Source organism: Oncorhynchus keta, chromosome 30 (genome assembly GCF_023373465.1).
Source record: "Oncorhynchus keta strain PuntledgeMale-10-30-2019 chromosome 30, Oket_V2, whole genome shotgun sequence".
In the NCBI taxonomy this organism is placed as follows: Eukaryota; Metazoa; Chordata; class Actinopteri; order Salmoniformes; family Salmonidae; genus Oncorhynchus; species Oncorhynchus keta.
The window spans coordinates 59,289,395-59,430,677 of record NC_068450.1 but is presented as its reverse complement, the minus strand read 5'-3'; the positions used below and the strand labels follow the sequence as shown (position 1 = coordinate 59,430,677).

Here is a 141,283-nt window from a genome sequence, read left to right as displayed (position 1 = left end):
CATGAGACATGACATAATACAGAACATTAATAGACCAGAACATGGGTCCGTAATGGGTCTGCGGTCAAACGACCACCCCACATCTCTGTCAAACGCTCCCTAAAACATTTCAGCGAGCAGGCCTTTCTAATTGACCTGGCCCGGGTATCCTGGAAGGATATTGACCTCATTCCGTCAGTAGAGGATGCCTGGTTATTCTTTAAAAGTACTTTCCTCACCATCTTAAATAAGCATGCCCCATTCAAAAAATGCAGGACCAGGAATACATATAACCCTTGGTTCACTCCAGACCTGACTGTCCTTGACCAGCACAAAAACTGTGGCGTACTGCATTAGCATGGAATAGTCCCCGCGATATGCAACTTTTCAGGGAAGTTAGGAACCAATATACACAGGCAGTTAGGAAAATAGCACAAACTCCAAAAAGTTCTGGGATACTGTAAAGTTCATGGAGAATAAGAGCAACTCCTCCCAGCTGCCTACTGCACAGAGGCTAGGAAACACTGTCACCACTGATAAAGCCGCGATAATTGAGAATTTCAAGAAGCATTTTTCTACGGCTGGCCATGCTTTCTACCTGGCTACCCCTACCTCGGTCAACAGCCCTCACCCCCCCACAGCAACTTGCCCAAGCATCCCCGATTTCTCCTTCACCCAAATCCAGATAGCTGATGTTCTGAAAGAGCTGCAAAGTCTGGACTCCTACATATCAGCCAGGCTAGACAATCTGGACCGTCTCTTTCTAAAATTATCCTCCGAAATTGTTGCAACCTCTATTACTATCCTGTTCAACCTCATTTTTGTATCATCTGAGATCCCCAAAGATTGGAAAGCTGCCACTGTCATCCCCCTCTTCAAAGGGGGAGACATTCTAGACCCAAACTGCTACAGACCTGCGCCGGTACTTCCGGGGCCGACAGAGATGGCCTTCTCGCTTCGCGTTCCTAGGAAACTATGCAGTATTTTGTTTTGTTACGTGTTATTTATTACATTGGTACCCCAGGTAATCTTAGGTTTCATTACATACAGTCGGGAGGAACTACTGGATATAAGAGCACCGTCAACTCACCATCATTACAACCAGGAATACGACTTTCCCGAAGCGGATCCTGTGTTTTGCCCAACCAGCCAGGACAATGGATCGGATCCCAACCGGTGAACCAAAACAACTGGCAACTGGGTACTGGACTTCCTGACGGGCCACCCCAGGTGGTGAGGGTAGGTAACAACATTTCGACCCCGCTGATCCTCAACACTGGGGCTCCACAAGGGTGCGTTCTGAGCCATCTCCTGTACTCCCTGTTCACCCACGACTGCGTGGCCATGCACGCCTCCAACTCAATCATCAAGTTTGCAGACGACACTACTGTGGTAGGCTTGATTACCAACAATGACGAGACGGCCTACAGCGAGGAGGTGAGGGCCCTCGGAGTGCGGTGTCAGGAAAATAACCTCACACTCAACGTCAACAAAATAAAGGAGATGATCGTGGACTTCAGGAAACAGCAGAGGGAGCACCACCCTATCCACATCGACAGGACAGTAGTGGAGAGGGTAATACGTTTTAAGTTTCTCGGGGTACACATCACGGACAAACTGAATTGGTCCACCCACACAGACAGCGTGGTGAAGAAGGCGCAGAAGCGCCTCTTCAACCTCAGGAGGCTGAAGAAATTTGGCTTGTCACCAAAAGCACTCACAAACTTTTACAGATGCACAATTGAGAGCATCCTGTCGGGCTGTATCACCGCCTGGTACGGCAACTGCCCACAACTGTAAAGCTCTCCAGAGGGTAGTGAGGTCTCCACAACGCATCACCGGGGGCAAACTACCTGCCCTCCTACACCACCCGATGTCACAGGAAGACCATAAAGATCATCAAGGACAACAACCACCTGAGCCACTGCCTGTTCACCCCGCTATCATCCAGAAGGCGAGGTCAGTACAGGTGCATCAAAGCAGGGACCGAGAGACTGAAAAACAGCTTCTATCTCAAGTCCATCAGATTGTTAAACAACCACCACTAACGTTGTGTGGCTGCTGCCAACATACTGACTCAACTCCAGCCACTTTAATAATGGAAAAATTTATGTAAAAATGTATCACTATGTCACGTCCTGACCTTAGTTCCTTTTTTATGTCTCTGTTTTAGTTTGGTCAGGGTGTGAGTTGGGGTGGGCATTCTATGTTTTGGAGTCTAGGTTTTGTATTTCTATGTGTTTGGCCTGGTATGGTTCCCAATCAGAGGCAGCTGGCAATCGTTGTCTCTGATTGAGAACCATACTTAGGCAGCCTGTTTTCCCACTATGGACACCTGGACTTGGGAGGGGATTTTGGACGGTAAGGGACTCTGGGCACAGGCTGGGGAATATCGCCACCCCAGGGAAGAGCTGGAGGTAGCTAGAGCCGAGCGGCGGCGATATGAGGAGTTAGCACGGCAGCTCAACAGGGACGAGAGGCAACCCCCAAAAAATATTGGAGGGGGCACACAGGGTGGCTAAGTCAGGTAGGAGACCTCAGCCAACTACCCGTGCTTACCGTGGAGAGAGGTTGACCGGGCAGGCACCGTGTTATGCGGTGAGGTGCACAGTGTCCCTAGTGCGCACGCATAGCCCGGTGCTCTACATCGCAGCTCCTCGTATCGGCCAGGCTAGAGTGGGCATCGAGCCAGGAGGAATTGCTTAGTAGCTACTATCTTGTCTCATCGCTACAACTCCCGTACGGGCTCGGGAGAGACAAAGGTTGAAAGTCCGATACACAACCCAACCAAGACTGCTTCTTAACACAGCGCCATCCAACCCGGAAGCCAGCCGCACCAATGTGTCGGAGGAAACACCGTGCAACTGGCAACCTTGGTTAGCGCACACTGCTCCCGGCCCGCCACAGGAGTCGCTGGTGCGCGATGAGACAAGGATTTCCCTACCGGCCAAACCCTCCCTAAACCGGACGACGCTAGGCCAATTGTGTGTCGCCCCACGGACCTCCCGGTCGCGGCCGGTTATGACAGAGCCTGGGCGCGAACCCAGAGTCTCTGGTGGCACAGCTGGCGCTGCAGTACAGTGCCCTTAACCACTGCGCCTACCCTGCCTTTCTAAGGTCTTCGAACGCCAAGTTAACAGATCACCGACCATTTCGAATCCCACCGTACCTTCTCCGTTATGCAATCTGGTTTCCGAGCTGGCCATAGGTGCACCTCAGCCACGCTCAAGGTCCTAAATGATATCATAACCACCATCAATAAGAGACAATACTGTGCAGCTGTATTCATTGACCTGGCTAAGGCTTTCGACTCCGTTAATCACAACATTCTTACTGGCAGACTCAACGGCCTTGGTTTCTCAAACGATTTCCTCGCCTGGATCACCAACTAGTTATTTTATGGAGTTCAGTGTGTCAAATTGGAGGGCCTGTTGTCCGGACCTCTGGCAGTCTCTATGGGGGTGCCACAGGTTAAATTCTCGGGCAGAGTCCCTCCTCTGTATACATCAATGATGTCTTGCTGCTGGTGATTCTTTGATCCACCTCTACGCAGACGACACCATTCTGTATACCTCTGACCCTTCTTCGGACACTGTGTTAACTAACCTCCAGACAAGTTTCAATGCCATACAACTCTCCTTCCGTGGCCCCCAACTGCTCATAAATGCAAGTAAATCTTAATGCATGCTCTTCAACCGATTTGCTGCCCGCACCTGCCCACCCATCCAGCGTCACTTCTCTGAACGGTTCTGACTTAGAATAGGTGTACAACTACAAATACCTAGGTGTCTTGTTATACTGTAAACTCTCCTTCCAGACTCATATTAAGCATCTCCAATCCAAATGTAAATCTAGAATTGGCTTCCTATTTCGCATCAAAGCATCCTTCACTCATGCTGCCAAACATACCCTCGTAAAACTGATTATCCTACCGATCCTCAACTTCGGTGGTGTCATTTACAAAATAGCCTCCAACACTCTACTCAACAAAATGGATGCAGTCTGTCACAGTGTCATCCATTTTGTCACCAATTCCTTATACACTACCCACCACTGTGACCCGTGTGCTCTCGTTGGCTGGCCCTCGCTTCATACTCGTCACCAAACCCACTGGCTCCAGGTCATCTACAAGTCTCTGCTAGGTAAAGCCCAGCCTAAACTCAGCTCACTGGTCACCATAGCAGTACCCACCCGTAGCACTCACTGCAGCAGGTATATCTCACTGGTCACCCCCAAAGCCAATCATTCATTTGGCCGCCATTTGGCCGACAAGACAGTCCGGGGTTGGTGGTAATGAATCCAATTCAGTGACATCTAGAAGGTGACGTAGACCTCCGGAGCTGGTGAACGGAATGAGCAGCAGTACTGGAGGATCCGTGACAGATATGAGGTAGAGCATTTTATTTTAATTAAAAATGTGGTTACATGGATTCAATATAAATATTAGGTATGACTGTGCTCAATAGGTAAAAAAAATAAAATTAAATGAATGTTTCCAGCATTTGATTACACATGAGAGCTTCTGTGGGTAGTCATGGCAATGGGGCCTTCATTGTGACATCACAAGATTCTGATTCTGGGAGGTTAGCTGTTGCACAGACAAACAGAACAGTGCTAAGAGACTGATTCAATTAACCACTGACAGATTATTAATGTCCTATTTCATTAGCAAGAGAACACACTGCTAACTTGAGAGGTAGGTTGTAATATAACTTACTGTATAACTGTTTCTGTAGAATAACTACTTTTCAAATGACTTGTGTACTAACATGACCCTTTAAGTAGGCCTGACATGCAAACATGGTGACAAGTGAAACTATTGATGAGAGACAGTTTGCTTGAATCCATTTTTTTGTGAGAAAAATGTTCACCCTGACAACTGAGATGGCATGTTACAGTTGTTGTAGTCAGCCAGCCTAATGGCAAATACATTCTATTGATGAAAGAAAACCCCATCTCTGTGTTAATCCCCAACATATATTGCAATCAATATTATCTCAATAAATATGTATCAAATATGTACCTCTTTTAAATGGAGTTGCACTCAGAGGCACTCAAAGAGAAGACTTGAGTGATTCAAATAGATGAACCTGTACAACAAGTTAGGTCCATGATGGAAATAGAGTTACTTTCTTCCCCAAAAACCTTTTTGAATGATATTATATTATTACCTTATTATAAGTGATTAGTGTGGTTTGTGAGAACCAGGACCAATATGGAGTGGCGTTACATGAGGGGGTTGAATAAGGCTCAATAGTAAGGTACAGAGAGAGCCTGAAGTTTGATTGTTAAAGTCTATGTTGTGCTTTGTCATCTCCAATGGCAACACCTTGCATCACAATGATGATGTCATAAAGGATATTGTGCACATAATGATAGGAACAGCCAAAATCGATTCATTTGAACTTGGTCGCTTTTCTAGTAGCCAACAATTTACTAGTAATTCAGATAGGCCAATTGCGTAATCATCTCTGGATTGGGATCGTCACTTGCTTAATTGTAAGTAAAGGGGAGGAAATGTGAGCACATCGTAAAGAGATGTATTATTCTTTGGTTAGCAACACACCACTTACTATACAACATTATGTATTTCACAGAGTTATTGTTAGCTAGGAGGAAGACATGGACGGTTCAACGCTGACACAGAGGAGGGCTGAGTGTCAGTTGAAGGAAAGGGAGATCCAGACAGACTACATGATGGAGCTGGGAGCCAGGTTGGCTCTGGGGGGACAGATCCAGAGGGAGCAGGAGAAGGAGATGAAGAGGATTTGGTTTGAGACGAGGAAAATGCCAAGCCTGATTGAGGAGGTAACAAGACCAACTTTGACAAAGTCGACTTGAGTTCTGTTGAACAATATTGATTAAAGCAAATATATGTCAATATACGGGCAAAATGTGCCAAATGCCATTGAATGTAAGCTAACAAACAGTATTTTGTCTGATAACTTTTCTTGTGTTGTATCGTGTATGTCTCTCTTTGAGTATTGTTATGTACAAAGTCCTCAGTTCTTATGGTTGCCTTGTTTTGATTTTTTTTTAAATAAGAAGACCAAGCGATCTCTCGTATACCTTCATATCAGGATTATGTAGTTGTCCGACCTAGCTACCTTAAGTTGAATGCATTAACTGTAAGTCGTTCTGGACAAAAGCGTCTGCTAAATGTCTAAAATGTCAAATGTTATGCTGGGTGTGGTGCATGTATTTTTACACTTAGTTAACCCGTTGGCTAGAAGACCCAGGGTTGGTACAGACTGGTGCAGAGCATCTGAGAGGACACTAGATATATACAGTGTCTTCGAAAAGTATTCAGACACCTTTACTTATTCCATCTGTTGTTACGTTACATCCTCATTCTAAAATGGATTAAATAAAATTTAAATTCTCAGCAATCTACACACAATAGCCCATAATGACAAAGCGAAAAAACTGTTGTACATTTTTGGGGGAAAATGTATTAAACTTAAAAACAGAAATACCTTATTTACAGAAGTATTCAGACCCTTTGCCATGAGTCTCAAATGAGATCAGGTGCATCCTGTTTCCATTGATCGTCCTTGAGATGTTTCTACAACTTGATTGGTGGTAAATGAAATTGATATGACATGATTTGGAAAGGCACACACCTGTCTATATAAGGTCCCACAGTTGACAGTGCATGTCAGAGCAAATACCAAACCATTAGTTAGAAGGAATTGTCCATAGAGTTCCGAGACAGGATTGTGTCGAGAAACAGATGTAGGGAAGGGAACCAAAACATCACTACAGCATTGAAGGTACCCGAGAACACAGTGGCCTCCATCAGTCTTAAATTGAAGAAGTTTGGAACCACCAAGACTCTTCCTAGAGCTGGCCACCCGGCCAAGCTGAGCATTCGGAGGAGAAGGGCCTTGGTCAGGGAGGTGACCAAGAACCCGATGGTGACTCTGACAGAGCTCAAGAGTTCCTATGTGGAGATAGGAGAACCTTCCAGAAGGACAACCATCTCTGCAGCACTTCACCAATCAGGCCTTTGTGGTAGAGTGGCCAGATGGAAGCCACTCCTCAGTAAAAGGCACATTTGGAGTTTGCCAAAAGGCACCTAAAGACTCTCAGACCATGAGCAACAAGATGCTCTGGTCTGATGAAATCAAGATTGGACTCTTTGGCCTGATTGCCAAGCATCACGTCTGGAAGAAATCTGGAAGCACGGTGGTGGCAGCATCATGCGGTGGGAATGTTTTTCAGTGGCATGGACTAGGAGACTTGTCAGGATCGAGGCAAAGATGAACGGAGCATAGAGAGATCCTTGATGGAAACCTGATCCAGAGCACTCAGGACCTCAGACTGGGGGCGATGGGTCACCTTACAACAGAACAACGACCCTAAGCACAAAGACAAGACACCGCAGGAGTGACTTTGGGACAAGTCTCTGAATGTCCTTGAGTGACCCAGCCAGAGCCCGGACTTGAACACGATCAAACATCTCTGGAGAGACCTGAAAATCGCAATTCTCCCCATCCAACCTAGCAGAGCTGGAGAGGATCTGTAGAAAAGAATAGGAGAATCTCCCCAAACACAAGCATGCCAAGCTTGTAGAATAATACCCAAGAATATTCTATGCTGTAATCACTGCCAAAGGTGCTTCAACAAAGTACTTATGTAAATTTCCATTAATTTTAGTTGAAATGAATTTGAAACGATTCTGTTTTTGCTTTGTCCATATGGGGTATTTTGTGTAGAATGATGAGCGAAAAAAACGATTGAATCAATTTTAGAATAAGGCTGTGAGGTAAGAAAATGTGGAAAAAGTGAAGGAGTCTGAATACTTTCCGAAGGCATTGTATATGTGATGTATAAGTACATAGTGTTCACTCATAAAGTATGTATGTACTGAATGTGATCACTTTCATCAGGTCTGTTTCTTTTCTCCCGCAGGATGTGAGAGATGTGACCAACCGTCCACTTACTGAGTTCATGGCTCCCTGTATTGACTCCCTCCCACCACTGGCTTTCACCAATCGGAGGCCTATACCAACCATGTTACATCCCCCCTCTCCATTGGCCATACGCACTCAGGATGCACAGTTCATTGTATTTTCCTACTTTGTCCCTGCTGAGTGCCCAGTTTCCACAGAGGCCACTGCAGATGTATCTACTGGTAAAAGAGAGGACTTGTCGACAGATACACATCTATCCTCAATGCTGCATCGATACCTGCCACACTTCTTTAACGATGACTCCATTCCACCACAGCAGACAGTAGAGGAAACCACTGAGGACTCAGTTGCTCCAGTGGCAATATCTAATATCAAGGAAGAGGACAGATTCTATCCGTTCTCCCTCCCACCACTGGCTCAGCGGCTCATTGGCAATTCATTCAATGTCCCGGAAACCTCCCAGCTTGCAGTTTCAGCCACTGAGTACCGAGTTGCCACAGTGGACACTGCAGGTACAGCAACTGTCAAGAGAGAGAACCGATGGGCAGCTAGAATTCTTCCTTCGGTGCTGCCTCCATGCCTGCCACCTGTCTTTGACAATGACTACAAACTGCCAGGGGCGGCAGTAGAGGGAACCAACAAGTGTCCAGTTGCCAGTGAAGCAGCCGCTTCCGTGTCTACTGTCCTCCAAGAGGAGTTTTTGACTGATAATAGTCCTCCTGCACCCACAGCACTGTCTCTAAGGCTGCCCTGCGCCCACAATATTGACCACAAACAGCCAGAGGAGATCGTTGAGAACACCACAGAGTGCTCAGTTGACATAGAGGCATGTGCAATTGCATCCACTGTCAAGAGAGAGGAACTGATGGGTGATAAAAGCCCTGTCCATGCACTTCCTCCAAGCCTGGCATGCATCCATGACAAGGACCACAAGCAGCCAGATCAGAAAGGGAGGGGCACTACTGTGGAGGTGAATATCTGCTCTCACACTCACCAGCTGGTCTCAGATGCTAACTTAACTCGGGCAACCCGCAATGATGAGCCGCCCACCCCTCTGATCTGCGTTGTCACTAAGACGCCTGTTAGAGTGGGAGCCTCCATATGCAGGACAGAGGATGAGGAACCCAGGCCCCGGACCCTGGAAGAGGCAAAGGTAGGTGTCATATTTCACCCTACTACTTTACAGGGATGGTGGTCAGTTCCATTTCAATTCAATGTGTTGAAGAGAATTGGAATTTTAGACTACTTCCTGAATTGACCAGAATTGAAATGGAATTGACCCCAACCCTGCTGCTCTTTGCTCATAGTATAAAACATCACCCCTCACTAGTGTTATTAGGCCATCATTGTATGTTGATCACTCAATTGTGTATTGAATTTGCCACATTGGAACAATTTTACATCTAGAGTCAATGTCTTCCTGTTAGGATTATTGGATAGGCATTGAAATTGAGAGTGAAGAGAGAAGTGTCACTGAGGAGGTGAGCCCGAGGGAGGGATTGAAGAGTGTGGCGGATTGTGCCCATTCCAAGTGCTCCAATGGTACGGTTTCATCAGAGAGAGCAGAGACCATCCTGGGAAGAGTGGGCTTTCTGCTCATGAACCACATGCAGAAAATCCCGTCTTTGAAGATGAAGGAAAAATACAAAAATAAGAAACTGAATAAGAAGTTGAAAGATAAAGAGAGAAAGGAGATGAAACACAAGGAGGAGGAACAAAAAAAGAGGGAGAAGAAAGAGACGAAAGAGCAGAAGAAAGTCATGAAGGCTGAGAAGAAGAGGGAGAAGTTAGAACAGAAAAAGAGAAAGAAGGAAAGAAAAGAGAAGGAAAAGGCTGAGAAAAAGAGGTTAGAGGGGCTGATGAAGATACATAATGACATGATGAAAGACAGGATTAAGAAAGAGAAGAAGTGTTCTGAGGAGCTGAAAAAGAGAGAGAAAGCTCAAGCTGAGTTCTTGGAAATGGAGAGAAAGATTCAAGAAAAGGAGGAGAAGAAGAGAGAAAAGATGAGGAGAGAGGAGAGGAAGAGACTGGAGAAGAAGAGGAAGAGGGAGCCAGCTGGGGGTGGAACTGAGATGGTGATAGAAGAGCAGGGAAGGAAGGGATGAAAGCTTGAAGATGGATGAGTAGACTGGGTAATAGAGAGTAGGGAGGGAGAGATGGTATTTTTGCATGCAATGAAAAAGAAAGCATTTAAAAATAAAAACAAGTATGTTTACTCTGTTTGATTTTTGTTAAGGCATACTGTACAACACTGTATAAACACAACATGTTGACTTTTCACACATCTGGGGAGTGTTCAAATGTTGAATTCCAAATCAACCCGATGTAGAGGGGCTGCGCTGAGATGAGATGAGGAGGATGAAGAGGGAGGGGAGTGGATGGAGGGTGGAGAGGAACATGATAGAGAGGAATATGATAGATGGGAATATAATACAGAGGAATATGATATTTGATTTTATTTAACTCGGCAAGTCAGTTCAGAACAAATTCTTATTTACAATGACGGCTTACCAAAAAGCAAAAGGCTTTCTGGGTGGGGGCTGGGATTAAAAATAAATAAATCAAATTGAAATATAGGACAAAACAGATATCAAGACAATAAAGACAACACAACACTTTAACCAGGTAGGCCAGTTGAGAACAAGATCTCACGACTGCGATCTGGCCAAGATAAAGCAAAGCAGTGCGACAAAACCAACAGCACAGAGTTACACATGGGATAAAGAAACGTACAGTCAATAACACAATAGAAAAATGTATGTACGGTGTGTGCAAATTTAGTAAGACTAGGGAGGTAAGGCAATTAATAGTCCATAGAGGCGAAATAACTACAATTTAGCATTAACACTGGAGTGATAGATGTGAAGAAGATGATGTGCAAGTAGAGATACTGGGGTGCAAAATAGCAAAAATAAATAAATAACAATATGGGGATGAGGTAGTTGGGAGTGCGATTTACAGATGGGCTGTATATAGGTACAGTGATAGGTAAGCTGCTCTGACAGATGATGCTTAAAGTTAGAGAGGGAGATATAAGTCTCCAGCTTCAATAATTTTTGCAATTCGTTTCAGTCATTGGCAGCAGAGAACTGGAAGGAAAGGCGGCCAAAGGAGGTGTTGGATTTGGGGATGACCAGTGAAATATACCTAGTTGGAGCGTGTCGTATGGGTGGGTGTTACTATGGTGACCAGTGAGCTGAAATAAGGCAGGGCTTTACCTAGCAAAGACTTATAGATGAACTGGAGCCAGTGGGTTTGGCAACAAATATGTAGGTTAGGGCCAGCCAACGAGAGCATACAGGTCGCAGTCGTGGGTAGTACATATATGGGGCATTGGTGACAAAACGGATGGCACTGTGATAGACTACATCCAATTTGCTGAGTAGAGTGTTGGAGGCTAATTTGTAAATGACATCGCCAAAGTCAAGGATCAGTAGGAGAGGGTTTTACAAGGGTATGTTTGGCAGCATGAGTGAAGGAGGCTTTGTTGCGAAATAGGAAACCAATTCTAGATTTTTGGGGGATTGGAGATGCTTAATGTGAGTCTGGAAGGAAAGTTTAGGTTTGTTAACACAGCGTCCAAAGAAGGGCCAGATGTATACAGAATGGTGCTGTCTGCGTAGAGGTGGATCTGAGGCGTAGAGGTGGATCTGAGAATCACCAGCAGCAAGAGCGACATCATTGATATATACAGAGAAAAGAGTCGGCCCGAGAATTGAACCCTGTGGCACCCCCATAGAGACTGCCAGAGGTCCGGACAACAGGCCCTCCGATTTGACACACTTAACTCTATCTGAGAAGTAGTTGGTAAACCAGGTTAGGCAGTCATTTGGGAAACCAAGGCTATTGAGTGTGCCGATAAGAATGTGGTGATTGACATAGTCGAAAGCCGGGGCCAGCTCGATTTTGCACCTCCACTTTTTTTTTTACCCAAAAAGTTTCATAATCCATTGGATAATTTTTTAAATGAACTTATTTTTGAGCTAGTCTGTATAAAAAATATATTATAAATAGTATAATTGCGTAATATGATAGCATTTTGCAAACCCGCTCCCCTGTCGAACCAAGATAAATGGTTTTGACCACAAAAGTTTTGCTTCACTACATGCTCCACTGCTTTGATTTGTGTAATATTAAGCTAGAAATCATAAGTGCCAATCCAGATAATGTGTAAACTCCACATAGTTGTGCTCTGTAGGTGTCATTGAGTAGGTTGATACCCCATGTCATGGGTACACAATCCATAGCTAGGCAGTACAATATGAATGTTCAAAACACACAATAGACCGACAGAATGGAAGGGGACAGTCAAAGTCCTGCAAAAAGAGCTACGACGCTAATATCTGTGTAAACTTCACATAGTTGTTTTCTCTAGGGGTCACTGGGAGTAGGCTAGTACCCCATTTCATAGGCAAGGCTATGCATATAATTATGCCCCCAATTTTTTTATTTAACTAGGCAAGTTAGTTAAGGACAAACTGTTATTTTCAACAACAGCCTAGGAACTTCCTTGTTCAGGGGCAGAACAACAGATTTGTCAGCTCGGGGATTCAATCTTGCAACCTTTCCGTTACTAGTCAAACACTCTAAACACTAGGTTACCTGCCACCCCAATGAAGTTCTGAATTATAATACACCCACAGTGCGATGTAAATGTATTAAAATGAATCTTTCGATGAATTTATATGACAACATTCCAACCTTATTAAGCATTATCTAGTCCAATTGTGGCATGTTTTCACAATTATCAGTTTCAATGGAGGGCTTTTATTTTGATGGCGAACCGCCGATTCCACTAGTGTTGCTCACGCAAATAACGTTGTTCACGACACACGCGTTGTTATCGTGGTCACGTCAGGTAGCATTATCTTACAAAACGCTAAAGCTTATTAAACAACTTTACACAGGACAAATGGTATCGTGTTTATCCGTTGAATCCACACAGAAGACGGTTATTTGTTAAGGCTTAACGAAGAAAAAAAAAAGGTCGCGCGACGATTGTGTACGATTATAGCTAGTAGCTAACGTTAGCTAGGTTACGAAGCCAAATATCTGCATAAAGTTACTGCATGAAGTTACTTAACAGGGACAACATGTCTAGCCTTAACAGTCGCAATATTTTCGAGGAAGAAACAACATCGATTATGACTTTTATCGTTGAGACGGCAGTAGCAGAAATTAGCCAACTGTTTTTGGACAACGAATCAATCGCGGCGCCAATACCAAGTAACCTGGGGAAAAAGGTGAGCAACGTTGTACAAAGATTGTCATTGTTTAATAAGCAAGCGTTAGTTTGGATCTTGTTGGTCATTAGACCAAGACCGTGGCAAAATATTGACTATCATCATACAATTACTCCAAACGGAAAACGTTTTGCGACTATTGGACAAATTCAGGTTAGTCCCGCCCAATAATATATTATAGTGGGTGCTGTTCTGAAGTCACCGTCCGCCATTATGATACAGTATTTCAATGTAATGTTTCAAGGACATATACATTCATTTAAATATTGATTTATTGGGGAGTGCAACATAAGACCTATACATATTTTTTTAAACAAAAAAAAAAAACCTCATGTTTTTATATTTTTATTGAGGAATTATTGGCTTCTCTTCAGTTCATACAATACTATGTATTGTTTTTTTTTTGAAGTATGTATTACAGTGTCTGTACGGGAGAGAAAAAATGCGTATTTATCTTCCAAAACATGTGGCTGTTGAAATGAAAACATGTACCTCGCCTCTCTACAGGACAAAGAAACAGCGTTGATGACTATAATGTAAAGCTGGAGTAGTTAATGCATGATCCCATAATGTTTTCAATATTGCTAACCAGTTTAAGTTAAATCTGATGTAAAGTTACTCCCCCATTAAGCCAGTACAAAGAAATTGCAATAGTCAAGATTAATAAATGTATCTTAGTACAATAAACCTAGGAGTGGGTTCACTCAGACTGTTAAAATCTATGGGTTCAGTGGTGGCCTTTTTGTATATGTCCTGTAGTACTAGGTGGCTGCTAATGTAAACTACATTCATTGTCAATGCACAATATTTGTTCAAAGTTGTGAAAGGACAATTAGAAAATCCATAAGAACAGCAGTTAAATTGGATACATGTATCACCACTTCATCCATGCTTAATAACATCAACAACAATGGGTTATCGTTTTGTAAACCAGCTAGTATAAGCAGACATTTGCGTACATGCGTTGCTGCGGTTGCACAGTACCACAAGCTGTCAAAATGAACCAAAAAGTACATTTTCTACACAAATCATTTAGATACTATGTATGAAATGTCTTCCCACATCCCTTGAATTGGTGCTGGCTGTATCCCTATCCACACATCGTGGCATTGTTGACAAATTTGAAATTTTAACGTAGGGTTATTGTTTTTCCCTGATTCACTTCAAATGCTCTTATTGGCCAAGACATAGCGGCAGCATGTCGGAAACCGTTTACTCTAGGAGCCAAACCGAAGCAAATATAACCAAACGGGGAGGGACCTACCCAAATTTGATCAATCGAAACGGTTGTTTTCGTTGCAAGACTGTTGGTGGTAAACCATTTCCATTACAAACCGTTTGTTTCTACGGTCTACGACTAATGAATACACCCCTTGGCATTACCTGGTCAGACCAATGGGTCAGCCACCAACCAAGCCATAACATTACGTTTAGAAGAAATTCTCCCCTAGTTGTAACGAACATACAGTACCAGTCAAAAGTTTGGACACGCCTACTCATTCCAGGGTTTTTCTTTATTTGTACTATTTTCTACATTTTAGGATAATAGTGAATAAATCAAAACTATGAAATAACACATTTTTTAATTAACCTTTATTTAACTAGGCCATTAAGTTAAGAACAAATTCTTATTTACAATGATGGCCTACCCCGGTCAAACCCTAACCTGGACGACGTTGGGCCAATTGTGCGGTACTCCCAATCATGGTCGGTTGTGATACACCCCAGGATCGAACCAGGGTTTGTAGTGACGAACAGTGCACAATAAAGTATTAAATCCAGTTGTTAGTTGCTAACCCCTCCCAAAATCAAAAATGTTTTACATGTTATGTTCTCGCTTTGCACGTGCACCTGTCTGTTTCACACATGTTTGTTGTATTTAAAGTCTAGTATATGGGCCAGTGAAGTATAACTAGCTAAGGAAAGTAGCAAAGTACAAAAAAAAATACAAATTGAGTGTAACTTTGTTGGCTTCGTTCTAATATACTTCAATCTCTCTCTAGAAACAGGTTGGCGCCATTATGCACCTTTTGACAAAGGAGGCTGTTCGTAAAATCTGTAGACTATTCCTAGAGGTCTCTGCGGCTTTACAAAATGAAAATGAGAAACTGAAGATCAAGGTGGAGCAGATGGATAAAGATCTGAAGGCGATGGTTGAGAAGGGTGAGGGGCGAGAAGAACTGAAAAGACCAACCCATATTCTGCACAATGGAACGATCTTTAAAATTAAGCCAGTTGGTGAGTGTGGGCCCAGTAACTCATCACTGTCTATTGAATATAGCAAAGGAAAGCTTGTTTGTATGGTTTGCTTGTACTGATAGTTTGTCTTCCACCAGTTTGTAAAGGGATGTGATGCACAATGTCGTTCAAAGGAAATGTAAAGTTTTATCTGCTTATTATTTAAGATCTCCCAATGATGCCTGTTAACAATGTGAAGACAAACACCGTGGTCTCAGCATTGCTCAGCATGGGAGATGTCAGTCAAGTAAAAACTGTCATCGTACGGGAAGAGGTATGTTCTTGTAACTTATGATCATCTTCTGTGTATGATTTTAGCAAATCTGACAAATGTCTGTTTTATATTAAAATAATGACTTTCCTCCATTCCAGACTACTGCGAGAAATACAGGCTCTAGCACCGACCCTGTGAAGGAGAGGAGTGAGGTGAAATCAGGAACTAAAACGTCAGTCATTGAAGGTAATATCCCAAAGAAACAAAACTGGATGTTCCAAGTACACAACTATGCTTAAACCACAACAATAGACCACTTTTGAGATCTGGGATTTATTTTTTATTTGATATTTTATAGTGGAAGGGTGTAGTTTCCCTTTAATTCAATTGTGCAACTTGGCAAGAGACCTTTGTGTTTGGCAAGCGGTGTTTCTGTAGCCTACTGTATCATGTATAGTGTGCATCACAGGAGGTTGGTGGCACCTTAATTGGGGAGGACGGGCTTGTGGTAATGGCTGGAGTGGAATGATCTCAAATTCATGTGTTTGATGCCATTTCATTCACTCCGTTCTGCTCACCAGCCTCCTGTGGTGTGCATGTGATTGCAAAGTTTGCTAAACAAATGCCCACGTGACTGATACAAATCGTCATGATATCATTCTGTCAGGTAGGCCTACTTTGTAGTCCACATTTAATTGGGAAGGTTTTTTGGGAAAGCCTTTAAAGGACAGTTTCGGCATGCTAACTGGCAAAAGAACATACAGGCATTACTTCTTCAGAAAGTTCCAGGAAATACAAATCACTGATGCAATCTTTTCTATTCATGAATTATGAGAAACTAGAGCAATTAAACACATGTTTTTTTAAATTAAATTCAATACATTTTTATTTATCTGTCCACTTCGGACCATTCAATCAAGACTTCAGACCAAACATTTTAAATACCAGGTATGCATATCCACCGATTCCTGCCTTCACATTCACTGGTAGGCTAGATATCATAACTTGAAATGTATTTTTTACTTCTTTCCTGTGAGCTGCTCCACAACCAGTTTTTTGAAAGCTGCACGCTCTCGCTGCCCGGTGATATTCCGCTCAAAGTAGGCAGTGTGTGGCACAGTGTGCTAAATAATCTACATGATGAACTTAGAGCTTCAGGAATTTGACTCTTTTTCATATATATATATATAGAACGACAGATTTGTACCTTGTCAGCTCGGGGATTTGAACTTGCAACCTTTCGGTTACTAGTCCAACGCTCTAACCACTAGGCTAATCTGCCGCCCATTGGATGATTGACTGGCCCGGAGGGTTTCCAAAACCTCCCGGAACCAGTGGGCAGCCCTGTAAGTCGACCCCTTCACCCTATTCACTATATAGGGGTGCCATTTGGGACACAGCCGTATAGTTGTTGCTGGTACAATTTTGTGTTGTATTGAAAGATGGCTGTCAAACCAGTAGCATAATGCCTGTATATTCCTCTCATCTGTAGGTGCTGCAGAGGCTTACAGTAAACCGACAGAGACTTCTTCTCTTCTTCTCTCTGTGGGAGACTCACATGGACTGAATACAAAGCCCTCATTTAGAGACACTGAATCCAAGGGTGAACCTATGAGAGCTGTTGTTCCAGAGGAAACAGGCAGCGGGAGAGGCAGTCATGCAAGAGAAACAAGCAGCCGTACTGCTAATGGCACAGAATCCACAGAAAACAGCCACGGAATACAGCAGAGCATTTCCAAGCCGAGGAAACCCTTCAAGTGTGACATATGTGAGAAGACCTTCCACGCAAACTGTCTGTTGAAACGCCATATAGCAGTTCACAATAAACCGAAAGGGCCCTTTCAGTGTGACATGTGTGCGAAAACCTTCCGCCTGAACTGTATGCTGACTCAACACATGCAAACTCACTCAAAAGAGAAACCTTTCAGTTGCAAAGTTTGCGGAAAGAAGTTCCGTAGTAAGACAAATCTGAAATCGCATGAGTTTGTTCATGCAGAGGTGAAACCGTTCACCTGCCTCACTTGTGGACGAGGTTTCGCATCAAAGTACATGCTTGAAGTACACCAGCGAGTTCACACAGGTGAGAAACCATACAGCTGTACTACGTGTGGAAAGAATTTCAGTATATCTCAAAACCTGAAAACGCATATTAGATCTGTACATACAGAACGTACAGAACGCCCACACCCATGCTCCCAGTGTGACAAGACCTTCTGGCGTCCCGTCGAATTGCAGGAGCACCAGGTAGTTCATACAGGGGAGAAGCCATTTAGATGTGAAATATGTCAAGCTACTTTCAGCTTTAAGGAGAACCTTACGAGACACCATCGAATTCACACAAAGAAGAGGCCGCACACATGTGAGGCGTGTGGAAAGACATTCATTCAGTCCACCAACTTAAAAGCTCACATGCTAGTTCATGGGGCATTAAAACCATTTATGTGTGACGTTTGTGGAAAGACTTACCTTTACAATTATCAACTGAGAATTCACAAGCTATCACATGTGGCTGATGGAGAGGGGCACTCAAGAACCAGAAAGAACAAGGCCAACCAACAAAAACAAACCGATCAACCAAAACCCTTCAGCTGTGAGATATGTTTGAAGGGCTTCAGCTCCATCGGTTCTCTGAAAACACATGGAAGAATTCACACAGGAGAAAACATATACACTTGTTCCACATGCGGAAAGACTTTTCTCCATAAAGTTACTTTTGACTATCACCAGAAATTACACACTGGAGAGAAGCCCAATGCTTGTGGTTGTTGTGGAAAGAGATTTATTACAAAACAATCTCTTAAGATACATGAGCTGATCCATACAGGTGAGAAACCACACAAGTGCAGTGATTGTGGGAAGACTTTTGGATTTATCGGTAATCTCAAAAGACATGAGCGAGTCCACACGGGAGAGAAGCCTTTTAGCTGTGATGTCTGTGGGACACGATTCAGACAAGCCAATCATGTCAAAACCCACATGCAAGTGCACACAGGAGTCAGGCCATACTCCTGCAAGAGATGTGGAAAAGGCTTTTCTGATTCAAGACACTTCAAAAAGCACAACTGTGTCAGTAGCTAATGCAAATCTTCTGATCGCACTTTCAGAAGTAAGAAATGAGGATTACATGCTATGATGCTACAATCTCAATAACTTGGTTATCAAATAACTTGAGTCAAATGTGTATGAGTCTGAATACTGCAAGACATTGGGTTTTGTTGTGTGGATTTCCCAAAAGATTCCATAATCTTGGCATGTAAATGATTTCTTCACTGTGATGATCACATCCCTAATATTAATTGTCCAGTGAGAGTTTTATTCTAATAGACATGTCCATATATTAACTACACTTTTTGGTCTTTGAAATAGCCTTAACTATTAGGTTGGATGGCCTTATGGGATTCTTTCGGTGCAGGGAAGGATTAACAAATACCATTTATGCAGGGTAGAAACTAGGAGGGTGATGATGATAATAATAATAATAATAATAATATGCCATTTAGCAGACGCTTTTATCCAAAGCGACTTACAGTCATGTGTGCATACATTCTACGTATGGGTGGTCCCGGGAATCAAACCCACTACCCTGGCGTTACAAGCGCCATGCTCTACCAACTGAGCTACAGAAACTAGGAGGGTGATGATGACAACAACAAAAAACTGCAGTCATTTGTGAAATAAACTTTACTGTTGAAACAAGATATTTCAAGGATTTTACCAAAATAAACCTGGAATAAAGACAATATTACAATATTGTATTTTGTTGTAGTCATTTCTTATTGAGTGTCTCTGACTGCCTTCCATACTGTAGTACAGAGATCAAGTCTCTTCTCCAGAGTGTTGCCTCTTCTGGTGGTGTTTTCTGTCGTTCATTTGGGAGAAGCATTGTCCACATTCTGATCAGTGGTACGGTTTCTCTCCAGTTGCATTCTCATATGTATTGTGAGAGTTCTTCTGGAAAAATCTTTTTCCACAGCAGGAGCACTGGAAAGGTCTCTTTATTATGCACCCTTCTCACATGAGTCACCACATGAACGAGAAAAAGTATCTCCACATTCCGAGCAGGGAGAGGCTGCTCTTTCTGCAGAGAGTTTGAACTTGTGTGCTTGCTTGTGACACTTAAATGTTTTTTCAAGAGCAAAACTTCCCGCAATCAATGCAGTAGTACGGTTTCTCTACAGTGTGTATTCACTGGTGCTCTCCCAACTGTCGCAAATTTGTAAAACCCTCCACGCAGTCAGTGCAGAGGAATGGTATTTTTCCACTTCCAGTGTGTATTTTTTTATGTCTTTCAAACGTTGCCTGTTTTAAGAAACACTTTCCACAGTCAGAACAGTGGAGGGCCAGTTCTACAGAATGTACTGGAAGGTGTGATCTTAGTTTGGCCATGTCAGGAAATCTTATCACACCTTGCACAGCTGTAACGTTTATTTTCCTTGTGTGTTAGTTTATGTTGTTTAAGCCTCTCCTGCAAAGCTTTTGTGACAATTAGAGCAGTGGTAAGGCTTTTATCCTGTGTGTTTCCTGGTGTCTTTTAAGATGATATCCGTGAGTAAAACTCTTATTGCAGTCGGAACAGTGGTGACGCTTTTCCCTTGGTGAGATCTTGTCTGTGTGTTTTCGCTGGTGCTTTTTCAACGACCATAACAGTTTGAATATCTTCCCACAGTTGGGGCAAAGGTGAGGCCTTTCTTGACTATGTACTTCCATGTGTATTTTTAGTTCTCCCGGTTCAGAAAAGCTTTTATCACAGTAAAGACAATGACCCCCTTTCTTATGTGTCCTCTGGTGACTTTTCAGAAGATCCGAGCTGGTAAAACTTTTCCCACAGTCAGGGCAGCGAAAATGTTTCTCTCCCGTATGTGTTCGCTGGTGTAGTTTACGTTTATCCACTTTAGAAAAACCTATACCACAATAAGAGTACTCAAAGCCCCAAAGTATGTTTTTGTTGGTGCATTTCAAATGCATTTAACAACTGGAATGTCTTCCCACAGTCTGGGCAAAGGTATGGCTTTTCTCCAGCATGTACATGCATGTGTGTGTTCAGATCCTCTGGTTTGGAGAAACATTCTTCACAATGATTGCAGTGGAAGTATTTCCCTTTCATATGCTTTCGCTGGTGGTGTATTTTCAGATCATACGACTGAGAATAACTTTTGCCACAATCAGAGCAGCGATCAGGCTTCACTCCCGTATGTGTTTGTTGGTGTCTTTTAAGATGATACTCGTGTAAAGTTCTTCCCACAGTCGGAGCAGGGATGACGCCTCTCACCTCCATTAGAACTCACAATAGCGTCATCGGAAGTATCATGATGAGGCTTCTCTCTGTTCTCCTGAGTTGTTTGGGGCAGTTGTCTTGCTGATTTTTCCCAAGTTCAGGCACACTGTCTACATTTGCTGTATTGCTGGTAGCTTTGAAGGTATTCTCCAGCTGGTGTTTTTCAAGCTTCTCCAATATGACAAAGCTTTCCACGAATTAGGGGAGTGAAAATGATGTTTGTCTTTCATGTGTAATTTTTGGTGTGACTTGAGATGTTCTAATCTAGCAAAACTTCTGTTGAAATCAGAGCAGTTATGAGGCTTCTCTCCAGTATGTCTTGTAAGGTCCCTCACTTTTTGAAAGCTCCTACCGCAGTAGGCGCAGTATTGAGGCTTCTCTCCTCCAGGTCTGAAATCCTCAATGAAGTCATCAGTATCTAGAGGCTCCTCTCCATTCTCCTGCGTTGTTTGGGGTTGTTGTGGTCTTTCTGAGTTTTGATTCTTCTTCTGATAGGCACTGGGAATTGGCTGGGCATTGCTGTTTGCTATGTGACAGGACACTGTTTATATTTGCAGTGTTGCTGGAAACTTTGAAGGAATGCTCTTGCAGGCCCTGTTGCTTTTTCACAAGTTTCATTTGACGAATGTGTGTGACAGCTTTATCCAGTGTTAGCTCTGGTTCCATTTGTATTCTGTCACGTAAGCCCATGACTAGTCTGTCTCTTATCATCTCACTGAGCAGAGCTCCATAACCACAATGTTCTGACAAACAATGAAGTGCAGTGATAAAATCATCAGCAGTCTCTCCTGCTTCTTATTGTCTTTGGTTATATTTAGTTAGTTCTAATATTACATTCCTCCTAAATGCCAAATGTCCATCTTGCTGCTCACTATTAGAACTGTGGAAGTGTTCCCCCTCAATCAGGTTGTCATCTTGTAGGTCTTCTGAGGTGTCCATCTCCTCCGCCTGGAAATACATTTAAAATGGCATAATTACCAGTAGGCTTAGTATCATCTGTGTTCTCTAAAACATCATTTTGTAATAGATATAGTCTACTTTTCAATACGGTTAAAGTCCAAATTAGAATAGATAGCATTCGATAAATAGCTAAACAAATAACTTAGGGTCTTCACATCTTTACAGAGGTAGTCTAACTAAGTCTAATAATTTGAAATACGTAGCAATATCAACATGATAATGATGATTTGAAATTAGGTCTAGAGATCACCATGATATAGCATATTGATTGCATTGGCTAGTGATCTAGGCTAAAGAAGGTTAATTGACAGTAGTAGTAGTGGACATTTCCATCTAAAAAGTCCCATGATCACTAGCAAGTGAAAATCATGGGAGCACGTCAAATTTGGTGCCAATGAAAGCTGTTTTTTTGGGGGGGGGCTATATACATTTTTTTGACCATTTTTCCATCCTAAAATTTGGAATAAGCCACGGCTTTGATTTCTGATCAAACAGAAGAAAAAGGGGTCTTAAATACAGTACCAGTTGAAAGTTTGGACACACTTACTCATTCAAGGGTTTTTCTTTATTTTTACTATTTTCTACATTGTAGAATAATAGTGAAGACAAACTATGAAATAACACATATAGAATCATGTGGTAACCAAAATAGTGTAAAACAAATCTAAATTTTAGATTCTTCAAAATAGCCACCCATTGCCTTGATGACAGCTTTGCACAATCTTGGTATTCTCTCAACCAGCTTCATGTGGAATGCTTTTTCAACAGTCTTGAGGGAGTTCCCTCATATGCTGAGCACTTGTTGGCTGCTTTTCCTTCACTCTGCGGTCCAACTCATCCCAAACCATCTCAATTGGTTGAGGTTGGGTGATTGTGGAGGCCAAGTCATCTGATGCAGCCCTCCATCATTCTTGGTCAAATAGCCCTTACACAGCCTGGGGTCATTGTCCTGTTGAAAAACAAAAGATAGTCCCACAAGGAAAAAAAACAGATGGGATGGGGTATCGCTGCAGAATGCTGTTGTAGCCATGCTGGTTAAGTGTGCCTTGAATTCTAAATAAATCACAGACCGTGTCATTAGCAAATTACCATCACACCTCCTCCATGCTTTACGGTTGGAACCACACATGCAGAGATCCTCCGTTCACCTATTCTGCGTCTCACAAAGACACGACAGTTGGAACCAAACATTTCCAATTTGGACTCATCGGACCAAAGTACAGATTCCACCGATCTAATGTCCATTGTTTGTGTTTCTTGGGCCAAAGCAAGTGTCTTCTTATTGGTGTCCTTTAGTAGTGGTTTCTTTGCAGCAATTTGACCATGAAGGTCTGATTCATGCAGTCTCCTCTGAAAAGTTGTTGAAATGTGTCTGTTACTTGAACTCTGAAGCATTTATTTGGGCTGCAATTTCTGAGGCTGTAATGAACGTATCCTCTGCAGCAGAGGTAACTCTGGGTCTTCCGTTCCTGTGGCGGTCCTCATGAGAGCCAGTTTCATCATAGCGCTTGATGGTTTTTGTGACTGCCCCTGAAGAAAATTTCAAAGTTCTTGACATTTTCCAGATATACTGACCATCATGTTTTTAAAGTAATGATGGACTATCGTTTCTCTTTGCTTATTTGAGCTGTTCTGGCCATAATAAGGATGTGGTCTTTTAACAAATAGGGCTATCTTCTGTATACCCCCATACCTTGTCACAACACACCTGATTTACTCAAATGCATTAAGAAGGAAATAAATTCCACAAAATAACCTGAAACAAGGCACACCTGTTAATTGAAATGCATTCCAGATTACTACCTCATGAAGTTGGTTAAGAGAATGCCAAGAGTGTGTAAAGCTGTCATCAAGGCAAAGGGTGGCTACTTTGAAGAATCTAAAATATAAAATGTATTTTGGTTAACACTTTTTTGCTTATGTCTTCACTATTATTCTACAATGTAGAAAATAGTAAAAAAGAAAAAAACCTTGAATGAGTAGGTGTGTCCAAACCTTTTTGACTGGAACTGTACATCGAAACAATAATGTTGAAGTTAAGACCCCTGACAACTAATATCAACATTTAGACTTGCAGAAACTATTTCCCTTCCGTAAGTTTAAGAAATATTGCCTAATGTCTTGGCATTCTGTTACCAAAAACCCAACTTTAAAAAAATATATTTTTTTTTACAATTTATGAAGTGACTTAAAGTGCATCATTCTGTTGCCAAATCTGTAAAAGAATGACCAAAAAAATACCCGAAGGTATGTAATGTGCACCCATGAAATGGGGTATCAGCCAACTCAGTGACACCCACTGAACACAACTATGTATAGTTTGCACAAATATTAGCATCCTACCTCTTATTACAGGACTCATGACTGTGGGAAATCACCTTCCCAGTCAGTCTAGTGTGTATTGTACATGCATATCGCACTGTACAGCCTGACCTATGAATTGTGTACCCATGAAATGGGGTATCAGCCGACTCCGTGATACCCACAAAACAATCTTGGAATGTTGTATAAATTGAACAAAATACAATTAGTAGGTCATCTTGACAAAAACAAGTACAAGTCTGTTGAAATCGCACTGTGGATGTATTTGAATTCAGAATTGTATTGGGGACACCATCCCACTTCAATACACGTAATAGAGTGACTGGAAAGGTGATTTTCCCTCAGTCAAAGCTCTGCAATAAAGGATAAGACGCCAATATTTGTGTAAACTCATAGTTATGGCCGTAACGGGAATAAATTAAGAGTTTCGCTGAGCAAATCCATATTTTGTCAGTAACAAATGTATTTTGATAACGTTTTCAGAGCTGTCTAAGGGAGTGAACGTTATTTATAATAAGAATTACATGGAAAATGGCTGGCTCTCCCTTCGGAAAAATATATTTCACCTAAAGCCTCCCTGACCCTACCCTATACCCCAAATAATAATTAAAAACGAAGTGGATAGCAGAGAACATGTCTACCGTTTACCCTCACTTCCTGGACAGACCAGAGCCTTAGTTAGATATGCAGTTTTAGAAACTGTTCTTCATCCTGTAAGCATTATATAGCAACGCAGGGATACTGAAGGTTGTCCACGTTAGTCTGCAAACTCACAAGAGTAGGGGTGGAATTAATCTATCGTCGTATTTGCTGGGCCGAATTTCATGCAATTGTACTTCCTTTTACATATTAGCAGAATCCCTTTTTTAATACTACACAAATTACAAGGTAAGAATGGACAGAAAGATAGACATATGTATTCATCGTATCATATTTTTCCAATGCCAAATCAGTATGTGTTGTTTGCAATTAAACTATCCCTGTATGCAAATAATTCAATCTGAGACGTCATTAGGAATCTGAGGATGATACTTTAAAAAATGAAGACTACCTTCCCACCCCGGACAGAGTAGACATATCTACGCAGAAAAATGTCAACTTTGACTGCTGGCTACTCTTCTTTCGTGGCTTAAATTAATTATGCCCACTTGAATTTGCCTACTTTCAGCACCATGAGCTGTCCATTTCCAATTGATTGTGCGGCGGCTGCTGCTTCAAATTTCAGCACCACCATCCATGCAAGTTACTAAAATCTGTCTTATTGTGAGGTCAATAACTCTGAAATACAAGATGAGCAAGAAACAAAGTTTTTAATAAAATAAATTGTCATATCATGCTATCAACCTCCGGTACTCCTGATCTTCGCTCTCTCTCCTTCTCAAACTGAACAGAACATAGAGGCCTCTTCCCGAAAATAAACCTGACTCTCCACCTGAACTGCCACCGTAGGCCTACACAACACAGCAATTGTCTAGGCAGCACACAAAAAAGTTGTCGATCAGCAAGAGCTGAGCAGGCTGGGGCTCAGGGTTGGAATATTAATTTCAGTGTGTAATGTAGCCTTGTTTTATCTACACCATCAATACATAGCCTAATAAGCAACTCATTCCAAAACACTGAGAAATAGGAAAATGTCATCCATTACAAATTACATGACCATCCCCTGGACTATATTTAAAAAATAAATATATACTAAATCTTCCCCTTGGCTGAAATTGAAAAAGCCCTTCCCATTTTCCTCCAGGTACCAATTATATACATGTCAATCCATCCCTAATGTGATTTTGAATCCGAGCTTCCTGGGCCTTGGCTAGGAGACAGGTCATATTCGGTCGACATCTCAGATACTGATGCAGCTGTACTGGCTAATTTAGCCATTTAAAGTTTTAAACAAGCTTCCTTTGTGTTTATTTTTTTTTATTTAAACAGTGCGTGGATGTTAACCTCTATCTCATCTGAGGTTAAGATAAAATACTGAGAAGATTTAAATACAAGGCATTGTATTAGCTAGTATGAATATTTTAAATACAGAGGATGTATTTACAGTACTTTCTGGTCTTTTACAGCATCTGGCTGTATTTTTCATGTTTTGAAGATTTTAAATTCACTCAGGCTCAAATGTATTGGTCCCAAAGACCATCTGGAAGGCGGCCATGCAATCAGGCAAACAGTTTCACTGCGCTTGCAAAGAGTGCTGTGGTTGGGTGCTTTTGATGTTGACTCATTGTTGCTTTTCAACAATGTAAAAGGTATGTACAGATATTGCAGAGACCTTTGAATTATAATTACTAGAAGGGACCTAGGCTACCCTTAACCGTGGCTATAAAAGGGGCACAACTTTGGGGTTGAGGGGGGAGATTTCTCAGGCTCAATATAATTAGGTTTAATAAAAGATCCAAGAAATGTTCCATATGAAAAAAAAGGGTTTCTCTCATTTTGTGCACAAATTTGTTTACATCCCTGTTAGTGAGCATTTCTCCTTTGCCAAGGTAATCCATCCACCTGACATATCAATAAACTGATTAAACAGCATGATCGTTACATAGGTGCACCTTGTGGGTGGGGGCAATAAAAGGCCACTCTAAAATGTGCAGTTTTGTCACACAACACAATGCCACAGATGTCTCACGTTTTTAGGGAATGTGTAATTGGCATGCTGACTGCATGAATGTCCACCAGAGCTGTAGCCAGATAATTTAATATTAATTTTTCTACCATAAGCTGCCTCCAATGTTGTTTTAGAGAATTTGGCAGAACCTCCAACAGGCCTCACACCCGTGGGTGAGCGGTTTGCTGATGTCAATGTTGTGAACAGAGTGCCCCATGGTGGCGGTGGGGTTATGGTATGAGCAGGCATAATCTATGGACAACAAACACAATTTAATTTTATCAATGGCAATTTGAATGCACAGATATATCCTGATGAGTCCCATTGTCATGCCATTCATCACCATCACCTCATGTTTCAGCATGATAACGCACAGCCCCTTGTCCCAAGTATCTATCTGTACACAATTCCTGGAAGCTGAAAATGTCCCAGTTCTTCCATGGCCTGCACACTCAGCAGACATGTCACCCATTGTGCATGTTTGGGATGCTCTGGATCTACGTGTACAACAGCATGTTCAAGTTTCCGCCTATATCCAGCAACTTCGCACAGAAATTGAAGAGGAGTGGGACAACATTCCACAGGCCACAATCAACAGCCTGATCAAATCTATGCAAAGTAAATGTGTCACGCTGCATGAGGTCACACCATACTGGTTTCTGATCCCCCACCCCTGCCTTTTTTTAAAAGGTATCTGTGACCAACAGATGCATATCTGTATACCCAGTCGTGAAATCCATAGATTAGGGCACAGTTAATAATAATATAATAATAATAATATATGCCATTTAGCAGACGCTTCTTACAGTCATGTGTGCATACATTCTACGTATGGGTGGTCCCGGGAATCGAACCCACTACCCTGGCGTTACAAGTGCCATGCTCTACCAACTGAGCTACAGAAGGACCAGTTCATTTATTTCAATTGACTGATTTTCTTATATGAACTGTAACTCAGTAACATGTTTGAAATTGTTGCATGTTGTATATATATTTTTGTTCAGTATAGTAAACTTTAAGAAAAAAGGGAAGCATGATGTAAAATGCGAACCTGGTATTCCAAGTGTTTCTAGGCGACTAAAGCCCAGAAATTACCACTGCGCAACAGAGTTTTGATAAAACAGTGGAGATCGAAAATGTCAATCTGATGATCACACGCTGCTATTTATCGTTGACCAGCAGATGTCCCTAATGTTAATTGTGAACAGATAATGAAGCTCCGATGAATGAACCGTTTTAGGCGCCGAAACCTTCCGAAAGCATTGTCAGAGATAATGTTGATTCATTTTCCCTTTTGTAATGTAACTATTTGCACATCGTTACAACACTGTACATAGACATAACATATTATTTGAAATGTCTATATTCCTTTTAAACTTTTGTGAATAATTTTTTACTGTTAATTTTGCTTAGGCAATGTGAACATATGTTTCCCATGCCAATAAACCCATTAGAATTTAATTGAAAATTATATTTGAGAAAGGAAGAGAAAGGAAAGACATTGGTCAATGCGTGAGGGAACGTGTGACGCCCCACCCAGCAGACTTTTGACTAATCACGTTCACGTTGTCATGCTACGTCACCCAATGTTGGGTTTCTGACCTCGCGCCACTCCCATTTCCCCATCTCCTCAAAGGGATCGACTCAATTCAAAGGGCTTTATTGGCATTGGAAACATGTTTACGTTGCCAAAGCAAGTGTAACAGGTTAGGTATATCTGGCCTCGTTTAGGTGTCAATGAAGGAAACCTCGCGGGCTGATCTTCTTCGTTGGGGTTTAACGGCGGGTGGCAATCCAATATTATATTGCATTACCGCCACCGCGTGGGCTGATCGATGTTGAATCAATACGTCACACTGCAAACGTGTCGACGTTTCTCTCCGTTTTTCGCTTTACGTGTTATAAGGTTTCGTCCATTGAGAATGCGGAGACACAAAACACTTCCGATATGCTGTCTCTTTTATAGGGTTTCCACTATATTAGTACAGGCACAAAGTAAAAATTGGACATATCGTAAAAAAAGTGTGAAAACAAAACATATATTTTGGGTTTTAATTTAAGTTTATGCATAAGGTTAGTTTGAAAATTACATTTTAAGGAAATTAAATTAATTACTTTGTGGCTGTGGTAACTAGTGACGACCCCTTTCTAGTTTCGCTAGCTGTGAGCAGTGTGAAAAAATTCCGAACGAATCTATTTTCGTAGATAGCTGCCCAAAAAGAGACCGAAATCAAGGTAATATGAACATATAGCTCGTTAAATACATGCTTGTTTGGTTATATATTCCACCTTGCGAAAATGGTCCGTTGTATTTTAATAAACAACAACGTTACGTGACATAGCTAGCAAGTTGGCCTGGTAAGTTAGCATGCTGACAAGCAGAATGAATGGGAATCCGGACCATTCCGTACTAGCTAGTTAGCTTCTCCACATGTGTTTTAGCCTGTTTGCTAGTTAGCTGTCAGCTAGCTATACAGTTGGTTAGCTGCGCCAACTGGCACGTCTTGTCTTTTCAAATTAGGTTGTCGTTTGTGTCAATTTGAGTAGCTAGGTGTTGAGCCAGCAATATGAAACAGGGAAGCTATCCAAGATAAATGACTATTAGCTAGGTATCTATGTGACAAGTCATCGCAGGGTATAGATTGCTGTCTGTATTCTTTGTAGGCAGGATTCCAGACGCAACAATACAGGTTGGGGTCTAATTCAAGGCAATGTTGTGGCATTGCGAACCCAGCCTTGATTGTTATGCGAACCCAGCCTTGCTAATGTAGTAAGCCATTGTAATAAGTACAAAAACTAGTGACCGGTTGATGTCAGAGTGAAAGGGAACAATATGCACACGGTTTCCGAAATTGACCCCTGGGCTGTGAGAGCTAACTAAGCATGGTAGAATTGTCTACCATGTAAAAATATAATGTTAATATTAAGCATGTCCCATAATTTCGTTGTTTGGTTCAAGAGCTGTGAATTGTTTAATTTCTGTTGCTAAAAGTTGTTGCTGTTGCAGATGCCTCCAAAGAAGGGAGAAGGACCAAAACAGCCACCACTGATTGGACGTTTCGGGACCTCTTTGAAGATTGGGATTGTGGGATTGCCCAATGTTGGGTATGGACATGACTACAATTTAGTAGTTGCCAATAGTTGTAAAGTAGGGTTTGGAGAATCATTAGCATGATTCACACTATAGCGCCAACCAGGGTTGCATATTTTGGGGAATATTCAGAGGAGGAAGGAGGAAACTTTACATGGGAATATATGCAAATTAATATTAATACCATTTAAATGTAGATGCTTTTTGCATTGGATATATTTATCATATGGAGACAGAAACATAAATATTTTACCTTCTCATAAGTAGACATCGTCACTCAATGCCTAGGTTAACCTCCACTGTACTCACATCCTACCATACCTTTGTCTGTACATTATGCCTTGAATCTATTTTTCCACTCCCAGAAATCTGCTCCTTTTACTCTCTATTCCGAACGCACTAGACGACCAGTTCTTATAGCTTTTAGCCGTACCCTTATCCTCCTCTGTTACTCTGGTGATGTAGAGGTTAATCCAGGCCCTGCAGCTCCCTGCACCAATCCCATTCCCCGGGCGCTCTCATTTGTTGACTTGTGTAACCGTAAAAGCCTTGGTTTCATGCATGTTAACATCAGAAGCCTCCTCCCTAAGTTTGTTTTATTCACTGCTTTAGCACAATCCGCCATCCCTGATGTGCTAGCCGTGTCTGAATCCTGGCTTAGGAAGACTACCAAAAATCCTGAAATTTCCGTCCCCAGCTACAACATTTCCCGACAAGATATAACTGCCAAAAGGGGCGGAGTTAGCCTGTAGAGTTTTGTCATACTATCCAGGTCTGTGCCCAAACAATTCGACCTTCTACTTAAAAAAAGAGTTGTTGGTGTCCAGCTGTGCCCTGGACACCAAATGTGAATTGATTGCCCCCTATCTATCTTCAGAGATCGTACAGTTAGGTGACCTAAACTGGGATATGCTTAACACCCCGGCCATCCTACAATCTAAGTTAGATGCCCTCAGTCTCACACAAATTATCAAGGAACATACCAGGTACAACCCTAAATCTGTAACCATGGGCACCCTAATAGATATCATCCTGACCAACTTGCCCTCTAAAAACACCTCTGCTGTCTTCAACCAGGATCTAAGCGATCACTGCCTCATTGCCTGCGTCCGTAATGGGTCCAAGGTCAAACGACCACCCCTCATTACTGTCAAACGCTCCCTAAAACACTTCAGCGAGCATGCCTTTCTAATCGACTTGGCACGGGAGTCCTGGAAGGATATTGACCTCATCCTGTCAGTAGAGGATGCCTGGTTGCTCTTTAAAAGTGCTTTCCTCACCATCTTAAATAAGCATGCCCCATTCAAAAAAAATTAAACTAAGAACAGATATAGCCCTTGTTTCACCCCAGACTTGACTGCCCTTGACCAGCACAAAAACATCCTGTGGCGTTCTGCATTAGCATCAACTAGTGATATGCAACTTTTCAGGGAAGACAGGAACCAATATACACAGTCAGTTAGAAAAGCTAAGGTTAGCTTTTTCAGACAGACATTTGTATCCTGTAGCACTAATTCCAAAAGTTTAGGGACACTAAAGTCCATGGAGAATAAGAGTGCCTCTTCACAGCTGTCCACTGCACTGAGGCTAGGAAACACCACCGATAAATCTACGACAATTGATCATTTCTAAGTATATTGATTCCTGACTTACCTGAAAAAATGCATCTATTCGATGGTAATGCAGAAAGCCTCAGGATGTTTTCGTGCTGGTCTGGGGTGAAACAATGGCTATATCTGTTTTTAGTTAGAAAGGCCTGCTCGCTGAAGTGTTTTTGGGAGGGTTTGACAGTGATGAGGGGTGGTCATTTGACCGGGGATCCATTACGCACGCAGGCAACGAGGCAGTGATCGCTGAGATCCTGGTTGAAGACTTGAGGGCAAGTTGATCAGGGTGATATCTGAGAGGATGCCGGATTACAGATTTAGGTTTGTACCTGGTAGGTTCCATGATCATTTGTGTGAGATTGAGGGCATCTAGTTTATGGCTGGGGTGTTAAGCATGTCCCAGTTTAGGTCACCTAACAGTGTGAACTCTGAAGATAGATGGTGGGCGATTAATTCACATATGGTATCCAGGGCACAGCTGGGGGCTGAAGGGGGTCTACTTGCACATCATCATCTGCACATCTATCACTCCAGTGTTAATGCTAAATTGTAATTATGTTGCCTTTAATGGCCTATTTATTGCCCTACTCCTCTATATTTGCACACACTGTAAATAGATTTTTCTATTGTGTTATTGACTGTGTTTGTTTGTTTTTTATCGCTTTGCTTTTTACTTGGCCAGGTCGTAGTTGTAAATGAGAACTTGTTCTCAACAGGCCTACATAGTTAAATAAAGGTCAAATGTAGAAAAAAAAAAATACTTAATTGCAAATTATTAAATCCTTCCAATAGAAATAAAAACAAAAAACAATTTAGTTACGAATTGAACTTTAATTCAGTTGACTCTTCACACGGGGCGATTTCGCTGAACAACAAAAGAGGATATTGAATGATCCCCAATGATCCATCGCATCTCCCGAAAACATTTTCAACACACATCTGTAAAATGATAGTCTAGAAACTAAAGCTTTGGTTGTCTTCCTCTCAGGCTTCCATGTCTTCTCCCTGGACCTCCTCAATGTCCACCTCTTGAACATTAGACTCTGAGGCCTCATCTTCACTGTCACTTTCCAACCTTGTTGAGGATGGCTCGTTGTCAGGCTCAAAAAGCCTCAAATTTGCCTGGATGGCCACCAATTTTTCAACCCTTGTATTGGTCAGTCTGTTGCGTGCTTTAATGTGTGTTCCCAAACAAGGACCAGTTGCACTCTGAGGCGGCTGATGTTGGTGGGATTGAGGAGGATGATGATGATGATGGAGACAACAAGGGAAAGAGCCTCAGATCCACAAAGTCCCTTCCACCAGGTGGCTGATGAGATATGTTGGCACGACTGCCATATTGCATCTTCATCCCAAAGCCTGGAAATGTACTTCGCCAGACTGCCAAGAACCTTGCTCTCATCCAGACCAAGGTGGCAAGGCACGGTAGTGATGACACCATAGGCCTCATTTATCTCTGCACTAGACAGGATGCTCTTGCCAGCATACTTGGCAGAAGTCTTCACACTTTTTGGTATATTTCAGAACTGCAGTTTCCTCTGCTTGGAGCAACAGTGAAGTGGGCAGGGCAGTACAGATTTATTCTCTTACATCTGCATGCAGAGTCTGAACATCAGACAGGATGGCATTGTCTCCCTCAATCTGTGCAATGGTTACTGCCGTAGGTTTCAGGCTGCTTACCACTCTCTCCCAAAATACATCCTCTTGATGGGGCTGTCCATATCTGCAGACTGTGATATTGACATTTCTTGGAGAGACTCCTTACCCTCTAGGAGACAGTCAAACATGATGACGACACCACCTCAACGGGTGTTGCTGGGCAGCTTCAATGTGGTGCTCTTATTCTTCTCACTTTGCTTGGTGAGGTAGATTGCTGCTATAACTTGATGACCCTTCACATACCTAACCATTTCCTTGGCTCTCTTGTAGAGTGTATCCATTGTTTTCAGTGCCGTGATGTTCTTAAGGAGCAGATTCAATGCATGAGCAGCACAGCCAAAGGGTGTGATGTGAGGGTAGGACTCCTCCACTTTAGACCAAGCAGCCTTCATGTTCGTAGCATTGTCTGTCACCAGTGCAAATACCTTCTGTGGTCCAAGGTCGTTTATGACTGCCTTCAGCTCATCTGCAATGTAGAGGCGGGTGTGTCTGTTGTCCCTTGTGTCTGTACTCTTGTAGAATACTGGTTGAGGGGTGGAGATGTTAATTATTCCTTGCCCATGAACATTCGACCACCCATCAGAGATGATTGCAATACAGTCTGCTTTCTCTATGATTTGCTTGACATTCACTTGAACTCTGCATCTAGAAAATGAGTAGATCAAGCATGTCTGATTGGAGGGGTGTATACTGGGAGAAGAACATTCAGAAATCTCTTCCAATACACATTGCATGTGAGTATCAGAGGTGAACCAGTTGCATACACAGCTCGAGCAAGACATTCATCAGCATTTATCTGACTGCGTTCCTCCATTGAGTCAAAAACACTTCTGATTCCAGGAGGACCATGAGCTGCTGCTATCGATAAAGTGTCTGATTCATCATTTTCACCTCGAATAGAAGTAGAGGGACTTTTGTCAGAGGTTGCTTGTTGTAAGCGCTGAGGGAACTTTATGCACTTGGCATCTTTGTTGCATTCTTCACGTATGATTTAGCACAGTATTTGCAAATGTACACAGCTGCAGTGAAATGTCTCCACATCAGATACTGCCCATGGCTTTTTCCTGTAAAGATTAGAAAAAAAAATAGTTTAAAAAGTAAATGCAGTTCCATGTACAGATAAATAGTTAAGCAGTTAGATTATTCAACTCCATTGTAAGATAAATATTTCTAAATTAAACATGTATGGTAACTGGTGAATTTACACTCCTCAGTTAGCAGGCTCAAGCAAGCTAAAACCCACATGGTAGCTAAAACCCACATGGTAGCAAAAACTAACTAGCAGAAATTGTTAGAAATGGTTTAAATACACTTTGCTGTATGCTACAATTTACTAGTTAACAAAAAATCATGTATGTCATGTAAAATATATTCACCCCACCCAGTATTGTAATCAAAACATACCAGAAAGCATGTAGTCCTTGGCTGAGACAGTGTAGTAGTGTGGACTCAATAGCATCTCATTAGTGTGCAAGATCTTGAGATCAGCTGTACATGTGATGGAAGAATGCACTGTGCAGGCAGAGGGTTGAAATTCCATTGAATTGGGGATAGTTTAACCCAAATAAGCCCCAAAACCTATAATTGCCTTGTGTATCCCACAAAAAAAGGTTCAATGTCTAAGCTAACTTTTTTTTGATGAATTTAAGCAAAATTTCCAAAATTCTCAGGCTTAACTTTCCATGGAATATTTTTGTAAATTTACCGGAAAGTTTCTGACCCTTTGCAACCCTAGGGCCGACACAACCTGTACTGTGCTGGCTGCGTGTCAGTACAGTGCGAATCCGACAACAGTATCTACTTTGGTTGTTCAGAAGACCTTACCATGCAGATGTCTTGGGCTGTGGAATGGTGACCATCTTTGTCTTGTCATTTTTGTATACAGGAAGTCAACATTCTTCAATGTGCTGACCAAGAGCCAGGCCGCAGCAGAGAATTTTCCCTTCTGCACCATCGACCCCAACGAGAGCAGAGTACCCATCCCTGACGAACGCTATGACTACCTCTGCACCTTCCACAAGCCCCTCAGGTAGAATGTTACAACTACTTCTGCACCTTCCAAAAGCCTTGGAAATGTATGTATGAGTAAACACACTGTATATCCAAGTTTGTGTGTGTAACTTCTCCATCTCTTTCTCATTGGACAGTAAAGTCCCAGCGTTTCTGAATGTGGTGGACATAGCTGGGCTGGTGAAAGGAGCTCACGCTGGACAAGGACTGGGCAACGCCTTCCTGTCTCACATTAGTGCCTGCGATGGCATCTTCCACATGACACGTGAGTTTAACACACTCACAGAAACTCACACACATACACTGTAATCCTGGTGTACATTTGTAATGTCAAATCCGCATTAAAACCGTAAGCGTGTGGAGCTTCCATTCTAATCAATGGGGCACTCACACCTACTCGATGCTAGCACAGTTCAGATGTGTATGAACAATATACTCAATTCCTATTTTAGCAGCTTTGTGACGTCCAGCACCATTGCGTAACCTGGACATAAATCTGTGTAGGTGCGTTTGAGGATGAGGACATCATCCATGTGGAGGGTAATGTGGACCCAGTGAGGGACATTGAGATAATCCATGAGGAGCTACGGCTGAAAGATGAGGAGTCTCTTGGACCAATCATAGATAAGTTGGAGAAGACCGCTGTCAGAGGAGGAGACAAGAAACTCAAACCTGAATACGTGAGTAGAGTGTGTGTGTGGGGTGGTTGATGAGTGGCCTATTGGGTCTGAGACAGGTCCGAAGCTGTGTGTGCGTGCTTGATTCAAGCGCTTGAAACACTTTTCCATGTCCTCTCATAGATTGTTTGAGACCCACAGGCGTGCCTAGGGAGAAGGGGCCACAGATAAAATCAGAATTCAGCATTTACTCATGTTCTCTCCTTTCATTCCCTTCTCTCGTTCCCTTCTTCCCTCATCCCTCACTCAGGACATCATGTTGAAGGTAAAGAACTGGATTTCAGAGGAGAAGAAACATGTCCGCTTCTACAATGACTGGAATGAGAAGGAGGTAAGGACTATGTGTGTGTGCTCACAAAAGAGAGGGAGCAGAGTACCATTAGTTGTAGGGGCCTGTATACCAGAACACGCACATAACCTAGTGTGTTGTCTGTGTATGCAGATTGATGTGCTGAACAAATACCTGTTCCTCACGTCCAAGCCCATGATCTACCTGGTCAACCTCTCAGAGAAGGACTACATCAGGAAAAAGAACAAGTGGTCAGTGGGTTCTCTTTCTTAATTCCTTATTTCCTGTCTTTCTGAATCTTACGTGATTTGGGTTGTGATGCCTGGCAACCATTATCTGAGCAGCTGAAATGCTACTTGTTGAGGGTCTGCACTTTGCTTGCAGTAGGGGTTTATTTTATGATTGTGGCATTTTGTGCAAAAAATCTAATCAAAAATCAACTTTGTTTTTCTAATATAGAGGTTTTTTTTCTCTATCTATATACACATAGGATTGTCTTCTCTTAAATATACATTCTCTCCCAGGCTGATTAAGATTAAGGAGTGGGTCGATGCCCATGACCCAGGAGCTATGGTCATACCAGTGAGTGGAGGTCTTGAGGCCAAACTACAGGACATGACCGACGAGGAGAAGGACAAATACTGTGAGGAGGCGAAGACTCAGAGGTACACACACGGACAGATCAAACACACAATGAACACATTTTATGATATTGCAAACCGTAACCTTATTAACTGTGTGTGTGTATTGCAGTGTACTGACTAAGATCATTAAGACGGGCTATGCAGCTCTGCAGTTGGAATATTTCTTCACAGCGGGACCAGACGAGGTTAGAGCGTGGACTGTCAGGGTAAGAGACACAGTTTGGTTATCTCTCTCCCACAATGGGGTGCGGGTGTGACTATCAAAGCGTTATGTATTACTCCTCTCTGTCCTACAGAAAGGCAGCAAGGCGCCCCAGGCGGCAGGGAAGATACACACTGACTTTGAGAAAGGTTTCATCATGGCAGAGGTCATGAAGTTCCAGGACTTCAAAGAAGAGGGCACTGAGAATGCAGTCAAGGTGTGTGTGTACTTGTATGAGGCTGAGAGAAAGATTTACTGTGTCATGGGTGTAGATGGCATGCCATAGGTACTTGTCAAAAGTTTTTTGTCTGATCTTATCTGGATAAGACCATCTGATAAAGATGGCGCAGTATTGGATGACTTCTGTTTTGCGAGCTCTGACCCAACTTTGCTATTTTGGGACTATTGCTGTTTATTTTTCCTTTATTTTCAAAGTGTATCCATTATAATTTCTTATAACCAACAATAACACCATATCAGCAGTTACTTATCCCAAATCCTGCTTCAACTTTGACTCATCTGCCGTGGGCTCTTTCTGTAATTCCGCTCCAATTTTCCTGGTACCCAAGGGGAAACGTTGGCTATACAGAGGGGAATCCTGGTGAGATTAAGGCGAAGTGAAAACTGGCCACCATTTCCCTCCATTCTGTTGGCCAATGTACAGTCACTTGAATGACATTTTGACTGCGGATTTGCTACCAACGAGTCTCTTGTAAACTGCAATATTCTCTACTTTTCTGAAAAATTGCTTTTGGACAAGATACCACCCCATGGCTATCCAACTCAATGAATTCTCCATTCACTGAGCAGATAGGACAGTAGATTCATGGAAATTGAGAGGGGGAGGGGTGTGCCTCTATCAACAACAAATGGTATTCTGACTTGAGCGCAAGCACGCCCCCATCCACATCGACAGGGCTGCAGTGTAGCGGGTTGAGAGCTTCACGTTCCAAATTACTAAGGACTTAATGGTCCAAACACACATGCACAGACATGAACAGCTTCTATCCCCAAGCCATAAGACTGCTAAATAGCTAACAAAATGGCTACACAGACTCTGAGTTGACCCTTGTATTTTTTCCTATGCATACTGACACTCCAACACACACAACATTTATACTGACTCTACACACACTCACATACAATCTTCATTTATGCTGCTGCTACTCTATCATACATCCTGATGCCTAGTCACCTTAACCATATACATATCTACCTCTATCGCTCCAGTAATCCCTGCATATTGTAAATATGGTATTGGAACTTAACCTGTATATAGCTCCTTACTTTCTTGTGTTATTTTTGTGTGTGTTTGTTCTACCTTGTTATTTTTTAGTACTACATTGATATTGATCACTGCATTGTTGGGTTTAGTTTGCAAGAAAGGCATTCCATTGTACTTGTGCATGTGATATTAACTTGAAACTTGCTAAATTACTTTGTATAATGTCAATAAAGTTTTTCTGGTTTGATTTGTCCCGTAGGCTGCTGGGAAGTACAGGCAGCTGGGCAGGAACTACATCGTGGAGGACGGAGACATTATATTTTTCAAATTCAACACACCCAATGCACCCAAGGCAGCGAAGAAGTGATGGGACCAACGCGACCAGTACATTAATACAGGGTTCTTGTGTCCCGTCTCATTTTGTCCTCGAGGGCCGCAGTGTCTGTTGATTTTTCTCCCCTCTTCCTGGTATTATGAATGTGAGGATAGAATTAGAATGATTGATTAATTCTATGTATGGTAGGATGAAAATCGAGTGCACACTGCAACCATTGAGGTCAGTACCAGGTCCTGAAGTGTTTCCTGGTCAGTTTATTTGGTCAGGAAAAACTCCTGGCCCTCGTCAGGACTGATTGGAACAAGGAGGGACCATTATTATTATTTTAAGTAAAGTGGGCATCTCTGACCGTGCCTGACCAGAAACCACCAATGTGACTTCCGTATTTGCCCCACCATTCAAAATCTGCCCTGGTGCCTTTTTTTTTGTTGGCATGGGACCCTTGATTATCGCACCTACCCATACACTATATGAAATGTATATCTTTGCCCACCTCACACAAGACATTGCTGCAACATTGTGAATAAGAGGAAGATATAAATCAGGCTTCTGACACCCCTGGCCACATTCATATTTGGAGGTGAATATTGCTTTAATTTGTTCTGGGTCCTGAAAGGAAAACATCAACTAGCTAGCTACTTAGCTAAACAATGGTAGGTGCACAATCCATGGCTGCAAAGCTAGCTGGCTAACTAGCTACCTACTCTGTAAGTTAGCTTGACATGCTAGAAACTAATAGAAACAAGTTACTAAAATAAATGTTTTATCTTCTGAATCAATTTGTTTTTCCTGTCTTGAATGTAGAAGTTCTAGTTTGATATCCCTCCCAAAAATGCAATCTCTGAGACTTTGTCAGTGAATCAGGTCTCCATGGTAACCAGACACTTTCTGCCATACAGTACATGCCTTCAAACGACCATAAAACCCCTTTAAGTATGCCTTTACCTAAGGAAAACGTTTGAGGGACTCTTATGCAACACTCCAATTCCCTTAGGTAAGGGGAAATTATAAGATGTTTTGTGCAACTGGGCCCAGGCCTGACACAAGCATTTTCATGGACACGCATGCACTGCAACCACAATATAGTTCAACAATACACTAAAGACTACAGATTCAGTTTATGTTCAAATGTGTCTTAATTGATGGGTGTTCAGGTGCGTGTTGAACCAGGGTGTATGTGCTGTGTTGTATTTTGATGGGGATGCTTGACCATCCTACCGATCCTCGACTTTGGTGATGTCATCTATAAAATAGCCTCCAACACTACTCAAACTGGATGCAGTCTACCACAGTGCCATCTGTTTTGTCACCAAAGCCCCATACACTACCCACCATTGCGACCTGTACGCCCTCGTTGGTTGGCCCTCACTTCAAACTCGTCGCCAAACCCACTGGCTACAGGTTATCTACAAGTCTCTGCTTGGTAAAGCCCAGCTTTATCTCAGCTCACTGGTCACCATAGCAGCACCCACTCGTAGCATGCGCTCCAGCAGGTATATCTCACTGGTCACCCCCAAAGCCAATTCCTCCTTTGGTCATCTTTCCTTCCAGTTCTCTGCTGCCCATGACTGGATCGAATTGCAAAAATCTCTGAAGCTGGAGACTCACATCTCCCTCACTAGCTTTAAGCACCAACTGTCACCAACGGTGTTGCAATTACATTTGGGCCATTTTCCCAACACTTCCTGCTCTTTAATTTCAACCATAGATTCCCAGATATTTGAGGTTCTTTAAAAACAAACAGGAAGCCGATATCCCATAAAAATTATGGACATATCGCTTGGCCATAGAAGTCTCACCAAACCCCAAAGCTAACCAATCAATTTTGAGAAGAACGGCGGGACTTCCTGTTACGTTCTTGTTAGCGCCCCCCCTTTTTGTGTTTCCCTCACTGTCAATCAAAATAGAAAAAAATCGACCCGAATTCACCGATCAACACAAGCCCGCCTTTGATAAAAGATAATAATGTTCGGAGTTTAGTTGATCAGATAATCTTTCGATTATTACAATTCACGATATGACTGGTACATAACATTTAACCCATCGAAGCATACAACCAACCGGTGAGTTTGTACGTTACAACCGATAGCAGGCTAGCTACGGCTTTTAATCTTTTGCAGGAGACCTATGCTAGGTAGTTAGCTAGTTAACAAAAGTAAACATTCAATCTGTGTCGAAATCCGCCTTGAAACATTGTCGCAAAGTTAAGGTTTGCAGTTTAGTCTTCATCGACTGAAGTTTGTTGTCTCTTTGCAGCATTTTAGGAGCGGCAAGCTGTGAGAAATGTAGTGTTTTGCTCAATTTTCCTATCTCTCCATGCTAGCGCCAGAGCAACGTTTGAAACAAGAGGAAATGGCTACCGCGGACGTGGAAGGCAGTCAAAGCGAATTCCTACAGCACGGCGGAGCCTCGGAAAACCAGGTACCCCAACATTTTCTATCTCGTATTTCGACTCCTCCGAGCTACTACTGTGTGGTGTTTTTAGCTAGCTAGAAGTTCACACGTTTTAAATGTTGCAGGGGGTGTAAAGCTAGTATACTTCCGCCGCTGTGTTCCCCGCTATAACGGCCACCCACTTTACCCCTCTAGAACCCGCCCATAGTGGGTAGGACACAGCCCGTCACTTGGTCAGGTCGCTGATATTTAGCTCGTCTACCTGGGGCTAAAGGGGTACAGTGGGGAAAGGAGGGGTGAGTGGGGAAACCGAACAGAGAACGTGGGAATTTGTGCACCTGACTACAAAATATCTCCCCCACGCCCATGTTGTAGCGATTACGTATTTTGTCTAGCCACTCTAGCTCTATTCGTTGGATGGAAGAAGGGACTCTTAGATGTTTTTTTTGTCTAGTTGTGGTGACGAGCTCTCGAAAACTATTCTCCCTATGTAGACCGTTCAGCTGTTACTTTCGCCCACATTTGGCTCCATGTGAATTACAATTCCGAAGCTGTGTTATAACATTTAGAAACGCCAATCATTGCGTTCAAAGTGGTTTTCAAAACATATGCTACTATCCGCCTTATCTTTTATATCAGCGGGAAATTGTATTTCAAATAAAAAATATACTAACTGTAGCAGTTTTGCACAGATCGACAAGTTGTGTGTCTCCAGTTGTTGAACTACACTTCATCTCCAGTCTTGCATAAACACGTGTTTGTGGCCGCCTTCGTCTCTCCTGTCTTTGTAAATAAGCGATGTAAACATGGAGATGTGGCCGTGTTGGAACAAAAATCCTATAAAAGTTGTGTAGTAATTTAACCATTTGTTTTAAAAACATTTTTAAAGTATTCCTGATATGAAAAAACGTACAGCAAGCGATGCGTGTTAATGTTTAGACTATCATCGGGGCTCTTACCAAAACTCTCCTGTCAGAATATAATGTAATAGGCCTGAATTTGGTAGATGCGTTACATGCTTGAGGAAGTTTGGATCCTTTCTTATCAAACCACTTAGCTACGCCATAGCCTGTATAGCGGATTCAGAAATATTTAGGTTCATGGTTGATTTCTCATTTTTGCCAAAGGGAAATGTCTTGATACTACTGTATTATTACTAGTCCAATGTTGCAGATACCTATGATATAGGATTGGATATCTATTTTAACAATATCCACAATAATTGTCTTGTCTGCTGACACTGTATTGTGATATCAAACCATACTGCATGTCATTTTGCCCTATTCACAGCGTGGAGCCTGCACTCTGGTATCTGTCTCTGTACCTCTAGCTCTCATCTCAGATAGTACAGAAATGTCATTTCCAAATCAATATTTTTGCTTCATATTCTTTGTGAACTACAATGCAACAGCGTAAGACTTATGGCCAATGCCGTCTGTAACTAGAAAAACATTTTTGCATTCCGCAACAGTGAATCTGAGTAACAATTTACGAATGTGTGTCTTCTCTCTGTCAGACCACAGACATGAACGCCATCCAGCTAACAGGTTCAGACCGTTGGGAGTTGTTAACCCCGGTCTCGACCGGGAAGGATGCGCAGCAGGGAGTCGTCCACATTCCTAACTCTGGCATGATGACCTCTAACGGCCAGTATGTTCTCCCTATCGGGAACATGGACAGTCAGCCCATCTACGTCACAGCATCTGGCAACGACGGCTCAGCCAACGGAGTGTCCAGCATACAATACCAGGTAGTGTACTGTACACACACACATGCATATACACTACAGGGCCAAAAGTATGTGGACATGCCTTCAAATTAGTGATTTCGGCTATTTCAGCCACACCCGTCGCTGACAGGTGTATAAAATCGAGCACACCGCCATGCAATCTCCATAGACAAACATTGGCCCGTGCTGAAGAGCTCAGTGACTTTTAACGTGGCACCGTCATAGGATGCCATCTTTCCAACAAGTCCGTTTGTCAAATTTCTGCCCTGCTAGAGTTGTCCCAGTCAACTGTAAACGTCGTCTGTCCTCGGTTGCAACACTCACTACCGAGTTCTTAACTACCTTTGGAAGCAACGTCGGCACAAGATCTGTTCGTCGGGAGCTTCATGAAATGGGCATCCATGTCCGAGCAGCCGCACACATGCCTAAGATCACCATGCGCAATGCCAAGCGTCTGCTGGAGTGGTGTAAAGCTCACCGCTGTTGGACCTTGGAGCAATGGAAATGGGTTCTCTGGAGTGATGAATCACTCTTCACCATCTGGTAGTCCGACGGACTAATCAGGGTTTGACTGATGCCAGGAGAGTGTTACCTGCCAAAATACATAGTGCCAACTGTAAAGTTTGGAGGAAGAATAATGGTCTGGGGCTGTTTTTCATGGTTCGGACTAGGCCCCTTTAGTTCCAGTGAAGGGAAATCAACGCTGCAGCATATGATGACATTCTAGACAATTCTGTGCTTCCAGCTTTGTGGCAAGTTTGGGGAAGGCCCTTTCCCAAGCATGACAAAGCCCCTGTGCACAAAGCGAGGTCCATACAGAAATGGTTTGTCGAGATTGGTGTGGAAGAACTTGACTGGTCTGCACAGGGCCCTGACCTCAACCCCCCCTCCGACTGCCTAACATCAGTGCCCGAACTCACTAATGCTCTTATGGCTGAAACTGCAGCAAAGTTACAAAATCTAGTAGAAAGCCTTTCCAGAAGAGGGGAGGCTGTTGTAGCAGAAAGGGGGAACCCACTCCATATTAATGCCCATTATTTTGGAATGAGATGTTTGTCGAGCAGGTGTCCACATACCTTTGGCCATGTAGTGTGTGTATACACATACATACATACACATGCACTTGCACACACGCACCTCTGTTAGCAGAATGTCCAGTACCAGGTCGATTATCATGTTAGCCCTTACACACAATATTCTCTACACACAAATGCCGAACTCTCTCTTCCATGTCATCCCTCAGATCCACAACTCAGATGGAACTCTGGCAGGCTTCTCTGCGCAGGGATTGGACGATGGCTCGGGCCAAATCCAGCTCATCCAGGACGGTAGCCACGGCAATATCGGAATCAGCATCGCCACGACGACAACCTCTGACCTCCTAACGCAGGCCGGGCATATGCAGCAGATTCAGGGCGTGTCATTGGCCGGGGGCACGACCTATAGCGGTGCGGTTCCCATGGGGCTGTCGGGGGGTAACATAACTTTCCTCCCTATCAACAGCATAGACCTCGAATCACTAGGGCTTGCCGGCGCTCAGACGGTTCCCATAGCAACGACGACCGACGGTCAGCTGATCATGGGCTCCCAAGCGCTGGAGGGGCAGGAAGGTGCAGCCAAACAGCTAGCGAACCTAGTTAGTGAAGCTAACGGTAACACAGACCTCTATGTGCCAACAACCTCATCATCCCAGCTGCCTGAGACCATCGACGGGACGGGGGTTCTGACCCAAGCTACTGCCGTGTCTGCCGGGGTTTCAGACCCATCCTCAGAGAACTACAACTCACACAACCACCTGCAGCAAATACAGGTCAGTCATATGACATAGAATTCCCTAGGCTTTATTCCCAGTGCCCTACACCACATATAACAGTCATATTACAGTGAGCCATCATACAGGAAAAAAGTTACTAGTCTTGTTTAACTTGTCTTCAGCAGGTCATATCATATTACTATGTACGTTGCTGTAGGTCCTCCTCAGGACACTGTTCTAAGAGCATGGTTGAAAAAAAATACCATGACTGAATTAAGTCTGTTTCATCCAGGTGTCCACCTCGCATGCCTCGTCCCTCTCCCAGCCCATCCTACAGCTGTCTGGGGACAACCAGGGGGCCCAGGGACAGGATCTATCCCAGTCTGGGCAGACGCTCCAGAGTGTCCAGCTCGTCAACCCTGGAACCTTCCTCATCCAGGCCCAGACAGTCACTGCTTCGGGACAGATACAGTGGCAGACCTTCCAGGTAGGTTGTGTGGGTGTGTGTTTATCTGTTTCACTACCGTACGTAGGTGTGTGGGATCATGCATGTGTGTAACTCTTTCTAACGCACTCCCTCTCAGGTCCAAGGAGTCCAGTCTCTGCAGGGCCTCCAGCTCCCCCAGGCCCATGGGGGCCAGCAGCTGACTCTGGCCCCAGTCCAGGGCCTCTCTATGGGTCAGGGAGGATCCATCACCCTGCCTAACCTCCAGACTGTTACAGTCAACTCTATAGGCCAGCCAGGGATACAATACACACAGGGAGAGGAGGCCGGCAGTCCTGCAGGTAGGAACATGCATATGTATACACACACATACATACAAACTCTCCATCTTTCTATTTCTTTCTTACTTTGTCTCTCTCTCACTCTCACTCACACACACACACACACACACACACACACACACACACACACACACACACACACACACACACACACACAACTATCTCTCCCCACAGACATCCAGATAAAGGAGGAGCCAGACTCTGAAGAGTGGCAGCTGAGTGGTGACTCCACCCTCAACCCCAGTGACATCAACAACCTGCGTGTCCAGATGGATGATGAAGACATGGACATGTCCACCGGGGAGGGCAAGAGGTTGAGGAGAGTCGCCTGCACCTGTCCCAACTGTAAAGAGGCTGGAGGGAGGTGGGTTGGAAAGACACACACACAACATATTAATACAAATATATATATAAAAAGGGTGGATCCTAGCATTTAGCTCAGTGGGTTAATGTGGTCAAACCGCATTCCATACTCAGTAGGGTCCGTTTCTACCAAGACAATTGAAATTCAAATGACTGCAAGAAGTTGACTTTGTGTGTTGACCCCAACCCTCTCTCTTGTCACCCCTTCCTCCCAGAGGGTCGAGTCTTGGTAAGAAGAAGCAGCATATCTGTCACATCGTGGGCTGTGGGAAGGTGTACGGTAAGACTTCTCACCTCAGGGCTCACCTCAGATGGCACAGCGGAGAACGGCCCTTCGTCTGCAACTGGATGTTCTGTGGCAAGCGGTTTACCAGGAGTGACGAGCTACAGAGACACAGACGGACACACACGGGTAGGAATACACACAAACACCATCTTCACTTCATAACACCAGCTTAACGCTCACCACTACCTCTTTTTCTCCCTTTAATTTCTTTGTCCAGGAGAGAAGAAGTTTGTGTGCGCACAGTGTTCAAAGAGATTCATGCGTAGCGACCATCTGGCCAAACATATAAAGACTCACCAGAATAAAAAAGGTGTGGCTTCCTCATTGTCTCCGCCCCCCAGCGACACCATCATCACCGCAGACGGAACCACCCTCATCCTTCAATCAGCTGCTGGTGCCCATGACCTCCTAAGTAATCAGGAGATCCCACTGCAACTGGTCACCGTGGCGCCCGGTGAGGTCATGGAATGAGGGCGTGGCTTATAGACTGGCCAATAAACAGGGACCGCGTGGGCTTTTCTCTCCCATTTTTTTTTTTATATATGAATATATATATATACGTAAATATATATGACAAATATATATATATATATTTTAAGTACGAGTTATCATGACTTTGTTTTTTATTTGCAGTCTTTTTATAGGCAGGCAAACAAATGACATTCAATGTTGTCTCTATGTACACACAAACAAAGATGCACACACACTCTCGCAAACATGAATACTCACTACGAAATGCCTTATTTTGTATCATACTGTTGTATAAAATGCTGGAGATGCATGTGTTTTTTAAGCTTTTGCAGATCATGTAATTGTGTTAGGATGCAAGGAATAGGAAAGGTGTAGTAGCCCTCTCTAGAGCAATTGATTGATTAATTGACTATATTGAATCATCAATCGCTTTCTCTAGAGTGGGTGTTTGTGTATTGAGAGAATACATGTGGCTTCATTAACTCTTCACCTGAAACGACAAGCATAACACCCTTTTAAGACCTTGTGAACGCTGTCATAGCCATGATATAACACTTTCTTTAAATTATAAAACCCTGACGGAGTTTATAACAACCAATATCTGCATAATGTTAGACCTTTAATGTAGTGGTAGAGTTGGGCTTGCACATTGATTCTCCAACACATACCTTTTATTTGTTAACAATGTTCTGATCAATTAATGTTTGGATTGATTGAAACTTTGCTAACCAATAAAGTTATGTCTGTGTGGACACTTTTATTTTATATTTATATTTTATTTCCATGTAGATTTTTTTTCCAGCCCTGTACCCCATGAAAGTGATGTGACCTCATGCTATTAAAGCTTGTGACATGCCCTGTAGTTTCAGGTGAAGCGTTATTAGTGGTTGGATTGATTTGGTGATAAGTTGGCCTTACATACTGATCTAGGGTCAGTTTGCGCGATTACCCCCTTAATGTTTGAGGTTAGGATTTGGAGAGGGTAAGCTGATCCTAGATCTGCCTGAAGGAAACGTTGACCCACAGCAGAATGTTTGAGTCATCAGTCTAGCCAACACGAGCACACTTGCAGTGCTTGCTCAAATCAAATGCGTCTTCAGTTGAATCTGTTTTTTAACTGTTTTTTTCACATTTGTGTTGTATAGTCACATTTTATATTCTGTTTCTATGACTAGCTTAGTCTGGGACTTGTCAGAAGGAAGCGTCTCGTATCGGTTTTTACCCATGGAATTCAAATGAGTTAAAGGACACAGGTCTGAAAATCGACTCGATTTCTCAATTGCCCACCCAAAATGGTGGCAACATTTTGAACTTGCCATTTTTGCATTTCTGGAACAGCTGAGGTTCACTGACCAGTATATTTAACATTTCAAATGGTACATCAAATATGGCTGCTGGAGCACGCACCCACTGCAAGACATTTAGTGGAGTCCAATTTTCTACCCTTCTCCCGAAGTGTGTACTCGTTCACTCACCCTCATGGATTTAAATGGAACTTATTGGGAGTGGATTAGGGTGGAAACTTCCTCCAGACATTTTTCTACCAATCCAATGCATACATATGGGTGAAGTGTAGAATCTGAATCGCAATATTCAATTCTATTCATTCGAATTCTATAATGTTCCCACTCTCTTGCTAGTTGCTACTCATTGTAAAGGAAACAATCATGCCATTATTATTTCTAAATGTTATTGTAATCTTTCCTTGTATGTGCATGTCTTAGCGTCCACTTACCTGTATATTATCTTCTATTCACATTGTTTATAGAAGCCATTTTCTTTAGATAAATAATTTTGTTGTATCAAAAGCTTTAATTTTTTTTTTTTTAAGAAAGTGTCAAATTTGAATGTTACTTTTTGTAATACCTTTTTTCAAATGGATCATAATTAAAGTCTGAATCCTTCCAATGACAGACTGTGCGTGCGTGCCTGTTTGTGTCATACTAGTTATTGTATGATAACAGCAAAGATCTTTCCTCTCTGGTTACAGCAATCTTTGGTTGCAGTACTTCTGAAAACAATAGGTGGCAGCAAAGCCATGTGTGGCAGGATTACGTCAATTGACATCCACGAAGAAGAACGGTTTGTTTTTAACAATGGTTTTTACGAAGAAGAAACTGCAGGTTTGTTGTAATAATTATGTTCTTGTTCGTTGCATTATGTTATTGATATTACATTTAAATAAGAGGCAAAGACAGTAAATTTAGAGAACTGAAACATCTGACTCACTTCATTACAATAGTAAGAGTTAGTAAGTATCCTAGCCATGTATATGACTAAACCACCATATTTTTATAACTAACCCAAGATAGACCAGAGCCTGTCGTTTCCAATGGTAGCAAATTAATCATAGTGGACAGAACAAGCATGAAGGGGGGCAGAGCCAAGCACAAGCTAGTGTGCTAAATGTTGTCGCATATATTTGCATATTTCAGTTAGAGAACACCTACTCTGAAGTGCGCGTGTGCAATAACTCAATTTGCCTTTGTTCTAAATAGGCAAAGGGCAAAGTCTACAAAACTCCACTCTGTTTGAGATCAATTACATAATTAGCAGAATCTCGGTCAAAATCTCCCACTGCTGGCATTTGGGCTTCACTTTTATACATCCGGTGAAATATCTGTCTCATTGTTCTGTCTGTGACTGAACAACAGATGGAAGGGGTTTAGTTATCATAAACTCTGACTATTTTTATTTTTTTCCAAGTTGCTACCTAGTAGTAGTGTAGTCTTTTTTTTTTTTTACCCGAGTTGGTTAAAATCGAATAATTGATTTCAAGACTGGGCTGAAAAACGATCAGTTCGCATTTCGATGGCCTCGGTAGACGATAGTACATGGGTGCTAGATCTGCACTATCGGGCTCTCAAAACACTGAAACAGATTGTATTTATTTTTATTTAACCTTTATTTAAATAGGCAAGTCAGTTAATAACAAATTCTTATTTACAATGACAGCCTACCGTCAGATACGTACATACCGCTTCATTATTAGAGTCCTACTCGGAAGACTACATTTCCGTTCTAGAGGACTGACATGAGTATGATGCTGCCCACTATAAAAGACTCACCCCGCTCCCGTACAAGGGACTGAAGACAGCCTTTTAACAAAGTGGCTTTTTAACATGTTTTTCATGTCTTAAAATGTTTTACCTTTGTTAGATCATTAGCACACATTTTAAATGGCTTTTACAGATTTGATGTTTTTACAGGGAAAGTACTTTTATTCATGGTTGTTTTCATTGGTTTTAACAACATGTACTTTTAACAAATTTAAATTTAACGTTCAAATGCTGTATTTTATGCTTTGTTGCTGTTTGTAAATGTGTGTAAATTATGTAAAAAATGTATGAGCTGTTTTTAAAGGAATTGTGCCAATACAACTTTTCCAAAAGAAAAGAAAAGGCTTCTTTTGTTTGAAAATAGGTGATGTGTGCTGTGTTCAGACTTGACGGATCCCAATGGGATGATGCGGCGCACTCTACAAATGTTTTACATTTTTTTTTATTTGAACTTTTATTTAACTAGGCAAGTTAGTTAAGAACAAATGATTATTTACAATTACGACCAAACCCGGACGACGCTGGGCCAATTGTGCGCAGCTTTATGGGGCTGCCAATCACGGCCGGTTGTGATACAGCCTGGATACGAACCAGGGTGTCTGTAGCACTGAGATGCAGTGCCTTAGACCGCTGCGCCACTCGGGAGCCTCACGCCTATTATTTACCATGCTATAGCCCTATTCGGACGGATATTACTAAAACAGTTGGTTTTGTCATCATTATCCAAACATGTGCTTTGCTCCAGTAGTCGATTCACATATGATTAGTTTCTCCAAACTGCTCCCTGTAATTCTAATTTATTTCTATATTTTTAGTTGAATTTATTTATGATGGAAGCCTGAATGTTTTTATTGTGGTCGTGGATATATTTCAACGCCATGTCCAGACGATAATAGGCTACACTGATAACTCGTGCTCGTGTGTTAGTGTGTTATGTAGCACAATACAGGATCTCTCCAATAATGGTATCTTTCCACGCGGCAGGATATATTCCGTAGCTGCCGCCGCTCCACTTCCACCTCGTCCTTTTATCGGCTCAATCCAGAGCGGATTCGCTTTTTAAAATCTCTGAGTGTATGCACGCAGTCCCGCAGCTTTCCAATAGTTTGAAGCAGCTAACTAGCCTCTTCAACAGGGTGCTGCTCTGCTGTCACCCCATTCGGTTTGGTTTGTGCCATCTCGTTTGGGGTTCTTCCTTGTTTTAATAACTAATTTCGCCTTTGCACTCCTAAACAACGCGATTTTTAGAAACTTTTGCAACGGGTAAAGTGTTCAAATCTTAGTCCACTCTGTTCATAACATATTCTAGTTTGGGGGACAGAAAACTGTATTGAGATCAAATGTTTCATCGATGAGAAATTTTGCAGAATGTTTTCCAACATCCATGTTCTCCCACTGCACACCTGTGAGCTTCCTCTCACTACCATATCAAGCGGATGCTAAACATTTATACATGTACATCCAATGAAATTGAAATCTCATTGTTCTATCTGTGGTTTCATCTCACAGGGCGCAGCCATCTTGCCTAAACTATTGTGTGTTCAACGGTGAACGAGCGATGCAAAGTAGCTAATTTAACGAGAGGTGACCATGCATGATGACAAAGCACATTACCTTAAAACCTGCCAACTTGAACTCAAACGCTTATAACGAGATAAGCTATAAACATGGCGTGAGTTACATTCGACCCACACGTATAAAGCAAGAAATAAGCTATACACGTGTGTGAGGTAGAATGCCCTTCACCGTCAGGCAGTTAACACCCGTTGGCTTAATAATACCGAGCAAAAATATAAACGCAACATGTACAGTGTTGTTCCCATGTGTCATGTGCTGAAATAAAATATCCCAAGAATTTTCTATATGCACAAAAAGCTTATTTCTCTCAAATGTTGTGTCCCTGTTAGTGAACATTTCTTCTGGGATCTTTTATATCAGCTCATAAAAACATGGGACCAACACAACATGTTGTGTTTATATTTTTGTCCAATGTAGTTTCCCGTGGAAACACATCTCAGCTCAATTACACTGAGGGGTTCAGTTTGTAGCTGTGTTTACTATAGTTCTGTTGCACTACTTTACAGTACATAAGTAACTATTCCTTCATTTGAAACTGACAGCTCTATTACACTACTGTGTAGCTGTATTTACTATAGTTTTTATGTTGCACTACTTACAGTAGGCTACATACAGTAACTATCCTAGTTTCCCTTGGAAACTCACTTTTCAACTATTACACTACAGTCTTGCACGGTGTGTAGCTGAGGTTACTCGTTTTCTGTTGTAGTTACAGTTAAGACAGTAACTATCCTAGTCTCCCCTTGAAACTCACATTACAGCTATATTACACTGCTGTTTTTCACACAGTGCGTAGCTGGGTTGGTGCATGATAGTTTCTATTACTCTACTTTACAGTACATACAGTAACTATCCTAGCTAGTTTCAGTAACTATCCTAGCTAAACTCACAACACAATTGCACTGAGGGTTTCAGTATATACAGTGGGGCAAAAAAGTATTTAGTCAGTCACCAATTGTGCAAGTTCTCCCACTTAAAAAGATGAGAGAGGCCTGTAACTTTCATCATAGGTACACTTCAACTATGACAGACAAAATGTGTTTTTTCAGTGTTCCGGAGTTCTAAATTGAGCAGCTGCTGAAAAATGAGCTCCTGTATATATTGAGATTTAAATGTTTTTTTTAGAGTGAAGTACATCGAAAAAATCAAGAGAAAACTGCAAGACTCAATAGAAGACAAAACAAGGAACAAACCAAAAAAGACAGGCTTTTGAAAAATTAACTATTTTTCATAAAATTGTACAGTTATCTTAGCTAGCTGAATTGCTAGCAGAATTGTTTACTTGTTGCTAAGCAGTTGCTAGGGACTCTCCTGGAAGAAGCTAGCTAGCTTACAAAGAATAACAACAAAAATATCTAGTTAACAGAAGAAAGGAAGACAAAATAAGGACAAAAGAAGGACAGAAGAAAAAGGAAAAGAAAGAGGACAACAAAGTGAAACAGTCAGCACTTCTATTGCAACTTCGTATTTCGTCGTCCTAACATAGTCTACACTGCTATCTGCCCAGCAGCTAGCCAGCTAGCAAACGTCCACCGTCTACCGAATAGCAGCACTGTAGAAACTATTACACTCAACTGAACGACTTGATTAGTGTAGTGTTAGCTAGCTACATAGTTGTCTTTGCTGTCTTCGTATCCAAGATAATTGTGTAGTTTAGAGCGTGTAGTCTTAGAGTGATTATCTTAATTTACCGAGGTTAGCTAGCCAGCTATTTGTCGTCCTTAACATAGGAGACACTGCTAGCTAGCCAACAGCTAGCCAACGTCTACTGAATAGAACTTCCGCACTCAACAACCCGGTCGCATTCCGCTTCGCTCCACAGGTAGTATCACATTTTCATTTCATTTCATTACAGCACAACGGTTTGATTTGTTTGATCGTAGCTAGCTACATAGCCGTCTGTGTATCAAAGATAATTGTGTAGTCTAGAGCGATTTTCTAGGTTAGCTAGCCAGCTATTGTCGTTCTTTTAACGCAACGTAACGTAATCAACACTGCTAGCTAGCCAGCTAGCCCCGAATAGCAGCACTGTAGAAACTATTACACTCAACGGAACGACTTGATTAGTGTAGTGTCAACAACGCAGCCACTGCCAGCTAGTCTACAAAGTCAACAACGCAGCCACTGCCAGCTAGCCTACTTCAGCAGTACTGTATCATTTTAATCATTTTAGTCAATAAGATTCTTGCTACGTAAGCTTAACTTTCTGAACATTCGAGACGTGTAGTCCACTTGTCATTCCAATCTCCTTGCATTAGCGTAGCCTCTTCTGTAGCCTGTCAACTATGTGTCTGTCTATCCCTGTTATCTCCTCTCTGCACAGACCATACAAACGCTCCAAACCGCGTGGCCGCGGCCACCCTAATCTGGTGGTCCCAGCGCGCACGACCCACGTGGAGTTCCAGGTCTCCGGTAGCCTCTGGAACTGCCGATCTGCGGCCAACAAGGCAGAGTTCATCTCAGCCTATGCCTCCCTCCAGTCCCTCGACTTCTTGGCACTGACGGAAACATGGATCACCACAGATAACACTGCTGCTCCTACTGCTCTCTCTTCGTCCGCCCACGTGTTCTCGCACACCCCGAGAGCTTCTGGTCAGCGGGGTGGTGGCACCGGGATCCTCATCTCTCCCAAGTGGTCATTCTCTCTTTCTCCCCTTACCCATCTGTCTATCGCCTCCTTTGAATTTCATGCTGTCACAGTTACCAGCCCTTTCAAGCTTAACATCCTTATCATTTATCGCCCTCCAGGTCCCCTCGGAGAGTTCATCAATGAGCTTGATGTCTTGATAAGCTCCTTTCCTGAGGACGGCTCACCTCTCACAGTTCTGGGCGACTTTAACCTCCCCATGTCTACCTTTGACTCATTCCTCTCTGCCTCCTTCTTTCCACTCTTTTCCTCTTTTGACCTCACCCTCTCACCTTCCCCCTACTCACAAGGCAGGCAATACGCTCGACCTCATCTTTACTAGATGCTGTTCTTCCACTAACCTCATTGCAACTCCCCTCCAAGTCTCCGACCACTACCTTGTATCCTTTTCCCTCTCGCTCTCATCCAACACTTCCCACACTGCCCCTACTCGGATGGTATCGCGCCGTCCCAACCTTCGCTCTCTCTCCCCCGCTACTCTCTCCTCTTCCATCCTATCATCTCTTCCCTCTGCTCAAACCTTCTCCAACCTATCTCCTGATTCTGCCTCCTCAACCCTCCTCTCCTCCCTTTCTGCATCCTTTGACTCTCTATGTCCCCTATCTTCCAGGCCGGCTCGGTCCTCCCCTCCCGCTCCGTGGCTCGACGACTCATTGCGAGCTCACAGAACAGGGCTCCGGGCAGCCGAGCGGAAATGGAGGAAAACTCGCCTCCCTGCGGACCTGGCATCCTTTCGCTCCCTCCTCTCTACATTTTCCTCCTCTGTCTCTGCTGCTAAAGCCACTTTCTACCACTCTAAATTCCAAGCATCTGCCTCTAACCCTAGGAAGCTCTTTGCCACCTTCTCCTCCCTCCTGAATCCTCCTCCCCCCTCCTCCCTCTCTGCAGATGACTTCGTCAACCATTTTGAAAAGAAGGTCGACGACATCCGATCCTCGTTTGCTAAGTCAAACGACACCGCTGGTTCTGCTCACACTGCCCTACCCGGTGCTCTGACCTCTTTTCTCCCCTCTCTCTCCAGATGAAATCTCGCGTCTTGTGACGGCCGGCCGCCCAACAACCTGCCCGCTCGACCCTATCCCCTCCTCTCTTCTCCAGACTATTTCCGGAGACCTTCTCCCTTACCTCACCTCGCTCATCAACTCATCCCTGACCGCTGGCTACGTCCCTTCCGTCTTCAAGAGAGCGAGAGTTGCACCCTTCTGAAAAAACCTACACTCGATCCCTCCGATGTCAACAACTACAGACCAGTATCCCTTCTTTCTTTTCTCTCCAAAACTCTTGAACGTGCCGTCCTTGGCCAGCTCTCCCGCTATCTCTCTCAGAATGACCTTCTTGATCCAAATCAGTCAGGTTTCAAGACTAGTCATTCAACTGAGACTGCTCTTCTCTGTATCACGGAGGCGCTCCGCACTGCTAAAGCTAACTCTCTCTCCTCTGCTCTCATCCTTCTAGACCTATCGGCTGCCTTCGATACTGTGAACCATCAGATCCTCCTCTCCACCCTCTCCGAGTTGGGCATCTCCGGCGCGGCCCACGCTTGGATTGCGTCCTACCTGACAGGTCGCTCCTACCAGGTGGCGTGGCGAGAATCTGTCTCCTCTCCACGCGCTCTCACCACTGGTGTCCCCAGGGCTCTGTTCTAGGCCCTCTCCTATTCTCGCTATACACCAAGTCACTTGGCTCTGTCATAACCTCACATGGTCTCTCCTATCATTGCTATGCAGACGACACACAATTAATCTTCTCCTTTCCTCCTTCTGATGACCAGGTGGTGAATCGCATCTCTGCATGTCTGGCAGACATATCAGTGTGGATGACGGATCACCACCTCAAGCTGAACCTCGGCAAGACGGAGCTGCTCTTCCTCCCGGGGAAGGACTGCCCGTTCCATGATCTCGCCATCACGGTTGACAACTCCATTGTGTCCTCCTCCCAGAGCGCTAAGAACCTTGGCGTGATCCTGGACAACACCCTGTCGTTCTCAACTAACATCAAGGCGGTGGCCCGTTCCTGTAGGTTCATGCTCTACAACATCCGCAGAGTACGACCCTGCCTCACACAGGAAGCGGCGCAGGTCCTAATCCAGGCACTTGTCATCTCCCGTCTGGATTACTGCAACTCGCTGTTGGCTGGGCTCCCTGCCTGTGCCATTAAACCCCTACAACTCATCCAGAACGCCGCAGCCCGTCTGGTGTTCAACCTTCCCAAGTTCTCTCACGTCACCCCGCTCCTCCGCTCTCTCCACTGGCTTCCAGTTGAAGCTCGCATCCGCTACAAGACCATGGTGCTTGCTTACGGAGCTGTGAGGGGAACGGCACCTCAGTACCTCCAGGCTCTGATCAGGCCCTACACCCAAACAAGGGCACTGCGTTCATCCACCTCTGGCCTGCTCGCCTCCCTACCACTGAGGAAGTACAGTTCCCGCTCAGCCCAGTCAAAACTGTTCGCTGCTCTGGCTCCCCAATGGTGGGACACACTCCCTCACGACGCCAGGACAGCGGAGTCAATCACCACCTTCCGGAGACACCTGAAACCCCACCTCTTTAAGGAATACCTAGGATAGGATAAAGTAATCCTTCTCACCCCCCCCCCCCTTAAAAGATTTAGATGCACTATTGTAAAGTGGCTGTTCCACTGGATGTCATAAGGTGAATGCACCAATTTGTAAGTCGCTCTGGATAAGAGCGTCTGCTAAATGACTTAAATGTAATGTAAATGTAAAATGTTTTTAAAAATCCAGAAAATCACATTGTAGGATTTGTAATGAATTTATTTGCAAATGATGGTGGAAAATAAGTATTTGGTCACCTACAAACAAGCAAGATTTCTGTCTCTCACATACCTGTAACTTCTTCTTTAAGAGGCTCCTCTGTCCTCCACTTGTTACCTGTATTAATGGCACCTGTTTGAACTTGTTATCAGTATAAAAGACACCTGTCCACAACCTCAAACAGTCACACTCCAAACTCCACTATGGCCAAGACAAAAGAGCTGTCAAAGGACAGCAGAAACAAAATTGTAGACCTGCACCAGGCTGGGAAGACTGAATCTGCAACTTGGTTAGAAGAAATCAACAGTGGGAGCAATTATTAGGAAATGGAAGACATACAAGACCACTGATAATCTCCCTCGATCTGGGGCTCCACGCAAGATCTCACCCCATGGGGTCAAAATGATCACAAGAATGGTGAGCAAAAATCCCAGAACCACACGGGGGGACATAGTGAATGACCTGCAGAGAGCTGGGACCAAAGTAACAAAGCCTACCATCAGCAAGGGCATTGAAGAAGAAACGTGGCTGGGTCTTTCACCATGACAATGATCCCAAACACACCGCCCGGGCAACGAAGGAGTGGCTCCGTAGGAAGCATTTCAAGGTCCTGGAGTGGCCTAGCCAGTCTCCAGATCTCAACCCCATAGAAAATCTTTGGAGGGAGTTGAAAGTCTGTGTTGCCCAGCAACAGCCCCAAAACATCACTGCTCTAGAGGAGATCTGCATGGAGGAATGGGCCAAAATACCAGCAACAGTGTGTGAAAACCTTGTGAAGACTTACAGAAAACATTTGACCTCTGTCCTTGCCAATTGACCAAATACTTATTTTCCACCATAATTTGCAAATAAATGCATTAAAAATCCTACAATGTGATTTTCTGGATTTTTTTTTCTGATTTTGTCTGTCATAGTTGAAGTGTACCTATGATGAACATTACAGGCCTCTCTCATCTTTTTAAGTGGGAGAACTTGCATAATTGGTGGCTGACTAAATACTTTTTTACCCCACTGTAACTTTGTCCTTTCTGGGATGGGAATTTTGGAGACAGCGCTGTCCTGAAAGCACATTTAGAAACCACTACAGCCTTGGGGTGACTAGTTCCATGTTGCCAGAACTGCAGCAGAATACAGTTTGCATCGGAGCCACAGCCATTCCCCCATGTCCAACCGCCACAGGCACATCGGCAACAGGGTACGTACATACACACACTAAATGTTATGAGTGTCGTTGATGTGATGATGTATGTGTTCCAGGGTGCGGAGAACAGAATGGAATCAGACAGAGGACGCCTGAGACCTCCAGTCCACAACCCCCTCAGCCAGACACAGACCCCACCCCTGGGACCTCCTCTGACCAACCGAAGCCATGAGTGTCTTTTAAACAACATAAAAGCTTGCCAGTATAATGCAAATATGAGCTATATGAGGTCAGAATTACCCAAATGTTCCTAACCTCTCATGAAATGTATAAAAGCCACATTCTGTTTTAATTCTGTAAAAACCCTGAAAGCCAAAAGTCGAAACATGTTGGTTCCATTGTCCTCATGCACCTCCGTTGATAAGAGAGGTAGCGGAAGATATCCATTCCCTAATTCCCTTATGTGTCCATTCAGCAGAAACATCCCTAAGACAGTACCAGTCAAAAGTTTGGGCACACCTACCCATTCAAGGGATTTTCTTTATTTTAACTATTTTTTACATTGTAAAATAGATATAAAAAAACTACGAAATAACACAAATAGAATCATGTTGTAACCAAAAAAAATCTTAAACAAATCTAAATATATTTTAGATTTTAGATTATTGAAAGTTGCCAGCCTTTGCCTTGATGACAGCTTTGCACACTCTTAGCATTCTCTCAACCAGCTTCATGAGGAATGCTTTTCCAACTGTCTTGCGGGAGTTCCCACATATTCTGAGCACTTGTTGGCCTCTTTTCCTTCACTCTGCGGTCCAACTCATCCCAAACCATGTCAATTGGGATGAGGTTGGGTGATTGTGCTCTCCTCCTCATGTGCAGGGCCCAGAGTTGTTCCTGCTGATTAGTAGTGCCCAGAGCCTTTCCTTGACCACATGACTTGACCAGGAAAAACATCTGCCCATGTCTCACTGTTCCCCCATGTCTCCTCAGGACTTTGCTGGCCCATTGGAAAACATCCACTGAAGAACCAAAGCCTCCAAAAGGAAAGACAATAAAGAAACTTGCTCAAACATCCCAAAAAAGAACAAACAATGAACCATCTCAGAAGTGCAAAACACAACAGGCAAATAAATCACACTGTAGTTACAGCCCAAGAAGAGGAGGATAAACAAAGCTGCCAAAATACAGACACAAACAAAGTTTTTCCTCAAATACCAGCCACAAACAAAGAAGTCTCTCAAATGCCCCCAATAAGGGAAGTGGACATGGAGGTAACTGAAACATGGGACGCAGCGGACATTCTGACCTACCAGATTCTATGACATCCTATGGGTTCTCGCTTGTTTATTTACACACACCAGTGCACAGTACACAAAGACTTTTCTTTTGTAAAGTTATGTCAGTGAAGAATGTTTCATAAAACAAAGTTAGTTTTCAGAACCAAGAGTTGTACATAGATACTGTATGTCTACATTTGCTTTCTATTTAAAAAGTATCTCAAACAGAGGTTGTCCTCTACTGGTTAAGACCATGGTCAGTTTTGGTACGTTGATATCAGTTTTAAATGTAGTCAAACGTATTTTCTTAGTTTCACTCCCTGGTAAATGCAACGACTTGGGACTGTTCAAAGTGCTTGCACTAAAGCTGAACATGCAGAAAACCTTAACATTTTGATTATCAGGAGTTAACTTATTATCATTATTACATCCTGAGCATTGCCCCTGTCGTTTAATGAAGGGTCAATAATGTTAATCCAGCTGGAAAAACTAACATTTTGTATAAAAACATTGTAAATATTTTGGTTGTTGAATTATTTATTTTGTATAGTTTATCTCTGGATCAATACGTTTAGTGCTATCCTGGATCCTTGGGACATCCCTAAAGATTATGGATATACGTCTCTCTACCCTAACAATGTCGTTGTCTAGCTCCCGCCTTTCTTTGAATTGGTGGAGACATCTCAATATTGTAATCTGTTTTTTAGTATTTGATGAGGGCTGTTCACGTCAATCTCGAGTATTCAATGGCGGGATACACTACTAGCCTTATAACATGCATATGCATAGCCATCTCCGGTAAAACGTGTTTTTTCTCAAAGTTGCTGGGCTGTCACGTGGCCTACTTATATCCGTACACTCATAAGCATTCCAAACGTCTATTCGATCAAATAGACTTCAGGTAGCAAATAAACCATTAATTGACCTCCATACAAAAACTTGCATAGTGGGCGAAACAACGAAAAAAACGCCACCTGTTGGAGGGGGACCGGTTTTCCGGCAAATTAGGCTACTCTTCCTATCTGGTTTCGACTTAAAATGTATTTATTTTTATTTGCTCATTAGGCTATTCCTTTTATTGACATGTTCAAAGCAGAGCAATGAATACCATTAAAGATCCCACATTAGAACTCCGTAACATGATGCACAGTAAATAACCTGCATCATTACAGATAACATGTTTTATCCAACAGCAACAGCAACATGTTTATGTGCTATGTGTTGACCTACGTGTTAAAAATGTATCTATGTCCTCATCTTTTTTTTTTTTTTTTACATGTCTGGTGTATTTATGTTGTCTGTTTTCTGGTTTAGACGTTCTTTAAAAATATATATATTTTTATTATACATTTATTTTATTCATAATACAAAAATCAACTTACATTGCTACATCAAACATGTATAGCAAGCCAAACACAGGTATTAACAATGCTCAAACATACAAAACATATAAATAAAAATAAAATACAAGTGCAATTATATTCACTCTGAAAATATCTTATAATGATTCATGAAGATGTTATTCTTGTTCTTATTCACTAGGGTTAGTGTTTTAATAAGATAATTCAATTCAATCAGAAAAAAATGTAATTTTTGTATATAATTTTGGAATTTTTGTTTGTGTATAAAGCATTTGGCAACAAGAATTTTAAAAAAACAAGGTTTAGACTTTCCCGTCTACTCACTGTGGTTGTTCAAGCGTCACATCCGCTTTTGACTTGCTCATGCGTCAGTGAATGCGGCGCTAAAGAAACGGAAGCGAGTAGCAGTGTTTCGCTTCACTTGATAACATTGTTAGTTAACTATAATAAACCAGTTAAATATATATCGTTTAAGTTTCTATCGACAAGAAATGAGCGACAACGAAAAGGATTTTGGCGAGCGGGTGCGTATAATCAACCACGATTCTTGCCCTAAAATGAGCAGACAACGACGCCATTTTGCCCTAGCCTAGCTAGCTACAACCATGATGTAGTTAATAGCATTGGTTTGCATCGACAGTATGGATTTTGTACCGTTTATATTTTGTAATTTAATGTCCAGTTACTCTTATGTTAACATTTGTGTCTTTTCAGTAGTTTTTGCAACTTAACGCTAGCATATGTTAGCCCAATCAGGCCAAGTGGTTTGCAGCTGTTTTAACGTTAGCTAATTCACATCAAGTAACGTTACATTTTGAATTAACGAGTCTACTGAGACTGCTGGCGAGAAACAGTTACCAATGTACATTTACTCATCATTGCAGGTGAATGCAATATATAACTAACTATAGATTAGTAGCTAATTAGCGAATTGGTTTACGGCTAGAATGTTTAACTTCGTCCTCACTTACTGCTGCAGTCACTTAGCTAATTACAGATTGTACGCCAGATAATGTGACATAGCAAAAAATGTTGGCTAAATGAAGATGGTTCACTCGTGCCGTTTACCATAAGGGGGGAAAAAAGTCAGTTCCGGTCGACTTAACTGGGTGTCTTCCATAGACACCAATAGACGGGTTGGTTGTTTTGCGACAACTGACTCGGGCGAAATAGAGGGGGTTAATTTTAAGGCTGGTTTACAGTTGGTCTATCGACATGCATGTAGACAGTTGTTGCAGTGACATCATGAACATCCGATTGTTGTCTGACATAAAACTTGTTGTTATGAAAAAGTATAAACTCAAACATCACAGGCTTCATGACAACAAACACAAAAATGACAGGCTGTTAACAGCTGCCTGCTGGTCCAAAATAGCATAACTGCTGTATTTTAACACCAATAAACCCATCGGTTTAAAAATGTAATACAGTATATTTCAATCTGGCAAACCAGGCAAATAAAAGTAACTTTCTAAACCATGTTTTTGTTAGTTTCTAGCTAGCTGGCTAGCCAGTTCAAATAACGACTATATCATAGCTGACAATGTCTTAAATAAAGCTCATTTTTATTCGTTACTTAGGGTGTACACCCATAAAGTTCTTATTCTGTTTTTGATAAAAAAAATAGATGCATTCAATAGAGAATTGCATCAATAGTCCAAACTCTGTTTCTACCATATCATTCACAAGTTAGACTATTTACTCAGAATTTAGAATGATTCGCGTGAATAGAATGTCATTATGGCCATGGTCAAAAAGTGGTCGCTGCTCAATAGAACGCGGTCACTGCGCTGCCTTCAAACGTCAACTGACAAGCTAGCTAGTCGCTCGCTGCAGGTTCCTGTGTGATAACAGATTTTTTCTAAAGGAAATCTACCGAATACAAAACTAAATTGGGTCTATATATTTATTAATTTACAAAGCTAAGACTGAATTTTAATATTTACCTTCCCTGAAGACAATCTGTTGCAGTTTTCATAGTTATTTCGGAATATTTTTCGCAATAGAAACGGCCCCTCTCAATGTTGATTGACCCGGGGTCAGAGGAATACACTGATCTGGTGTTGAAAATGACAAGGGTATCAAGTTTACTTTGATTGGTCCAAACCGTGGAGACACCTCTAAATGTTACCTCCAACACTGAAAAATGGAAGAGATACAACCAAGAGCTGGGCAGTTTAAACTAGCAACTGCCACAATAAACTAATGTTCTTATTTAATCAACACTGTTAATTATTAAGTACTAGCATATTAATATTCTAATATTGTAGATAACAATCTGATCAGTTGAATGTGATTTATAATGACAGAACTACGTTTAGACATTACTTTAGTAGCACTTGAATTTCTGTATTTCACTTCATTCCAGAGCAGTGAGTGAACACCCTACATTATTACAGGAAAATAAACAAGACAATTATTTACAAATAAATGGCGAGAAAATGACAGAAAATAGCTTACGGTTCTGAGTGTGACGAAATAAAAGCAGGTCATTCTACCGGAGAATTTAAGAACTTGTGCACTGTCTGTCAGGTAACCATGACAATGGCAGCCGCGTGGTCAAAGTTGAACTTTATTCATCTGTCTTATATATTTATATATAAGACATGTTTTTTCCACAGAAGTAGTGCACTGGGCCTTTACTAATACTGTATTAGCGGACCGCTGTAGCAAGGGAAAATTGTATATATATTTTTGAAATATACAATATCTTCCCGCTGCTATGTCCACGGAATATAAATTAAGTGTTGTTTTGATTAGCAACACTTGTCGTATTCAAATTGTCTAAAGACATGTTGATAGACAAAGTATAAACCAACCTATAGATTGTTGACAACATCTGAACTATATTTCGTATCCACTGTTTATTGAAAACATAAATATATTTGCACAATGAGCACTTATCTCTCATGCATCGTTACAGTTGTTGGTTAGCTAGGGAATTTTAGCCATATTAGCGTAGGTGTGACATGAGTCAAAACAAGACATGGTAGCAATAACAACCTACGATGCCCCACATGGCAGCATCTTTTTATTGTTGCTAGCAATCTGACCAATGGCCATCCAGAATCTCAACAACACACAGACTTCTGCCCTGTTGAAGCGTGTGCATACAAACCGCCACCATAGATTTTTCAACTGACCTGTTCTTGGCAATACTTTTCCCACCGAATCGAGAACGAAGAAAGTATCTTAGAAATGTCAGTTGCAGGTGGTTCTACAAAAAACACGCATTCAGAAGGGAAAAAAAATCCATGTTTTGTATGGAGTGAGATATGCTTCCAGCATGTGTGTAGTTCTTTGTTTTGGTCGCACCATATAATGATGTGCTGTCATCTACTTCTACACATGGCCGTGTTGCATAGAAACTACTAGTTTATGAAAAGATGCTGGGAAATCCTAGATGTGCGGCAGCTAAGCCGGCTAGGAACCATCTTGCGCGGTACAGAACATGGATTTATTATCTTAAGAGTTTTCGCTGGTTTTTGTAGAGCTGCCGGCAATTTGAAATTTACATTTTAAAGGTACTTTCTTTGTTCTCGATTCAGTAAAAAAAAAAAAGTATCACCAAGAACAGGTTAGTTGAAAAACCTATGGCGGCGGTTTGTTTGAGTTTATTAAAAATGTTACAGGGACAGTGCACATTAATCAACGTTTCAGTAAAAATGCTGGTTTTAGCCAGCCGGTTAATTTTCAACTGCAGTCCCTGGGTAGGTTATTAAAAACAATTACAATATTGACAATCTGAGCACACGCAGAGCAACAGAGGACAAGCAAGACATAGCATACAGACATAGCATACAGACAGAGCAACATAGGACAAGCAAGACGTAGCATACAGGCAGAGCAACATAGGACAAGCAAGACGTAGCATACAGGCAGAGCAACATAGGACAAGCAAGACGTAGCATACAGGCAGAGCAACATAGGACAAGCAAGACGTAGCATACAGGCAGAGCAACATAGGACAAGCAAGACGTAGCATACAGGCAGAGCAACATGGGACAAGCAAGACGTAGCATACAGGCAGAGCAACATGGGACAAGCAAGACGTAGCATACAGGCAGAGCAACATGGGACAAGCAAGACGTAGCATACAGGCAGAGCAACATGGGACAAGCAAGACGTAGCATACAGGCAGAGCAACATGGGACAAGCAAGACGTAGCATACAGGCAGAGCAACATGGGACAAGCAAGACGTAGCATACAGGCAGAGCAACATGGGACAAGCAAGACGTAGCATACAGGCAGAGCAACATGGGACAAGCAAGACGTAGCATACAGGCAGAGCAACATGGGACAAGCAAGACGTAGCATACAGGCAGAGCAACATGGGACAAGCAAGACGTAGCATACAGGCAGAGCAACATGGGACAAGCAAGACGTAGCATACAGGCAGAGCAACATGGGACAAGCAAGACGTAGCATACAGGCAGAGCAACATGGGACAAGCAAGACGTAGCATACAGGCAGAGCAACATGGGACAAGCAAGACGTAGCATACAGGCAGAGCAACATGGGACAAGCAAGACGTAGCATACAGGCAGAGCAACATGGGACAAGCAAGACGTAGCATACAGGCAGAGCAACATGGGACAAGCAAGACGTAGCATACAGGCAGAGCAACATGGGACAAGCAAGACGTAGCATACAGGCAGAGCAACATGGGACAAGCAAGACGTAGCATACAGGCAGAGCAACATGGGACAAGCAAGACGTAGCATACAGGCAGAGCAACATGGGACAAGCAAGACGTAGCATACAGGCAGAGCAACATGGGACAAGCAAGACGTAGCATACAGGCAGAGCAACATGGGACAAGCAAGACGTAGCATACAGGCAGAGCAACATGGGACAAGCAAGACGTAGCATACAGGCAGAGCAACATGGGACAAGCAAGACGTAGCATACAGGCAGAGCAACATGGGACAAGCAAGACGTAGCATACAGGCAGAGCAACATGGGACAAGCAAGACGTAGCATACAGGCAGAGCAACATGGGACAAGCAAGACGTAGCATACAGGCAGAGCAACATGGGACAAGCAAGACGTAGCATACAGGCAGAGCAACATGGGACAAGCAAGACGTAGCATACAGGCAGAGCAACATGGGACAAGCAAGACGTAGCATACAGGCAGAGCAACATGGGACAAGCAAGACGTAGCATACAGGCAGAGCAACATGGGACAAGCAAGACGTAGCATACAGGCAGAGCAACATGGGACAAGCAAGACGTAGCATACAGGCAGAGCAACATGGGACAAGCAAGACGTAGCATACAGGCAGAGCAACATGGGACAAGCAAGACGTAGCATACAGGCAGAGCAACATGGGACAAGCAAGACGTAGCATACAGGCAGAGCAACATGGGACAAGCAAGACGTAGCATACAGGCAGAGCAACATGGGACAAGCAAGACGTAGCATACAGGCAGAGCAACATGGGACAAGCAAGACGTAGCATACAGGCAGAGCAACATGGGACAAGCAAGACGTAGCATACAGGCAGAGCAACATGGGACAAGCAAGACGTAGCATACAGGCAGAGCAACATGGGACAAGCACGACGTAGCATACAGGCAGAGCAACATGGGACAAGCACGACGTAGCATACAGGCAGAGCAACATGGGACAAGCACGACGTAGCATACAGGCAGAGCAACATGGGACAAGCACGACGTAGCATACAGGCAGAGCAACATGGGACAAGCAAGACGTAGCATACAGGCAGAGCAACATGGGACAAGCAAGACGCAGCATACAGGCAGAGCAACATGGGACAAGCAAGACGCAGCATACAGGCAGAGCAACATGGGACAAGCAAGACGTAGCATACAGGCAGAGCAACATGGGACAAGCAAGACGTAGCATACAGGCAGAGCAACATGGGACAAGCAAGACGCAGCATACAGGCAGAGCAACATGGGACAAGGAAGACGCAGCATACAGGCAGAGCAACATGGGACAAGGAAGACGTAGCATACAGGCAGAGCAACATGGGACAAGGAAGACGCAGCATACAGGCAGAGCAACATGGGACAAGGAAGACGTAGCATACAGGCAGAGCAACATGGGACAAGGAAGACGTAGCATACAGGCAGAGCAACATGGGACAAGGAAGACGTAGCATACAGGCAGAGCAACATGGGACAAGGAAGACGTAGCATACAGGCAGAGCAACATGGGACAAGGAAGACGCAGCATACAGGCAGAGCAACATGGGACAAGGAAGACGTAGCATACAGGCAGAGCAACATGGGACAAGGAAGACGTAGCATACAGGCAGAGCAACATGGGACAAGGAAGACGTAGCATACAGGCAGAGCAACATGGGACAAGGAAGACGTAGCATACAGGCAGAGCAACATGGGACAAGCAAGACGTAGCATACAGGCAGAGCAACATAGAACAAAAAGCAGCAAGACAAAATTCATAAAAGCAACAGTGTTTCCACACCTCACAAGATACAGACAACAGGGGGCCTTTCTCTATTGCCCAGTAATGGACAACAACAATCTTTGGTTATATCACATTATCCGGCATAACCTCTGTAGCTATTTATTAGTCAGTTACAATGTATTAAGCTCTTCCACATATGGCACCACCCATGTGAGAGTACTGTCTCTTTCTAAAGTTGTTATTTAGTTGCACTGTAATGGTCCTGCAAAAGCCATTTTTGTTTTAAATCACACATAATCAAATGTTATACTGAGTGGGGCATTGAAAGAAGTAGCTAATTTACTTTAAACCCTTACTCAGATTTATTATAGCAGTTCTTCAATCTTTGTCCAAGGGCTTGATAAACCAGATGTGCTAGTACTGGGCTGGAACAAAAGCCTGCACTCCTTGTGTGACCCTCGGACTAGGATTAAAGAATACCATAATTTGATAACTTTTCTAGTCTTCATTCATCATATTATGATGTTGTGCATTTCAGAGAAATCAATATACATATTTCCTTAACATTGCTTTGATTTAATGCTTTTCAGGTGAGCCAACTTATTTAGTCTGATTTGAGTGTAAAGAGCCTGGTTTTTGCACATTTTGACCTCTGTAGCTCTTATAAAAATTTAAAAAACCAACCCTTTTTATCATCCTTGTCTGTTTTTCGTTAAGGTTGAGTTGGGAAGAAGCAAAATGGCGGAAGAAGTTTCAGATATGAAGTTTGAAGTTGTTAAAGGGCATATTTGATGAAGCTGATGGTGTTGATGCATGCTAATGTAAAATGAAGCTGGCAGAAGCGAGCGGCCACTCTGTCCATTGGTAGAGTGATGTAATGGCAGAAATCAAATGGGAGGAAGGAAGTGGGGGAAGAGGAGAGAAAAATGAAGTCAGAAATGGTGTGAAACGGAAGAAAGAAGAAAAGAGATGGTTGTTTTGAAGTTATGAAGTTAAAGAAGTGATGAAGTTATGAGAAGTGTTCGGGGGTATGGTTAATTCCCTATAGCCTGCTATGTTATTACTACAATCCTATTTCTCTCTCCCTCTCCTTCTGTTTTCTAAAGCAGTGTTTCCCAAGCCATCCCTCAAGGACCCCCAGTCCTTACACCTGTTTGTTCTCTTCCACCACTGGTACATCTGATTCAACAAAATCTCAAGCTCTTTCTCAAATTGAATCAGATGTACTAAAACAGAAATGTGCGACAGTTGGTCTCCCTGAGGGATGGCGTGAGAAACACTTCTTAAGCATGCATGCCAACTGTTCCTCCATCTCAGACACATTACCTAGTCCTCAACACGCAAGGTTAAACTCTGCTACGCTGCCTAGAGTGTAAGAGAACAATCCGCTCATCATAGAACTGTGTTTAGATTAAAACCTACTTTAAGCCTATATGATATCCTCTGGTCGCCTGTAACAGGCAGATCAAGTTACAACAAATACCTGTCGTTAATGAAATGTTATCATTTTTTTTCTTAAACTACTGGAGCTGAAATATAAGAGGGGCCTGTAGCAGGTTTGAGCGAGGTTCCTTCTGTACCTCCTCTCTCTCTCTATCCTGACCATTTCTATGTTTTGATTTTGAACTATGTTTTATGTGTATCTGGCCCGTTCAGGACTCGCGGTCCGCTTCCAGGAGTGTGAGCCCAAGGGGTTCTGGGAAGTCTGCCAGCCGCTCCCCGGCCCATTCCCCAGCCCGCTCCAAAGATGGCTCCAGACACTCCAGGTCTAAATCCCACTCCCGATCCCGCTCCAAGTCCAGGTAAGAACCCCAGCTCCAAGGAGGCTTTGGGTTTTGTGGTGACACTTTTAGGAGCTGCTGGGTAGCATAGTGTGTATTTCCGTTCAGGTCCACATAGAGCTTGTGTTGTTTTTGTGTTATGGCTTTATTCATGTTGTTTTTGTTTCCAAACACTTTAAATCGGGGACCATCAACTAGATTCTGCCGCGGGCTGATTTAAAAAATGTTTTTGAGCGGATGGTCAGGGGGCCGGAACATACAGTGCCTTGCGAAAGTATTCGGCCCCCTTGAACTTTGCGACCTTTTGCCACATTTCAGGCTTCAAACATAAAGATATAAAACTGTATTTTTTTGTGAAGAATCAACAACAAGTGGGACACAATCATGAAGTGGAACGACATTTATTGGATATTTCAAACTTTTTTAACAAATCAAAAACTGAAAAATTGGGAGGTTTAAAGCCGGATTTGGATACAAAAAGATTTCCCAAGCTTTAAACATCCCAAGGAGCACTGTGCAAGCGATAATATTGAAATGGAAGGAGTGTCAGACCACTGCAAATCTACCAAGACCTGGCCGTCCCTCAACTTTCAGCTCATACAAGGAGAAGACTGATCAGAGATGCAGCCAAGAGGCCCATGATCACTCTGGATGAACTGCAGAGATCTACAGCTGAGGTGGGAGACTCTGTCCATAGGACAACAATCAGTCGTATATTGCACAAATCTGGCCTTTATGGAAGAGTGGTAAGAAGAAAGCCATTTCTTAAAGATATCCATAAAAAGTGTTGTTTAAAGTTTGCCACAAGCCACCTGGGAGACACACCAAACATGTGGAAGAAGGTGCTCTGGTCAGATGGAACCAAAATTGAACTTTTTGGCAACAATGCAAAACGTTATGTTTGGTGTAAAAGCAACACAGCTCATCACCCTGAACACACCATCCCCACTGTCAAACATGGTGGTGGCAGCATCATGGTTTGGGCCTGCTTTTCTTCAGCAGGGACAGGAAAGATGGTTAAAATTGATGGGAAGATGGATGGCGCCAAATACAGGACCATTCTGGAAAACCTGATGGAGTCTGCAAAAGACCTGAGACTGGGACGGAGATTTGTCTTCCAACAAGAAAATGATCCAAAACATAAAGCAAAATCTACAATTGAATGGTTCAAAAATAAACATATCCAGGTGTTGGAATGGCCAAGTCAAAGTCCAGAACTGAATCCAATCGAGAATCTGTGGAAAGAACTGAAAACTGCTGTTCACAAATGCTCTCCATCCAACCTCACGGAGCTCGAGCTGTTTTGCAAGGAGGATTGGGAAAAAATTTGTCTCTCGATGTGCAAAACTGATAGACATACCCCAAGCGACTTACAGCTGTAATCGCAGCAAAAGGTGGCACTACAAAGTATTAACTTAAGGGGGCTGAATAATTTTGCATGCCCAATTTTTCAGTTTTTGATTTAAAAAAGTTTGAAATATCCAATAAATGTCGTTCCACTTCATGATTGTGTCCCACTTGTTGTTGATTCTTCGCAAAAAAATACAGTTTTATATCTTTATGTTTGAAGCCTGAAATGTGGCAAAAGGTCGCAAAGTTCAAGGGGGCAGAAATTTCGCAAGGCACTGTAATTACAAATCATTTGTAGACTGCAAATTGACCGCAAGAAGTCCAAACAAACAATCACGTATACCTCTCTATTATGTGTGGGAATACTTTGGACCAGATTTCCAAAATTAAAATCACTTGGAGCTGATGTGCGGGTGTTTTTACAGTCTTATGTTGAATAAAAAATTAGAATAACAAACACTTTTATTTTTACTTGGGGTGGCCAAATAAAATCAGCCGCCAGTTAGAAACCCTGCTTTAAATGTTCTTAACATGTCTTTTATTTTATTTTCCCCAGGTCTCGTTCCCACAGAAGCTCCCGCAGGCATTATTCACGCTCTCGCTCCCGTTCCCACCGCCGCCGTTCCCGTAGCCGTTCCCGAAGCGGGGAATACCGCCGTCGTCGGAGCCACAGCCACTCCCCCATGTCCAACCGCCGCAGGCACATTGGCAACCGGGTACACACACACACACACACACCTCTGGAGACGAGACTCTCTGAGGCAAACCCCACACACAACCTCTATCCTTCTCACAATCCTCCTCTATAGGCCAACCCGGACCCGAACTGCTGCCTGGGTGTGTTTGGTCTGAGCCTGTACACCACAGAGAGAGACCTGAGAGACGTGTTCTCCAAGTACGGCCCCCTGGCTGACGTCAGCATCGTCTACGACCAGCAATCACGACGCTCCCGTGGCTTCGCCTTCGTCTACTTCGAAGTCCGAGAGGACGCCAATGAGGTAGGAAGGCAGGGAGGGAGGGAGGGAGGGAGGGAGGGAGGGGTTATTGCAGGGGAAGAACAGAGAAGAATCAGAACTTTTGAGTGAGCATGGTGTTGAAAGGGAATACTCTTATCTAAACATCTTTGTCACTCTCCTCCACCCCCCCCTCTCTGTTTCAGGCTAAGGAGAGAGCTAATGGAATGGAGTTGGATGGACGGAGGATCAGGGTCGATTTCTCCATCACCAAACGACCACACACTCCTACCCCTGGGATATATATGGGACGGCCCACATAGTGAGTGACCGTCTTTCTTAGACTCGCGCATCTGGGATGGCCCACGTGATGCACACACATGTTGTATATTCAGTGAATACTCTAACCGTGTGTGTTTTCCAGTGGTGGTGGCGGCGGCAGCAGCAGCAGCAGCGGAGGCGGTGGTGGAGGAGGAGGAGGAAGTGGCGGCCCCAGCTCAAGCTCATCTCGCCGTAGCTCGAAGGATTACGACCGCGGCGGTGACCGTGGTTACGACAGAGGCTATGACCGTGGCTACGATCGTTATGACGACCGAGAGTGCTACAGGTCCTACAGGTGAGACACCTGGCCTGGATCTTATAGTTAGTGTTTGCTAAGCAGGACTGGGGCAGTTGGTTGGCGGATGCTTATTGTGTGTTGTCTCTCCAGACGCAGGTCTCCGTCCCCGTACTACAGCCGAGGGGCCTACCGGTCTCGCTCCCGCTCGCGGTCTTACTCCCCACGTAAGTCAACCAGACTTAGCACCGCTTAACATGGTTAACTTGACGGCTAATATACTAGTGACGCAGCGGCGGGGCCTCGATGTCTAAATGTCTCCCTCCTGTCTCCACAGGCCACTACTGAGCAGAGGGAGGAGAGGAGCAAGATGATACTTTTTGTGGGGTTAGGGCCAAGGGTGGGGTGCATATCTGGGGAAGTTAGGGAAATGGTAAAGGATATAATTGTGAACTTGATAAACAGTCATATATTTTGTTTATTTTAGTTACATTTATTCAGTAGGTTGATTTCTGTACATGAGCTTCTGTCAGTCTTGCCCATTGTGTTTAGAGAAGCTGTCGATTTGTTAATCCAAGGTTCTCCCCAGGATTTTTTTAAAATTGTGGTGCTGCTGAGTACAGCGAACACCTGTAATTCCCATTTCCTGCAATCAAGAGCACATTTCGGTAGGGTTCAATTTTACATAGTGGCGCAGCCAGTCCACAAGGTGTCGCAGCACCCCTCTTACATTCTTTGGGGAGAACCCTGTTTAATCCATCGGATCTGTAGTATTTTGTATCACCAGGCTCCTTTTTACTGGGTAGATGTGTTGAAGTACAGTGATATTTAGTGCACGGTAGGTTCTAGGGGAGAGGGCCCAAGGTAAATGCAGCTCTAGGATCTGATTACCTTACCCCCAATTCTAACCTTAACCTTTAGGTTGATTAAAAAATATCTCACCCTTTATCAGTGGTTAGGGGGCAACTTCTTCCTCCTGTATGTTCGGGAGAAGAGCCAAGAGCTAGAAGCTCTACCCTTGTTCAATGCTGTGTGTATGGGTGTACCATGATTTTAAGTCTGCAGTATTCCAAGCAATAATAAAACTGCATCTTTTCAAGTTTTGTCCATTAATACTTTCTTAGTGTATCCTGTACTTGGTGTGTGGCAAACTGGTGAACATTATGTAAGGCTATAGGAATTGGTAAACCTTACAACAGAGAAGGGTCTTGTTACAAACATAAACAATTAAAAGGCTAAGATAAATGTTAAGGATGATGGTAATTATATTTATGAACCACATGTCCACAGGACCCCAGCAAACGAAAAAAGGGAGGTATTGAGATCATTGATCTTATTTTTCTTATTCAACAATAACCATGTTTGCATTGCATCCCATTATTATAAAAGTGATATGACATAGGCAGGTAACCCCAACAACAACTGCTCCCCGGGCGCTGATGACGTGAAGGCAGCCACCAGCACCTCTGATTGAGGGGTCGGGTTAAATGCTGAAGATATTTCGGTTGAATGCATTCAGTTGTGAAACTGACTAGTTATCACCTCGAGGAAGAGCTGCCTTTGTTCTAATGTAATTGGTTGGATGAAAGTTTGCTCAGTAGGTGCTTACAGTGACTGGGTCCAGGATGTCTACAAGATGTCTAAACTAATTAAACAGCAATAGTGGAGTTTAAGATCTTCATTTTTTACTTGGTGTATTAGGTTTAAAAAGGCTTCTGAAGTTTAATTTCCACTTTGAAATGTCAGACTTGATAAAATGTATCAACCCCTACAAAAATGTCTAAATTTTAATTCACATTTCCTGTTACTGCAGGATTACTTTCCTGCTGTAGCAAGCTGTCAAATTTAAATCCATCATCTGTACTGACAGGGCCATTTTAGTGTATACTTGAGTGCCAATTCGGTCAAGAACCGAGCTGCCCCCAGATGCAAAATGTGTACACCCAGAATCAGGTTGCCACACAGCGGGTTACTGGTTTGAATCACGTTGGTGATTTCTTCCTAACAATCAGTGGGCAAAGCTTAGCGATTGGTGTACAGATGGGTAAAATCAAGAAACCTCTCTGTGGAAGTAGGATGCAGGTGAATGGAGGACATAGACCTTTCCATGTGGTAGGTCCCTGGTTCAAATCCTGGTGGGGAGGGTGTTCTAAGGCCTGGATTAAATTCATAGTGCAGCACACTGGACAGCCAACAATGCAGCTATTACAGGCATTTCCCCCAATGTTTGCATATATTGAATTCAGTGGAAATACTGCACATGTCGGCTCAATCATAAAATACCTTCAAGTCAACTTTGACTAGCTGCTCTACAGCGCTCATTTGGATTGAATCGTTGCCTAAAAGGCCTGGTTTCAATCCAATGCCCGTTATAGAGCAGTGCATTACGCTTCGAACACACCGACTGTCATTGCGTTTTGATACACCAGAAGTACATTCATTTCCAATGGAACGCTCTGCAACGTGGAACGCTCTGCGTTTGCCTTTCAGCATTGCGTTGCAGAGCGTTCTGTGTGGTGCATACGTTGGATTTACTTAACGTATGCATCAAATGTGTATGCGTAGACTTAATAGCAAAATGTGATTTATTTTTGTTGCACACATATCCAGTAAAAAAATGTGGGATAACATAAGATTGAGAATTTCTTTACATGTTTCATTTTCCAAGCATTATTTATTCGACGACATCCACAAATTGTGAGAGCCTATAATATCATTTCCCTCAAATGCAGTTTTGTAGCGAAATGCAATAATAAATAGTCTAGAGAGCAGAGTAGGCTCTTTTAACAATGAGACCAACGTTGAGGAAGGTGGTCTTGATCACGCTGTTGGGCCGGGACCAGCCCCGCCGAAAGCGCAGGTCTGTGTGGGTCCAGAGATGGTTAGTCCCGAAAGCAGGCAGGAGAGTTCCACCGTTTATTTCAAGAGTTTAGATTGTTTGGAGAGGAATTCCGAAGTAATTTTCGTCTGGACCGAAGCCAGTTCGATCACCTGCTCCAGATGGTTGGAGCCAGGCAGTGTTGCCAACTCCTCAGTAAGGAAAGTAGCTATTGGCTGTCCTAAAAGTTACTAAATGACGTAATCTCCCAATTTGCATAATTGACCATGTGCATGTATTTGTGATGGATGCTGTAGGGCGAGGAATAACGTCGTGAGAGAGACAAAGGGTGAGTTAAAAAACACCCTAAATATGTTTGTTTGATGAGGATTACAATATAATTAGTAGAGCATAATAAACAGTAATGAGGTAGCTATAGGAGTAGATATAATACGTGGGTGGAATTCAAGTTAGACACAATATTGTTAATTATTTTGAATTATATTTCAGATTCTTGGTGACAGGGGACTCCTACAGGACCATGGGATTCAGCTTCCGAGTTGGACGGTCCACGGTGGCAGGCATTGTCCCCTCTGTGGCACAAGCCATTTGAGACTGTCTGGTTGGTGAATACATGCCTGTCCCCGAGAAAGACTGGAGGGCCATTGCTGCAGAGTTCCTGGAGAGGTGGAATTTCTCCAATTGTCTTGGCTCCATTGACGGGAAACATAGTAATTCAGGCTCCACCGTGCTCAGGTTCGCAATTCTACAACTACAAGGGTTCATATTCAGTTGTACTCTTGGCTGTAGTAGATACCATCTACTGTTTCCGTGATGTTGGTGCTTACGGCAAGGGAAGTGATGGCAGGACCCTCCGGGACTCTGCTTTCGGCCAGGCACTTCAGGATGGTGCCCTGGAGATTCCACCACCTGCATCACTCCCTGGGGCTGAAGACCTGGGACCTGTTCCCCACGTCTTCGTCGGTGAAGAGGCCTTCCCTTTAAGACCCAACCACATGAGGCCCTACGCTGGACGCCAGCTGCCATTGCCAAAGCCTGTAAGGATCTTTAACAAACGACTGTCCAGGGCAAGGTTAGTTGTTGAATGCTTTGCGATTCTGGAAGCCTGGTGGAGAATGTATCGGAGAATGCTTGGTCTCAGCCCCTCAAATGTCGATGCCTACGTGAAGGCCACGTGTTCTCCACAACTACCTGTGGAGGTCATTCCAGGAGTCACTCCGGATGGCAATGGGCACGCCAAATGGTCACCTACCTGATGTCACCAGGGCAGGTGCCAACAACGCCCCCAGACAGGCACTCCAGGTGAGGGAGAAGCTAACCACCTACTTCTCATAGCCAGCAGGTGATGTCCCATGGCAGTAAGCCGTGGAGTGAAACAGCTCTTTTAAGAACCATTCACCGTTGTCCATGAATTCTTTTTTTCCCCAGATTACTTTATGTATCATTGTCTCTCTTCATTTGGAAGTTATATTTAAGTGAAATTTGGGAGTAAAGACCACACTTTAACCCCTTCCCTCTCCCATTAACATCAGTATTATACACACCTGGCATGGTACATCAGGTGAGCGGGAGCACTAATTAAGGTTATACAACATACAGTTAGTATGATAACAAAGGGAAAATTTAACCTATGGTCCATACAAATAGTACAGTTTACCACAATATTCACTGGTCTTACAAAATACAGGTAGGAAGAGAATGTGTTTTTACTTTCATCCTGTCTTAGATCTGCAAAGGTATAGGGAAGAAATAAGCAGATTGTCTAAATTATATATTAATAAACTAATGAAACTGACTATGAAAATGTTATAATTTAATAAGTATTCAAGTACAGGAAAAACATGACAGGTTTGTGTGTTGTAAAAATGTTAAACAAAACTATTGAAAGAGGTGTGTGCGTGTAAAAAAATACAAAAAATAAATGTGTAGCCTGTAATCTGTAAGAGAACAAGAGCATGCATTTTTGGCACAACTGCAGATAGGCACTACTCATAAAGCCTAGATGTATTAGGGGAACTTCAGACATGGCCATAAAGAGAGAGAGGGTAGGCCACTGGAGATCTGAGGCACAGACAGGAGTGGAGGACAGGTGTGTCTGTCTGAAAAAACAACATGTGTAGCCATAACACAGCTAAACAAACAAATGGCCCCTGGATGTCATGGACCAGTCGATGGAACATAACTTCACAAAACGTTTCAACACCCTGGTTTTCAAGTGGTTTTAAATAAAATAAATATATTCACCTTTAGTCTTGTTAGAGACCAACAAGAGCATCTGAATTCTCTGGTGTATGAGTTTCAATTCTGTCAATTCCGAAATCTATGTAACACTAATAATGAATGCTATCCTAAGACTTAAACAAATTACTTCATGAATTGACAATTTAAACGGAACTGACGTGTGTGAAAAGGTACAATGAGGGAGGTCAAAACGGCAACCAGACAACTCCTCTTCCTGTCCTTCCTGTGAGCTGGTCGGCTAAATTGACTCCATCTCTGGAAGGGAAGAGAACAACAACACATACAAGCTTAACGTAATATAACACCATAAAAGGTGAGATTTATGTTAACTAAATACTGCTTGTGTAGTTAGTGGCATAAATATAGGAACAGTGTGGTAAAGTTGATAATACTTGCTGTTTACTCACAGAATGTGTATTTCTGATCAAAAGATGAATATGACAGGCAAATATTTAGACAGCAAACTGTTTTAGGATATTTTCTAACCCAGAAACAACAGCTATACATTTGCCTCATTAATACTTTGATCTGAAATACCAATTAGCCTACATGAGTATACTGTAAAAATGACCTACTTTACTTCACTGTCGCAACACTTATGACACTACCTGTGATGTGGAGAAGAAAGAAAACGTACCATTGAACTCATCTTCGAAAAGCAGCTGATACATTTTAACCTCGACTGTTGCTTCTCTTTACTGAGGCAGCCTCTTCAGTGTTGGCACCAGGCTCATGGTAAAGAGGGTCTCTTCATCCTCCTTCCTGTGAGCATCAGGTTGGGCTGCATCCCTCTCAACGGCTTGGAGGAGCCTCTGCTGAAATGAGTTGAGTGGATCTGGGGGCTGGTACCTCAAGATGACGCCTGGTGGGACGTTGTTCCTCATTGTTTCTCTCCTCGGGCTACATCCTGTTCAACGAGGTCCTCTGTGGTCACTTCCGTGAGGTTCATAATAATCTTAGGCGGTCCTAGATCCAGAGGTGATTCCTCCATTTCATCATCTTCCACGGCTGGTGGTCATACTTGTGGATGATGTAGACATTGTAGAGGGTCTCGCTGCACTGGTGGTCACACTTGTAGATGACGTTGAGGGTCTTGATGCACCGGTGGGGACAACACTTGTGGATGACGTAGTAGAGGGTCTGGCTGTAAAATTGCCACTCGTTGCCCGAGGCACAATAAATGGATCCAGAAAAGAATGTGGCAGAAGCGCCAAGGCTGCTGACCCAGACCTCTTCTTCTCTTTCTCTGCCCTTCTCTCTCTCTGATACCTGTCCCTGAGTCCTCTCCACTTCCTCCTACAGTCTTCTTCTACATAGACATGATAAGCCAAACCATTACCTAGCATAATAGTTATTAGATGGCTATCATGGATGTGTCACCACCTATTGCGCAAAATGGTACGAAAGCAGCATTTTTTGTGTTCATGTCCCTGTAGCTGTCAGCAGTTGTGTCATCTGGATACCATTTATGTCAAGCTTCCACGCATACAACGATGCATACGTTCGATCAGTAGCGTGCCGTGGTTCTGGGGCCTGGGCCTTCAGTGAAGTCCTACACAGTCCCACCCGAATGAATCCACCTCTTATTACCATCATTATGATGCCATGGCTCTAGACACTATACATTTTGACAGAAACGCAGTATAACCAGGCGTTGCGTCACCTTGAAATTGACATTTTTATTCAGAGAATTGCAGGGGAAGAGTACAATACCTTTTCATTGTGCAGCTTCATTGCCCTGCGCGCTTGTTCGTTGAGCTGTAGATCCACTCGGTTGTCCCCAAAAGTTTTCAAAAGCACCATTGCTTGTAAGTGCCCAGCCGTACTTTGGTGTCTCGTTGCTGCCTTGGTTAGACAACTCAGGTTTGCAAAGCCAGTGTGGCTCCAAACACCAAATCGATCACTTGCAAATAATAGGCATTCCCAGCAGTACAGTTTGCAGTGCTTCTCGGAGCCTGTGAGTCATTGATAGCGCCCATAGTTGAAAGTGGCGAACGAACCCCTTTCCCGCCTGTGACAGGCTTTGTAGCGTCGGCGTCTACTGTTTCAGTATGATATGTTCGATAAAGGAATAACGACAGACAGCAATGTCAGGTTCAATAGCCTTGTTTGTGCATTGTACGAATCCCTACAACTGGAGTCCGGGGACCAGTCCGGCTAGTCGATTACCTATCAACTCGACTCCGCAACATCATCCTTTTCAATAGAAAGTGCAAACATAAAGGCATAACATTAAATTCTTAACAGTCAGGTCATAACTATAGAAAAAGCATTACATTTTCTTTTTTACTTCAGTTGTCATCTTCCTTTTTTAATTTCAATTTAATTATTTAAGAACAAATATAGATTTTAATTAACCGAGGACAAGTTAACAGTCCCTTGCTTACAGAGTAAGTCTGTCCGGTGGCTTGCACAGCCGATCCACCCGTGAGTACGTATTGGCTCTGACAGGGGTAGGATTAGGGGCACGAGATGGAGAGCTTGGTGGGGTAGAAGCCTCACCTTCAGTTGGCCCATGTCTCAATTCTGCACCCCTTACCCTTAGGCCTGGACTGTGATCCAGCTCATCTAGGTGAGTGTATGGCGTGTTCTGGTTTGTCTGCTCTGCTACACGCAGATCCACCCGATTGCGACGATAGAGGGAGCCACCAACATCCACCAGGTAAGAACGTGGTGCAACTCTTTGCAGGCATGTGCCCAGCCTCCAAAGTCCTGTGTGGTCTCCCGGCAGCGGTTTCATCCTTATCGTTTCACCCACCTCCAGCTCTGGTAGGTCCCGAGCAGTCCGGTCGTAGAAGCACTTAGCGAGCTGCTTTCTGTGACGCAGTTTGTCCGTGACGCCAACCATGACGCAGGGCTCAAGTAGCTTGTTAGCTACGGGGATGGTAGTCTTCAGACGTCTGGACAGAAGGCGTTGTGCTGGGCTGCTGTCCATGTTTTCAGTGGGTGTGTTCCTCCACTGTAAGATCGCTTTCCATGGGTCGTTGCTGTCGCGCAAGGCCCTGCTTAACAGGTTTTTTGCAATCTTGACAGCTGATTATGCCTTGCCATTTGCTTTTGGGTGTCTTGGAGAGGAGGTCACGTGGTCAAACTCCCATTCTGAGGCGAAACGCTTGAACTGTGCAGTGAATTGTGGGCCATTGTCCGGGATTACTTTGTCAGGCTGACCTTGCCTTGCAAACTGCGCCTTGCAGCGCTTTATGACCGTCTCTGCAGACAAGTCAGGGAGCAGTTCAATTTCCCAAAAGTCAGAGTAGTGATCAACGATGAGAAGATAGTCCTTTTGTCTGTGGCTGAATAAGTCCATGCTGACGATTTGTCAGGCCCTTGTGGGCAGTTCGTGTGACATCATGGTTTCCTTTTGCTGTTCATGAGCGTACAGTTGCTGACAAAGTCTTTAATTTCTGCTTGCATGTTTGGCCAGTATAATGTTTTACGAGCCTGGTGGTGGCATGCATCACCTCCAACATGACTGGAGTGTATGCGGGTAAGCATCTCTGGGCGTAGTGATTTGGGAATAATGACCTTCTGACCTCTGAACAAGACGCCATTTTGCACGCTGATCTCATCTCGAAAGGTCCAGTATTCTCTCACTGTGAAAGATGTCTCCTCTTTCAGGTATGGCCAACCTGCGAGAGCCATGGACTTCAGTGACTGTAGGCGTTCGCCCTTGTCAGTGTGTTGCCTTATCTGGGCTAGGCGGTGATCTGTGACGTTTAAGTAGTCTGCCTGATTGATCTGTTGAACATCTTTTTGTTCCTGCTGTAGCGAACAGATGGCCTGCCGCTGATAGACAGTGCCTCTGCCTGTACATTGTGTTGTTGCCCTGCTCAGTGTGTCGCTGATGTACATCTCTGGTCCTGGTCCTTCAGGCTGTAGTTTTGCAGAGTCAGGAGCATGCTTTGAAGCCTCTTGGGCGCGTTGAGGAGAGGTTTACTGAAAATGGCAATGAGTGGTTTGTGGTCAGTTTCAGCGATGACCAGGTCTCGCCCATATAAGTAGTGATGGAATCGCTGGCAGGATAAGACGATGCTGAGGCACTCTTTCTCAATTTGTGCATAGTTTTGTTCGGTGGGGGTGAGCGCTCTCGAGGCAAACGCAACGGGCTGGCCTTCCTGCATAAGGCAGCATCCAAGTCCCCTTTGGCTGGAGTCGCTCTGGATTGTGACAGGCTTCATGACATCGTAGTAGCGCAACACTGGCATGGATGAAGCCAGAGATTTCATCTCTTGCACTGCAGCCTCGTGCTTGGGTAGCCAGTGCCATGGTGTGTCTTTGTCCAGCAACCGGCGCAGAGGCTCACAGACTGCTGATAGGTGTGGCATGAACTTTGCAAGATAGTTTGCAAAGCCGATGAGACGCTGTACTCCTTTTGCATCAGACGGGTTTGGCATGTCGAGGATCGCTCTGACCTTGTCTGGGTCCGGCTTCAGGCCTTTTGCCGAGAGAATGTGGCCATGGAAGTGGACGTCTTTCACCTTGAACTGCAGCTTTTTCAGGCCAAGGCGAAGCTTAACTGATCGGCAGCGCTCCGTCAGTGCCAGGAGCTTCACATCGTGTTCGCGTACTGCTTCTTCGTCTGTGTCACCACAGCCTACGATCAGGACATCATCTGCGATGGGTTCAATGCCCTTGAGCCCAGCCAGTAACTCGTGCTGCTTACGTTGGTATATCTCAGGCGCCACCGAGACACCAAACGGGAGCTTGAGCCAGCGTTTCCGACCCCAGGGGGTCCAGAAGGTAGTCATGAGGCTGCTTTCTTCATCCAGCTTGCATTGAGGTGAAAATCCTGGCCTTGGGAAGCTTATAGAGGACATCCTCTAGTGTCGGCATGATGTAGTGGGATCGTTTCAGTGCTTGGTTCAGATGCTTTGGGTCGATGCAGACCCTCAGCTTCTCTGTTTTTTTCACTATGACCATATTGCTGATCCAGTCAGTTGGTTCAGTCACAGATGTATGAGGCCGATGGCCACATGACTTGTCCAGCTGGGCCTTCACAGCCACTTTCATTGCAATGGGCACATTGCGAGGAGCACACTGGACTGGAGTGATGCTCTCATCTACTTCAAAGTGTACCTCCCCAGGCACAGATTCAACGGGCATGTTGAATACATCGTCATATCTGCTCAGTAGTTGTTCTTTGGACAGGGGTCCATGCTGGATATGATCCACAATGTGCAGGTCATTTGGTACAATGAACTGCATCAGTCCCAGGCGTTCGCATGTAGAGCCTGAGAGGAGAGGATGTTGACTGGTTTTTACAATCTCAAACTCCAGCTTGTGTTTGCGTCCCCGAATAACACATTCGGTCTCAAAGGTGCCCATAGAGCTCATTAGCTCTCCTGAGTAGAGCTTTAGTCTAGTATCGCTGGGCAATAGATGTGTGTCAGGTGCCAGATTGATTTTGTCTTTGTAGCTCATTACGTTGCATGTAGCACCAGAATCCAGTTGACATTGTTGTTGCTTGTTGTGTAATCGTAGTGTCACAAACCATTTCTTCCCTCTTGAGTTTACAGCCCCAATGGATTCATGCATGTAAAATTTCACTTTCACTTTTCAGCTCTGAACATTGAATGACATCATCAACACAGTGAATCTTGCCCTCACTCACCCTTCTTTTGCTTTTGAGACACACTTTTGCAAAATGATTATTAGTTCCACAAGCTCTGCATGGTTTTCCGTAGGCAGGGCAGTGCTCTTTGCCACATGTGTGTGTATTCCCACAGTATTTACATGCTACGGGGCTCTCTGTGTTCACCGTTCGTGGTGAATTGCTCTGCCTCGATTGGTTTAGTCTGAATGTCTGCCTAGCAACCGCGTGAACGGTATCAACTTCGGAGCGTGGGGTTTCTCTCATTCTCATGTCAGTGACTTCAGCAGTGCGGCACATTTCAATGGCAGTTACTAATGTTAAGTCTCTCTCTCTCACTAGACGCCGGCGTGTATCCTCATTTGCAATTCCCAGCACTATTTTGTCACAATTCATCTTTCAATCCCCCGTATTCACAAGTGGCGGATTTCTCTCTCAAACGGGTTACAAAGTTGTGTACTGACTCACCCTCTTCCTGTTTACAGCTTCCGAAAACGAACCGCTCATAAATTACGTTTCTGGCGGGTTTGAAGTAATTCTCCAACGCATCCAATATAGCCTTTGCATCACACTGTTGACGTGCTGTGAGGGTGAGATTGTGCCGGTAGATATGCCTGCATTCGCTGCACATTAAACTCCTCAGAGTTGCCGCTTGTACCTCGTTGGGTTTCTCATGTAGACCGGTTGCCAGCGCATAGTCCTTGAATTCATCCCTGAAGTTGTCCCAATTAGTATTCCAGTCCCCTGTGAGAACCATGGGATTTGGTGGCGGAATGTTCGCTGCCATAGCAATGGAATATGAGATTTCTTTGCCTTCAGTCATCGACGTAGGTAGTGATGCTAGCTAGGCAGCTAGCAACGAGTTGATCAGTGTTGTGAGTAGGAAACGGCGTGTGTTCGCATATGGAACGTAACTGCGCCTATACTGTACTTAGCTACAAAAATAACAAACGTGTGTTTTCCGAGCCACTTCTGATACCATGTTTCAGTATGATATGTTAGATAAAGGAATAACGACAGACACCAATGTCAGGTTCAATAGCCTTGTTTGTGTATTGTACGAATCCTTACAACTGGAGTCCGGGGAACAGTCCGGCTAGTCGATTACCTATCAACTCGACTCCGTAACAAACCAAATCGATATCTTCTCCTTCCGCCATTGTGGGTTGAAAAAACAGCTTAGTAGTACGTGAATTAATTAGTTGATCAATTTCAGTTTCCTAGTTCTGAGACCTGCCCATATAGGACCTGCCTCTCAATATTGGTATCCAATCAAAAGACGTGAATGCACTACGCCTGCTAGCTGGCTCCTGTGTAACACTGGAGCCAGCCAGCAGGCGTACAATAGCCAACTCTAAAGCTGATTGGTTGACACTAAATGTTAATTTCCATTCACTTTAAGCTACAAGCTGCCATCCAAGATGGCATAGCAGTTCAGACGTCTTTTGTCCTCGTCTTGTCGTGTCCCGTATATATATATTTACAACTTTTTTTATTTTCCATCAACTCATCTTGAAAACACTCTCCTGCAACCCGCCTCACCAATTTATATTTATTAAAAAAGTATTATTTACCTCAAATCTGTAGTCCTCCAAGAAGCTAGCCAGAAACTCCAAGAGGCTGGCCAGAAACTGGCCCAGAAGCTAGTCCAGAAGCTAATCGGAAGCTAGTTCTGAAGCTCGTTGGCTTCTTTACTGGCAAATCGTTAGTATTCAGCTAACCACGGTTTGTGGTCGTCAGCTATCCTTTGGCTCGAAAATCTGTCGCCAGTTTTGTACGGCGCAGCGCAGCGCGGCTCGGAACGGAACATACCGAACCAATTTTTCTCTCCATGTCCCTGGATTTCAACCGCTCTCTGGACATTCATGCCTGGATCTCACAGCTAGCTAGCTGCTATCCGTGTGACTATCGGCTTTCGTCGATTCCAGAGCAAACATCAATTATTCCGGAGCTAGCCAGCTCCGTCAATCACTCCTGAGTTCCATCAATCGCTCCTGGGCTGCAGTCACCTATCTGGACCCGTTTTGCTGCCTACGCGGAGCCCCACCGGGCCTTCACAACTGAACTGCCGACGTTGTCTACCCGAAGGAGTTATCCGGCTGGCTCCTCCATCGCGACGTTACCTGAACGCCCATCTGCGGCCTGCTAACCGTTAGCTGTTTTATCGGCTGCTATCTGAATAGACAATCTGACAATTTATTTATATTATTATTATGTTTTCTTCTTGGGCCTCTATAACTATATCCATTGTTTTTATTTTTGTTGTTGTTGTGTGATTTGGATTAATCCCCTCTACCACACGGAACCCCACTAATCTACTGACGGAACGCAAGAGGTGGCTAATAACAGACCTCCATCCTATGCTAGCTTGCTACCGATGGCCTGGCTAGCTGTCTAAATCGCCGTGACCCCCAACCAACCTCTCCACTCACCGGACCCTTTCGATCACTCGACTAAGCATGCCTCTCCTTAATGTCAATATGCCTTGTCCATTGCTGTTCTGGTTAGTGTTTATTGGCTTATTTCACTGTAGAGCCTCCAGTCCTGCTCACTATACCTTATCCAACCTATTAGTTCCACCACCCACACATGCAATGACATCTCCTGGTTTCAATTATGTTTCTAGAGACAATATCTCTCTCTTCATCACTCAATACCTAGGTTTACCTCCACTGTATTCACATCCTACCATACCTTTGTCTGTACATTATACCTTGATGCTATTTTATCGCCCCCAGAAACCTCCTTTTACTCTCTGTTCCAGACGTTCTAGACGACCAATTCTTATTGCTTTTAGCCGCACCCTTATTCTACTCCTCCTATGTTCCTCTGGCGATGTAGAGGTGAATCCAGGCCCTGCAGTGCCTAGCACCACTCCTATTCCCCAGGCGCTCTCCTTTGACGACTTCTGTAACCGTAATAGCCTTGGTTTCATGCATGTTAACATTAGAAGCCTTCTCCCTAAGTTTGTTCTATTCACTGCTTTAGCACACTCTGCCAACCCGGATGTTCTAGCTGTGTCTGAATCCTGGCTTAGGAAGACCACCAAAAATTCTGACATTTTAATTCCAAACTACAACATTTTCAGACAAGATAGAGCTGCCAAAGGGGGCGGTGTTGCAATCTACTGCAAAGATAGCCTGCAGAGTTCTGTCCTACTATCCAGGTCTGTACCCAAACAATTTGAACTTCTACTTTTAAAAATCCACCTCTCTAAAAACAAGTCTCTCACCGTTGCCGCCTGCTATAGACCACCCTCTGCCCCCAGCTGTGCTCTGGACACCATATGTGAACTGATTGCCCCCCATCTATCTTCAGAGCTCCTGCTGCTAGGCGACCTAAACTGGAACATGCTTAACACCCCAGCCATCCTACAATCTAAATTTGATGCCCTCAATCTCACACAATTTATCAATGAACCTACCAGGTACCTCCCCAAAGCCTTAAACACAGGCACCCTCATAGATATCATCCTAACCAACTTGCCCTCTAAATACACCTCTGCTGTCTTCAACCAAGATCTCAGCGATCACTGCCTCATTGCCTGCATCCGTAATGGGTCAGCGGTCAAACGACCTCCACTCATCACTGTAAAACGCTCCCTGAAACACTTCATCGAGCAGGCCTTTCTAATCGACCTGGCCGGGGTATCCTGGAAGGATATTGATCTCATCCCGTCAGTAGAGGATGCCTGGATATTTTTTTTAAGTGCCTTCCTAACCATCTTAAATAAACATGCCCCATTCAAGAAATTTAGAACCAGGAACAGATATAACCCTTGGTTCTCCCCAGACCTGACTGCCCTTAACCAACACAAAAACACCCTATGGCGTTCTGCATTAGCATCGAACAGCCCCCGTGATAGGGAAGCTAGAAACCATTATACACAGGCAGTTAGAAAAGCCAAGGCTAGCTTTTTCAAGCAGAAATTTTCTTCCTGCAACACCAACTCAAAAAAGTTCTGTGACACTAAAGTCCATGGAGAATAAGAACACCTCCTCCCAGCTGCCCACTGCACTGAAGATAGGAAACACTGTCACCACTGATAAATCCACCATAATTGAGAATTTCAATAAGCATTTTTCTACGGCTGGCCATGCTTTCCACCTGGCTACTCCTACCCCGGTCAACAGCACTGCACTCCCAACAGCAACTCGCCCAAGCCTTCCCCATTTCTCCTTCTCCCAAATCCGTTCAGCTGATGTTCTGAAAGAGCTGCAAAATCTGGACCCCTACAAATCAGCCGGGCTAGACAATCTGGACCCTTTCTTTCTAAAATGATCTACCGAAATTGTTGCCACCCCTATTACTAGCCTGTTCAACCTCTCTTTCGTGTCGTCTGAGATTCCCAAAGATTGGAAAGCAGCTGCGGTCATCCCCCTCTTCAAAGGGGGGGACACTCTTGACCCAAACTGCTACAGACCTATATCTATCCTACCTTGCCTTTCTAAGGTCTTCGAAAGCCAAGTCAACAAACAGATTACCGACCATTTCGAATCTCACCATACCTTCTCTGCTATGCAATCTGGTTTCAGAGCTGGTCATGGGTGCACCTCAGCCACGCTCAAGGTCCTAAACGATATCTTAACTGCCATCGACAAGAAACATTACTGTGCAGCCATATTCATTGATCTGGCCAAGGCTTTCGACTCTGTCAATCACCACATCCTCATCGGCAGACTCGACAGCCTTGGTTTCTCAAATGATTGCCTCGCCTGGTTCACCAACTACTTCTCTGATAGAGTTCAGTGTGTCAAATCGGAGGGTCTGCTGTCCGGACCTCTGGCAGTCTCTATGGGGGTGCCCCAGGGGTCAATTCTTGGACCGACTCTCTACTCTGTATACATCAATGAGGCCGCTCTTGCTGCTGGTGAGTCTCTGATCCACCTCTACGCAGACGACACCATTCTGTATACTTCCGGCCCTTCTTTGGACACTGTGTTAACAACCCTCCAGGCAAGCTTCAATGCCATACAACTCTCCTTCCGTGCCCTCCAATTGCTCTTAAATACAAGTAAAACTAAATGCATGCTCTTCAACCGATCGCTACCTGCACCTACCCGCCTGTCCAACATCACTACTCTGGACGACTCTGACTTAGAATACGTGGACAACTACAAATACTTAGGTGTCTGGTTAGACTGTAAACTCTCCTTCCAGAGCCATATCAAACATCTCCAATCCAAAGTTAAATCTAGAATTGGCTTCCTATTTCGCAACAAAGCATCCTTCACTCATGCTGCCAAACATACCCTTGTAAAACTGACCATCCTACCAATCCTCGACTTTGGCGATGTCATTTACAAAATAGCCTCCAATACCCTACTCAACAAATTGGATGCAGTCTATCACAGTGCAATCCGTTTTGTCACCAAAGCCCCATATACTACCCACCATTGCGACCTGTACGCTCTCGTTGGCTGGCCCTCGCTTCATACTCGTCGCCAAACCCACTGGCTCCATGTCATCTACATGACCCTGCTAGGTAAAGTCCCCCCTTATCTCAGCTCACTGGTCACCATAGCATCTCCCACCTGTAGCACACGCTCCAGCAGGTATATCTCTCTAGTCACCCCCAAAACCAGTTATTTCTTTGGCCGCCTCTCCTTCCAGTTCTCTGCTGCCAATGACTGGATGAACTACAAAAATCTCTGAAACTGGAAACACTTATCTCCCTCACTAGCTTTAAGCACCAACTGTCAGAGCAGCTCACAGATTACTGCACCTGTACATAGCCCACCTATAATTTAGCCCAAACAACGACCTCTTTCCCAACTGTATTTTATTTATTTATTTATTTTGCTCCTTTGCACCCCATTATTTTTATTTCTACTTTGCACATTCTTCCATTGCAAAACTACCATTCCAGTGTTTTACTTGCTATATTGTATTTACTTTGCCACCATGGCCTTTTTTGCCTTTACCTCCCTTCTCACCTCATTTGCTCACATTGTATATAGACTTGTTTATACTGTATTATTGACTGTATGTTTGTTTTACTCCATGTGTAACTCTGTGTCGTTGTATCTGTCGAACTGCTTTGCTTTATCTTGGCCAGGTCGCAATTGTAAATGAGAACTTGTTCTCAACTTGCCTACCTGGTTAAATAAAGGTGAAATAAAATAAATAAATAAGCGCCCGCACTGTTGATTCTGAAGGCCTGAGGTCAGATTTTAGAACCCTGGCAACACATGATGGCTGAATATGATTGGATAAAAGATCTAACAAAAAGACCAGCCCTCCAAATCTCAACCTGGGGCTGGAAGCAGTGCAACCAAGAGGAACGCTATGAAATGATGAGTGTAACTCTTACTCTGGGGAATAATCTAATACATATTTGTGGGAAAATATATTAAAAAAATATATATATATATTCTGATGATGTTTAGGCCAGCAGAGAAGGCCTTGCTGGCCCTGACGGCCCACCACTGCGTTGGATAAATCCAACATATGCACCACAAGGAATGCTGTAGGCAAACGCAGCGTTCCATTGGAAATTAATGTACTTCTGGTGTACCAAAACACATGATTTCCTGTCACATCTTGTGGCCTTTGTTTATGTGATGCTGTGCGGTTTGTTGCTAACATTACTTTGCTACCTGCCAACTTTACGGTTTTTACTTTTTAATAATAGTTCCATATTTTATCCCCCCCCGCTCAACTTTCTTCATTAAACTCTTTCACCCCGGACTCTTTATCTTGACATGGATCTACAGGACCTCCACCAGCCGAATCTAAGTCCTTTTAATTGCAGTTGCTGTACACATAATATACAGGAGAACGATCGCCTTATGGTGAGGATAGCCGTGACGAAAGCCCAGCTTCAGACGCAATCATTAGGCAAGGGTAATTTATGTGTCGGAAAGGATAAAACAGCTTCTGTGCCACCAATAAGTACAGATAGTAGTATAAATCCCCTTGCACCGTCCCTGCAGCCGGACAATTTTCTCATGGCTTCTGGAAGGAAATGCTGTAGGAATGCTCAACCGGTGTTGCTCATTCAGCCGACAGAAACTTTCAACAGGTTCTCACCATTAAGCAACGATTCGGAGTCAGAGGCCGAGCCTTCTCTGGTCTCTCCTCCACCCGTTACAGCGTCTGAGATGACCGAAGCCTCCCACCACAAGCTCTGACAAACTGAAAACCCTAGTCATTGGCGACTCCATGACCCACAGTATCAGATTTCAAAACAATCATCCAGCGATCATACACTGTTTACCACGGGGCAGAGCTACCGACTTTAAGGCTAATCTGAAGATGGTGCTGGCTAAGGCTAAAACTGGTGAGTGTAGATAGTATAGGGATATTGTTATCCACGTCGGCACCAACGGCGTTAGGAGGAAACAATCACCAAGCGCAACATAGTTTCAGCGTGTAAATCAGCTAGAAAGAAGTGTTGGCATCGAGTAATTGCTCTTGCTCCACAATGAGATAGGGTGCAGACCAGGCAGCAGGCTATTAGCCAGCCTGCCAGTTTAGTGGAGTCTGCCACTAGCAGTCAATGTAGTCAGTTCAGATATCCCCATTGAGACAGTATCTGTGCTTCCATCTAGGTTGGGCAAAACTAAACATGGCGGTGTTCGCCTTAGCAATCTCACTGGAATAAAGCCTCCTCCTTTCATGTCATTATAGAAAGAGATTGTGGTATCACATCTCAAAATGGGGCTACTTAATGTTAGATCCCTCACATCCAAGGCAGTTAGAGTCAATTAACTAATCATAATCTTGATGTGATTGGCCTGACTGAAACATGACTTAAGCCTAATGAATTTACTGTGTTAAATGAGGCCTCTCCTCCTGGTTACACTAGTGACCATATCCCCCACGCATCCCGCAGAGGTGTTGCTAACATTTACAATAGCAAATTTCAATTTACAAAAAAGAAAAATGACTGCATTAGTCATGAAATCTATGCAGCCTACTCAATTACTTTTTATAGCTAGTGTTTACAGGCCTCCTGGGCCGTATACCACGTTCCTCACTGAGTTCCTATCGGACCTCGTAGTCATGGCAGATAATATTCACATTTTTGGTAACTTTAATATTCACATGGAAAAGTCCACGGATCCACTCCAAAATGCTTTTGGAGCCATCATCGAGTTTTGTCAACATGTTTCCGGACCTACTCCCTACCAGTCATACTCTGGACCTAGTTTTGTCCTGTGGAATAAATATTGTGCATCTGAATGTTTTTCCTCATAATCCTGGACTATCGGACCACCATTTTATTACGTTTGCAATTGTAACAAATAATCTGCTCAGGCCCCAACCAAGGATCATCAAAAGCCGTGCTATAAATTCTCAGACAACCCAAAGATTCCTAGATGCCCTTACAGACTCCTTCCACCTAACCACCTAACTGAGGAACTCAATTTATCCTTGGGTAATACCCTAGATCAGGTATTCCCAACTGGGGTATGCATACCCCCAATGCCTTCGGGGGTACGTCAAATAATGTGAATCACATTTTCAACCAGTCCATTTATATTATCCAACTGGGCTATACATTTAGATGTTTTTTTCTCTCTCACCTGAGTGGCCTCCTTTCACTGCCAAAAATTAAATTAAACCATCTAGTGTACAGCGAAATAACAACACAATGTCAAATACAGGTAGTTTAGTCAAATAATTAACATCCAATCACATTAACCGTTACTCTCTCGCGGGAATTCCACTAACGGTCGGTATGTAGCCAAATGTAGCTGCTGCTCATGTTGGTATCTGTACTGATGGCACAAAAGTCATGACAGGGAGTCATAGTGGAGTGGTAACACATGTGCAAACAGTTGCTCCCGTAGCCACTTGCGTACACTGCAGCATCCTCTGAGAGGCTCTTGCTGCCAAGGGAATGCCTGACAGCTTGAAAGATGTTTTGGACACTACAGTGAAAATGGTTAACATTGTTAAAGCAAGGCCCCTGAACACTTGTGCATTTTCTGCACTATGCAATGATATGGGCAGCGATCATGTAACGCTTTTACAACATACAGAAGTGCGCTGGTTATCAAGGGGCAAAGTATTGACACATTTTTTTTTTAAATTGAGAGACGAGTTTAAAGTTTTCACTTGTCTGACCGCTTGCATGATGATGAGTTTCTCACATGACTGGCCTATCTGGGTGATGTTTTTTCTCGCCTGAATGATCTGAATCTAGGATTACAGGGACTCTCCGCACCTATATTGTGTTTTTTTGTTTGTTTATATGCGTTGTTTGTAACTTATTTATTTACTCTTTTTGTACATAATGTTGCTGCAACCGTCTCTTATGACCGAAAATAACTTCTAGACATCAGGACTGCGATTACTCACCACGGACAAGCAGAATCGTTTTTCTACTTTCACAACGCTGACGAGCCCGAGGCAGAGGATATTTGGCTCCCGCGGGAACAGGCCCCGACCCCAGTGATCTGCATGAAGATGAGGCGGAAAAAGAGAGGCCGGAGGGCGGGCTTCTTTCTGAGAAGTCGGAGGCGATTGAATAAACCCCCACTCCCCTCAATTCTGCTAGCAAACATGCAATCTTTGGACAATAAAAGGGACAAGTTATTGGGAAGATTAAACTACCAACGGAACATTAAAAACTGATGCATACAAAGCTCTCCCTCGCTCACCATTTGACAATCTGACCATAATTCCATCCTCCTGATACCTGCTTACAAGCAAAGATGAAAGCAAGAAGCACCAGTGACTAGATCAATAAAAAAGTGGTCAGATGAAGAAGATGCTAAGCTACAGGACTGTTTTTGCTAGCACAGTGTCATGACGTTGCCCCCCAGCGTGTGCAAATCAGTGACTACTGAAGTGTGCCAGTACATTCCTTCAAGAAGAATTATTCAGGTCACACTCAAGACTTTGTTAAACATTAAGAGTCTGGGAACATCCACCGGTGGGGGGAAAGGAACCATATTTCGGTAATAGAACCAGTTGAAAATATGCGTTGGTACTTAATGAATGATGTCAGTTTCGGTTGTCATCTGAGACATTATGACTGATGACAGGACAATACAGTTTATATCTGGGAAAGTCTACACATTCTAGTTATCAGATTCACATGGAATTGTTGTGCAATTTAAATGTTTGAATATGAAACTATTTGTGAAAAGATTAAATGTAATTTTAGCTTCCAAATGAGAGAATTAGGTTTTCATAAGGTTAGAGCTCTGCTCAATCAGTAGCCTGCCCCTGTGAAGAGACATGGGTTATAAACTATGAAACACACCCTTCTTTCCCTCCACTATATAAGCCCTTGACGAAAATGTAACCTTCTGTTCCGAGGACGATAGGACTAACATGTCAACTACAGAACTAAGCCAATCTCAGCGTGAGCTTTGGTTGTGTATGGTATGAACTTTGAACTCTTATTCACTATAGAAGTGAGACATCCTAGCCATTGAGTTAGCAACAGCAGCTGTAAACGTGGGCTAGGAAAGGACAGACGACGTATCCAGTCTAACACACAACAAAGTTACTACAACCTATCCAATTTACCACCAGAGACATTCTTCCGAGGACAGGAAGATCTCTGTTGGCCAACACCGCCAGCATCTACGACCAACCTACCGAAGCGCAGCTCAAGAGTTAGGCCATTTCCAGTTTCAACTGACCTGAGCCCTAGGACCGTGCCCCAGGACTACCTGACATGATGACTCCTTGCTGTCCACAGTCCACCTGACTGTGCTGCTGCTCCAGTTTCAACTGTTCTGTCTTATTATTATTCGACCATGCTGGTCATTTATGAACATTTGAACAACTTGGCCATGTTCTGTTATAATCTCCACCCGGGCACAGCCAGAAGAGGACTGGCCACCCCACATAGGCTGGTTCCTCTCTAGGTTTCTTCCTAGGTTTTGGCCTTTCTAGGGAGTTTTTCCTAGCCACCGTGCTTCTACACCTGTATTGCTTGCTGTTTGGGGTTTTAGGCTGGGTTTCTGTACAGCACTTTGAGATATCAGCTGATGTACGAAGGGCTATATAAATAAATTTGATTTGAAGAGTAAATATTTATTGCATTTTCCTTTTCCAAATGGGCAGTAATTTAGAATGCATAAGATACTGTATTTACGATAGCACAGCTTCTCCCTTTGTTCCTCAGTCTTCCCGTTCTTTCACTCAAACCCAACCCCCTCCCTTTGTGTAACCAGCCGTCATGTCGGCTCAGTCCAACAGGGACTTTTTCTGTATGACATCATTTGCATTCTGTGTACATGTAATTCTGTGTGATTAGTTAGGTATTTAGTAAATAAATAATTAAAACCAATTTTGTATTGCTGATTCAACTTGTTAGCCAGGGTTCGTGATGAGACTGAAATAAGGTGACGATTGATATTGACTGCTATTGATGTAAAATATTACTAGGTCTTTCAGAGTTTATTCAGAAGATAACAGCTCTATAAACACTCTTTCGTGGTGCCCCGACTTTCTAGTTCATTACATTTACATGATTAGCTCAATCATGTAATATTGATTACAGAGAAAGGATTTTATAGAATAACATGTACACTACATCTGTCATTGGCTGTAAGTGCATCGATGATGTTGTCCCCAAAGTGACCGCATGTACATACCCCAACCAGAAGCCATGGATTACAGGCAGAATCTGCACTGAGCTAAAGGATAGAGCTACCGCTTTCAAGGAGCAGGACTCTAACCCGGAAGCTTATAAGAAATCCCGCTATGCCCTCCGACGAACCATCAAACAGGCAAAGCGTCAATACAGGACTAAGATCGAGTCATTCTACACCAGCTCTGACGCTCGTCGGATGTGGCAGGGCTTGCAAACCATTACAGACTACAAAGGGAAGCAAAGCCGAGAGCTGCCCAGTGACACAAGCCTACTGGACGAGCAAAACTACTTCCATGCTCGCTTCGAGGCAAATAACACTGAAACATGCATGAGCGCACCAGCTGTACCGGAAGACTGCGTGATCACGCTCTCCGCAGCCGATATGACAAGGCCGTAGGGCCAGACGGATTACCAGGACGTGTACTGCGAGCATGCGCTGACCAACTAGCAAGTGTCTTCACTGACATTTTCAACCTCTCCCTGTCCGAGTCTGTAATACCAACATGTTTTAAGCAGACCGCCATAGTGCCTGTGGCCAAGAACACTAAGGTAACCTGCCTAAATGACTACCGACCCGTAGCACTCACGTCTGTAGCCATGAAGTGCTTTGAAAGGCTGGTCATGGCCCCCAACGCTCTTGGCGACCAGTTTTGATAGCCTTTAGCCGCACCCTCATACTACTCCTTCTCTGTTCCGCGGGTGATGTGGAGGTAAACCCAGGCCCTGCATGCCCCCAGGCACCCTCATTTGTTGACTTCTGTGATCGAAAAAGCCTTGGTTTCATGCATGTCAACATCAGAAGCCTCCTCCCTAAGTTTGTTTTACTCACTGCTTTAGCACACTCTGCTAACCCTGATCTCCTTGCCGTGTCTGAATCCTGGCTCAGGAAGGCCACCAAAAATTCAGAGATTTCCATACCCAACTATAACATCTTCCGTCAAGATAGAACTGCCAAAGGGGGAGGAGTTGCAGTCTACTGCAGAGATAGCCTGCAAAGTAATGTCATACTTTCCAGGTCCATACCCAAACAGTTCAAACTACTAATTTTGAAAATTACTCTCTCCAGAAATAAGTCTCTCACTGTTGCCGCCTGCTACCGACCACCCTCAGCTCCCAGCTGTGCCCTGGACACCATTTGTGAATTGATCGCCCCCCATCTAGCTTCAGAGTTTGTTCTGTTAGGTGACCTAAACTGGGATATGCTTAACACCCCGGCAGTCCTACAATCTAAGCTAGATGCCCTCAATCTCACTCAAATCATCAAGGAACCCACCAGGTACAACCCTAACTCTGTAAACAAGGGCACCCTCATAGACGTCATCCTGACCAACTGGCCCTCCAAATACACCTCCGCTGTCTTCAACCAGGATCTCAGCGATCACTGCCTCTTTGCCTGTATCCGCCACGGAGCCGCAGTCAAACGACCACCCCTCATCACTGTCAAACGCTCCCTAAAACACTTCTGTGAGCAGGCCTTTCTAATCGACCTGGCCCGGGTATCCTGGAAGGACATTGACCTCATCCCGTCAGTTGAGGATGCCTGGTCATTCTTTAAAAGTAACTTCCTCACCATTTTAGATAAGCATGCTCCGTTCAAAAAATGCAGAACCAAGAACAGATACAGCCCTTGGTTCACTCCAGACCTGACTGCCCTCGACCAGCACAAAAACATCCTGTGGCGGACTGCAATAGCATCGAATAGTCCCCGTGATATGCAACTGTTCAGGGAAGTCAGGAACCAATACACGCAGTCAGTCAGGAAAGCTAAGGCCAGCTTCTTCAGGCAGAAGTTTGCATCCTGTAGCTCCAACTCCAAAAAGTTCTGGGACACTGTGAAGTCCATGGAGTACAAGAGCACCTCCTCCCACTGAGGCTAGGTAACACGGTCTCCACCGATAAATCCATGATTATCGAAAACTTCAATAAGCATTTCTCAACGGCTGGCCATGCCTTCCGTCTGGCTACTCCAACCTCGGCCAACAGCTCCGCCCCCCCCGCAGCTCCTCGCCCAAGCCTCTCCAGGTTCTCCTTTACCCAAATCCAGATAGCAGATGTTCTGAAAGAGCTGCAAAACCTGGACCCGTACAAATCAGCTGGGCGTGACAATCTGGACCCTCTATTTCTGAAACTATCCGCCGCCATTGTCGCAACCCCTATTACCAGCCTGTTCAACCTCTCTTTCATATCGTCTGAGATCCCCACGGATTGGAAAGCTGCCGCAGTCATCCCCCTCTTCAAAGGGGGAGACACCCTGGACCCAAACTGTTATAGACCTATATCCATCCTGCCCTGCCTATCTAAGGTCTTCGAAAGCCAAGTCAACAAACAGGTCACTGACCATCTCGAATCCCACCGTACCTTCTCCGCTGTGCAATCTGGTTTCCGAGCCGGTCACGGGTGCACCTCAGCCACACTCAAGGTACTAAACGATATCATAACCGCCATCGATAAAAGACAGTACTGTGCAGCCGTCTTCATCGACCGTGCCAAGGCTTTCGACTCTGTCAATCACCATATTCTTATCGGCAGACTCAGTAGCCTCGGTTTTTCGGATGACTGCCTTGCCTGGTTCACCAATTACTTTGCAGACAGAGTTCAGTGTGTCAAATCGGAGGGCATGCTGTCCGGTCCTCTGGCAGTCTCTATGGGGGTGCCACGGGGTTCAATTCTCGGGCCGACTCTTTTCTCTGTATATATCAATGATGTTGCTCTTGCTGCGGGCGATTCCCTGATCCACCTCTACGCAGACGACACCATTCTATATACTTTCAGCCCGTCATTGGACACTGTGCTATCTAACCTCCAAACGAGCTTCAATGCCATACAGCACTCCTTCCGTGGCCTCCAACTGCTCTTAAAACCTCTTAGGCCGCCCCATCCCGCATGCGGGATCGTGACTACAGCCTCAAGCTCATTACCATAACGCAACATTAGCGATTTCTGAAAATTGCAAATGAAATGAAATAAATATGCCTGCCCTCAAGCTTATCCTTTTCTTAACAATCCTGTCGTCTCAGATTTTCAAAATATGCTTTAGAACCAGAGAAAATCAATAATTTGTGTAAGAGTGGTGATAGCTAGCTTAGCATTTAGCGTTAGCATTTAGCACGCAACATTCACAAAAACCAGCAAAGGGATCAAATAAAATAATTTACCTTTGAAGAACTTCAGATGTTTCAATGAGGAGACTCTCAGTTACATAGCAGATGTCCAGTTTTTCCTGAAAGATGCTTGTGTAGGACACAACGTTCCGTTTTGTTACTATGCATTTGGCTACCGAAACTAACCGAAAATTCAGTCACCTAAACGTCGAACTTTTTCCAAATTAACTCCATAATATCGACTGAAACATGGAAAACGTTGTTTGAATCAATCCTCAAGGTGTTTTGTCATATATCTCTTCATTGAAATGCCTTCCCTGGAAGCGTGCATTCTTCTCTGATTCGGATGGAAAAATACTGGTACCTGACTTTTGCGCACCAATTTCCACGCAGACACCGTGCGGGACACTTGGTAATTGTAGGCTCTTATGGTCAATCTTCCAATGATATGCCTACAAATACGTCACAATGCTGCAGACACCTGGGGGAACGATAGGAAGTGTCCGTTCATTCCTGTCGCATTCACAGCCATATAAGGAGATCATGGAAAACGTGCCTCCAGAAATCCTGTTGATTTCCTGGTCACTCAAACATCTTGGTTTTGCCTGTAGATTTTGTTCTATGGCACTCACAGTGAAAATCTTTGCAGTTCTGGAAACGTCAGAGTGTCTTCTTTCCAAAACTATCAATTCCAAGCATAGTCGAGCATCTTTTCGTGACAAAATATTGCGCTTAAAACGGGCACGTCTTTTTATCCAAAAATGAAATACTGCCCCTATAGGACTAACAGGTTAAACGCTAGTAAAACCAAATGCATGCTTTTCAACCGATCGCTGCCTGCACCCGCATGCCCGACTAGCATCACCACACTGGATGGTTCCGACCTTGAATATGTGGACATCTATAAGTACCTAGGTGTCTGGCTAGACTGCAAACTCTCCTTCCAGACACATATCAAACATCTCCAATCGAAAATCAAATCAAGAGTCGGCTTTCTATTCCGCAACAAAGCCTCCTTCACTCACGCCGCCAAGCTTACCCTAATAAAACTGACTATCCTACCGATCCTCGACTTCGGCAATGTCATCTACAAAATGGCTTCCAACACTCTACTCAGCAAACTGGATGCAGTCTATCACAGTGCCATCCGTTTTGTCACTAAAGCACCTTATACCACCCACCACTGCGACTTGTATGCTCAAGTCGGCTGGCCCTCGCTACATATTCGTCGCCAGACCCACTGGCTCCAGGTCATCTACAAGTCCATGCTAGGTAAAGCTCCGCCTTATCTCAGTTCACTGGTCACGATGGCAACACCCATCCGTAGCACGCGCTCCAGCTGATGTATCTCACTGATCATCCCTAAAGCCAACACCTCATTTGGCCGCCTTTCATTCCAGTACTCTGCTGCCTGTGACTGGAACAAACTGCAAAAATCGCTGAAGTTGGAGACTTTTATCTCCCTCACCAACTTCAAACATCAGCTATCTGAGCAGCTAACCGACCGCTGCAGCTGTACATAGTATATTGGTAAATAGCCCACCCATTTTCACCTACCTCATTCCCATACTGTTTTTATACTGTTTATATTTATGTACTTTTCTGCTCTTTTGCACACCAATATCTCTACCTGTACATGACCATCTGATCATTTATCACTCCAGTGTTAATCTGCAAAATTGTAATTATTTGCCTACCTCCTCATGCCTTTTGCACACATTGTATATAGACTGCCCCTTTTTTTCTACTGTGTTATGGACTTGTTAATTGTTTAAACATCAACACCATCATCCCAGAAACCCTAGACCCACTCCAATTTGCATACAACCCCAACAGATCCACAGATGATGCAGTCTCTATTGCACTGCACACTGCCCTTTCCCACCTAGACAAAATGAACACCTACTGGAGAATGCTATTCATTGACTACAGCTCAGTGTTCAACACCAAGGACCCTGGGACTAAATACCTCCCTCTGCAACTGGATCCTGGACTTCCTGACAGGCCGCCCCCAGGTGGTAAGGGTAGGTAACAACACATCCGCAATGCTGATCCTCAACACAGGGGCCCCTCAGTGTACTCCCTGTTCACTCATGACTGCACGGCCAGGCACGACTCCAACACCATCATTCAATTTGCTGATGACACAACAGTGGTATGCCTGATCACCGAAAACAATGAGACAGCCTATAGGGAGGAGGTCAGAGACCTGGCCGGGTGGTGCCAGGACAACAACCTCTCCCTCAACATGATCAAGACAAAGGAGATGATTGTGGACTACAGGAAAAAGAGGACCAAGCACGCCCACATTCTCATAGACAGGGCTGCAGTGGAGCAGGTTGAGAGCTTCAAGTTCCTTGGTGTCCACATTACCAACAAACTAACATGGTCCAAGCACACCATGACAGTCGTGAAGCGGGCACGACAAAACATATTCCCCCTCGGGAGACTGAAAAGGTTTGGCATGGGTCCTCAGATCCTCAAAAGGTTCTACAGCTGCACAATCGAAAGCATCCTGACTGGCTGCATCACTCAATGGTATGGCAACTGCTCAGCCTCCGACCACAAGGCACTACAGAGGGTAGTGCGAACGGCCCAGTACATCACTGGGGCCAAGCTTCCTGTCATCCAGGACCTCTATACCAGGCGGTGTCAGAGGAAGGCCCTAATAATTGCCAAGGACTCCAGCCACCCTAGTCATAGTCTGTTCTCTCTGCTACCACACGGCAAGCGGTACCGGAGCGCCAAGACTAGGTCCAAGAGGCTTCTAAACAGCTTCTACCCCAAAGTTACAAGACTCCTGAACATCTAGTCAAATTGCTACCCAGACTATACGCATTTCCCCACCGCCACTCTCTGTTGTCATCTATGTATAGATACTTTAATTAACTCTACCTACATGTACATACTACCTCAACTAACCGCTGCCCCCCGCACATTGACTCTTTACCGGCACCCCCCTGTATATATTTTATTTTTTACTGCTGCTCTTTAATGACTTCTTACTTTTATCTGTTATTCTTATCTGTATTTTTTTAAACTGCAGTTGGTTAGGGGCTCGTAAGTAAGCATTTCACTGTTGTATTCGACGCATGTGACTAATACAATTTGATTTGATATATATAAAGTGTGTGGCAAAATTGAGGCTATGATTAGGAAGTTAGAGCTCTTCTCTTCTCTTACAAATAACAACATTTGAGAGTTTGCTAACCCTGGTGCTAGAGGGGGTACACGCAGCTGGAGGTTGAATGTTTAAAGGGTTACGAGACTACAAAAAAGTTTGGGAACCACTGCCCTGGATGCAGTCGCACCCCTAAAAACAAAACAAAAATTTCATAAGAAACTAGCTCCCTGGTATAAAGAAAATACCAGAGCCCTGAAGCAAGCTTCCAGAAAATTGGAACGGAAATGGCGCTACACCAAACTGGAAGTCTTCCAACTAACTTGGAAAGACAGTACCGAAGAGCCTGCTCGATCATCATCATTTTCCCAACTTAAATTGGGGAGAATAAAAACAATCCAAAATGTATTTTGATAGTATCGCAAAGCTAACTAAAAAGCAGCATTCCCCAAGAGAGGATGGCGGATGGCTTTCACTTCAGCAGTGATAAATTAATTAATGAACTTCTTTGACGAAAAGATCATGATCATTAGAAAGCAAATTAAGGACTCTTTAAATCTGCGTATTTCTCCAAAGCTCAGTTGTCCTGAGTATGCACAACACGGCCAGGACCTAGGATCAAGGGAGACACTGAAGTTTTTTAATACTATATCTCTTGACACATTGATGAAAATAGTCATGGCCTCTAAACCTTCAAGCTGCATACTGGACCCTATTCCAACTAAACTACTGAAAGAGCTGCTTCCTGTGCTTGGCCCTCCTATCTTGAACAAAATAAACGTCTCTATCCACCGGATGTGTACCAAATTCACCAAAAGTGGCAGTAATAAAGCCTCGCTTAAAAAAGCCAAACCTTGACCCAGATTATTCTTTTTTAACTATCGGCCTATATCGAATCTCCCATTCCTCTCAAAATGTTTTGAAAACGTTGTTGCGCAGCAACTCACTGCCTTCCTGAACACAAACAATGTATACGAAACGCTTCAGTCTGGTTTTAGACCCCATCATAGCACTGAGACTGCACTCGTGAAGGTGGTAAATGACCTTTAAATGGCGTCAAACCAAGGCTCTGCATCTGTCCTCGTGCTCCTAGACCTTAGTGCTGCTTTTGATACCATCGATCACCACATTCTTTTGGAGAGATTGGAAACCCAAATTGGTCTACACAGACAAGTTCTGGCCTGGTTTAGATCTTATCTGTCGGGAAGATATCAGTTTGTCTCTGTGTATGGTTTGTCCGATGAAACAACAACTGTAAATTTTGGTGCTCCGCAAGGTTCCGTTTTAGGGCCACTATAGTTTTCACTATATATTTTACCTCTTGGTGATGTCATTCAGAAACATAATGTCAACTTTCACTAGTATGTGGACGATACACAGCTGTACATTTTGATGAAACATGGTGAAGCCCCAAAATTGCCCTCCTTGGAAGCCTGTGTTTCAGACATAAGGAAGTGGATACAAATGTTTTACTTTTAAACAAAACAGAGATGTTAGTTCTAGGTCCCAAGAAACAAAGAGATCTTCTGTTGGATCTGACAATTGATCTTCATGGTTGTACAATCATCTCAAATAAAACTGTGAAGGACCTTGGCGTTACTCTGGACCCTGATCTCTCTTTTGACGAACATATCAAGACTGTTTCAAGGACAGCTTTTTTTCCATAACATTGCAAAAACCCAGAAACCTTCTGTCCAAACATAATACAAACAAATGAATCCATGCTTTTGTCACTTCTAGATTAGACTATTGCAATGCTCTACTTTCCGGCTACCCGGATGAAGCACAAAATAAACTTCATTTAGTGCTAAACACAGCTGCTAGAATCTTGACTAGAACCCAACAAAAATTGATCATATTACTCCAGTGCTGGCCTCACTACACTGGCTTCCTGTTAAGGCGAGGGCTGATTTCAAGGTTTTACTGCTGACCTACAAAGCATTACATGGGCTTGCTCCTACCTATCTTTCCGATTTGGTCCTGACGTACATACCTGCACGTAAGCTATGGTCACAAGACACAGGCCTCCTTATTGTCCCTAGAATTTCTAAACAAACAGCTGGAGGCAAGGCTTTCTCCTATAGAGCTCAATTTTTATGGAATGGTCTACCTATCCATGTGAGAGACGCAGACTCGGTCTCAACCTTTAAGTCTTTATTGAAGACTCATCTCTTCAGTAGGTCCTATGATTGAGTGTAGTCTGACCCAGGGGTGTGTAGGTGAACGGAAAGGTACTGGAGCGACGATCCGTCCTTGCTGTCTCTGCCTAGCTGGTTCCCCTCTCTCCACTGGAATTCTCGGCATCTAACCCTATTATAGGGGCTGAGTCACTGGCTTACTGGTACTCTTCCATGCCGTCCCTAAGAGCTGTGCGTCACTTGAGTGGGTTGAGTCACTGACATGATCTTCCTGTCTGGGTTGACGCCACCCTCGGGTTCGTGCCGTGGGGGAGATCTTTGTAAGCTATACTCAGCCTTGTCTCAGGGTAGTAAGTGGTGTGGGGGCTGTGCCTTGGCAAAGTGGGTGGGGTTATATCCTGCCTGATTGGCCGGGTATAGAGGTATCGTCGGACGGGGCCTCAGTGTCTCCCAACCTCTCCTGTCTCAGCCTCCAGTAATTATGCTGCAATAGTTTGTGTCGGGGGGCTAGGGTCAGTCTGTTATACCTGGAGTATTTCTCCTGTCTTATCCAGTGTCCCATGCAAATTTAAGTATGCTCCCTCTAATTCTTTCTCTCTGCGGATCTGAGCCCTAGGACCATTCCTCAGGACTACCTGGCCCGATGACTCCTTGTTGTCCCCAGTCCACCTGGTCGTGCTGCTGCTCCAGTTTCAACAGTTCTGCCTGTGGATATGGAACCCTGACCTGTTCACCGGACGTGCTACCTCGTCACGGACCTGCTGTTTTCGACTCTCTCCCTCTACCGCACCTGCTGTCTCAAACTCTGAATGATCGGCTATGAAAAGCCATCTGACATTTACTCCCAAGGTGCTGACCAGTTGCACCCTCTACAAACACATTATTTGACCCTACTGGTCATCTATGAACATTTGAACATCTTGGCCATGTGCAGTTGTAATCTCCACCCAGCACAGGCAGAAGAGGACTGGCCACCCCTCAGAGCCTGGTTCCTTTCTAGGTTCCTGCCTTTCTAGGGAGTTTTTCCTAGCTATTATGGTGTTTGCAGTTTTGGGTTTTAGGCTGGGTTTCTGTATAGCACTTTGTGACAATGGCTGATGTAAAAAAGGGCTTTATAAATACATTTGATTGCTTGATGATGCTGTAGGTGTTATTGAAGGTGAGAGTCAAATATTAGAAAAGGCTTTTACACCTAGATCACACCTACAGCATCATTGCCCAAATTGGTATGCAGCATCATCTGGATGTGTGCAACCAAAAGGTCAGCATTTACCTTCTCGATTTCAACTGTTGTTTTCCAACCTTACCCAATATACACTTCACTTATCACATTTCTAATCTACTAAAATTCGAAATGACTAACTGATTGAACAGCTTTAAATATGTGAAAAAAAACAAGGTTGTCCCTACCCTTGATGGCACCTTGGACTAGCTCCAGGGATGTGGACCAGGCTACTGGTTCGAATGTTGTTGATGCATGAATGAGGCTTGAATCTCACTGTGGTTGTTTTTCTAGTTTCAAATATGTTTTATTATGAAGCATTGGTATCCATTTATACAATTGTACTGTTTATTCTGTGAGCTTCGTTTTTACATAAGACAACAGCAATATACACAAAATTATCACAAGTATTACCACGCAATATTATTGCAAGAATGTATACATCAAAAACTGTATGAAAGGAAAAGCCTTGAGTCAAAATAAATGCTGTGGTTGTTTTCTAACGATTTATTTTCTAGTTTAAAGATTAGTGGATCTGTTTTGGTTCACAGTCTTTGCTTTTAGTGAAATTACATTTGTAAGTGTAATGAAAACAAATACCCTGAAATTAGCATGATACTATGACTGCAGGAATAACCTTTGTACAAAACACATACATTATTACATTGTACATATTACATTGTCAACAACCACAGAAGTACAACCAGAACAACTAAATACAAAATGGAATAAGACTAACAAATACACTAAATCCACAGTGGACACAATGACAGAAAAACACAAGAAGGTTGCTGGGATTATGTACATATCAAATGAACAAGGTGGAGAAGACAATTGCTAAGACAAAGGCCTGGTATGTACAATTACAGTAAAACGAATACAGAAGAAGACAAGAGGCAGACTATTCCCCACCCCTTAGGTTAGGGTTATACCCTTCCACAAAAAAATAAAAATATTCCTGAGACGTCAGGTTGTGAAGTTTGTTATTTTGATAAGTAACATGCGTCCACCTACCTATCCATCCTCTTCGGCAGATTTAACATCTAATGGAGCACATTTGGCCGCTACCTCAGCCAGGCACTCCAGGCTTTTCCGAGTGTGACTACATATGTCTGCCGGTATCCTCCTGTTAACAACTATTCTGATCACTCGCGTGGATTGTTTGTTTGTGTCGCCTATTTCAGGTGTTGCAGCAGGTTCAGGGTCCTGGTTTGGGTCATGCACTTGAAGCATTGAAACAGATTCGTTTGCCCTCATCCTAGTGTCAACTATTCTTATTACCCGGGTCTGAAAGTCACTCATTTTGTACCTTTTAGCAAGTTCTATGTCTGTGCAGCTTCTTTTGGGCATGGAAGTGGTTTCCTTGTCTGTGTTGGTTACTTGAATGTGTTCCTTTATCGTTTCCATTATCTGAGACGTTTGAGCAAGTTCTGCTTTTGTTTCATTTGCTTGAGGCCTTCGAACAGGTTCTTTGTCAGTCCTCTCTGCCGTTGAAGTGGTTTCCATGATGGTCCTGCCTAACTTACCAGGTTCCATGTCCGTGCAGCTTAATTGGGGCATTTGAACGAGTCCCTCCATTGACCCCCCACTCAGTCTTTGAACAGGTTCAAAGTTTTCCTCACTTACTTGAACAGGTTCATTGTTCATCTCACGTATTTGGGGCATTTCAGCAGCACTACAGCTTTCCATCCTATTGACAATAATTTTTATCTCCCGGGTAAGAGCAGGTTCTTTGCCTGTTTTGCTTATCTTATGCATTGAAGGGGTTTCCTTGCTTGTGTTGATCACTTGAGCAAGTTCTTTCCTTGGCCTGCCTCTTTTGCGCTTTGAAATTAATTCCATTTGATCTAGTTCTTCAGGTGTCTTTGCAGGTACTTTATTTCTCTGATTTACGTTAGCCTTTCCAGTGAGTTTTTGGGGTTCAGCGGGTTTTTTATGTATTTCCCGTCCTTCGACACGTTGCTGATTCATTTCACCAGCCTGAGGCATTAGACCGGCGTCTGTGTCTAAGTCGGTTTCTTGAGACATTTCAATTGGTCCCTTCCTGGTCCGCCCTCTTTTAGATGTTACAGCAGGTGCCATGCGTGTGTCCATTTTCTGAAGCATTTCGGCGGTTTCCTCGTTGGTTTGGGTTATTCTGGGCATTTGAGTTAGTTCTTGGTTGGATACTTGGGGAACTTGTCTGGGTCTCTTCCTTGATCTCATGCTACTGGGCATTAAAGTGGTGTCCGCGTTTACCTCGCTTACCGGAATCGGTTTCATGCAAGTGTCGGTTAATATTGGAATCTGAACGAATCCCTTCTTTGGCCTCCCATTCTTGGCCTGTACAACTGATTCTTTGTTTGTCTCAGCAAGTTTAATGTCTGGATTGCTTACTTGAATGGGTTTGTTTTGTGTGTCAGTTACCTGGGGCGTTTGGACAGGTTTCTTCCTTGGACTTCTGAGCTTGTGGACAGGTTCCAAGTGTGTGTCGGTTATTTGTGGACTTTGAGTGTGTTCTATGTTTGTTTTACTTACTTGAGCAAGTTCCTTCCTTGGCCTGCCTCTTTTGGGCATTATAATTTGTTCCATGTTTGTCTCGCAAATTACAGACATTTGAGCAAGTTCCTTCCTTGGCCTGCCTCTTTTGGGCATTTTAATTTGTTCAATGTTTGTCTCGCTCATTACAGACATTTGAGCAGGTTGTACATTTGTCTCACTTATATGAGCATGTTTCTTGTTTGTATCGCTCAATTGAACGGGTTCCACGTGTGTGTTGTCTACATGAGACGTTTGAACGAGTTCCACGTGTGTGTTGTCTACTTGAGACGTTTGAACGAGTTCCACGTGTGTGTTGTCTACTTGAGACGTTTGAACGAGTTCCACGTGTGTGTTGTCTACTTGAGACGTTTGAACGAGTTCCACGTGTGTGTTGTCTACTTGAGACGTTTGAACGAGTTCCACGTGTGTGTTGTCTACTTGAGACGTTTGAATGACTTCCACGTTTACCTTACTTACTTGAGAAGTCTCCGTGTCTGAACGGTGCGCGCCAGTTGCGTTTACTACTGGAGGCGATTGAGCAGGTTTCTTTTTTGTCATCTTCCTTCTCTTGGGGTTTTGAACAGGTTTTTCCTTTGCCTCCCTTTTGTCCTCACTGTTCTTCGTCCATCGACTCAATGTAGGTCTGTGAAGGCATGAGAGGGACAGGAAGACACGAGTAGGTTATAGCCTTGAGATAAGAGCAAATGGTTGAAGTGAAAACCTGTATACACAGGTCCTCAACCGAAATTCAGTTGGATTGCTACAGCTCCGTAGAGGATCACTTCTCTAGAACTTACTTCTGGACTTTGTGGTAACCATGTTCTTTGATCAGATTCTGGTACTCCCGGGAGTCAGGCCTCTGAGTAGGGCCTTGGTAGTCGTCGCTCCTGCAGTGGACACGAGAGGAGAAAGGTCAGGTGGCACAAGGAGAGAGGGATCATCATCAAACACATCAAAAACACACTCTGACCTGGAGCGAGATCTGGAGTCAGGTCTGGAACTCCGATCGGACGAGGACCTGAAGGCACATAGATAAATAGATGAGAATCACATAATTAGCTCCAGTTAATCCCACCTTTCTGTGCGAGGTAGTTTTATAGACTTTGTGGTTACCAAAAGAGTAGCTACGGACTGCTAACCCCTCCCTCCAGGAAATGGTTCTTACCCGTCTCTGGAGTGGGATTGGTCTGAGAACGGGTTCAGAGAGTGGGTCGGAGAGGAACTGGGATACTCTTCAGAACAACTCAGAGTCCAACTCTCATCCTCAGATCTACAAAAGGAGTCCTGCAGTGACCACAAATGAATAAGAGCCACACCAGAACAAACCAAGGGGAAATTATTTTCAAAAATCATTTAATACAGACACCAAGAGACATACAAAAGTAAACAAACAGAATACTTTTTCTGCTGAGGGAATAGAACTTACCCCAGGTTCCTCCACCACCCCCACTGTCCGGTCCTGCTGAGGTGGATCAAAGCCGGTTGTCAGCCTCTCTGCGTGTCTCCTGGTAGAGGCAGCACCGGGACACACCCCCAGGGCACTGAGGGCTTTCAACACGCTGAGAGGACAGCCCTGTTTCCAGAACTCGACCCCCAGAGAGGCCTGGATGAAGTTGCACTTCTGCATGGAGGTGTAGAGGACGATGGCCAGGATAAGCCCCGCCCTCTGGCTGACCATATCACCTGCCGCCTCTTCTGTCCTCGGGCTTCAAAAGAGATCAATGGAGAACATGTTACAACCAATTTATGCTTTCATGCACACAGAGAGCAAGTCATTAATAATGAACAGCAGTCACATAATTCAGCCCTGTGGAACCCTGTTTTCAAGTACAAAACAGAATTTTAAATGTACATTTTTTTCAAAAATAAAACTGTTGTGACCCCAATACAATATAAAACGCTTTGATCATCTGGAAAAGTGCCTACAATCAATTATTATTCATTGATTAGCTCTGATCTCTCACCATTTAATTTCCCTTGCTCCCATCATAACCTGTGTCCTGATGGTGTTGGGTTTGGGGAACATGGCCCTAAGACAGGCCAGGGTCATAGGGGCCTTTTCTTCCCCCCACGCTAGAACCGCGTCCCAGGAAAATCCACTCACACTCGCCTCAGTCAGCGGCTGACGCAACGGCCCACGTTGGTCCTTCATCAATACCTTACTCTGGTAAATCAGACAAATGGATCAATCATTCATTTCTTTGCCAAACGCATCGTCAGCAACGACACACACACCCGATGAGCCATAAACTGCCGGTAGCCTATAAACAAATACATTCTTTAAATGAATTATGTTATGTTAAAACAACAATTACCTCCTGGGCGATGACCTCGGCGAGGAAAATAGTCATGGCTTCTCTAGCTTTGGTCTTCATCAGGGACCTGAAGGCCTTCAGGTGCTGGTGGCTGTGCATGTAATGCAGGGCCTTGGCATGAGGGCCAAACCCATAGCTCTGCTTAGTCTTGGAGAAAGGGAGCTTTTTCTTCTTGGGTCTTATACCTTCGTCAACGGGGAACGGAGACAGGAGTGTGGAGTGTGTTGTAGGTTGGGGTGCCTTCGGACGTCTTTTTGTTGTCCTCTCTCCAAAGGAGAACAGAGAACTGATCTGATTTGAAGTTTGACTTGATAATGTGGAGGAATTTACTTGATTTGAAGGTGTTGAAGAGGAGTGTGTGGTTGTGGCTATGGGCGTTTGAGGTCGTCTGATGGCCGTTGAATGGGATTCTGGGGAATGAGATGTCAAGGTGGTCCATTTCTCCCCGTCCCACTGACGAACTGGCCTCCGTTTGTTTTTTATAGAAGCAATGCACTCGTCTATGGATAACGAGGATGGGTTGGTTATAATTGGAGTTTGATTGGATAATGTTGTGGATGAGCTTGGTATTTCTGCACGGGGCTTTCGATGTCTGCCAACTTTTGTTGGCAAATCTGACCAAGTCCAAAGCTTCCCATCCTGCTTGGTTTTCCTTCTGAGCACACCAAGACAGACCCAGCAGAGGAAGGATGAGTCATCAGGAGTGATGTCAAAGACTAGCTGGAAGGTCTTGGGGCTGGTCAGCGTGGTGACTTTCCTCCTGTTGTAACCCTTGGGCCCCCTCACAAACCTCACCCCACAAATGCAACACGTCTCTGACTGAGACATTGTGGTGGAAATGTCACAGCGCTTTAAAAGAAAAGGGACAAAAAAGGGCTGATGGCTGTTAATCGAAGAATGATAACATATTAATAAATATCACATTGCAATTGTTAAATAATTCTCCTGTGGGAGAGCAGATAAAATGTATGTATGGTTTTAGAAACAAAGCAGACTCACAGCGGATCCTTCCAGTGGGACGCTACCATCCAGAAAAAGCCCCGGTGTAAGTACTTTTCTCACATTAATCGACCGTGATTTTCAAAAACATTAAGCGGGGCACGCCCTGGTTAAAAAGACACCTTCCATTGGCTAATTGATGAAAATATCGTAAAGGGATAAATATGATAACATTTTCACTTCCCGCCAGCTACATGCCAAATATTGCAAACAAACTACACTACCACAGAACAACGAATTTGCACTGGAGATCACACAAATACGGTCATATAAAATGACGGCCCTTTGTAAGGTATATCAAACATAGATTAAGGCAAATACATTACATTTCAAACTACTTTAAGCAAGATCACTCTTGAAAGTAATATTGCGTAGAAGTCGTCTGTTTCGATGGTCCAATTTTTGTGCAGCCACGCATGCGCCGGGCTTCTCCCTCCTACAAGAAAAATGGTTGACGAGACGCCAGTCACAATACTGCCACCTGTAGGTTTGGAGTATAATGAAACATAGCTCTTGTATTACATCTTCCATAAACAAAGGATATCCACACACTAAGACAGAAATGCCACTCACACTCATAAATGACATGACAGTGATTAGTCAATAACACAAGCAGATCAATTTCTTTCCTTCTGATCTTTATTACATACAAAAATATGACTGAGGTTGTCAGCACGGCTCTATGCACGCATGAATAATAGCAGCAGAAATACACAATGTAATACGCAGTGTAATGACCAGTGCATAAGCAGTACTAGCCTGGTCCCAGATCTGTACGCGCTTTAGCCAACTTCTTTTACCGTCCCATACATGTTAGCTACAGGGTTACCATCACACTGAACACCACAGGGGAGTAAGCTAAAGCACATACAGATTTTTGGCCAAGGGACAATTGGAAATGGAACCCTATATAATGCACCACTTTGAGTCATAGGGAGCAATTTCGGAGGCCAACCCAAGCTGAAGCAGTACAGACTCATTAGAAATTATTCTCGACATGCCTTTAATGAAAACTCATACAATCCAATAGAACTGCTATAAAGTTCATGGCAAAAACATCTACACGGATGCTGTTACTGCTGGATTAAATTATATACATGCCATAAAAGAAAAGCCTTCCGCATCAAATAAATAAACTATTGTTACACATTCAGGATTTAAATTATTTGTCCCCATCTGTTAGTGGTGGTGAGGGATTAAGATGGGGTCCTGCTCTGCTAGAGATGGCACACCTCACATTCCGGTCTCTTTTCCAGTCCAGCCAAAATGAAAGCAGCTAAACTCTGCTACGCGCACCAAAACATTTGTCAAAAAATATCTATTTACATAAATAAACGCACACACGCAGCCTTCTTGTGTCTGCCTTCGATGACGATTCAACCATAAATTAAGACATTCAATAACACTCATAACATATGCCTCAGTCGTCACTCCACTTTCTACTAGTCATAAAAATAAAATACCTAATATAGACATATATACACACAGAAAACATTTACAAAACACTCTGGTTTCACACAGAAAGCTTGTTCCAAGTTTAAGATAGCATCTACAACAGCAGGGATTTACATGTGTAACTGCTTCCCCATCTAGTGTTTTCTAGAAGTATGACAGAGACCCTCTCTGGAGTCCAAGGCACTTCAGGATGTATCTGAACACACAATCAATTCCAAACCATTCCTTTGTAACCTCTATTCTTCAGAGAGCACCCACCCTGTCTTCACTACCAGGACTGCACTTCTACCCACTGACAGAGGGTAAGAGGTCCTTCTGTGGTCCATAGCTTTGGTCCTTTAAGTCTTTTTCATTTATTGCTTCTTAGTTGTCCTTCCTGTTGTAGTTTGGAAGCTGTGTAGTAGTCATGTCTGATGTCGTTGTTTGTTAGCATTTCTGTTGTAATGGATGTTCTGCAGCTGAAATGTCTTTATGTAGTCCTACAGAAGCCTCTGGTTGAGAATCTCCCAGATCATCAGCTTCCTGAACAGGGGCATGTGACACTGAGAAGAGCGAGTGAGAGACATCAGTGCGTGAGTGAAAAAGAAATTGTATGAGTGTACACCGAGTGAGTATGATAGCCTGCGATGGCCTATGTACCTGTCGGAAGTTGAGAGGCCGCCCCTGGGCGATATAGTCAGCATATTTACAGGCAAACACTCCACAATCACTGCCATTCTTCTGTTGAGGGATCTCCTACACACACACACACACACACACACGGGATCCTGGTGAAAAGCAAATCACTAGAGAACGGATGCTATTTCTGACAGCCCTAGACGCACTCTGTGTATACATTCAAGACAAAATAAGAACAACAAAGATGATTAGATATGTATTTCTGTCTGGGTAATTTACGCTGGCCCTCAAGCTGCCCACTGTCCACTTGTACGCGTCCAGATCTTGGTTCTTCCTGGCCTTGTGCTCCTCTCTCAGGTACAGCCTGGACAGGGTTGGACGAACCAAATAAATTACAGGATAACAGAACGAAATGACAAAAAAGATGGTCATCAGATTACAGGTACTTTTGTCAAACCAAATGATTACTGGAAGGGGACTGAGGACTCACAGTAAGAGGCTGCAGATGTCGTCATGTCTCTGTCCCATAGAGTCATAGGACCTCACGGTCCTGGAGTTAAAGTTTATCACCTAGAGAAAGAAAGAAACAAAGTCCACAGGTATCTACAAATGACCACAGAGAAGTACCAGTGGACTTTCTAAAGCAGTGGTCACCAACCTTTGAGTAACAATCACTGACTCAAAATGCAAGCCAAGATCAACCACTCAGATTTTTTTTTTTAACAGGACTTAAACATAAGCCTATGCAACATTAACCAATTAAAAACAATTATGTAGCAATGCTTGAATTGCTCTGCCAATGCTCTTCAGATGATTTTTCTACTCACGACCTCTCATGCTGTAAACACAGTCCTGTTCAAAGTGAATGGCACAGATCCATATACGGCAATGGTCTATTTGCATATAGGCCTACTGCATTGCTGATTGGTTATGCCGCACCAGTCTGTAGAGTATGGGCTGAGTCGTGCGTGTCAATGCAATAGAATCCTACTACGACGCTTTCTGCCTACAACAAAATCACGTGAATAGTTAGTTTTATTTCAGTATGTTGCACTGAAAGTGGCTAATATTGCATTGATTCAATCACAATTCCCACAGTAAAGGGAAATGTTGATAGTGTAAACTCTAGAAAGTTGAGTGATGTTCAATCTCGTGCTTCTCTGTGCAGGCTGATATTTCAGGGTGCAGCTTAGAGGGAACATTGCCTATAGGTGCACTTGATTTGCTCAATGGGCCTGCCGGGTTGGCGGAGATCTCTTCAAACAAATGAAATGGTTAAAATGGGAACACAGCCTTCCCAGTATAGGGCTGCTTAATCAAGTGCAGAAATGTTTGGTGATTGACTAGGAAATCGACCAGTCAGCCGTGATTAACCGGTTGGTGACCACTGTTCTAAAGTGAATGAATCCCCGTCAATCTGGGGCAATTTACAGCCAGTGACCAGTGGACTCCCAGGTGCAGCGGAACCAGGATGATGTCATACTGGAAGAGGTCCACAGCTTTGGTCCATCGCTTCACGGCGGCGTGCCCCCCTCCATGTAGTTTGGGGAAGAAGAATGTACTGAAGGAGTAGACCTTCAGCCCTTGCCCTGCACTACTGCTACGAGTCATCACTAGGGACAGGTAGAAGTTAATCACCTGAGACACAGAGGGAGAGTTATTTTGTTAGACTCACACACACACACACCAGCAACCGCAAACTTAACAGCCAACAACTAAACACCTCATCGTTGAGCCAGCTCCCTTCCTGTAGAGAGGCCAAGTCTCTCTGTGTGATGCATAGCTTGAAGGCTGAGCTCAGGACCAGGTTTGGATCCCTCTGGGACAGGGCACGACTCACCTCCACAGCCATCTCCTACACACACAGTTTGAAATAAACAGAATGAAAACAGACCCATAGAATACGAACACTTATATGTCAACACACTACACAGACATACCATTATAGGGAAAAAGAACACTCACCTTGCTGAACCTGGGGAGCTCCTCAGCACTGTTGAGTGTGTCAGTGTGTGTTGGCTTCTCTCTGTCAACCAGGTTGAGTCTTGCTGCCATCTCTGCAGAGAGATCCAGCTCTGGCTGCTTCTGCTGGAGGGAGAGAGACTTTATAACAACCTTATGATGCTTCATAGCAGCCTTATGACTCTTCCTAGCATCCTTACTACAGTTCATAAGTGTGTGTCCTACCGTTGCATTACTGGCAGGTTGTGTATCCACAGCTGCGCTGAGAGGCTTACTGAGCCACAACTCTCCTCTCATGTCTCTGGTTTGTTTGGCTGAGGATGTATCTCTCCACATATACACACTGGGGTTGGCTGCAGATAGGAGAAGGAGAAAACATTAGCCTCGGACAACAGCTTCCAATACATGAGAAGGGGGGTGAGAGAGGCTGTGATAGTAGTCTACCTCGATGAGGTCCTGTCTTTGGGGTCACAGACTCATAGGTTCTTCCCAAAATGGCCATTCTATGTCCATCCTGTGTAAATGTTACCCTGTGAGGAAGCGAAGAAAACAGAGGTTTGTAAAAGCTAGCTAACCGAACCACTGGATTTAAAACTATAATCTCACACTCTCCATCAACACTCACCCCTGGGGTTTGGTGCGGGTGAAGGGCAGCGGTTGGCTCTTGCTGTATTTATCGGACACCATCTCCAGAAGCCGTCTGTAGTGCTCCTTATCACTCTCCTTCAGAGCCTGGAAACATAACACACAGAACACCTGACAACTACTGACATACCTGGCGTGGCATTTAATATAAACCAGGATCAATCACAGGGTTGATTTTAATTTCAAACTCATTCTTAACTCACCTCCTCCACTGCCAAGCACTGTCTGTGGGTGCGGTTAGGGGTGGGCGGGAGTAGGTCTGAGCTGGGGGGTCCTGTCCCAACCCCCACCCCCAGGGTAGGCCGACTGGGCAGGAGCTGGAGGGAGCGTCTCTGGGGCTCGTCTCCGTCTCTCCCTCTGTCTGGGTTCCCTGGACCCAGCACTGAGCCACTGAAAACAAGACAGAGGACACAACGTTTAAAGGAAGAACACATATCCCACATATGTAGAACCTTTGTGTTAAAGCCCCAGAACTGAAAGTATGCAGTAGACAGAAGAGGAGGCCTACCTGTGTTTTCTCAGAGGGGGAGAGGCTCCCTGGAGGAGGCCCAGCCCCCCCCTCTCCCTCTGTCCTCCTACTGTTGGTTTCTCTGGAGACATGGAAAGAGGGATAAACAGGTTGAAGCAACCACTTGACCTGTCCCCTCTGCTGTTACACATACATTACACACCATGATGTTGTAATGTACAACACAGCTGTCCTCCTTCCTTATCGATCAAACAATCAGAGCCCTTGTTACTCACCCATTTTCCAGTCAGAGCTGCTCATCCATGAGGTGTGGAGTTCATCTATTCCCATCAGGCCCACGGGGCCCTACATAAATAGGAGTGATTTAGGACATTTTAACGTTTATATACAGGTATGTGTCTTTCAGTCAGAGCAGTGGTTTATGAGTGTGTTGTGTACAGTACGAGAACGCACCACTGGTACACATTCATACCTGGCTTGCTGTGTACCTTCTGTTTCTCTCACTGGCAGGAGACAGTGGGTCCCTCAGTCTCAGCAGCCCAGCCACCCCTGCTACAGTCTTCTTCACAAAACTAATGATGTCTATGACAATGAGAGAGTACAGTACAGATGTAGTCAGTTCAAAGCTGACTAACTAGCTAACGTTAGTTACAATGCAAATGAATTATAAGAACAGTGGTTAAAAGTTATTGGTAATAAGTTACCATACCTTTTCTCCGTCTCTTGATCGCTACTGGTTCACTCTGGCTAACATTTCCTGAAACATGAATGCTGTAACAGAATGTAAACACGTTTACTCAACAACAATGAACAGTAACTACCTGACAGTAACTAGCCAGATAGTAAAGTTACATTTGTTAGCAAGTTAGCTACAGTAAGTTTGTTACATTTATTCATTTCTACAGTACCTTGCTATTTGGTACGTTAGGAAATAGTTAGCTAATATCTGGTAAGTGGCGCGAGGAAAGCGTTAGCTCGCCTTATTTATTTTTGAAACAAGCAGCTTACACCAACTGGAATGAATGACAATTAATTAGCTAACAATTAGCTAGCTAGGTTAGCAAACTTGGGTGGCATGTTAGCGGTTAGCAAGTTGACTGGCTAGCGTTTGCCAGCTAGCTTACGAACGCGTTACATAAACAGCTACACAGAACACACTAGCACCGAAGACAGTACATGTGCCAGTCACCGACCTCTGGTAGTTCCTTTTGGTTGGCCTGGCGTTGCTATCCTGCCGTTGCGAGTCTCTCTCCCCGCCAACGTTCAAACCAGGCCAACCGGAATGTTTTTGCCCGGTTATAGGCTCGAAAAGCGACGATAGTCCGTCAACTACCCATCCGTACATCACAGACAGATACGAGAGAATGGAAACTTCCTCGTACGGTCGGGCCAGGACTAACTGCGGTTTAAAATACAAGCTCAGTGGGCACGAAAGTTCTACCTGCGCCAAACCACCATTCGCCTTCTATCGAGCACAGTTAGCCTAGCATTTAGCTTCGTGTTGAAATGACTGACGTGAATGTACACAAATGTGAAGACCGTAAACCGTAGGGGTAAAACGTCAGACTTCCTCGTACGGTCTACTTGGATATGTTACTCTTATGCCGCGTTCCCTTACGAGTTGCATCTACGTAACTCGGAAATGTATGACTTGCTAAGCGGTTGACATCGGCACTTGTATAAATACAATCAGTTAGCAAACATTTCGGAGTTTCCTAGTTCCGACTAGTATTTGAACGCAGCATTAGACTGGATACTGTGGCATGTAAACACATTGTAGCCAGTTTTTCACTGTAAGTGCTCCGTTTTGCATATCATGCATGGGTGTTGTGTGATTATGTTTTCGTTGGATTGTCAAACAAATTACTTCAAAAAAAGTAGGCTACCTGCGCAGTTCGATCCACCACAATTGATTTAGGTGATACTCTGTACTGGACCGTAAAGCCCAATGGCTATTTTCACCCCAAATTTAGTCAAGTTTCTGTTTAGAATTTCGGCCATTTGTTCGTCAATTATATTTATACATGCAGCGTATCTTCTGTCATAACGTGTTGCCCTAGAAGACTAAATAAATTAGTGTTCGCCAGACTGTCTGACATCGATACAATGAATGCATTAATCTAGTTATCACCATTACATTTTTCTGTTTCGTTTAGGGACCCGGGGAGAACGCAATAACTAAAACAAATGGGATTGGTTGGTCCTGTGCAGTGTCCAAATGGCATCAGTTTTAACGGTTTTAATTCAATTAAAAGCGGACAAAACACTTTTCTTTATAGACTTTAGTTCGTTTTGGGAGCATATTTGATGTGGTTTTAAAAAAACTTTCTGCAAGCATAAGTGTCAAAGATAATACATTTGCATTTTCTCAAGAGATGCTGAAATAAATCACACACTGAACAAAAATAACGCAACAATTTCAAAGATATTAGCGAGTTACAGTTCATGTAAGGAAGGAAACCAGTCAATTGAAATACATTTATTAGGCCCTCATCTCTGGATTTCACATGACTGGGAATACAGATATACATCTGTTGGTCACAGATAACCTTTAATAAAAAAAGTGTGCCACACCTGTCAAGTGGGTGGATTATTTTGCCAAAGGAGAAATGCTCACTAACAGGGATGTAAATACATTTGGGCACAAAACTCTCGCTTTTTGTGTGTATGGAACATTTCTGGGATCTTTTGTTTCAGCTCATGAAACATGAGACCAACACTTAACTAAAATAAACGCAACATGTAAAGTTCTCCACTCCTGTTTCGAGGCAAATGAAAGATATTTGTTTATTATTTTAATGCAAGACATGCATAAATTCTGCAGTTTATATTATGGCACATGTGAGATTATATGCCGTCAGTGTCCAGATTTCAATTACTACTCTATTTAACCCATATTCATTTAAATGAGGAATATTCTGCTTATTCATGTCCACAGGGTTACTCGTGAACGGGAAATCAAAGGTGCATTTAACCAGTTTATACGGAATAAGACCTTAAACAGGATGAGCTACTATCTGGAAAACTGTGCGCATGTAAAACGGTACCAGTTCCACTCGACTAACCAATGACCTACCTTGTATGCCCTGACTGATTACATAATTTAATGGGCATCTCAATGATTTAAGCCCCAGATGAAATTGTTGCGAATAAACATTCTAATATAGTATATAAATGGTTTAATCTAGAATTACCAGAGCACCAATGTTATATCAGTGATTTGACCCCTATGTGAACTGTCATGATCTGCAGTGTAACTGAAGACCTAACTACCAAAGATTTTGCTGGTTATTAAGATTGTTTGCCCCGGCTGTGAAACTGTCAGTCTCATTTTGAGATGGTAAATACATGTGGGTCCAAAGCACCCCAGAATTAATCACCATCGTTAATGAATGATTAACTAAGTAAAATGGAGGTGTGTTTGTACCACCATCAGTTTTTGATCAACCCACAAACTAACAATACTGTAAGTATTGATACAAGTCTGTGCATGTCTGATCCTGCCTTAAAAAGATATGCGCAAGGCAGGTAATCACACAATTCAAATATTTATTGATTTTGTAGAAATGGTGATCTATATAAAATTAAAATCATTGACAAAACATGTTCACCAGCTTTGATCGAGCTCAGAATTCCAGTCTGAGACTTGACACATTTATCCACATGAAACTTGAACAAATATTAACAGAGATACAAACTTGAATAAAGGTCGGGTAGAAAAATATCGATCTAATACTTTCAAAAACACATGCATTCGGGTGAGAAGACCTCTTAGGATTTACTTGGAGGCCGACAGAAATATCTGTGGAGAAAAGTAATCGTAAAAAAATACATTTGTCTTTAAAAAAAAAGTGTCTAACTTTCTAAATCAGATATTAGACAAATACAATTCCCTTGTATATTTGAACACAGATGGATCATAAATATGTTTCATTGAAAGGAGGGATTCATACATTGCTTCATTCCTTCCTTCAGCAGTCAGACTTCTTGTGGTAGGAGAGAAGAGATGGAGAGTCTGGAGGAGAGAAAACAATGTGTCAGAACCAGATAAAAGGGCAACACTCTCCCTCTCACACACAAACATATGAACACTCAGGTGTCTGTGGAAAACTCAGTACAGAAGAAAGCCATTCTAAAATGAACAATGGTCCATTGAATAGTTACGTAGTGACTACCCACACGTGCCTGCTTACACTAGATTGTTCCCTACCCTGAGACGTGCTTCCTTGTAGTTTGTTCAGTATGGTGGGGGTGATGTGGGGAGTGTATTCTGGTACTTGTAGTTAGGTCCTCACCTGGGCCGTACCGGTAGATGAGGGACAGACAGCTGAGGTACAGCCATGTCCTGTTCTCTTGCAGCCACAACTGCCGATAGCCAATCATATCAGGGGAACTTGGAGGCGGGGCTAAGTAATCCCTGCTAACTGGGTCAGGAGATGGGATTGGAGGTCGTGAGATTGATTGATCAGTTTGTCAGAGAGGAAGTGTGTCTATGGTAACAATGCCGTCCCCTAACCCAGGGATTGTGGGTAGTGGACTTGCAGTGGTACGATGCCATCACCAAGCTAAAGCCCCTCTTTCTCCGTCACCTCTGATCTCCCCCCTCATCTCATTCAGTGAGTGTGTGCTCAACTATTAAGTGTAACCAGGGTGTGTGTGTGTGTGTACCTGGACGTGCAGCCCCCAGGCGTTGCTGTACGTTCTCCAGGTGGTGGATGTAGTCTGTCAGAGACCGCTCGGCATCCTGGGACAGAACACTGGACGGAGCACACTCAGAGGACAGGACCGGGTTGGAATACACTCTAGGGAGTACAAGAGGGGAGAATAAGAAAGACAAGAGGAAGAAAGAAAAGGAAATAAATTAAATCTCAAGCTATGTCGTTAAGAGATTTTCCCTCAAATTAATGGATGTTTACATTGGAAGGAGCAGTACCGGTTTTGCAGCCTGAAGGGTGATTTCATTGGTGAGACAACACCCTTACGGGTGGGGCTGCTGTCTCTAGTAGGTGGAGAGGAGTTGTGATTGGCCAGTGGCTGCTGCTGCCTCAAAACATCAGTCCTGGAAGCTGAGAGTGAAATAGAAAGGTTACAAAAACTGTCCATGTACCTTGCCTGTGTGACGTTGGTAATCCTATCTTCATCGCTCTGGATGTCTCTCACACGCACCTGTGCTGTGTCCGTTGACAGTGACAGTTGTTGTAACTCCTCTCCTGATGACTCTCTGCCACTTCCTGGTCAGGAACTTCAGTCTGGAGAAGGGTTAACATGCATGACACACTGACCCATTGCTCTAACATATAACACCCACCCACACACACGAGCAACACAACACCCAACCCACCGTGAGATGGCGATGACAGCTCGTACTGCAGCTCTGAAGCGCGAGAGGGGAGAGTGTGTGTGGGCGTGGGGGGGCGAGGGGTGCGCCCCCATCCGAGCGATAAGACAGAGAGTTGCCTGTTCACAGTCCTGAAAGCCCCCCAGCAGGAGCAGAAGGTAGCGCTTCTGGTAGACCAGAGACTTCCTAAAGCTCTCAGCCCGTAGATAGCGCTCATACAGTCGCTGGAACTAGAGGGACAGAGACACAAACAGGGTTAAAGGGACATCAAGACAAGGGACTTCACACCAGACGATCCATGGGGACTTTCAGCCCAGAGGTCGAGTGTGTGTGTGTGTGTGTGCGCGCCCAGGTGGCTCACCTTGCTGTTGCTGAGGTCAGTGCTGGGCCGGTTCTCAGTCTCTTCCTGTCGTAGCTGTCGTTCCAGACAGGACAGGGTGTCTTTCAGGTTAACTGTCTCCTGACTTAGCTCTTTCACGCGGGCCGACAGGTCAGAGTTCTCCCTCAACAACCTCTCCCCCAGCACCGAGGAAGAAGACGAAGACTGCAAGCAGAGAGAAATTGGTTACCATGGTTCTTATCAAACTAATTTATTATAGTCGCAAATCCCCCGAAATCCCATAAATACACTTAAAACGTGGCTTCTGTAGCTCAGTTGGTAGAGCATGGAGCTTGTAACGCCAGGGTAGTGGGTTCGATTCCCGGGACCACCCATACGTAGAATGTATGCACACATGACTGTAAGTCGCTTTGGATAAAAGCGTCTGCTAAATGGCATATATTATTATATTATTAAAACGCTGCCAACTAGCTTGTCTCCCAGTGCATCATGTTGCTATGCATGGGCCAAGCTATGATCAGCCATTTCTGGTACCTGGTGGTTGTATAGGGCTGTGCTGGTCTGGTCTGGTCCAGTCGAGGTGTTATTCTTGGGTTGGAGTGGGCTAGAGTTGTACTGGTGTCGGTTGGACAGTCTCTCTGTGGCCATCTCTCTCTCCTCCCTCTCTAGCTCAGCCAGAATCTGCTGGAGATCTCTCATCCTCTGCTGGTCCTGCTGCCGCAATAACTCCAATTCACACTGCAGAGAGAGAGAGAGAAGAGAAAACAGGAAAGTAAACAAGACAAAGATGGCATACTGAGACACAGTTGTATTACAAGTCAGACAGGCAATGCTAAAATGTTGCGTAAAAATCTCACCAGTTTGTTGCTGGTTCTCTCGTGTCGCCTCTCTCTCACCGTCTGCTCCAGTCTCTCCTTCCTCCTCTCACTCTCCCTCTGTTCCTCCCGCTCACTCTCCTCGTCATTGACCGATCGAAGCCTCTCCCTCAGCACATTGCGCTCCGCCCCTAAGCGACCAGAACGCTCTCTCTCAGTCTCCAATGCTCGACTAGCCTCCTGCTTCTGCTCCTTGAGTGTCTCCATAGTAACTCGGAGGCGGGCTGCAGCATCCTGATCTCTCTGTGCCTCCTCTCTCCTCTTCCTCTCTTCCTCCTCTACTCTCCTCTGGTTCTGCAGAAGTTCTGCCCTCAGTCCATCTGTCACAGTGGCTAGCTCCTCCCCCTGCCTCCTCTCCTGCTCCAGTTGAGAGCGGAGCTCCGAGATGAACTTCCTGTCTCGGGACGCGTCCGCTTCTTGTCTGCGTGTGATGTCATCGAGACGCCGGGCGGACCGCTCGCATTCCTCCTCCAGTTCCTTCATGTGGGCGTTGGCTAGGCGGGACTCAGCCTCTTTCAGGAAGTGTTCCAGCCGACTCTTTTCCTGTGACTGGAAAGTGTCGAGTTGCCGGGCGGAACGGGCACACTCCTCCTCCAGCTCCTTGTGGGCATCGGCTAGCCGTGTGTCGAGCTGTGATTGGAGAAGGTGGCCGCGGGAGAGTTCTATCTGGAGTTCCTGTCGGAGGTTACTAGAGGTCGTCCTCTCCTGGTCCAGCAGACCCCTCAGGGACACGACCTCTGATCTCTGCTGCTCCTCTTCCTTCTCCCGGAGGTGTGTGAGAGTTCTCTCCTGGTCCAGCTCCTGCTGTAGCTCCTGGACTCTGGTCTCCTCCCTCCTTACAGCCTCCTCACAGTCCTCTATACACAGCCTGGGAGAGGACACACACATCAGTATTTTTATTAATGTGTGTGCATACATAAATGTATGTATGTATGTATGTATGTATGTATGTATGTATGTATGTATGTATGTATGTATGTATGTATGCATGCATGTATGCATGTATGCATGTATACCTGAGTTTGCGGATCTCGTTTTGTAGTTCCTGCTGGGTGCTGTGGGAGGAGTTAAGTCGCTCTCTGCTCTCCTCTAGTTCCACCCTCAGCCTGGATAACACCTCCCCTTTAGATGACTCCTCCCCCTGGGAGTGCTGCAGCTGCAGATCCTGCTGCTGCTCCTCATGGAGGAGAGATGAGGCAGAGCGAGGGAGGGGAGAGCGTTATTTTTTCACTCTTTCAATTAAGCTAAGCTGATACAGCGAAGCTTTTTTTTTTACAGTATACATGACTGCCTTAGTGGAGGACTGCCTTAGTGGAGATCACTCCAAACACGTAAAACACACACCTGTCTCTGTAGCAGTGTTTCCAGCTGACGGAGGAGGTGGATGGAGTCTATCTCAGGGTGGGAGGAGAGAAAGGCCTGCAGCTCAGAGCGAAGCCCTGCCCTCTCACAGTCAAACACACCCCTTACTGCAGCCTGCAGCCCTCTGCTCCAACCAGCATCCACCGAGTTCTCCTGTTAAAACACACAGGAGGGTCAGTATGCACACATGCAGAAGTTAAGCACAGATCTCACACACACACACACACACACTCACCGGTCTTTGTGCCATCCGACAGAGCAGTTCTCTCAGAGCGATGACAGTTTCCTGTAACGCCCTCTTCTCCTGCTCCCAACACATTGGAGGAGCTTTAGAGTCTAGCTGATAGATCGTCTGGTCCAATGAGAGGTGGTTAGAGGGGGCGTTACGCTGGGAGAGGGCGAGAACCCTGCAGCTCTCCTGGTACACTCTCTTCAACAGACCCTGGAAACACACACATAGTTTGGTATAGGGTTCATTTGAAACATTTAAGGCATGTGTGTGTGTGTGTTCATACTTGTAGTTCAGGAGACAACAGTTCGTCGTTGTAGCTCATACTCCCGGCGGCGCTGCCTGTGTGTGTGTTGGTTGCGGGGTTCATGCCTCGACAACGCAGGTACTCCAAGAACTGTGCGTCCAGCCTCTCTGTCTGCTCCAACTCTACCTTGAGTCTTACACCGAGCTCTGAACTGACATCTACACGACCGAGAGAAAGACACAGACAGAGACAGATATTGGACACATGAACACAGACAGACAGGACCAACAAAATGACAGACAAACAGACTTACTGCTGCCATATCCATCACTGGCCCACTCCGTTGCAGACAGAGAAGAGGCGGAGCCAAGAGATGAGGGAGGGGCCGTCAGGTCCAGGGCTTCCAGCTCATGCACCTGACAGGTGAGAGAGGTTTAATATACATGTGTGTGTGTGTGGACACATTTCCCAACAATTTTTCCACCCACCTTGTCAGCGTCCATTGAGTCCAACATGGAGAGGTTGTTCGAGGCAGAGATGGACCCAGGGGAGTGGGTGCTGTGTGTGCCCAGCTCTGGGCTGATTGTCCCTGGGCAGGACTGGTTTTTCCTTCCCCGGGGGGAGGCTTTAGCCTGGAGCCCCAGGCCTGTGCTGTTTAAAGCACTGAGGTCAGACAGTCTAGAACCGTGGAGAACAGAGGGGTGGAACCTGTCCTCTCTGGTTCTCTCCTCAGAACAGTCCAGTCGACGGAGAACCTCAGGAGAACTCAGGGACTCGTTGGGAGACACACCGTCCTGGAATCCTCTGGGCGTGACGTCTGGAGGAGGAAGATGATCACGGTCATCCAACAGCTCTGCACTCATCAGAAAAACACCATTGTCAGTGTAGCAGCTTGAATGTGTACTCACCCTTCAATGAGTGTGTCTGTCTGCTGTGCGAGTTGCAGGTCAGTCTGAGCTGCAGCAGTTCTCTTTGCTGATAGGCCAGCTCCTCTTCCTGCACGGCCAGGTCTTCCTGTAGGCCCCGGAGCTCCGCTTTCAGATGCTGGTTATTGGTTTCCAGGTCAACCAGGGCCCGGTCCTTGGTCTGATTGACAGGTGAATGAAATAAGAGAAAAGTGTTATGTTCAAAATACATTTTTTGACATGTTCAGTTTAAATGCACACACACACACACACACAGTACCTGTCCCTCCTCCAGTAGTTTCTCAGCTCTCTCTGTGCTGGAGCAAAGACCCTCCTTCACAGCTGCTAACTCTGCCTCCAGGGCTTGATGCTCTGCCCCTAGTCTCTGTAGCTCCTCCTCCCTCTGTCTCAGGGCAGCGTCAGCCTTCGCCAGAGTTTCCTCAGCACATGTCTAAGAGAAGAGCCTTCATCATCATCAGTATGATCAATATCAACAGCACCATCAAATATGTAATCAGTCTTCATTGCACAAAAGCTTTCTTGCAATCCATTATCCTGGGCTTTGATTCATTCAAGAACAGCACTAAAAACCTTGAAGACAAGAAACATATGCAAAACGCACACCAACACAAATCCCTTAACCTTCCTACCCACAATGTGCAGAAAATGCTGTGCGACTAACCCTACTCAACACCATTATTTTCCCCAAACACAAATCTACAGCAAACTGCTCACCAAAAGTGTTTAAAATAAAATAGTGATTGGCAAGTCGCATTCCAGAACACATGGCGAGAAACCTATACTCCATTCTCAGAAAGTAAATAAATGCCAGTGTAAAAGAACTTCACAACACGGAACTGTTTTCTGACCACTCCTGGCTTCCTCTTTCTGATGAGGTCACTTCCTCTATGAGTAGCACTCTTCTGTTGGGTGCCAACACATCAACATCTCCTAGTTTCTCTCTCTTATGCCTACTCTTAGTCTCTTCCCCTCTATAAATATACCATTTAGCTGATGCTTTTTCTCCAAAGAGTCAATCTCTCGTTCACTCTCTCCCTCTTTAACCATAGCCAGCTGGGTTAGAGGGAGCAGAGCTGACACAGCAAAATACCTAAATAGTGAAAGCTACTTAGTGTTGCAAGTTAGGCTTAAAGAGGCTAAATGGAATGGATTACTCAAGTTTGAATGAAAACATCAGGCAGGCTTTCAAAGACGACAACTTATCCGTTCTGCATCAACCTTTACCTACCAACTAATTCTACAAATAACGAATAATACTAAATATAACACAGCTCCTACTTGGCTAGAAAGAAATGTGTTTAATCTGATGCCACATGTTGAGTCAATTTAATTGGATCGACGCTGCCGCCACTTACCAGCACTTCCTTCTGAGCCTCCTCCTGGTTGGCTCGCCTCTCCTCTAGTTGACAGCTGACTTCCTGGAGGCAGGCCCTCTGAGAGGTCACTTCCTGCTGGAGGCGTTCTACTTCCTCTTGGAGTCTGCACTCCTTTTTCCGCAGGGCCTCACGTTCTGACAAAAGTTCTGCCTTCGCTGTCTCGACAGCCACCAAGGTCTGTAGCAGGGCTTCAGTCTCTTTCTCCCGCTCTTCAACCCTTGATTTTAGCTCCAGGACCAGGGAGTCTAGCCGAGTTTTCTCCCCTCGCAGGGAGTTCGTCTCCTGGGCAAGAGCCTGCCAGCGACCTCTCTCCTCCACGGCTGCATCCCTCTCCTCCTCCAGCCCTTCTTTCCTGGCTCTCACCTCTTCAAGCTCAGCCTCTTTTAGATGGAGTTCTCTCTTTACCTCTTCCCCTCTCTCCCTCTCTTCCCTGAGCCTCTTCCCCATCTCCTCCCCCTGTCCTCTGTACTCTTCCTCCTGAGAGAGCAGCAGTCTCTCCATCGCCTCCTTCTCTCCCACCGTCACCTCCAGCTGCCCCTGCATGGCCTCCACACGAGAACGAGAAGATGAGGAGTGGAGGAGACGCATCTCCTGCTTAAGACTGTCGCCCTCTCCTCCTCCTCTCTCTGGTTGGGGGTAGTTGGCAGGTTCCGGACTGGGGGCAGATGAAGGGTTAACACTGTCGCCCTCTTGTGATAGGTCGCTGACCTCGTGGTAGGCAGGGCCAAGGGTGTTTAGCTCCGCCTGTAGCGTGCTGATGACCTCGTGAAACCGCTCCTCCTCTTCCTGCTTGTCCTGACGCACCCTGATGATGTCACAGCGGAGGTGCTCCACCTGGGAGCGGAGGTCTTCAAGTTCTGTCTGGAAGGCCTGTAGAGAGACCGGGAGAATGGCTTCCAGTTCAGGCAAAAATAATGACAGTTCCATTGTGTGTGTGTACTACATAGAGGTCACAGTAGTTTGAATTCTGAGAGATTATGTCATTATATAACAGGGCTGAATTATGAAGGTCTGTGTGTGTGTGGGTGGGTGGGTGTGTGTGGGTGTACCGTGATGTCCCTGGCCGTCTCCAGCTCCAGTTCTAGCTTGTGCATCTCCTGGGTCAGGTGGTCTATCTCCTCATTCTTCTCCTCTAACAGAGCAGATGGGAGACTCTCCTCCTCTCCAATCTCTCTCTCCTCCAGGCGAAAGGTAAGGGCTGAAACTGTCTCCTAAACAGAGAAAGACACAGGGAGGAGATTTAGAACACAGTAGGACAATCATTCTTGGCATTAGAGAGGACTAACAAGTACTAGCATGACTGAAAACTGTAGCAGACCCACTTTGAGAGAAGTGACTTGGTCGTGAAGCTGGGTGATGGTATCCGTGTTCTGATTGGTCAGGAGCTCCAGCTGGAGACTGAGGTGTTTTAACTCCGCCTCTTTAATGGTCAGGTCTCTCTGAGTCTCCTCCATTTGACCAACCAACACACACACCTAGAACACACACACACGTTAACAAATTAATGCAACCAAGCAAACTAATCTTCTCTGGCCAAAGATCTCCATACACTAGCCAGCAGGTAGCAGTTAAGCTCCATTAGACCTTTTACTAAAGCAGGTGTTGAGGTTGGAAACACACACCTGTTGCTCCTTGTTCTGCAGGTCTTGCTGTGCGGTGTCCAACGCGTCTTGGAGAAGCTGGATGGGGTTGGGGGTGCTAGCATTGTTGTCACGGTAACGGGTCTCGTCCAGTTTCGACTGCAGCGCTGAAATCTGGAGACGATTTGACAACTGCTGCTGCTGCAATGACTCCTTATCCTGGAGGGAGAGAGAGTCATTTAGTGTGTGTGAGAGAGAGTGAGAGTGAGAGAGTGATAGAGTTTACCTGTGTGAGCTCCTCTTCTCTCTGCCGAGTTCTGCGCAGCTCCTGCTCCAGTTGACCGACAGCTCTGCTGCTCTCGGAGCTGCTTAGCAACGCCTGTTCCAGCTCCCTAATTCGCCCAGCCAGCTTGTCAATCTCCTCATTGCGCTCAGCAACCTCGAGCTGGACCTGTTGATTGGCTGCCAGCAGGGAGGTGTGGTCTTCTGTCTTGTCCCTGATGAGGGCTTGAAGGCTCTCCACCTGAGAAAGAAACACAGGGGGGGGGGTAATGTCGGTTGTCAGGGCGCCAGTTGCCAGGGGTCCTATGGAGTTTCCCATGTTAAGCTGTACGCCGGGTTTACTAAAGCCATTCCGGGTCTGCAGCCACTACAACTACTGAAGCCATGAGACAGAGCAGAAACACACAGCACAGAGGGATGGAAGGGAAGGGAGGATGAGATGGAGAAAAGGGGGATGAAAAGGAGAGAGAAGCGGCAGCGCTCTAAAGGCAGATGTATCTTCAATGATTATGTATCAGTTATTCACGCAGGTGTGATCACACACACACACACACACACACACACACACACACACACACACACACACACACACGGTGGGGGCAGAGTAGCCATGTAGCGTTAGGAGTCACTGGTGAGATTCCATACCTGTAGAACAAAGTCCTCAATCTAGAGCATTCCGTGAAATAAAACAAAACAAACAGTCAGCAACAGGTCCATTCAGGAGCAGGACCTCAACATTAGATACATTCAATATCTATAATGACTCCACATCAGATATTGTCTTGACTAAACACTGCAGTATTAAAGACTTAACACACACCAATACACTAAGGTAAGGATGTGTGTGTGTGTGTGTGTGTGTGTGTGTGTGTGTGTGTGTCTTACCCGCTGGCCCCGGCAGTGTGTCTGGCTGGCTGTCTGAGCTGAGCCTCCAGACTTCTGATCTCCTGTTGGAACTCATCTCTCTCATGCTCCCGCTCCACTGCCTGCTCCTGGAGACACACAGAGATAAATGGCTGTGTTTTACAAATCCATACATTTCCCCAAAGCGTGACACTTACGTCTATAAACTGTCTGTTGTGTTTGAGCTGTTTCTCGAGGGCCTGGACGCGCTGCTGGAGGTCCTCTGATTGAGCCCTGTGCTGCTGCTCCGCCGTGAGGCCCTGGTTCTCCTGTTCCTCTAGCTCAGTCTCCAGAGCCCTGAGGCGCAGAGACAGTGAGCTGCGGTCTTTCGCCGCCTGCCGCTGCACACACAGCCTCTCCTGGGCCAGACGATCTGCCTCAACGAGGAGGCCTTTAGACACACACAACACAGGTGGTTAGGAACACACACACACAATCCTTCCAAACATGCACTTTCTATAGATAAGGGTAAGTATAGAATTGGTCAGGAAACAACATTTATTTTTTTATTTAAAAAAACTTGGCCACAAGTCATCAAACAAACAAATAGCAAACAAATACAACCACACAAATAAACATTCTGCATTAATCGACTCACACACACTAATCCCCATGCCATGGACTCTGTATAAGAAATGAGACGGGCCAGTTTTTAAAACGCACAAACACAGACACACACAGGAAACTGAGCGACAAACCCGTGTCCCCCTCTATACTCTGACAGGACCCTACAGGAAGAACAGACAACTAAGAACAGGACTTAACGTGTACACAAAACATATGCAATAATCAATCCCAGTTAAGCTTAAACCACAATTTCTCTCATCTATCTCCTTCCTCACCCTTTTCTCTCTCTCCCAGTCCGGCGGTGAGATGGACCTTCTGGCGCTGGAGGAGACTGTGCTCCTCACTTAGCTCCTGCAACTGCACCCGGAGGTCCTCTAGATCAGAGGTGAGGCCTTCCTTCTGATGCAGCTGCACCCTGAGGCCCTCCAGCTCCACCGTGAGGCCATCCATCTGGTGCAGCTGCGCCCGGAGGCCCTCCAGCTCATCAACAAGCCGTTCTTCCTGAGCCTCCTTTTGTTCTAGAGATTCTTCCAGAATTGCCTTCTCAGCCACATAGCCCCCCAACAGACCTACACACACAAAAACAGTATACACACACAGATACATGAATGCACACACAATATCACACTGTTTTCACAAACCAAGATTCTAAAAACACATCGGAGAGACACACAGTATCTCTACAGACCTTCGGCCTTGTGGAGCTCCAGCTGGAGCTTGCTCTTGAGTCCCGCTTCCTGGTCCAGCTGATCCAATACGAGCTGGTGTTGGAGCAGCATCTGGGAGGAGTCTGAACGGCCCTGGGAAAATCTCTCCTCCAGAGACAGATGGACAGAACAAGACTCCTCCAACTAGAGAGACCAAAAAAGAGCGAGAGAGACAGACAGAGGAACACAAAGATCAGTGGCTGAGCTTCATGCAAATTCAATGCATAGAATGTTGTGTTGATCCCCCCACTAACCTCTCAAGCGTTCACTGCATGCCGACAAGCTAGTGTGTGTGTGTGTGTGTGTTACCTGTGTGCTAGCGAGTGTGAGGAGCTCCAGGAGTGTGTCCACAGAGTGGCGTAGTTGGCTGCAGGCTCCCAGGGCTGCTTCCTCTCCCAGGGCTGCTTCCTCTCCTCCAGAGTTTGTTTGGGACTCTGCCAGTAGAAGGCTCTCACACACACGCTGAGAGAGATCTAGAGCGCCTGTCGACATGTCTGCTACAGGAAGAGGAGACAGGTCAGGTATCACACACACACAGTTATCAGACCTTTCTTCCCAAGTGTGTACTTGTTCACTCCCTGTCATAAATGTATCAAGGAAACGGGTCCAGTTGTTAGATTCCACCCACCTGCCTCTTGATTGGTTGTTTCCTCTCCTGGCCTCTCACCCTGATCATGACCTCTGACCCCGACACAGGCTTTGACCCGGCAGCCAATTAGCTCCTCCATTGCCATGGTGCTTAGAACCACCTCAATCAGAACCTTCCTCAGCCTCTCATTGGCTGACTGGAGAGTGTGCCTAGAGGTCAGAGGTCAAAGTGAGACGAGACCAACAAAATCACTCCATTTGTTTTTTAAACTCGAAAGCTCGAATTAATGAAGCATATACACTCTAGCTGATCATTGTCAGGCCTACATTCATCCAGACAGCCTCACCTCTCCTCCTTGGCAGTGTGTAGGTCCTCAGTAAGCATGTTGAGGAGGTTGCCTCCCTCCTGACTCTCTCGTTCTCGCCGTTGGAGGAGTGTATCCAGGGTCTCCATCTCTGACCTCTTCCCCTCCAACTCCCCCTGTAGATTACCCACCTCCGCTCGCAGCTGGAGAGCGAGAGAGTCATAGCACAGCAGTACCAAAACAAAAGACAGACAGAGACACAGACACACACCTCTGTGTGCAGCTGAGAGCCAGAGAGAAAAGAAACCAGAGACAGGAAACCAGTCATCACAAGACGTGATCCAAGAATTGTCCTCCTAGTCATAGGTACCACAGTTGCATTGAACATCACACTCCCTTTACATAACAGAACCAAAAGCAGAACCATGTGTCTTTTAATGTCCAATCAGAGAAAGAGACGGACAGTCTCCATTTTCAGTCAGCATTAGTTTGAGATTTGCCTATTTAGCCTTGCAGGAAGCACTCTCACACACTAACATAGAGCTACACAAACAATGGTGTAATCCTGTGTGCCTGGCAGGCAGCAGCTCTGCTTCAACACAAACATTTAGTGAGAGTGAGTTGAAATCTGAACTCCCTCCCATTTCTTCCCTCTCCCCCTGTCCCTCTGAATCCCTTTACCTCTCCTTCCCAAAGCTTTTACTTGGCTCCTCTCTCCATCTCCTCCCAGTCTCGCTCGTTCTCTTACAATTTCTTCCCCCGCTTTCTCCCTCCGTCTAACAACCAATACTAGTTGCCTTAGCAACAGTCCCCCCCATATCCCTAAGGGGGGTAGTTGTTGCATTGGAATAGAATAGAATGTGAATAAAGTTGGATAGTAAGCAGAACTGTCGGTCATGGTTAGCTTGGGAACTCTGCCGTGATGAACACACTGGGAGGAATAGATGAATGAAAATCATTTTTGAATAAACAAATGTGCATGTAACTGAAATGCCATTATGCATGGAGAGATTAACATCCAGACAGCAGAGTATGTGCACGCCAGACAGCAGACACAAGGGATTAGTATTGAGATTAATGAGGAAGATAATCCCTTTAGAAGACCCACAGGGCTGTGAGAGTGTGGTTCTAGACATTAAGAGTGATAAAAAACATCCTCTTTTTTATTCTCCTCCTGCAAGTCTCCCACCACAATCATCCTCTTCCCTCTGTCTCCTCTACTCTTATATATCACCCATCTCCTCTCTCATTTTCCTGTTTTCTCTCCCCTCTTTCTCCCTTTGTGCCCCCCTCCCTTGGTCTGGTGACAGTTGGGCTTGTCCGGTCTTGCCCACAGAATTAATTTCATACTAACAGTGTGTGGTGTGTGTTTCAGAGTATGTGAGTGGAGGTTGAGCGATTGGAAATGCCACTCTTCGCTCATGCTGGAGCTCCATGTCCTTTCCCACCGCACACACCGTGTCCTTTCCCGCCGCGCACACCATGTCCTTTCCCGCCGCGCACACCATGTCCTTTCCCGCCGCACACACCATGTCCTTTCCCACCGCACACACCATGTCCTTTCCTATTGCACACACCATGTCCTTTCCCACCGCACACACCATGTCCTTTCCCACCGCACACACCATGTCCTTTCCCATTGCACACACCATGTCCTTTCCCGCCGCACACACCATGTCCTTTCCCGCCGCACACACCATGTCCTTTCCCACCGCACACACCATGTCCTTTCCCACCGCGCACACCATGTCCTTTCCCACCGCACACACCATGTCCTTTCCCGCCGCACACACCATGTCCTTTCCCGCCGCACACACCATGTCCTTTCCCGCCGCGCACACCATGTCCTTTCCCACCGCACACACCATGTCCTTTCCCACCGCACACACCATGTCCTTTCCCACCGCACACACCATGTCCTTTCCCACCGCACACACCATGTCCTTTCCCACCGCACACACCATGTCCTTTCCCACCGCACACACCATGTCCTTTCCCACCGCACACACCATGTCCTTTCCCACCGCACACACCATGTCCTTTCCCACCGCACACACCGTGTCCTTTCCCACCGCGCACACCATGTCCTTTCCCACCGCGCACACCATGTCCTTTCCCACCGCGCACACCATGTCCTTTCCCACCGCGCACACCATGTCCTTTCCCACCGCGCACACCATGTCCTTTCCCACCGCGCACACCATGTCCTTTCCCACCGCGCACACCATGTCCTTTCCCACCGCGCACACCATGTCCTTTCCCACCGCGCACACCATGTCCTTTCCCACCGCGCACACCATGTCCTTTCCCACCGCGCACACCATGTCCTTTCCCACCGCGCACACCATGTCCTTTCCCACCGCGCACACCATGTCCTTTCCTATTGCACACACCATGTCCTTTCCCACCGCACACACCATGTCCTTTCCTATTGCACACACCATGTCCTTTCCCACCGCACACACCATGTCCTTTCCCACCGCGCACACCATGTCCTTTCCTATTGCACACACCATGTCCTTTCCCACCGCGCACACCATGTCCTTTCCTATTGCACACACCATGTCCTTTCCCACCGCACACACCATGTCCTTTCCCACCGCACACCATGTCCTTTCCCACCGCACACACCATGTCCTTTCCCACCGCACACCATGTCCTTTCCTACTGCACACACCATGTCCTTTCCCACCGCACACACCATGTCCTTTCCCACCGCACACCATGTCCTTTCCCACCGCACACACCATGTCCTTTCCCACCGCACACACCATGTCCTTTCCCACCGCACACCATGTCCTTTCCCACCGCACACACCATGTCCTTTCCCACCGCACACCATGTCCTTTCCCACCGCACACACCATGTCCTTTCCCACCGCACACCATGTCCTTTCCCACCGCACACACCATGTCCTTTCCCACCGCACACCATGTCCTTTCCTATTGCACACACCATGTCCTTTCCCACCGCGCACACCATGTCCTTTCCCACCGCGCACACCATGTCCTTTCCCACCGCGCACACCATGTCCTTTCCCACCGCGCACACCATGTCCTTTCCCACCGCACACACCATGTCCTTTCCCACCGCGCACACCATGTCCTTTCCCACCGCGCACACCATGTCCTTTCCCACCGCGCACACCATGTCCTTTCCTACTGCATTTGCTCCCTTCATTAAAATCCCAATTTAACCAACACCCATCTATTTTTGTGACTACTTGGACCTACCATTTGGTTTTGAAGTATTGAAACCAAACCATATGATTTGAATGAAAAGTATTAAAATAAACATGAAGGTGATTTAAGAAGCACTCATAATTTCAAATAGACTTTATGTCATATTAAACAGTATATAAACACTCTAAATACGTCAGGAGACCGACAGGGACTCTAAAAAGGAACGGAAATGAATTATTTCGGTTATATTGTTTCAAGGCTATAGCCTACAAAGAAAAACATTGAGAAGCATTTTCTAGTGTCGACACAATAAGCTGGTAGGGACATAAAGCGTATTCAATCATTATAATCTAGAAAATGTGCATGTAGGCTGTGACTTACATAGAATTAAATACAAATAAAATAATGACTTATTAGTGCCTTCATTTTTAGAAGCCCGAGTTTGGCCAGTCTGTGGCTTCAGGCTCATACGATGGTGTCTGGAGAGCAGGTCAGCAGCAGAGAATATCCTCTCCACACTTGCAGAGCCACCGGGGATGCAGAGTTGTTTTTACCATCATACTTTCTCAGATTCTACAATGACTCTTTAGTTGTGGACACTACCATTGGATCACCGCACTCCCCTCTTATTGCTCCTCATCTTTGGAAGTCAACTTGATTTTGCACCTGTGTGTTTTATTAGTTTGTTTCTGAAAATATTCAGCAAACAGACAGTAGCTAAAGCAAGGGGCTATAGCAGCACTCAAGTAGACGACAAGTGCATGCTGGGCCGGGCACGCCCTGAGCTCGTGGTGCTACTGGAGTGAAGTTGGAGCGGGCGAGAAGGCCGACGCTCCAGCCGTTGGGAATCTCGCTCGGCGCTCCAGTCATATTGGACACGCTCAAATACTCTGGTGTGTGTGGTGTGGGTTACCTGTGACACCACAGTGTCCAGCTGTAGCAGTTGTGCAGTGAGCTGGCTCATCTTGTCGGCGTAGCTCTGTTCCTTCTGCTCGTGTTCAGCACCGAAGCTCTGCCTCTGTTCTGATAGCTCCGCCTCTTTCTGCTCCTCAAACTCCGCCTTCAGAGGAAAGAGATGCTGGTAATGCTGTCCAAACCGCCAGAGAGCACTTCTGTTCTAAGAACTTGTTCTAAAACTCACACCAAGGTTATTGGGTAACAGCTCTCCCTTTTCCAACGTTTAATGTTAAAACTACAACCAAAAACTCCCAAGCTGATTCAGACTGACTGACTAACAGACTGCAAGCTCTCGCTCAGCTCAAATGCATCATTTTTTTTATATATATATTTTTTTAAGTGTACAAAATAAAACCTTCTGCATCAGAGGATCAAAAGCTCAAATCCATCCCATTTAGCCACTGTTCACGTGGCAGTAACACACACACCCACAGAAATATAGACACACACGGATACCACCGATACGAAAAACACACACCGTCCTATATGAAGAAAGGATTATGATGGTTGTGTAAATGTCATGGGACACTGGCCAGGCATGGGCTAACCCTAGTCTTGCTGGGGTGTACACGCATATATGCGCGCACACACAGAAAGAGACAGACCTCCAAAATCTAGCCCCATTATATAATGTCATCTGTCAGAATTCAGTTTCTCTCAGTGATCTACACGTGGAACACAATGGCAGACGACTGTGACATCAAGACAGGGAAAGGTGATAACTAGTCAGATGCACAACTGAATGACGACAGTCGGGGCGGCAGGGTAGCCTAGTGGTTAGAGCGTTGGACTAGTAACCGGAAGGTTGCAAGTTCAAATCCCTGAGCTGACAAGGTACAAATCTGTCGTTCTGCCCCTGAACAGGCAGTTAACCCACTGTTCCTAGGCCGTCATTGAAAATAAGAATGTTGCCTGGTTAAATAAAGGTTAAATAAATGTTAAAAATGTGTTCAAGCCAAATGCATCCTAAAAGACACCCACCACTGTTACATAAGTTCCTGTATAGTTCATTACAATGTTTAAGGCACGCCGTTTCTCCCTCTTCGGATTGCCTTCAAGCAATACGATGAATATTTCTCCTCCTCTCACCTTCAGTCGGCTGATCTTGTGCTGAAGTCTCTCCTCTGCCTGGGCCTTCAGAAGCTCAACCTCTTCCAGGAAGTGCAGCCGTTGCCGTGACAATGACTCCTCCAGCTCCCGGCGACACGCCTGTAGCTCTCTCACAGACGCACTCTTTAGCTCCTACACACACACACACACACCTCATCTAATACAGTGTGTGAACGCACAATATAATCCCTTCGCTTTTATATGCCATTAGAGACACAGTCAGCATTAAGACTACTGAGAAGAGGAATGGGATGTTCTGGAATGGTGTGTAAGTGTTGTCAGACCTGAAGCTGCTGCTGGTGCTGTGTGTTGAGTTGCTGTGTCTCTGAGGTATAGGTGTGTGTGAGCCCCTCTAAGGCGGTGCAGTGCTGTTGCGCCAACTCCAAGACCTTGAGACAGACACGACCAGATCAAAACACACCTGAATGGACGGACAGATGCTCAGACTAATGGATAGACCAGCCAAGAGGTGGAGGGATGAGTACCTTTTTCCTGAGGGCCTCCAGAGCCGTGTGGTGTTCAGCTTCTAAGGCCTCTCTCTGGATTGTCAACTCATTCTGAGAGAGAGAGAGCAATAAAGAGAAAACAGAATTGTCTAATGAATACACAAGAACATTCTTTTTTTTTACTGTGGTGAATTTGCATCTTTCCTTGACATCAAATGACCACTGTTGTCTCACCTGGTGGGTGTGGCTGAGCTCTGTTGCCATGGCGCTAAACTTCTCCATGTGAAGCTGAGCCAGCTTCTTCCTCAGCTCCTCCCTGACAGACTGCTGCTCCAACCCATCACACTCCACTTCCCGCATACGCTCCGCCTCAAGCTGTGACTTCTGATAGCGTAGAGTCTGAGATAAGGCAACATTAAGATAAAATAGATGTGAAATGTAGAATAAAGATATACAAGATTTAAAACTCTGTGTGTGTGCGCGCGCATGTTCTCACCTGGATCTCCCTCAGGTACGTCGTCTCCAGTGTGTCCATATTACCCAGCATCCTCTTCTCAAGCTCTTCCCTCTCTTCCTGATGCCGGTGTTCTAACTCTGCCTCCTGTGCCTCTAGCTGAGCCTCATTGGTTTCCTGTAGGACTGCCTCCAGGTGATCGAGCTCTGCCTTGCATTTTGATTCAAGGCTAGTTTCCAAGACAACAAGCTCCTCCTTGTGTTTTGTTGCCATCTCCGTTGCAATTGCTTTGAGCTCAGCCTTGTGATTGGCCAACAAGGACTCCAGTTCTACTTTGTGATTGGTTCGTAGTGTGTCCATGTCCTTCGTGTGGTTGGTCAGTAGCGTGGTTTTCAGGAGTTCCATGGCAGCCATGTGTTCCTCCCTCAGCTCCCCCAGAGAAACCTCATCCTGCTGGGCCAGACGCTGCGCCAACTCCTCCCTCTCCTCCTGGAACCTACACACATGCAGAACAGGTCAGCCAGATTCATTTCAAGATGAAAGGACAGATACAGAGCGTTAACTCTCTCTGTGAATGCATTCGTTTACTATGGGGCAAACGTTCACTAGCGCATGAGAATCTCTGGTATTATATGAAACACACTGTATTAACCTACAGACAGACCCCCCCCCAGCCAGGTCTCACCTGTCCTGGGCTTGGCGCAGCCTCTGGTCTCCCTGCCCCTGAAGCAGAGCGGTCAGCTCCTTGACCTCAGCAGCCAGGGTGGACTTGGCCCTGGCTAGCTCAGCTTCGTACTGGGACTCTAGTCTCTGTCTCACTGCCACCGCCTGGGGGTCTGGGGGAGAGACATGTGAGACAAAGGGGAAAGACCATACAGAAGAGACAAGAGAATAAGGGAGTTGTTGAACTACATGAAAACTTTTTCATGTACTTACTCTGGTCGTTGTCCAGTGAGGCTTGTAGACTCCTGAGCGCTGCTCTCGCCTCCTCAATCCCTTTCTCCAGAGCTTTCCTTTCCGCTGCCATCCCTCTCTCCATCTCCTCTCTCAGGGCAGAGACCCGTGCCTCCCCCTCCTCCTGGAGCTCCTGTCTGAGCCTCTGCACCTCCTCCGCTCTCCTCAGGGTCATCTCCTCCATCACTCGCTCCCTCTCCTCCTTACGTTCCTCTGCTAGTTTTACACCCAGCTCCTCAGCAAAGCTCTGCTTCAGCTAAAAACATCCAGGTCATCATAGTCATTCAGGGTCAAAACATCCAGGTCAACATAGTCATTCAGGGTCAAAACATCCAGGTCAACATAGTCATTCAGGGTCAAAACATCCAGGTCAACATAGTCATTCAGGATCAAAACATCCAGGTCAACATAGTCATTCAGGGTCAAAACATCCAGGTCAACATAGTCATTCAGGGTCAAAACATCCAGGTCAACATAGTCATTCAGGGTCAAAACATCCAGGTCAACATAGTCATTCAGGGTCAAAACATCCAGGTCAACATAGTCATTCAGGGTCAAAACATCCAGGTCAACATAGTCATTCAGGATCAAAACATCCAGGTCAACAGTCATTCAGGGTCAAAACATCCAGGTCAACAGTCATTCAGGATCAAAACATCCAGGTCAACAGTCATTCAGGGTCAAAACATCCAGGTCAACATAGTCATTCAGGGTCAAAACATCCAGGTCAACATACGGTCATTCTGGGTCAACATGTGGCAACACTCATTACGCTGTCACACAATAATGTTTATACAGTTGAAGTCAGAAGTGTACATACACTTAGGTTGGAGTCATTAAAACTTGTTTTTCAACCACTCCACAAATGTTTTGTAAACAAACTATAGTTTTGGCAAATCGGGTAGGACATCTACTGTACGCATGACAAATCATTTTTCCAACAGTTGTTTACAGAAAGATGATCACAATTTCACAATTCCAGATGATCACAATATCACAATTCCAGTGGGTCAGAAGTTTACATACACTAAGTTGACTGTGCCTTTAAACAGCTTGGAAAATTCTAGAAAATAAGGTCATGGCTTTAGAAGTTTCTGATATGAGAATTGACATAATTTGAGTCAATTGGAGGTTTACCCGTGGATATATTTCAAAGCCTACCTTCAAACTCAGTGCCTCTTTGCTTGACATCATGGGAAAATCAAAAGAAATCAGCCAAGACATCAGAAAAACAATTGTAGGCCTCCACAAGTCTGGTTCATCCTAGGGAGCAATTTCCAAACGCCTGACGGTACCACGTTCATCTCTACAAACGATAGTATGCCATTATAAACACAATGGGAACATGCAGTCAGCATACTACTCAGGAAGGAGACGCGTTCTGTCTCCTAGAGATGAACGTACTTTGGTGCGTAACATGCAAATTAATCCCAGAACAACAGCAAAGGACCTTGTGAAGATGCTGGAGGAAACAGGCACAAAAGTATCTATATCCACAGTAAAACTAGTTCTATATATCGACATAACCTGAAAGGCCGCTCAGCAAGGAAGAAGCTCCAAAACCGCCATAAAAAGCCAGACTACGGTTTGCAACTGCACATGGGGACAAAGATGCTACTTTTTGGAGAAATGTCCTCTGGTCTGATGAAACAAATATATAACTGTTTGGCCATAATGACCAGTTTATGTTTGAAGGAAAAAGGGGGAGGCTTGCAAGCTGAAGAACACCATCCCAACCGTGAAGCACGGGGGTGGCAGCATCATGTTGTGGGGGTGCTTTGCTGCAGGAGGGACTGGTGCACTTCACAAAATAGAAGGCATCATGAGACAGGAAAATTATGTGGATATATTGAAGCAACATGGTCGTAAATGGGTCTTCCAAATGGGCAATGACCCCAAGCATACTACCAAAGTTGTGGCAAAATGGCTTAAGGACAACAAAGTCAAGGTATTGGAATGGCCATCACAAAGCCCTGACCTCAATCCCGTAGAAAATGTATGGGCAGAACTGAAAAAGCATGTGCGAGCAAGGGGGCCTACAAACCTGACTCAGTTACACCAGCTCTGTCAGGAGGAATGGGCCAAAATTCACCCAACTTATTGTGGGAAGCTTGTGGAAGGCTACCTGAAACGTTTGACCCAAGTTAAACCATTTAAATGCAATGCTACCAAATACTAATTGAGTGTATGTAAACTTCTGACCCACTGGGAATGCGATGAAAGAAATAAAAGCTGATAGAATTATAGTAGAGAGAATGATTTCTGACTGATTTCACATTCTTAAAATAAAGTGGTGATCATAACTGACCTAAGACAGGCAATTTTCTTCTAGGATTAAATGTCAGGAATTGTGAAAAACTGAATTTAAATGTATTTGGCTAAGGTGTATGTAAACTTCCGACTTCAACTGTATGTACTTGCTGTCAGTGTGTGTGTGTGTGTGTGTGTGTGTGTGTGTGTGTGTGTGTGTATGTGTACCTTCATAATGCGTGCGCATAGCTCCATGTTGTGTGTGTCTGCCACGGCAGCCAATTGTGTCTCCAGGTTCTGGATCATGGTCGTTCTGGTCTGTAGCTCCTCAGATTGACACCACATCCTATGCTCCACCTCCACCTGTTCACGTCACATTAGCAAACCTACTCCCACTGGAAACTTAACAGAACTTCGATTCACAGAATCTCATTAATTCACTATCATCATTCATACCTCCACCTGTCTGGCAGCCTCCAGACGCACCCTCGTCAGCTCTGTGTGGAAGAGATTAGAGGAAAAGGATCAATTGAGGGAAATAGAAAACCTTTTTATATGTTCAAGAATATTCCAATTGCGCACGTGTGTGTGTGTGTGTGTGTGTTTGTGTGTGTGTCCGTATACCTCTGACATGGCAGTCTGACAGTTTAGCGCGGAGTTGTTCCATCTCGAGGGCGTGGCGAGTTTTCAGCTCCTGCAGGTCGCCATAGTAACGATCAGTCAGGTCCAAACGCACCTAGAGAGAAAAGGAAAGAGTGAGGGGAAAGACGAGGCCTGATCATAGGTGAGACTGCTCCTGTGTGTGTGTGTGTGTGTGTGTGTGCTCTGTGTTTACGCTCGGAAAATGTGGCGCCGGACATTTGACCGGCAGCATTTTAATTTACCGGACATTTATTACATTTGCCGGACCAATATGCATTGGGTGCGTAACCCGATTAGGGCGTCCCACCCACAGTGCTCTGAATTCCAGAAGTCCCATTTTGCATCAGAGTCTATGGCTTGTGTCCTTAACGAATTCCGATGCGCAATTTGAAGATGTTAGAATCACTGTCCACATGTATTTTTCTTCAGCCAACGAGAGGAGTAACGAACAGCAAAATCACAAGCCAATTTACTATTTCACATAGAAGAAGAGTTTGTTCTGTGAGAGAAAGAAATAGCCAACCCCAAACAGACTCTGGGACAGTTGTGGGTTGATAAATCCCAAATTCATACAACCAGTAGGCCTAGGATACACCCCAAAAAACATTCAAAAGAAACGAGGCTCATGCGACAGATCAGAACATTTAGCTTAAAATGTTGATCAACTATTATTTCTTTACATTCAAAGCGCAGCAATGAGCACGAGGCAGTAGGCTACGTGTGAATGTTCATTCCATAATGCAGTTAGCGGAAAACACTTGTCAAAAGGGCACCGCACATGCCAGCGATTTCAAGAGATGAAAATATCTGTTAGAAACGTAGAACGAGGGGAGATCTAAAGATGCAACAACTAGCATGAGTTGCTAATATGACTAGGATTGTGCCTTTGGCTACTTGACAATGAAAGTTGATTTGAAAACCAACATAAGAAAAATAGGCTACTGGTTTAAATGGCATATGGAAGTCTTTATAAAATAATTGCCTGCACATTTGCTTGGATTTTGGCTATGCTACTTTGAAGCAAGGTAAGACATGCCTAATAATATGTAGTTTCAAACAATTAAGTATGAATTTCAAAATGCATACTGCCTCCAGCGCATCTCAAAGTGGTGTGTGACGCACTGAATCCTGCCTCAGCACTTGAAATGGTGAATGGGAAGCGTGCTTCAACTACCAGGTGAGAAATAACAAGCTATTATTAAATCGTGGCCACCAAAACTGCATTAAGAACTGTTGCGCAATGATTGTGTTTATAAAAGCACATTTCACTCCAGCAGCAATAAACGAGCTGTTTGATGATCTGTAGCAGCAGCTCTGGCGCGACATCGACAGATGTTTCAATCAATGAATACTGGCATTTTGGCCTATGGGATTTATTTATTTCTCCCGGACAATTGGCAAGGCCAATTTTATATATTGTCTTTTCATTATTTTTTTTGGGGGGGGCAAAAGCTGGCTATTACCGGTTAACGGTAAAACCCTGGTGTGTGTGTGTACCTGTAGCAGCTCCTCTCTGTAGGGCAGGGCCAGAGAGGACCGTAGGTTAGACAGTTCCTTAGTGTGTCTCTCCTCCAACTGGACACGCAGCTGGTCAAACGCCTCCTGGTGTTTCTCCAGTTTCAGTGTGATCTCAGCCAGAACATCGTTCCTCTCCTCCTCCCCTCTCCTTTCAGACAGGAAACTACACACACGACAGCGGTCAGTA

The 141,283-nt window shown here is 44.5% G+C and overlaps 9 protein-coding genes across 15 annotated transcripts in view; 6 read left to right on the top strand and 3 right to left on the bottom strand.

Annotated features, from left to right (window-relative positions):
- The first annotated feature begins 5,601 nt into the window (after positions 1-5,601).
- On the top strand, positions 5,602-10,113 carry LOC118363191 (inner centromere protein A-like). Its single transcript, XM_035743867.2, has 3 exons — positions 5,602-5,787; positions 7,894-9,048; positions 9,323-10,113. The coding sequence occupies exons 1-3, from the start codon at positions 5,602-5,604 to the stop codon at positions 10,001-10,003; spliced, it is 2,022 nt and encodes a 673-aa protein (XP_035599760.2). The 3' UTR covers positions 10,004-10,113.
- Positions 10,114-12,689: 2,576 nt separating this feature from the next.
- On the top strand, positions 12,690-19,360 carry LOC118363855 (oocyte zinc finger protein XlCOF6-like). 2 transcript variants are annotated; one of them, XM_035745126.2, is made up of 5 exons: positions 12,690-13,141; positions 15,151-15,379; positions 15,547-15,653; positions 15,752-15,839; positions 17,086-19,360. In XM_035745126.2, the coding sequence occupies exons 1-5, from the start codon at positions 12,968-12,970 to the stop codon at positions 18,669-18,671; spliced, it is 2,184 nt and encodes a 727-aa protein (XP_035601019.1). In that variant the 5' UTR covers positions 12,690-12,967; the 3' UTR covers positions 18,672-19,360. The 2 variants fall into 2 exon arrangements, with proteins under 2 accessions (XP_035601019.1, XP_035601018.1); XM_035745125.2 differs by having other exon boundaries at positions 15,145-15,379.
- Positions 19,361-28,692: 9,332 nt separating this feature from the next.
- LOC118363854 (obg-like ATPase 1) lies at positions 28,693-39,278 on the top strand. The gene is made up of 11 exons (XM_035745123.2): positions 28,693-28,993; positions 29,766-29,863; positions 35,001-35,144; positions 35,263-35,390; positions 35,630-35,805; positions 36,053-36,133; positions 36,245-36,342; positions 36,616-36,756; positions 36,845-36,941; positions 37,032-37,154; positions 38,422-39,278. Exons 2-11 carry the CDS (start codon positions 29,766-29,768, stop codon positions 38,527-38,529), a joined length of 1,194 nt encoding a protein of 397 aa, XP_035601016.2. The 5' UTR covers positions 28,693-28,993; the 3' UTR covers positions 38,530-39,278.
- Positions 39,279-40,383: 1,105 nt separating this feature from the next.
- On the top strand, positions 40,384-48,194 carry LOC118363852 (transcription factor Sp3-like). The gene is made up of 9 exons (XM_052488696.1): positions 40,384-40,562; positions 40,823-40,920; positions 42,410-42,643; positions 43,866-44,432; positions 44,668-44,862; positions 44,960-45,161; positions 45,336-45,525; positions 45,740-45,936; positions 46,028-48,194. The coding sequence occupies exons 2-9, from the start codon at positions 40,852-40,854 to the stop codon at positions 46,279-46,281; spliced, it is 1,908 nt and encodes a 635-aa protein (XP_052344656.1). The 5' UTR covers positions 40,384-40,562; positions 40,823-40,851; the 3' UTR covers positions 46,282-48,194.
- A 116-nt stretch (positions 48,195-48,310) lies between these two features.
- Positions 48,311-60,027, top strand: LOC118363851 (uncharacterized). Of its 3 annotated transcripts, none has more exons than XR_004821481.2 (3): positions 48,311-48,404; positions 57,596-57,768; positions 58,473-60,027. XR_004821481.2 is itself a non-coding variant. In XM_052488699.1 (2 exons), the coding sequence occupies exon 1, from the start codon at positions 55,382-55,384 to the stop codon at positions 56,129-56,131; it is 750 nt and encodes a 249-aa protein (XP_052344659.1). In that variant the 5' UTR covers positions 55,244-55,381; the 3' UTR covers positions 56,132-57,768; positions 58,473-60,027. The 3 variants fall into 3 exon arrangements, 1 of the variants encoding a protein (XP_052344659.1); XR_004821482.2 differs by lacking the exon at positions 48,311-48,404 and adding an exon at positions 50,416-50,603; XM_052488699.1 differs by lacking the exon at positions 48,311-48,404 and having other exon boundaries at positions 55,244-57,768.
- Positions 60,028-60,446: 419 nt separating this feature from the next.
- On the top strand, positions 60,447-72,259 carry LOC118363850 (transformer-2 protein homolog beta-like). Of its 3 annotated transcripts, XM_052488698.1 has the most exons (9): positions 60,447-60,644; positions 67,238-67,548; positions 68,177-68,322; positions 70,208-70,367; positions 70,461-70,649; positions 70,811-70,926; positions 71,029-71,220; positions 71,314-71,387; positions 71,498-72,259. In XM_052488698.1, exons 4-9 carry the CDS (start codon positions 70,335-70,337, stop codon positions 71,506-71,508), a joined length of 615 nt encoding a protein of 204 aa, XP_052344658.1. In that variant the 5' UTR covers positions 60,447-60,644; positions 67,238-67,548; positions 68,177-68,322; positions 70,208-70,334; the 3' UTR covers positions 71,509-72,259. The 3 variants fall into 3 exon arrangements, with proteins under 3 accessions (XP_052344658.1, XP_052344657.1, XP_035601011.1); XM_052488697.1 differs by having other exon boundaries at positions 67,238-68,322; XM_035745118.2 differs by lacking the exon at positions 67,238-67,548 and having other exon boundaries at positions 60,448-60,644.
- Positions 72,260-103,254: 30,995 nt separating this feature from the next.
- LOC118363190 (uncharacterized) lies at positions 103,255-109,217 on the bottom strand. Its single transcript, XM_052488688.1, has 9 exons — positions 109,136-109,217; positions 108,810-108,915; positions 107,811-108,659; positions 107,460-107,659; positions 106,922-107,201; positions 106,661-106,779; positions 106,466-106,513; positions 106,293-106,382; positions 103,255-106,138 (listed from the first exon to the last, which is right to left on the bottom strand). The coding sequence occupies exons 3-9, from the start codon at positions 108,636-108,638 to the stop codon at positions 103,990-103,992; spliced, it is 3,714 nt and encodes a 1,237-aa protein (XP_052344648.1). The 5' UTR covers positions 108,639-108,659; positions 108,810-108,915; positions 109,136-109,217; the 3' UTR covers positions 103,255-103,989.
- A 209-nt stretch (positions 109,218-109,426) lies between these two features.
- Positions 109,427-115,618, bottom strand: LOC118363849 (sentrin-specific protease 2-like). 2 transcript variants are annotated; one of them, XM_035745115.2, is made up of 16 exons: positions 115,152-115,618; positions 114,668-114,729; positions 114,431-114,540; positions 114,234-114,303; positions 113,998-114,079; positions 113,693-113,879; positions 113,470-113,576; positions 113,289-113,374; positions 113,070-113,197; positions 112,848-112,970; positions 112,606-112,737; positions 112,314-112,520; positions 111,373-111,452; positions 111,162-111,246; positions 110,904-110,999; positions 109,427-110,806 (listed from the first exon to the last, which is right to left on the bottom strand). In XM_035745115.2, exons 1-16 carry the CDS (start codon positions 115,301-115,303, stop codon positions 110,744-110,746), a joined length of 1,770 nt encoding a protein of 589 aa, XP_035601008.2. In that variant the 5' UTR covers positions 115,304-115,618; the 3' UTR covers positions 109,427-110,743. The 2 variants fall into 2 exon arrangements, with proteins under 2 accessions (XP_035601008.2, XP_035601009.2); XM_035745116.2 differs by having other exon boundaries at positions 112,848-112,967.
- Positions 115,619-117,489: 1,871 nt separating this feature from the next.
- The window catches only part of LOC118363189 (pericentrin-like), a 41,037-nt gene continuing 17,243 nt past the window's right edge, over positions 117,490-141,283 (bottom strand). The window contains 41 exon segments of the mRNA XM_035743865.2: positions 117,490-117,973; positions 118,627-118,760; positions 118,892-119,024; positions 119,125-119,207; positions 119,300-119,526; positions 119,658-119,840; positions 120,171-120,374; positions 120,494-121,379; positions 121,528-121,688; positions 121,856-122,026; positions 122,109-122,315; positions 122,389-122,567; positions 122,663-122,765; positions 122,838-123,166; positions 123,258-123,435; positions 123,535-123,705; positions 124,631-125,521; positions 125,701-125,862; positions 125,974-126,126; positions 126,274-126,450; positions 126,518-126,754; positions 127,399-127,418; positions 127,421-127,505; positions 127,575-127,807; positions 128,259-128,552; positions 128,672-128,834; positions 129,000-129,187; positions 129,319-129,488; positions 129,626-129,786; positions 133,679-133,825; positions 134,812-134,964; positions 135,117-135,221; positions 135,318-135,389; positions 135,513-135,677; positions 135,775-136,228; positions 136,418-136,568; positions 136,669-136,942; positions 139,165-139,299; positions 139,393-139,433; positions 139,561-139,672; positions 141,076-141,259. Of these exon segments, the coding sequence (XP_035599758.2) occupies positions 117,930-117,973; positions 118,627-118,760; positions 118,892-119,024; positions 119,125-119,207; positions 119,300-119,526; positions 119,658-119,840; positions 120,171-120,374; positions 120,494-121,379; positions 121,528-121,688; positions 121,856-122,026; positions 122,109-122,315; positions 122,389-122,567; positions 122,663-122,765; positions 122,838-123,166; positions 123,258-123,435; positions 123,535-123,705; positions 124,631-125,521; positions 125,701-125,862; positions 125,974-126,126; positions 126,274-126,450; positions 126,518-126,754; positions 127,399-127,418; positions 127,421-127,505; positions 127,575-127,807; positions 128,259-128,552; positions 128,672-128,834; positions 129,000-129,187; positions 129,319-129,488; positions 129,626-129,786; positions 133,679-133,825; positions 134,812-134,964; positions 135,117-135,221; positions 135,318-135,389; positions 135,513-135,677; positions 135,775-136,228; positions 136,418-136,568; positions 136,669-136,942; positions 139,165-139,299; positions 139,393-139,433; positions 139,561-139,672; positions 141,076-141,259 (8,320 nt within the window). The 3' untranslated portion in view covers positions 117,490-117,929.

Bases quoted from the DNA above. Each gene is read 5' to 3' on its own strand.
- LOC118363190 (XM_052488688.1), bottom strand. From the start codon at position 108,638: ATGTCTCAGTCAGAGACGTGTTGCATTTGTGGGGTGAGGTTTGTGAGG. The intron at 106,780-106,921 runs GTAAGTTCTATT...TGGTCACTGCAG, and splicing joins GGGTGGTGGAGGAACCTGGG to GACTCCTTTTGTAGATCTGA. The intron at 106,514-106,660 runs GTAAGAACCATT...ATGTGCCTTCAG, and splicing joins CAATCCCACTCCAGAGACGG to GTCCTCGTCCGATCGGAGTT.
- LOC118363851 (XM_052488699.1), top strand. From the start codon at position 55,382: ATGACGGATCACCACCTCAAGCTGAACCTCGGCAAGACGGAGCTGCTC.
- LOC118363852 (XM_052488696.1), top strand. From the start codon at position 40,852: ATGGCTACCGCGGACGTGGAAGGCAGTCAAAGCGAATTCCTACAGCAC. The intron at 42,644-43,865 runs GTAGTGTACTGT...GTCATCCCTCAG, and splicing joins TGTCCAGCATACAATACCAG to ATCCACAACTCAGATGGAAC. The intron at 45,937-46,027 runs GTAGGAATACAC...TTCTTTGTCCAG, and splicing joins ACACAGACGGACACACACGG to GAGAGAAGAAGTTTGTGTGC.
- LOC118363850 (XM_035745118.2), top strand. From the start codon at position 60,612: ATGAGCGACAACGAAAAGGATTTTGGCGAGCGG. The intron at 68,323-70,207 runs GTAAGAACCCCA...TATTTTCCCCAG, and splicing joins CGATCCCGCTCCAAGTCCAG to GTCTCGTTCCCACAGAAGCT. The intron at 70,368-70,460 runs GTACACACACAC...CCTCCTCTATAG, and splicing joins GCAGGCACATTGGCAACCGG to GCCAACCCGGACCCGAACTG.
- LOC118363854 (XM_035745123.2), top strand. From the start codon at position 29,766: ATGCCTCCAAAGAAGGGAGAAGGACCAAAACAGCCACCACTGATTGGA. The intron at 35,806-36,052 runs GTGAGTAGAGTG...TCCCTCACTCAG, and splicing joins AGAAACTCAAACCTGAATAC to GACATCATGTTGAAGGTAAA. The intron at 36,134-36,244 runs GTAAGGACTATG...CTGTGTATGCAG, and splicing joins ATGACTGGAATGAGAAGGAG to ATTGATGTGCTGAACAAATA.
- LOC118363855 (XM_035745125.2), top strand. From the start codon at position 12,968: ATGAAGTTACTTAACAGGGACAACATGTCTAGCCTTAACAGTCGCAAT. The intron at 15,380-15,546 runs GTGAGTGTGGGC...TTATTATTTAAG, and splicing joins CTTTAAAATTAAGCCAGTTG to ATCTCCCAATGATGCCTGTT. The intron at 15,654-15,751 runs GTATGTTCTTGT...CCTCCATTCCAG, and splicing joins CTGTCATCGTACGGGAAGAG to ACTACTGCGAGAAATACAGG.
- LOC118363191 (XM_035743867.2), top strand. From the start codon at position 5,602: ATGGACGGTTCAACGCTGACACAGAGGAGGGCTGAGTGTCAGTTGAAG. The intron at 5,788-7,893 runs GTAACAAGACCA...TTTCTCCCGCAG, and splicing joins TGCCAAGCCTGATTGAGGAG to GATGTGAGAGATGTGACCAA. The intron at 9,049-9,322 runs GTAGGTGTCATA...TCTTCCTGTTAG, and splicing joins GGACCCTGGAAGAGGCAAAG to GATTATTGGATAGGCATTGA.
- LOC118363849 (XM_035745115.2), bottom strand. From the start codon at position 115,303: ATGTACGGATGGGTAGTTGACGGACTATCGTCGCTTTTCGAGCCTATA. The intron at 111,000-111,161 runs GTAAATTACCCA...GTGTGTGTGTAG, and splicing joins TGGGCAGCTTGAGGGCCAGC to GAGATCCCTCAACAGAAGAA. The intron at 110,807-110,903 runs GTACATAGGCCA...CGCTCTTCTCAG, and splicing joins GGCCTCTCAACTTCCGACAG to TGTCACATGCCCCTGTTCAG.